General features: G+C 36.3%; 9 protein-coding genes across 15 annotated transcripts in view; 2 read left to right on the top strand and 7 right to left on the bottom strand.

The window, feature by feature from the left end:
- Window positions 1-24,316: 24,316 nt before the first annotated feature.
- On the bottom strand, window positions 24,317-25,862 carry LOC136271029 (tripartite motif-containing protein 3-like). Its single transcript, XM_066070098.1, has 2 exons — window positions 25,496-25,862; window positions 24,317-24,411 (listed from the first exon to the last, which is right to left on the bottom strand). Exons 1-2 carry the CDS (start codon window positions 25,860-25,862, stop codon window positions 24,317-24,319), a joined length of 462 nt encoding a protein of 153 aa, XP_065926170.1.
- Window positions 25,017-31,511, bottom strand: LOC136271079 (uncharacterized). The gene is made up of 2 exons (XM_066070305.1): window positions 31,450-31,511; window positions 25,017-28,379 (listed from the first exon to the last, which is right to left on the bottom strand). Exon 2 carries the CDS (start codon window positions 28,319-28,321, stop codon window positions 26,708-26,710), a length of 1,614 nt encoding a protein of 537 aa, XP_065926377.1. The 5' UTR covers window positions 28,322-28,379; window positions 31,450-31,511; the 3' UTR covers window positions 25,017-26,707.
- A 2,181-nt stretch (window positions 31,512-33,692) lies between these two features.
- Window positions 33,693-36,465, bottom strand: LOC136270523 (dynein axonemal heavy chain 2-like). Its single transcript, XM_066068194.1, has 7 exons — window positions 36,327-36,465; window positions 36,083-36,199; window positions 35,574-35,723; window positions 35,153-35,329; window positions 34,960-35,034; window positions 34,683-34,833; window positions 33,693-34,318 (listed from the first exon to the last, which is right to left on the bottom strand). The coding sequence occupies exons 1-7, from the start codon at window positions 36,399-36,401 to the stop codon at window positions 34,164-34,166; spliced, it is 900 nt and encodes a 299-aa protein (XP_065924266.1). The 5' UTR covers window positions 36,402-36,465; the 3' UTR covers window positions 33,693-34,163.
- Window positions 36,466-36,480: 15 nt separating this feature from the next.
- On the bottom strand, window positions 36,481-39,521 carry LOC136270522 (dynein axonemal heavy chain 2-like). Its single transcript, XM_066068193.1, has 8 exons — window positions 39,394-39,521; window positions 39,158-39,284; window positions 38,679-38,865; window positions 37,931-38,136; window positions 37,680-37,805; window positions 37,349-37,540; window positions 36,760-36,950; window positions 36,481-36,617 (listed from the first exon to the last, which is right to left on the bottom strand). Exons 2-7 carry the CDS (start codon window positions 39,230-39,232, stop codon window positions 36,807-36,809), a joined length of 930 nt encoding a protein of 309 aa, XP_065924265.1. The 5' UTR covers window positions 39,233-39,284; window positions 39,394-39,521; the 3' UTR covers window positions 36,481-36,617; window positions 36,760-36,806.
- Window positions 39,522-41,011: 1,490 nt separating this feature from the next.
- On the bottom strand, window positions 41,012-79,336 carry LOC136270521 (dynein axonemal heavy chain 2-like). 3 transcript variants are annotated; one of them, XM_066068191.1, is made up of 11 exons: window positions 46,072-46,171; window positions 45,716-45,861; window positions 45,227-45,437; window positions 44,798-44,914; window positions 44,314-44,455; window positions 43,558-43,844; window positions 43,214-43,378; window positions 42,369-42,494; window positions 41,893-42,108; window positions 41,379-41,575; window positions 41,012-41,149 (listed from the first exon to the last, which is right to left on the bottom strand). In XM_066068191.1, the coding sequence occupies exons 2-10, from the start codon at window positions 45,832-45,834 to the stop codon at window positions 41,453-41,455; spliced, it is 1,506 nt and encodes a 501-aa protein (XP_065924263.1). In that variant the 5' UTR covers window positions 45,835-45,861; window positions 46,072-46,171; the 3' UTR covers window positions 41,012-41,149; window positions 41,379-41,452. The 3 variants fall into 3 exon arrangements, with proteins under 3 accessions (XP_065924263.1, XP_065924264.1, XP_065924262.1); XM_066068192.1 differs by lacking the exons at window positions 45,716-45,861; window positions 46,072-46,171 and adding an exon at window positions 79,186-79,336; XM_066068190.1 differs by having other exon boundaries at window positions 45,716-46,170.
- Window positions 46,244-131,840, bottom strand: LOC136269577 (E3 ubiquitin-protein ligase TRIM71-like). Of its 2 annotated transcripts, none has more exons than XM_066068184.1 (4): window positions 131,776-131,840; window positions 46,901-49,706; window positions 46,434-46,655; window positions 46,244-46,287 (listed from the first exon to the last, which is right to left on the bottom strand). In XM_066068184.1, the coding sequence occupies exon 2, from the start codon at window positions 49,671-49,673 to the stop codon at window positions 48,021-48,023; it is 1,653 nt and encodes a 550-aa protein (XP_065924256.1). In that variant the 5' UTR covers window positions 49,674-49,706; window positions 131,776-131,840; the 3' UTR covers window positions 46,244-46,287; window positions 46,434-46,655; window positions 46,901-48,020. The 2 variants fall into 2 exon arrangements, with proteins under 2 accessions (XP_065924256.1, XP_065924255.1); XM_066068183.1 differs by lacking the exon at window positions 131,776-131,840 and adding an exon at window positions 55,697-55,755.
- Window positions 59,858-78,406, bottom strand: LOC136270519 (dynein axonemal heavy chain 2-like). The gene is made up of 26 exons (XM_066068180.1): window positions 78,201-78,406; window positions 77,766-77,882; window positions 77,402-77,543; window positions 75,547-75,833; window positions 75,203-75,367; window positions 72,988-73,113; window positions 72,517-72,732; window positions 72,046-72,196; window positions 70,243-70,392; window positions 70,002-70,134; window positions 69,369-69,513; window positions 68,516-68,715; window positions 67,957-68,083; window positions 67,606-67,792; window positions 67,045-67,250; window positions 64,130-64,255; window positions 63,810-64,001; window positions 63,050-63,241; window positions 62,723-62,907; window positions 62,188-62,413; window positions 61,944-62,060; window positions 61,394-61,543; window positions 60,914-61,090; window positions 60,727-60,801; window positions 60,448-60,598; window positions 59,858-60,082 (listed from the first exon to the last, which is right to left on the bottom strand). The coding sequence occupies exons 1-26, from the start codon at window positions 78,312-78,314 to the stop codon at window positions 59,928-59,930; spliced, it is 4,212 nt and encodes a 1,403-aa protein (XP_065924252.1). The 5' UTR covers window positions 78,315-78,406; the 3' UTR covers window positions 59,858-59,927.
- On the top strand, window positions 94,897-100,017 carry LOC136270520 (uncharacterized). Of its 4 annotated transcripts, none has more exons than XM_066068188.1 (4): window positions 94,897-95,444; window positions 96,482-96,547; window positions 97,306-97,498; window positions 99,077-100,017. In XM_066068188.1, exons 1-4 carry the CDS (start codon window positions 95,045-95,047, stop codon window positions 99,828-99,830), a joined length of 1,413 nt encoding a protein of 470 aa, XP_065924260.1. In that variant the 5' UTR covers window positions 94,897-95,044; the 3' UTR covers window positions 99,831-100,017. The 4 variants fall into 4 exon arrangements, with proteins under 4 accessions (XP_065924260.1, XP_065924261.1, XP_065924258.1 ...); XM_066068189.1 differs by having other exon boundaries at window positions 96,482-96,538; window positions 99,077-100,011; XM_066068186.1 differs by having other exon boundaries at window positions 96,368-96,547; window positions 99,077-100,011.
- A 10,844-nt stretch (window positions 131,841-142,684) lies between the features above and the next one.
- Window positions 142,685-144,179, top strand: part of LOC117690513 (E3 ubiquitin-protein ligase TRIM71-like) — a 5,588-nt gene continuing 4,093 nt past the window's right edge. The window contains exon 1 of the mRNA XM_066068182.1: window positions 142,685-142,736. The gene's annotated coding sequence lies outside the window, so the exon portion shown is untranslated. The remainder of the gene's footprint in view (window positions 142,737-144,179) is intronic.

Raw genomic sequence — 144,179 nt, 5'->3', positions numbered from 1 at the left:
AACAGATACTTCGGTAAATCAAACAGTTAACTGTTTACCTGCGCAAATTAAGCAAAATCTGATGTATCAAAAAAGTACTGAAATACAATTCATTCTATCGGTAATTCGGCATTATCTTTTGCGTAATGGTAGATTACAATGCAATAGGTTTTGTTGAGTCGCTCGGCATTTTCTCGAGTTTATTCAGTTTAAATAGAGTTTGATATCGCTGACGGAAATATGTAGGTATATACATGTATATATATGATTCATTTCGAAAAAATAAATTGTGTTCTTTATTTGTTATAGTGCATGTTTCTTGTGTTTAATTGTTTACAATTTCTATTTACTAACCATATTTGAGTGTTACGCTTCGATTTATAAGCAAGATACAGAGATTTGCTCACAATTCTATGTTTGTACACAGATCTTAAAAACTAAAGATTAAAAAAGTGAAAAAATTGTCAATATTTATTAAGAAAATTTTCAAAGTCTGTTCTTCCAGAAACCAACTTTAACAATTATTGTATTGTAAATTTAACCTTTTAAGCTCACCTGAGGGTGGGGCCACAATGGGGGGGGGGGGGTCGAAGTTTAACAAATAAATATATAGAGTAAATCTTTAAAAATCTTCTTCTCAGAAACTAATCAGCCAGGAAAGCTGAAACTTGTGTGAAAGCATCATCAGGTAATGTACATTCATAGTTGTGAAAATCATGACCCCCGGGGGTAGGGTGGGGCCACAATGGGAGATCGAAGTTTTACATAGGAATATATACAGTAAATCTTAACAAATCTTCTTCTCAAATACTAATCGGTCAGAAAAAGCTGACACTTGTGTGGAAGTATGCTCAGGTAGTGTAAATTCAAAGTTGAAAAAATCATGGCCCCCGGGGGTAGGGCCACAATGGGGGGTCGAAGTTTAACATATGAATATATAAAGTAAATCTTTAAAAATCTTCTTCTCAGAAACTAATCGGCCAGGAAAGCTGACACTTGTGGGGAAGCATCCTCAGGTAGTGTAGATTGAAAGTTGTGAGAATCATGACCCCTGGGGTAGAGTGGGACCACAATGGGGGGTCGGAAGTTTTACAAAAGAATATATAGAGTAAATCTTTAAAAATCTTCTTCTCAGAAACTAATCAGCCAGGAAAGCTGAAACTTGTGTGAAAGCATCCTCAGGTAGTGTAGATTCATAGTTGTGAAAGTCATGACCCCCGGGGGTAGGGTGGGGCCACAATGGGGGATCGAAGTTTTACATAGGAATATATACAGTAAATCTTTAAAAATCTTTTTCTCAGAAACTATTCAGCCAGGAAAGCTGACACTTGTGTGGATGCATCCTCAGGTAGTGTAAATTCAAGGTTGTGAAAATAATAACCCCTGGGGGTAGGTTGGGGCCACAATCGGGGGTCGAAGTTTAACATATGATTATATAAAGTAAATCTTTAAAAATCTTCTTCTCAGCCAGGAAAGCTGAAACTTGTGTGGAAGCATCCTCAGGTAGTGTAGATTCAAGGTTGTGAAAATCATGACCCCTGGGGGTAGGTTTGGGCCACAATGGGAGGTCGATGTTTTACATAGGAATAAAGATAGTAAATCATTAAAAATCTTCTTCTCAGAAACTAATCAACTAGGAAAGCTGAAACTTGTGTGAAAGCATCCTCAGGTAGTGTAGATTCAAGGTTGTGAAAATCATGATCCCCAGGGGTAGGGTGGGGCCACAATGGGGGGGGGGGTCAAAGTTTAACAAAGGAATATATAGGGTAGATCTTTAAAAATCTTCTCAGAAACTAATCAGCTAGATGATTCTTTACAATTGTTAAGACTTTGGCCCCAGGACAATTCTTAGGCCTCACGAGAAGGTTCAGAGTTTGATGTACGTTTATATCCCATATATAAACTATTGTTAAGGATCTTTTTGAGAACTGCAATACTCAACATATGATATGACTATAAAATCATCCTGTTAGAAAAGGGACTAATGATTATAAACATAAGAATGTCCAGGGGAAAATGGATTTTATTTATACAGGATCTACATGTATTATTGTACATTGTCCAGATAGTTTGTATTATGACTCCATTAAGCTGATTTTATCATACATATTGTTCCTCAGGTGAGCGATGTGGCCCATGGGCCTCTTGTAATAATTAATTTGTAAAAGTGTCATTGAAAATGGTGTTACTTTTGATCAGGCTAACAATACAGATAGGTATACACAAATATTAGAACCATTTTTGCTATCTTAAAATATTTATTGTTAATGTTGCCTTTTATAAAGATTTTTTGTTTGTGGACGGTAACAAAATCAAAGACGGTAACCCTTAGATAGGAAAGAACAGGTCAAGGTTCACATTAGCCTTTTGTATATATTGGTCTTATATTTCATTTTCAGGTGGACATCATTAAAAGAATCAATTTACAATAAAATGTATCATTTTATTCATAATTATATATCTAACTCAATAAACAAAATGTTTCTTTCAAATAAAAATTACTGCGATTTATACGTTGAATTATATTGAAATCAATGTTAAATGCAAAATTTATATTTTTGGAATCATTTTTAAATAGAATGGAAAGAGGGGTTTGTATTGTATGTTGCCTTGTCAAATTATAAGGATACTAAACATGACATCAAGTGACTACAGTGGGACTCGTATCATTGAATTTTGGGCTACTGGCCGAATACACTTGACCACTGAGCCATGTACTTTCCTTTTCTCATACAACACACCAGCTTGTATTCGTATGCGAGAAATTTTCGCAGCGTTCGCGAGAGCCTCATTGTCGCGAATATTTCTCGCTCCGGACCAATATTCACCACATGGTAGTAATAAAACATGTGCAAACCAGTTTATTGCAGGTTCATCAGGAAATAAAGTCGTCGCAAATAATAGTTGGTTCACAGGAATATTTGCATACATGAAAATCATTCTGAAAATAAAAAGCTACAAACTTTAAAAAGAAGTTGTCTGGTGTTCTGAATCCTGATAAAGTTAATACATTATTCTATGCGTTAGGTATTTTTATTGATTAAAATACTATACAATGAACAGTTTTAACATGTAGAAGATAATAACAATCAAAGAAGTACTATTAAACTCAAATTGTTTTCACTTATGTATCAAGACATCTTTTGTTTCGAAGTACTAAATCTTGAGTTAACAGATTTTCTCTTAATGAAAATTATGTTAATAGTAGAAAATTTTAATTACATAATTTAAGGAAACGACAAACAAATCCATTGTTTAGATACAAGCACACATAATTTTAAATCTATTACTAAAACTTTTATTTGATTGATACCTGAGAAAAGTCGAATAGATTACAGTTTTATTACGGAAAACTTCTTACTCTCTATCCACTCATCATTACTTAGAAATAGTACGCAAGTAACCAAAAAAGAATGAGCAATCATATGGCAATGGAAATATGTTTTATTCCTAAATAAAAATAAAAGAGGGCCAGGGTGCTAAAAAATAATTTACTATATAGAAAAGATAAAAACCGATTAAAGAATTATTAAAAGAAGTAATAAGTCTCAATAAGATAAAGTGCCCTTATGAATGATGGGAAATTGTGAAATATATCATTAAAAAGTTCTCAAATATTACCTCAATACAAAAAACAGCTACTTAAAAAAACAAATAAGGATAAAGAAAGAAAAATTACACACATTAAAGAGTGTCATTCTTATGAAATACATAACACATAAAAACAAAACTTGAAAAAGAACTTGATGAAATATATGATAAGTAATCAAAATAGGCTTATATTACATCTAGGGCTAATTTAATAAAACATGATGAAGAATTAACAAGTAAAATTAGAGCAACGTCGACGACAAAATAATGTTAAAGAAAACAATTGATGACGGAAACAAATTTGTTTATAGCAGTATTGAAATATTAGGAGCGCTGTGTAAATTTTATGAAAATCTTTATACATCCCAATTACCACTAAACGAAAAAATTTCAACATATACAAATGTAACTAAAATTAAATAAAAACTTAATGATGATGAAAAAACTACTAATATAATAAACGCCTTTTAAAAGAATGCGAAGAAGCAATTAAAATAAAAAAAATAATAAATCACCAGGATTAGATGGACATACATGTATCTATTTATCTCAGGACATAGTAAAATAGTAACAAATGACAATGCACCGTTTATAAATATAAAAAGCAAGTATGTTATTCTAAAAGGTGATACAATATTTTCTATGGGAACTTAAAATCCTCAGTTTTACATGTCTTTTGTCGAAAATTTTCCAGAACAATATTGAGGTAAAAGTGTTGATACTCCTACCGGTAAGCATTTTTTTGTCTTCATATATTACATAAGATAAGATCACAAAAAATGCATGATAAGCAAATTGATAAAATAAATCATAATATAAATTATTTCACAATATTTTGAATAATAATCTCTCTGTGAGTAAATTGAATCCAAATATAAAAATGCCACGTGAAAACAGTGGAGAGATTAAAAATGTTCAACACTTATCATACGATTGTAGTGACTCTTTATTCATATGGCAAAAATTTAGATCTGTTGTCGGTTATGTTGTTAGTTGGAAACACATTGGCATAGGCTTTTATGATAACTCAGATTTTGATAAGTGGATGAATGCACTTATTTCAAATACTGCAATGAAAATTTATAGATACAAAATGAAATATAGATTAAAAATTCAAAATCAGATAGAGAAACTTTATATAACTTTGTACAATAATCTTTGAAAACTTATGAACTTATTGCAGAGAAAACATATAAATATATTCAAATTAATTTTATTTATTGAAAATAAAACTAAATTACATTCCTATGTACAACACAATATTCTTTGAATGATGCACAAATTTGCAATATATAATGTATGCACAGTTTGTTTCTATTACAATGATTCAGTAGCTTTTTATCTGTAAACGTCATATTTACATAGAATCTATTTCAATGTATTATACACACTATTTATATGTTTGTGTATTATCGTTTATACTCATGTACAGTTTACTCACATATAATACTGGATTTTCTTCACTTTTCCTGTGTTCCACTCAGCCACAAAGAGGTTGTCTCTGGTGTCCACACATAAACAAAATGGAATCTTTAAATCACAGTTGTTAATGTAGCGGAGAAACTGTCCGTCCTGATCCAGGATGTGGATACGGTTGTTGTCATTGTCTGCTGTCAGGATCCGACCCTGGCTGTCTGTTGTGATGCCAGCTGGAGCAAATGATCCATTGGTAGTAGAGGGAGGACCAGTGTAGGTAAACCGGAGTTCCCCGGCCTGATTGACCACCACTACTGCTCCGGCTCCACGGTCTGACACACAGATATCTAGGTTTTTGTTTTCACATATGTAATTTGTTAGTAATCCATCCGATGAATAGAGAGGTTGACCATTGTCAGCGTACTGAATACTTTGTGTAACTGTGAACCCAGAGTAACGAACAACTTTTGTTTGTTTAGCAGCAGCATCATCATCAATGTCCATGACAACCAGGAGGTCATCAGAGGAGGTACTACAGACACCGCTAGGTCTCCACCCCTGTAGTCTGATTACTGTCTGTATCTGTGAATTATCCCCGATATTCACAGTTCTTTCATTGTAATCCGTATAAACTAGATTCCCACTCCTTGTCACTGTTATGTCCCGTGGGTGGTTCCCTGACTTGGTTTGAACTGACTCCACTAGGTCCCCCTGCAGATTGTAGAGTCTCACTATGTTGTCGGCACCACGTGTCCACAGTTTTTCATCACTCACACATGACATACTGCCTAATCCTCCAAACTTCGTGTTTATCTCTGAGATGATCCGTGGTACATCAATGAGTGGTCTGTCAGTTGGAGAATCCATTATGTAGCCACGTTCTTATCTTTTGATAGATGAGAATGAGAGAGAACCAATATGTAGATAAAGATGTTCTTTGTTTTTCTTCTGAGGAATAAAACTTAGTAAGTAAACTGTGAACTTAGGAGGCAATGTTTTGAATTCAGTATTCCTTGGAGTTCAGTAATTTCTTAAAATCAGCAATGCTTTGCTAAATGAAATATTTTTAAAAAACGCGTAACAATTAATGCACTGCTGGCAAAGCCACAGATGCTTGAGAACAGGGCCGAACACCACCCTCTCCAACCCCCCACCACAAGGACCTAGAAAATGTATGTACATTATTCCCAGGAAAGTTTATGAAAGAAATCAACGATCAGAGTGTGCTAAACATTTGTTCATGATATAATACTTCAAACTTTGGGCACAGGGACGGATTTACTCTATTTCAACACGAATATTGAAGCGAATAGAAATGCAAATAATTTTTTCACTGGTTCACACTCTGTTAACTAACCTTTAGTGGTTATAATTAAATTGAGCTAATATGAATCCCCTAAAGATATTTGTGCAGGTTAGATAATGTTGAAAAGCGTATTTTAGCATTCTGAATTATGCAGGGTCAGCCTTGCACTTCATAAAGTCTGTATTAATGACGTTAAACATCTTTATACTGCGTCATAAATGATATTTTATAGGGTTAGTAATTGTCACGTTTACAATTACTCCTTTCAGGTGTGCGAAATATCCACGCAAATGAAATAGTGTCCGCCATTCTTAATATTACCAAACAAAATTAAGGAGGTATGGGACACTTGTGAATATTAATGTGAATAAAATTCAGTATAATCAAAATACTCTAAAATGTGTTAAGGATTTCGTTTATAAAAAAAACACTAATAAGAACGAAAAACTTCTTATTGTACATTGTAGCCCTTCCATTATGTATGACCTACTTTTTATGCCAGTGACCCAAGAATGTTTTATTGAAAAAATTGTCAAAATTGTCCACCCATTCCAAAGTTTCCTTTATTTTGTAATTATTAGAAATAATAAAAAAGTTTTTGATAAAAAAATAATAAAATACGAATAGCTGCGCAAATTTTACAATTCATTAAATCGCTTTAATCTCATATTTTAAGTTTAGTTTAGACCTAATTTCCTTTATACACGAGATAATACAACCATAAAATATGAAAATTATATTATAAAATACATGAAAACTTTAATTTTGTAAATATATTGCTACAGAAAGTTATTAAGACAAATTAGGAAAATGAAAATTAGCTCCCTGTTTCAATTGTAATAGGACGGGTCAGGTCAGAACCACACTCTGTAATATGTAAACCGTTTCCTATGTTGTTATAATTTATTTTCCAGGTTCTCTCTGATTTGAGATTCTGCTTGTTCTTAATTTTAAGTTAAATAATATATATTTCATCTTTTGACACCGTTCAACACATTGATATGAAAAACACCAGCTTCAACAAACAACTATATTTATTTACGACTTTATAGAAAATAACAAAAACAAAATAATGATAACAATTTTAAAATTTCTGCCGAGTATAGACAAAACAATGTGTCACTATCAAAAAGTCCTATTAAACATCCTTATCAACACCACCATTAGAATCAACAACAACAAAATAACCCCCCTCCCCCCATCCTAGCGTATGGGAACTCTTGCCCACCTAACCGGGGGAAAGGCCTAGATTTAAAACAAAAATCCCTTTTCATAAGAAACTAACACCTAACTTTCAGTTTAAAGGTCGAAAATAATTCAACAGGAGCAAATGACGACGACAAAATCATCAAAATATTCTCCTAACGGGTGAAACCTGTTAAATATATAATAAACCATGTTAGAGAAGTGAGAAACTTATTGCTTAACAAGTCCCCAAGAAACTACAAATTTCAGTGCCTTATATAGCAAACCATGACAATAGAAAAATATAATGTTAAATCTGGTGAATAGACTATGCGGGTATGACCTTTGACTGTATTTAGCACCACCCGAAAAAGGTTACTTCCGCAATATTAACCAATAGAAAAGTATAAACAAAACTTGATATTTTCTGTGATGATCGAACACGTGTGAAAGATTATTATCGATCTATATGCTAAAACAAACCTATTTATAGTATCCACTGAAGTAAGTATAAAAACTAGAAATTTCCAAATATTATTTTCGACAAAAGTAGGGGCAAATAGGAAATATATAACATGAATTGAGGTCATTCCTGCTACACAATATTATTCTACCTTTGCCGTAGCATCTCTTCCTCAAATAAACAAAACATGGATATTAATATCGAAAATTGTTAATAACATTGTTTTTTTGTGTTTTCAAAACGACTTTTGACTTTAAGTATTGAACTTTGTAAAAATAATTTTTTTGGAAATCTCAAATCATGAGTAAACATAATCCTGAAGCCTAGATAATTACGCGAAGCACTTGATATGTTTATAATTAATTTATCATTCTAATATTCCATTTTTAAATTGACCAAGTAGTTCACAAATAATAGCTTCCAAAAAAGTAGAAAAAAAAATAAAAACTAGATGCGAGCAACGAGTGGTTCCTCCGTTCATTTCTCGTAAGATGCGATGAAATGAGATTTTGACTGATGAATTTTGACTCTGTTTGTTGTCATTTAAACTCAAGTTGAATGACTTTAAAAAAAATTGAAACATTTTATTACATATAATCAATTTGAGAAAGATGTCATCAGACGCAGAATTGCAAGCGCAACATGTTTAAAAATCAGTGTTTTATAATCAGATTATCACACGATTTAAATGACTTTTTTTTTTAAATTAAGTATCAGCCAATTAATTCTAATAAGATGTTATCCGAAGCAAAATTGCAAGTTAAAATTAGATCTTAGGTTTTAGAATTATTCTGAGGTCATTTTATCACAATGTAAATGAACTTAAATTTTCTTTAAAATTCCTATTTCATCCAGTTAAATCGAGCAAGTTATCATCAGACGCAGAATTGCAAGCAAAACTTGGATATCATATTTTACAATTAGTCTAAGGTCATTCAAACTCAATTTTTAAAAGTATAAAATCTTGATTGATTTTCATTTAATCAATTCAAATTGGATGTCATCAGACACAAACTTAAACGTGCAACTTAGATCTCAAGTTTTAAATCGAACATCATTCAAACGTGATTAAAATTAATTCAAAATTTTGAAGGAAAAAAAGTATCCAATCAATTCGGATAAGATGCTATTAGACGCAGAAATGCAAGCACAGCTTAGATATTATGTTTTGAAATCGATCTTAGATGATTTTAACACGATTTAAATGAGTTTAAACATATTGAAAATTTTAAATGATATATTCAATTCTCAATTCTTGAAAAATATCAGAAAACGCCAAATTGGTAGTGCAACTTAGATATAGAGTTTTGAAATTGGTCTTCAAAACGATTTAAATGAGTTTAATTTTTTTTTTTTAATTTCATCGAATCAATTTGAGTCTCATCAGAAGTAGAATTGCAAACACAACTTAGATGTCATGTTTTAAAATCGTTCTGAGTAATTTGATCACAGTTTTAATGAGTTTAAAAAATAAGTTTCCGTGCTCTAAATTTTTTTTTTTTTGAGAGGCTACACTTGCATGTCCTCTATAATTCCTGAAAAATTCAGTTGTCTATCTTTACTCGTTTTGAGGGGATGTGTTGACAAAAGGTCAAGAAAAACTGAAAAAAAGTCCGAACCGGTCATTTTTGAAAATTTAAAAAAAATGTATAAACGCCAAATGATGATAGATTGATGCTGAAAATTTGACAAAAATCGGACGACACATCTCCGAGAAATCCTCTGCACAAGAATTCTAAAAAAAAACAATAAAGGAAGAGCAAAGCTCGTTGCAACGCAACGAGTGGGTCTTCCTTTAATGTCAAAATTGGAAGTTCATGTCAGAAGCAGAATAAAAAAAACAAGTGTACTAGTAACTGAAACAAAAAGATTTTTTTTTTAAAGATCCAAAAAATTATAAGTACGAATAACACAAATATGAAGAGTTCAAGGAACTTATAAACAAACAAATCTAAATATGTTTAAGAACGACGGTACATTTATAGAACTTTTTTGGTACCAATTTATTTAACTTTGAACTATATAATATTTTCTATACCAAAATGGAGAATAAAAATTTCTTTAAAAATCAAGTTTTCAAACCCTATATCTCTATAATGTTTCACCCTTAGGCAAGAGTTTTTTAAAGACTATAGAGCCCTCATGCAACCTAATTTAAAGGATCAGTCCTTTTTAAATCAAATGAAAGATCTCGTGAACAAAAACATTCACGAGACCTTACATTTGATTTTGTTGGACAAGTGTTCAAGAATTATTGATAGTTTTAGTAATTTCTGAAAAATTGTGTTTTAGATGCCGACGCGTAAACTTCTTACCGAGGCCATGAACCAATTTGATTTTGGTAGCATATAGTTTAAAACGTTATTCTAAGCAACTTTTTTTCTTCTACACTGCATTTCAAAATATTTTTCTTTTTCCAGATATAAATGATGAAGGTTTCCGTCTCCCGGTCTCTTGAAACCTGTTTTTACGTAACATATGATTTTGCTATAAAAATAAATCGATAAACAGCTATACAATGAATATTTTGCAACAATAATAAATAACATATTTTTGCCAAGAAAGAATTATAGAGTAAAATGATTTTAGGGCTCTGTTGGCCCCTACTTTGAAGGGCCAGCCATTTTCTTGATATCAAATGAAAAGGCTGATAAATAAAAACAAAATCAATTCAACAAGTGTTATATTTTTTGTTGACCGTTTAAAAGATATCTGTATAACAGTGTTTTAGCGGCTGATCCTTTAACTCCTTACTGGGGCCATAGACCAATAGTTCTAACTTAAAGATGGAATATTGTTTAGAACATTATTCGAAGCAACTTTTGTTCTACGTTGCTTTTAAAAACTTTTCTACTGTTCCATATGATAGGGATCAAAGTTTTAGGCTTCTGACCCCCCCCCCCCCCCCCGTTAACCCTTAATTAAGTAAAATATGATATAAGTATGGATTGCATAGTTCAACAGGGTACAATGAACATTTTTGTTTCTATAACGAATAAAAAATTATTGCTCAGTAAAATAATAATAAAAATACTTCAGAGATCTCTAGACCTATTTTTTCATGTCATCATTACAAATTCATAAAGTACTGTAAATAATAAAATCAGAAAAATAGAATTGACCAACATCGTGTTCATGACCCAATAATTACCAATATCTTTCTTACCGTAAACTGTTCAACAAATCAGAAATAGTGCTTGACCAATTAATCTGCATTCGTTTGAGATAAATTCGATATTACTTAATGAATAAGATTTAAAGTTTAAATCATATGAGTATATGTTTATTCAATGGTTTTAATCAAATCTTAATTGTGAAGATAAATTTGCTCATCTATGTATGTATTCATTTCATATTCAAATCATACTACTTACAGTTTAAAAAACAGCTAGGCTTCCTCTTCACCACTGCAAACAAATTATTGAATAATAGAAATGCGGTTCCCGCATATGAACCTTGCAGTTTTATACATGCACATGGCATGTTTCATTCAATAAGGCAACATGTGTAAATACAGCATATCAAAAAGAATGATAAGAGGGTGTTCTATCAGTGGTGCAAAATTTCAGTAAAAATCAATTGTGTTTTTTAAAAGATCTCATGTATCAATGCGTGTACGCCGTCATCATTGAAACATATTGGATTTATTTTTATGTCTCCACAGACAAACAGCGCCGAAATATCAAGCTGAATCACTTTTGGTTTACATAACATTTTATTTTTAAGGATATGTTTACTAGTAAAAACACTTGAAAAATGCATGAAACGATAAACAAAGATACGATGCTTAGTGAAGGAAAGATAATGGATTCGACAGAATAGTATAGTTTTAGTTAAAACATGACAATTTCGATTCGTAGTAATCCGAAGACGTTGGATTCATAAAAAGATTGTTTCATGACAACGAACTAAAAAACAGCTTACAAAGTGTTTGCGAAATGCACAAAGAATGAATCCTCTAAACAAACGACACCTCCCCCCCCCCCCAACGTATTCAAATTAAAGATATTCTCTATAATATTAGCTTATTCTTTCCTTTCAACCTTGAGACTATTTTTTTTTCAATATCAATTTTTACTTTCTTACGAAGTAATTAGGCATTGCAATAATTAATATAGCAGGTATACGCTATTTACAATAACAAACCGTCAACCATCTCAAAAATCCATAAAACGAAATACAAATTCAAAGCAAAGCAACACGGACCTCTAAAAAAATAGAGATAGGATCAGGTGCCTAGGAGGAGTGAGCATCCTCTGCTGACCGGTGTCGTATAATTTAAGGTCCGCCCTGTAAAATGGTCCGGGGCGGACCATAAATGTTAACATTTAAGGTCCGCCTTTGCACTAAAAGGGCCTGGTGTCGTATAATTTAAGGACCGCCCCGTAAAATGGTCCAACCGAACCTTTAATGTTAACATTTAAGGTCCCGATTTCCCCTATAAGAAAAGGTCCTACCCGTAGTCATTTATCAAAGTTAAATAAATTAATTATTCTCTTTTGCTAATGTACTTGTATCTTAAAGATGTCTTTGTTTACATAATCCAGTCGGCCATTTGCGTATGGTTTATGTATGACCGTATTATTTTAATAAATTACTTTGTGGAATATCAAATATTGATAGCGGGTTAGATTTTGACCAATTGTTTAGGAATCTGAAAAAAGAAAACCAGGAGTATTTTGTCGATAATTTGCACACACCATGTAGTCCCTTTGTTTTTAAATCTCTTCCGGTGTGTATAATGTATGAGCAGAGGGTTTTACAAAAGGTGAACACGGGTAAAAGAAGCCCTGCAGGCATCCACACCTGTGCTAATCAGAATACACCTTTGAGCTGAGAAGGAAAAAAAAATGTCTCCGCTGCATTGTGTTCTTCGCAACTAAGATTGTCTTTTTAGCTTGTGCTTTGTTTAATTTTCAGTAGACCAGAAAGTTATCATAATATATTAATAATTTATAAGTATCTTGGTAAATTTATCACTAGTTTAAGATAAATAATAAAAGGTCGCATATGTGGATTACCGTAACAGAGGGTATACGTTGACAACATAGTGTACATAAGGACAAACTTCAATGATTTACCAAGATAATGTTTAATGCAATAGCATACATCTTCATTTATAAATAAGAAATGTTGTGGCTGGTTATACGATTGCAATATGTGTGTTTCAAAATTTAATTATCAAAACAAAAGTAATCCATTCAACGATTATCTATAAATAAATGTGATCACGGAAGGATTAGTCACTGGCAACACGTGTTCTGTGGTAGAAATTAAAGCAATATCTATAAAAGGCAGCAACACTTTTCATGCAATCATTGATATAATTGATTTAGTACAACCTGTCTCCACAGACTTGGTGTGGTGAATCATCAACAAAACAATAATATTTCATGTAACATGTGTTCTGTGCTACAATAAAGGGCAATAACATTTTCCAAAAAACATATCAAGTATCAAGATGCAATCGTTACTCAGTGTGGTGAATCATTAGCTTAACTAATGTTTTATGCAATAAACATTAATGTTAAATCGTCTAGACGTGAGGCATTGTAAAAAGGCTAGTTATAAAAGTAGAAGAATAAGGTCTGTGTTAATAAGTATGGTCTACAACACAAGTTTTCGTATGTCTATTTTAATTTGTAGGAAAGGCTTGTTAAAGTCAAAATGGTCACAAAAATAAGATCAGCATATTAAATTGTCAATTAGTCGCGCCCTAGCATGACATTACCAGATATAAGACGGTAAAAACACCAGAGAGTGAGACGGTATTTTTGACGTAAAGACTAATACCTAATGTACAATATCATATTTTTTCTTTATTTCTTATAATTATCAATAGAAAATTTCATAAGATTTCATTGGGAGATTAACAGGAAAATAAGCAACTTATTTGCAACAAATGAGCAACTTTTTTACTTCGTAAGTTCCATAGTTGATACAACGACCTTGTCAGTAAATACAATCTTCCACTGGCTCCCATGATGACTGATGTTTTTCATACTAATTGTTAAAAATTAAACACCTAATTGTCTACGGACTTTTCCGTTTTTTCACGATTACGACAAAGAGCACACAGCGGGTGTGACCGGTCAGCAGAGGATGCTCACTCCTCCTAGGCACCTGATCCTACCTCTATCTTTTTACAGGTCCGTACGCGTGTTGCTCCGCTTTGAATTTGTATTTCGTTTTATGGATTTTTGAGATGGCTGACGGTTTGTTATTGCCATTTTCATAGAATACAGATACTGGGTGATCATATTTATCGTACATGCATAAAGCATTGAACAATCACAGGATACATCCAGTGTTAGCTTTATAACTTTTCTTTGGAAAACTATTTATCCATTCAAAGTGGCTTGCTATGAAGGAGGAGTTTTGTTTAATGTGATACAAGTTTGTTACATAACATGTAAATTACTTCAATTTTTTGTTTTTATTTTTAAAAAAAACTAAAGCCTTAGCACACCTAATAAAAGGGGTATTGTTAATAAATACAGTTAATGTTAACAGCATTTTATTTTCTTTATACTTCTTACTTAAATGTCGTATCAACAGTTGTCTTGCGTGATTTTCTGAGTTATCACGTATTATTTTAGAATTGTGAGCATTATTTATTTTGCATACCAAAAGTGTGTCAATATCTTCGCTCCAATCATCATGATCAAGAACTGTGTTGTACCTGTACATATGCTGTATTATATTCTCGTTTCTCTTTTTGTCTAAAGAAAAAATTAGGAAACTGAATAATTAAAATGACGTCGCCAGATGTATGCACTATAAAATTTAGTAATTTGATAAGTTGTTTTCTTGCTCTCTCGCTGAGACTATCTTTCTTAAACTATACAATTATAAGAAAAGTTTATCAATACAACTGTAATGTATAAAAAAAAGTAATACCTTTATACCTTCAAAATTATATTAGATTATTCTATTTTTCCTTTTATTTCTCGTTAACTTGAGTCTGACTTTTTACTTGAGTCTGATTCCTCACTTGAGCCTGACTTATATATTACTTGAGTCAAACAAATTGCAAATATCCATCTCGACACGTACCCCGGTATCTTTGATTCATCTCTTATGTACATGTATGACCATTTATCTGTAAAAAATTTTAAAAAACGACTTAATAGCATATGCATTCTCCCAGCATTTTTGAAAACGTGTAACACTGTCGATTTTAAATGATGTCAGTTATTTGTAGCTATTTCATGCTTGTGTCAATACGTACATTTTATTTCTTCAAAATCAGTTTTAAGATACGTGATAAGTAATATTGATTTATCATACATAGAGCCAGATAGTACTCTACTTTCAGAGGCTGTGGTTATGTTAATCATCTTGTTTACGAGTTAATAGATAAAAATGAATATGCCGAAATGAAAACGGGGAGTGTACACTGATTAATAATTGCTATGTATGTGTTTTTGTGCTATAAAAAAGAGAGTTAGCTGTATGTTTTTTGGGATGTTATGCAATAGTCAGAAAACTACCTTAAAACCTCACTTAAAACAAAACATAATGAATAAATATATTGCATATACTCATTGTCAAAATAATAATTCTTTTGATTTGGTATATTGTTGATCAAATGAGCCTTACCAATAGCAAAAAGAGTTTATGCTCAAAAATACATCTCAGTTTATAGACGATGGTTGAAATTTGGTACTTTCTTCTCTACCATATTCAAAGAATGGTGACAAAATTTTAAAAAAAAAAAGGTTCCTTAAGTTTTAATAGAATATACAATTCTCGTTGATTCTAATTTACATTCATCGTCGGAACCCCCAATTTTCTCTGCGTTAATCTAAGAGATAGAACACCCGTGGGATTCGACAGTCACCAGGTTTGCTTTAAATAGTTTGCTTAACCGAAACATTACTTGGATTTTTTTTAAAGTTACCATGCATTAACAAGATATCATCTTACATAAAAATATTCGCTTTCCTTCCTAATTGTATTAAAAAGAACATACTTAAATCCCCCCACCCCAACAAAAAAAAACGAAAAAAAATACGTGTTCTCCAAAACGTCATTGTTTTATTCCCTGTGGAATCTGCATTATCAGACAGCTTAAACAGTTCTACAAATAAAATAATTCTAATTCACACCTGTTACGTTTATGCAATTCTTTCATTCTTCATCCAACCAGTTAAAATTGATGTGTCTCCTCGTGAACACATACATTTTCTTATTTGTGTAAAAAATGGTGTAGTATATCTTGGATATGACTGTCAACTAATCACAGAATGTGCGTCGTTGTACTTGTTTAACCACTGTGTAAAAACTAATTGTGATGTCTATACTCTGTACCTAGGTTTTGCTTCAACTACCTTTTGTTTGATATTTCGATAATCATAAATACCTTTGTGCGCAAACTACGTTCATCCACTGATATGAAAAATATCCAGATTATCTGTTTTGAAATGCCCCCTCTACCGCTTTAAGTTTTAAGAGATATCCAAAAATAAAAAGTCTACGGGGATTTCGCATTCCATCAGCCATTAATAAGCCCGGTGATAACGTTGAAAAATTGGGCGATATATCCCAAGTACTTCCGAATGGAGAAAAGATGTAAACATTTCCCATTATAAATCTCCGTAAGAAATCGCCGTGGATTTGAATTATGAAACACAGTTCAGCACATTTGTGACGAATTCTCGTGTAAAGGTGTTTTAGTACTCATTTTCATACATGCGTATTATATCAGAATCAATCCGTATTCTTAAATCATGCATATGCATAATTCACTTATCACGGAGATTTAAAAAGAACTTAATCCTGCTCTACATCAATGATATATATTCATAATTTTAAAACAATCAAACCTGTTTTATAAGGCCAGCTTAGGACAGGTGACCTTTAATTAAAATTTGCACACAAAATCACGTAAATCAATGCATAAACACAAATACGCAAAAAGGTCTGTTTTATCATAATTACAGGTTTATTTATGTATTTTTTCATATTAACATGTACTTTTTTTGTTCACCTTTGCATAAATGTCCATGACGGTGTTTTGCTTTTTTTATATTTACAGACATACATTATGTATCTGACAAACTGTCCTCTGCATTCATGACATTTTGAAGCAGTCTAGTGTTAACAATACATTTATTTAGCATCGCATCAGAAAAAAAACAAGAGTTTGTATCATTTACAACTTCTTGTTTGTTTACATTAGCTGCACTGTCACTCTCGTCCCTGCTAGAGTAACATGCGTCATTCTATTAAATTCTCAGTCTTTCACCAAATTGTAGCAAGTTGCCAATGGTTGGTGTATTTGCGAAAATGCAGTAAATTATACCCGAACTTACTATGTAAATACCCTCCGAGCATGCACTCAATGTTTTCTGAAATAAAAACTGTTTAGAAACAAGCCGTTTAAGGCTAAAAATGGGAAAATGGTGGGAAAAGGTTAATTTTGTGATGTCATATTTCTGAATTGTGGGCATTTGGAGCAAAAGGAAAATTACAAAATAACTTTACATGAATATTTGTACAAAGAAAACAGAGAATTACAGAAATAAGATGATATGATTTTAGGCCCATATTATATGTAGTCCTTTACTGCATCCCTTCTCTGACCCCTAAGAAAAACTTGTCTTTGACCAAAGAGTGACAGTATTCAATTGATGTGGGGGAAACATCACTTTACCTCCTCCTCTGATCCAAGAGGGACACTAGTCACTTATTGTGGGGAGACATCACTTTACCTCCTGCTCTGATCCCAGAGTGACACTAGTCACTTATTGTGGGGGAGACATATATAACTTTACCTCATCCTCTCATCCCAGAGTGACACTAGTCACTTATTTGTGGGAAGGGAAGGCAGAGACATAACTTTACCTCAACTCTATACTTTATATCAACTCAAAAGATATTTGGAAAGAGAAATATGCGAGGTTCTCAGCTCACCTTAAGGACTCTCCTACGGGACTCATACACAGTGTGTGGCTTGTACTCGCTCGATCAAGTATGCAACGATGCTCCTAGGGCTGTGGTCTACTCCTTCTTTCTTTGCGATGTCACTCAGTACCTTTCGCACCTGGGATTGTCAAACCCAAGATGCACAAGATAAAATGATTGATAAAAATTCCTTTAACTAGACCCGCCGGCTACTCACTGCTAAACATTGTATACATTGTACGCTGCTTACTTTCTCTTTGGTCTCAGTTTAATAAATTAGTGTACACTTATTATTAAAAAATATAACTTGACTAATAAAAGTATTTCAGAATAATGTGTCTTTCCTTAATTTAATTCAATTTAACATTTTTTTCCCTAATTTCTGAATAATAAAACTCAATTTGCTTTATACTTGATGAGAAAAATAATTACATCTTTACAATGCCACAACAACATTGTCACACAGATATACTGTAAATGAGGATATTTCCATCAGGTATGCAATAATTTACTGAAATTCACAGAAAAAAACATTTATTTAGCAAAAATATTCATTTGCTGTCAAAGCAGCTTGATATATTTTCGAAGAGAATTAACATTCACTTCTATACATAGCTATACATAGATTATGTACTATTGTTTTCACAACAGATCTGTGTAATATTGATCCATTTGTGGAAAGTTACTAGTTTACAGTATCCGTCGGTGATCAGACTTGTCCTCTGACACAAATCAAATCCGAGTAAAAGGATATACACGCTAGACTAGTGTGTCAATAGATTAATCTTTCTTCATCAATTAACAAAGATTAACAAACAGTTAAAAGGGCAATCTCTGCATTTCAAAACACAATTATTAAATGCTCCACAACTCATGTGCATTAAAACACAATAGATTAAACATTCTGCTGAGTGTTTAACCAGTGATTCCAAGTCTCTTTATATGTGTGTTCAATACAAGAAGACACTAAACCTACCATGTTTAACAATTTCTTTAAATTACCTTTTAATTCAATTGATTACCTAATTAATTAATATTCATTTAAACAATCAATAAAGAAACAATTTTCTAATAAAGAATGATTCCTTATCTCTTATGTTTATATAATTCTCAGCAATTCTACGATTAAATTTTTGAATATAAACAAGCATTCTGAGAGTATTGCATAAGCATTACACGTCCTCTACCGGTTTGTGGAAATTGTGAAAACAATGCACTGTTATGCAGAATTTCCCACTTCAGTTTTCCACACTTTTTTTTCTTTATGCGTTTGAGGAATAATATGAAATTTGCTGATCACCTTCAAAATATCAAACTACAGATCAAGTTTACACTTTTGTAGCGTCTGGTTGACATATTTTCGAAAAAAAAAATTTTTATATTCCAATTTTTTAATGTTCGGGTTCGTTATCGGGTTCGGTGTGTAACTGAATAAACGAGGTCAGCATGTAGTCAGTAATAATATCGTGCGTAACTTGTACCATTCCTTTCCCTGTACCATTCCTTTTATCATTTCTAACAAACAAATAAATTCTATAAAATAGTGTCAAGCATTGTGTTGTAAATTTAATCGGCAGTGTTTTTTTTTGTATTATTATTACAATCGGGTTCGTTGTCGGGTTGGGCTGTTTAACTGTTTGGTTTGATTCGGGGTACAGAAGACGGTAAGAAATGATAGTGTGCATAACAGTGCATTGTTTTCACAAATTTTTACCAGCGAATACAGAATAGACTTGGCGAAATTACAGGAGATGAAATAAGGAGTATTATTTTACCTATTTCCTATTTAATTTCTATATCAACTACATAGTTTTAATTTCCTCTGTTCTTTTATCTCTGATTAAAGCATGACATCTCGTTTACAATAGCTCTGAAATAGTTGTGTGCTTGGAAGCTTTCATAGAATAATACAAACCGGTAGGGGACGTGTATTGCTTATGTAATACTCTCAGAATGCTTGTTCAACAAGCATTCTGAGAGTATTGCATAAGCAATACACGTCCCCTACCGGTTTGTAGAAACTGTTATGCAGAATATCATTTCTTACCGTCTCAACAGACCAACCCGATAACGAACTCGATTGCAAAAAACCCTGTCGATTAAATTTACAACACAATGCTTGATACTATTTTACAGAACTTGTTTGTTTGTTACAATGAAGCGCATTGAAGAGGTAAAATTTGTCGTTCGAATGGAATGTTCTAAACTTTGTATCGAACGTCAATTCTAACATAAAACACGCCCATTTCTTTTGAAACGAGGAAAACAGTATTCGTCACAATGCTTTCGGAACCGCCACTCTTCTAAACAGCACAAGCAGGAATTTCACACACGTGCATTATACACAAAAACACACATAAGCACACTTTTTTTCTTTCCAAATATATGTTCAGAAACAGTGATATTGTTCAAAATAAAGAGCCAAGAATATTTTTAGTAACAAATTTATTTGTGTTTACATTGTGACGAAGTTTCAAAAGAAATGGGCGTGACTTATGTAGCAACTGACATTCGATACAAAGTTTAGAACATTTCATTCAAACGTAAAATTTTACCACTTCAATGCGCTTCATTGTAGAAACATTAAAAGGAATGGTCAAAGTAATGCACGATATTGTTACTGACAACATATTTTCCTCGTTTATTTGATACAAACCGAGCCCGATAACGAACCCGAACATTAAAAAATCGGAATATAAAAAATTTATTTTCTTGAAAATCTGTCAACCAGACGCTACAAAAGTATAAACTTGATCTGTAATTTGATATTTTGAAGCTGTTCAGCAAGTTTCATATCATTCGTCCAACGCATAAAGAAAAAAACAGTGGAAAACTGAAGTGGGACGGACAGACGGACGGACAGATGGACTGACGGACGCAGAGGAAAGCTATAGTCCCCTCCGGTGAAACCGGTAGGGGACTAATAACAGTGCTAACATGTAAACATATATTGAGTCTATTTAAATGTATAATTAAACATCACCTATGGTTTGTCACTGTGTAGTGTCACGTGTATTGTTTATCTACATATAATATTGAATTTTTTTCACTTTACCTGTGTTGAACTCAGCCACAAAGAGATTGTCTTTGTTGTCCACACTTTAACCCAATGGTTCCTGTAAACGACAGTTGTCAATGTAGCGGAGGAACTGTCCGTCCTGATCCAGGATGTGGATACTTTGGTTATTGAAGTCTGATGACAGGACCCTGTGTGATTTCAGATATGGTGTGTTTGATTTCATCTTCCTGTTTATTTAGGACAGCCAGGTGTTTGGTGTCCATTTCACCAAGATCTGATTTCAATTTCTGTATGAAGATGGAGAGTTTTCTCTCAGATCAGCCTTTAACTCTGAAATGCTAGATAAAATTTCTTGATATTTAGGATGAATTAATTTTTAAAAATCTTGTAAATCTTTCTGTAAGAATTGTGTTTTGTTTTTTAAACTTTCCAAAATATCCACTACATTATGAGTTTGGTGTTCCTCAGAGGAAACACAGAGTTCACAAATAGGAATGTTGCATTGTTCACAGTAATGGTCACATGTTTTTGTGGAATGTCTTTGACATTTAGGAAAAGATCCCCGATTTTTGAATAGCACCACTTTGTGTTGTTTGGATTTATCAGAGAGATGTTTTCCCTTACAGTCATCATACAGATGTATGTTACAAATGACACAGTGTAGAGGGGGGACCGGGGTCTCGTAGAGATGACACCGTACCACATCCTGGAGGCTGTACTCAGGGTCCATGGTCAAACGATTTCTTCACAACTGTGGACAATTCTGAAATAAAGAGAACAGCAATTTTTTGGCCAAAAAATTATACAACATTACTCAGCTTCATATCCTTACTATAATTTCAAGATGAGGTTAAAACATATAATTATGATATGAAAGTATCCAGTAATTAAAAATACTGGCAAAAATAAGATTGAAAATATGGGTTTGTTTTATCTTTTAAAACAATGATTCATCATGGTCATATATCGGTACCTAATATGTGCATTTTAAAAATATATAATAAACATTATACAGCCCAATGAACATTTTAATTATATTAGGCTCGCAAATCTCGATCACTATAGAAGGATTTTTAGCCATTCCCCGTTTATTTTTACTTCAAAAGGTTTACTATTACGTACAACTTCCGATTCTTGCTCTGATATGGCTAAATGATCTATTTACAACCTTTTCTGAAACCGTTTACTGGATGAAGTATGTATGTGTGGATCAAGGAGTATTTCCCGCAAGGGGTCGGGGATGATGGATAATTATATTTACTAAGGGAAGGGGGGGTCCAAGGTGTATTTTCATATGATAACTTTTATCCTCTGTGTGTAAATTTAAGAAGTTATGATTTTCAATAGGGGTCCAGGATTCCCCCTCTAGATCTGTGCATGAAGCCCACAGACACCTGTTTCTGCATCAAGAGGGATGATAGTGTACCATATTTGAGACAAAGCTACAACCTTAATTAAATGTGCAAGGTTCAACCTTTTTCTCAGCAAGTGTACATTGTACAGTGAGTGGACACCAATGACCTCCTTTCATATTACAAAATTTTAATCAAAGTCTGCAGTTGTGCAGTTTCGCGGGCCTCTGAATTTCTACCAATAAGCTGTTAAATGTATGGGAAGAGAGAGAGATATACCCTATCTATATAGAGAAAATCTTTAAAAAACTTAAAAACCTTAGGCAAAAAAAGCTCAATTTGTGTGGAATCATCCTCACTGACCCCAGGTAGTATACATTCAAGTGTATTCAAATCATGGTCATCGGGGGTAGGGTGGGATATAGATAAGGTATATACATGTATATATCTCTCTCTTTTCATACATTTAATGATCGACTTATTCAGAGGCCTATGGCAGTTCAAAATGATTAAATAAGGCATTGTTCGGCACTTACAAGCGTGTACAATTTGAACGCAAAACCCTTTTATCTGTTGGGTTTTTTAAATTTTCTAACAGGTTTAACAGTAGTTTTGGTCAATTTTAGGAATAATCAAGTCAGTTCAAGAAATAAAAGGTGATGAAATATAATCCAAAATTATCATATTCATTTCTTATTTACTTGTGCTTTGTAAATAAAATGTGCTATAACTACATACCCCACTAATATGGCAACCGCAGGTATGATATTACTTCTTTGTCTGCAGGTTACCGTCCATTGCTCATTCCCACCAGTGGTCGATTGATGCGGTAAACACGTGTAGGGGTAAATTTGTCACTTGGTTAATTAGGCACTAATTAACTCGTCAACAATACACAAATTGTAAGGAACCTACGGAATCGTATAAAGGCCGCAGCAGTATCTTTTATTACTTAGTTATAACAAATTATCATTTTGTTATTATAACAAATTATCATTTTGTTATTATGGCAGATTATCAATTTGTTATAACAAATTATTAATTTGTTATAACAAATTACCAATTTGTTATAACAAATTAGTAATATCATATATAATAAATTAATAATTTGTTTTAACAAATTCATAATTTGTTTTAACAAATTCATAATTTGTTTTAACAAATTCATAATTTGTTTTAACAAATTCATAACTTGTTTTAACAAATTCATAACTTGTTTTAATTAATAATAGCATAGAGAAATCATAGCACTGCATAGAAATCTCATAACATTGCATTTTTAAGCAATATCTTATACAATTGCATTGGAACCTCATATCATTACTTATGAATCTCAAATCATTAGTTGTGAGCTTATAGCACAGCAAAGCATTGTAATAGATATCATTATGATAATGCACAAAATAACGGTCAAATACTGTGGTTTCATCAACATTCGTTGAATACCAATTTTCGTGAATTTCGTTTTTAAGTTGATCCATGAAATTTAATGCTCATTGAAATGCAATTTCTATTAATATTTTGTATTGATTGGGTCATTGGCCATGAATTTACATATCCTTGAAACTGTGATATTCTCTTTATCCACAAAAATTGATACCCTTGAATATTAATGAATCCACAGTATCATAGCAATGGTATCTCATGACAAAACATCAAAATATTATAGCATTGCATAAAAATCTACTAGCATTGCATTTTTATGCTATTCTTTGATAAATTGAAATAAATGCTTTATGATGATATGATATGACGTTCTTTGTTATGCTATGATTAAAGAGAATCAAATGATATGCTATGAACCATGTATTTCGATGCTATGCAATGTTATTGGAGTGAATCGCTTAATGATGTGGTATGCTGCTACAAAGAATGAGAATCAAATGATATGCTATAAGATTCCAATGGTAGATAATGTAATTCAAATGCTATGCTATGAAATTCGAATAACATATATCACTGGAATCACATTGCATAGGATTGAAATCTTATACATCATTTGATTCTCATTCATCATAGCATTACAAAACCTAGCAAAGCATAGCATATCATGTAATATCATATCATATCATCATATCAAAGCATTTTATTTAAGTTTAATATGAGTGGGTCCTGGTTGTGGAGTCCTCCACCAGCTGTGGCATGTCAAGGACAGGTGGCTCCATGAACTTTGACCTCAGGTTCTCTAAATCTTAAGGTGCATAGGTTTGGTGCTAATATCACCGGTGTTTGCTAAGCAGATGAGAAACCTTGACACCCCCTGGATGGGACGTCAGTCCATTAGAGGTTAATCCCTTCCTTAATCCGGAAGCAATTACAGCTGAATGGGCGTTGACAATGAAGATAAAGTTCCTTGTCTATACAAGGACGCATGTCCACACTATATTAAGCGACCATCATAGAGATTAAACCAGTGACCTTTTGGTTACTGATTCAAAAGCAATGACCACATAGCATATGTTTTCTTTTCGCATTTTAAAAAAACTTAAGAATCAAGCACAGCACAGACTTAGGTGAGAAAAATATCACTGCCAAGCCAAGTGCTTCACCTTTCCCATCAAGATATGCATTATTCAAAATCAATTTGAAAATTAAAAAAATACAAAATTCAAAATGAAGTTGTCTGTGGTTCTGACATCAAATCTATAGACCGAAATTCTATAATCCAAATACCATAAATCCAAATAATTTAACAGAAAGGATAGATTGATTATCGAGATAAACAAATGTAATGTGGTTGTTTTATCAAACTTTAATTATATCTTATGAGCAATGCATCAACATAATTTCCAAGCAATATCTAAATAAACTTACAAAATCACAAAAGTATACATCCAATATATAGAACAATGGATGTCAATAAGTTTTATTCGTTGACTACTCAATACGAAGTCAATAAAAATGAAGCCATCATGCACATTATGCATCAATTTTTTTGATAGTTAAATTCATTTTGTGTAAAAACTGAACTTGTAGTATGTCATATTCCATGAACGCTACCCATAAAATGACTGAAGACCCTGTTGTATAAAACAGCCCCTCTGGACTTATTTCAACTAAAAGACATTTTTATGTAGAACAATTCCTAGCATGGATTCAATATACATTTTACTTAAAATGTCCACATACAATTTGTTTACATGACAAACAAACAGTCTTAATCAATAACAGTGCTAACATGTACATATAGAGTCTATCTAAATGTAATTACTGTACATATCATCTATGGTTTGTGTTGTTTATTTACATGTTATATTGTATTTTCTTCACTTTACCTCTCCACTCAGCCACAAAGAGGTTGTCTCTGGTGTTCACACATAAACCCCGTGGACACTGTAAATGACAGTTGTCAATGTAGCGGAGGAACTGTCCGTCCTGATCCAGGATGTGGATAAGGTGGTTGCTAAGGTCCGCTGTCAGGATCCGACCCTGGCTGTCTGTTGTGATGCCGACTGGATCAAATGATCCCCAGGTAGTAGAGGGACGACCAGTGTAGGTAAACCGGAGTTTCCCGGCCTGGTTGACCACCACTACTGCACTGGCTCTACGGTCTGACACACAGATATCTAGGTTCCTGTTCTCACTGATGTATTTAATGGTACCAGATGAATAGAGAGGTTGTCCTTTATCATCAATGTCCATGACAACCAGGAGGTCACCAGAGGAGGTACTACAGACACCGCTAGGTATCCACCCCTATAGTCTGATCAATGTCTGTATCTGTGTATTCTTCACTATGTTCACAGTTCTATCTCTGTAATCAGTATAAACTAGATCCCCACTCCTTGTCACTGTTATGTCACATGGACCGTTCCATGTATTGGTTTCGACTGATTTCACTAGTTCCCCCTGCTGGTTGTATAGTCTCATCAAGTTATCAAAACCACACGCCCAGATATCTTCATTACTCACACAAGACACACTGCGTAATTCTATATATGTGTTTATCTCTGTGATGATCCGTTAAAATTAAATCAAATAATTGAACATAAAGGACATAATTCAGATAAACAAATATACAGTGGTTGTTTTATTAAACTCAATATGTTATGAGTAGTGCATCAACATAATTTACCAGTAATATCTAAATACGGTAATCATGCAAAATCATAAAAGGATACATCAAATGTAGAACAATGGATGTCAACACGAGTTTTCTTTGTCGACAACTCAATATGAAGTCAATAACAAATAAAGCCATCATGCACATTATGCATCAATGTTTTGTTAGTAAAATTCATCTTATATAAAACTGAACTTTGTTGTATTAGAGCCCTCTGGACTTATTTAAACTAAAAAACATCCCTATGTAGAACAATTCTTTACGTGGAATCAATATACATGTACAGAAAATATCCATATGTAATTTGTTTACATGACAAACAAACAGTTTCATTCAATAACAGTGCTACATTAATACATATAGAGTCTATCTAAATGTAATTACACATTATCTTATGTTGTGTATTGTCACATGTATTGTTTATTTACATGTTATATTGTATTTTCATCACTTTACCTCTCCACTCAGCCACAAAGAGGTTGTCTCTGGTGTCCACACATATACCCCGTGGATTCTGTAAATGACAGTTGTCAATGTAGCGGAGGAACTGTCCGTCCTGATCCAGGATGTGGATACAGTAGTTGACCCAGTCTGCTGTCAGGATCCGACCCTGGCTGTCTGTTGTGATGCCGACTGGATCAAATGATCCCCAGGTAGTAGAGGGACGACCAGTGTAGGTAAACCGGAGTTTCCCGGCCTGATTGACCACCACTACTGCATGGGCGTCATTGTCTGACACACAGATATCTAGGTTCCTGTTCTCACTGATGTATTTAATGTAACCAGATGAATAGAGAGGTTGTCCATTGTCGTCGTACTGAATACTTTGTTTCTCTGTGGAGCCAGAGTAACGCACAACTTTTGATTGTCTTCTATCATCACTGACCATGACAACCAGGAGGTCACCAGAGGAGGTACTACAGACACTGCGAGGTCCCCACCCCTGTAGTCTGATCACTGTCTGTATCTGTGTATTCTTCACTATGTTCACAGTTCTATCATTGTAATCAGTATAAACTATATCCCCACTCCTTGTCACTGCTATGTCCCATGGAATCTTCCCTGACTTGGTTTGGACTGACTTCACCAGTTCTCCCCACAGGTTGTAGAGTCTCATCTTGTTATTTAAACTACACGTCCAGATATCTTCATCACTCACACAGGACACACTGTGTAATCCTAAAGGATACTCTGTGTTTATCTGTGAGATGATCTGTGGTACATCAATGAGTGGTCTGTCCAGGAGAGAATCCATGGTGTAGCCATGTTCTTCTGTTTTGATAGATGACGCTGACAGAGAACCAAACTGTTGATAAAGCTGTTCTTTGTTGATCTTCTGAGTAAAACTTGGTAAGGACATTGTGAGTTTAGGAGGCAATCTTCTGAATTCAGCATACCTGGATTTGTAGGCAGAGACACGGCTGACATCACTGGAGTCCAGTAACTTCTTCAGATCAGCAATGCTCTGTGTGATTTCAGATATGGTGTGTTTGATTTCATCTTCCTGTTTGTTTAAGACAGCCAGGTCTTTGGTGTCCATTTCATCAAGATCAGATTTCAGTTTCTGTATAAAGATGTCTATTTCTCTGTACAAGTCCTCTCCATGTCTGTTGATTGCTGTCGTCAATTTCTGGGAGTTTTCTTTCAGATCAGCCTTTTGCTCTGAAATGCTAGATAAAATCTCTTGATATTTAGGATAAATTAATTTTTCAAAATCTTGTAAATCTTTCTGTAAGAATTGTGTTCTGTTTCTTAAACTTTTCAAAATGTCCCCATACATCATGAGTTTGGTGTTCCTTAGAGGAAACACAGAGTTCACAAATAGGAATGTTGCATCGTTCACAGTATTGGTCACATATTTCTGTGGAATGTTTTTGACATTTAGGAAAAGCTCCCCGATATTTGAATGGCACCACTTTGTGTTGTTTGGATTTATCAGAGAGATGTTTCCCCTCACAGTCTTTACACAGATGTATGTTACATATGACACAGTGTAGAGGGGGGACCGGGGTCTCACAGAGATGACACCGTACCACATCCTGGAGGTTGTACTCAGGGTCCATGGTCAAACAACTTCTTCACAACTGTGGACAATTCTGAAATTAAGAGAAAAGCAATTCTTAGATCTTTTTTGCCAATAAATTATACAACATAACTTATCTTCATATCTTTACTAAAATTTGAAGATGATCAAGTTCAGAAATTTAATTATGAAAGTATCCATTGAATCAATAAAAATACTGGAAAAGATAAGATTGAAAATATGGGTTTGTTTTATTTTTAAAACAATGATTATCAAGGTCATATGTCGGTACTTAATAGCAAGCGCAGCGCCGGCGCGAAGTGAGCTCTACCGGCAAGGCGTGTGTGAATAGAAAATTCAGACTATTTGCACATTCATTCAACAGATTTTTTCGGCGTCAGTAAATCGAACCAGTAATGCCTTGTATGTGCATTATATATATAATAAACATTAGACAGCCTAATGAACATTTTGATGATATTAGGCTAACTAATAGGAGGATTTTTAGCCACTTCCTGTTTAATTTCACATCAAAAAGTTAACTGTTACGTACAACTTCTGATTCTTGCACTGATATATATGACTAAATTAGTGACCTATATTTCAACCTCTCCTAAAACCTTTTACTAGATGAAGTATGTATGTGTGGATCCAGGAATATTTTTTTCTGGGAGGGGGCGGGGATGACGGATAATTCTATTTACTAAGGGAAGGGGGAGGGGTCCAATGTCTATATTCATATGAAAACTTTTAACCTCTGTGTGTAAATTTAAGACGTTTTAATTTTCAAGAGTGGTCCAAGATTCCCCCCTCTAGATCCGTGCATGAAGCCCACAAGCACCTGTTTCTGCATCAAAAGGGATGTTAGTATACCCTATTTTGAGGCAAAGAAACAACCTAATTTAAATGTGCAAGGTTCAACCTTTTTTTCAGCAAATGTACATTGTACAGCGAGTAGACACCAATGACCTTCTTTCATATTACAAATTTTTAGTCAAAGTCTGCAGCTGTGCAGTTTCACAGGCCTCTGAATTTCTATCAATAAGCCGTTAAATGTATGTCATTGAGAAGAGAGAGATATATACCCTATCTATATTGAGAAAATCTTTAAAAAACTTCTTCCAAAAAACCTAATAGGCCAAAAAAGGTCAGTTTGTGTGGAGTCATCCTCACTGACCTCAGGTAGTGTACATTCAAGTTTATTCAAATCATGGTCATCGGTGGTTGAATATTGATAGGGTATACAAATACAAATACAAATATTTTATTGGCACAAACACAAGTACAATAATTGGCAAAGGCCCAATGGATATATAAGAACATCATTGTATGTTTACCATAATTGATAGGGTATACATGTAGCTCTCTCTCCCATACATTATTTACGACTTATTGAGGGAACTTCAGGGGCCTGTGGCAGTTCAAAGTGATTTTAAACAAGAGGCCCATGGGCCACATCGCTCACCTGAGGAACAATAGTTATGATAAAATCAGCTTAATGGAGTCATAATACGAACTATCTGGACAATGTACAATAATACATGTAGATCCTGTATAAATAAAATCCATTTTTCCCCTGGATATTCTTATGTTTATAATCAAACTCTGAACCTTCCCGTGAGGCCAAAGAATTGTCCTGGGGCCAAAGTCTGAACAATTATAAAGAATCATCTGGCTGATAAGTTTCTGAGAAGAAGATTTTTAAAGATTTACCCCATATATTCATTTGTTAAACTTTGACCCCCCCATTGTGGCCCCACCCTATCCCATGGGGTCATGATTTTCACAACTTTGAATCTACACTACCTGAGGATGCTTCCACACAAGATTCAGCTTTGCTGGCTGATTAGTTTCTGAGAAGAAGATTTTTAAAGATTAACTCTATATTTTCATATGTAAAACTTCGACCCCCCATTGTGGCCCCACCCTACCCCAGGGGGTCATGATTTTCACAAATTTGAATCTACACTACCTGAGAATGCTTCCACACAAGATTCAGCTTTGCTGGCTGATAAGTTTCTGAGAAGAAGATTTTTTTAGATTAACTCTATATTTTCATATGTAAAACTTCAACCCCCCCATTGTGGCCCCACCCTATCCCATGGGGTCATGATTTTCACAACTTTGAATCTACACTACCTGAGGATGCTTCCACACAAGATTCAGCTTTGCTGGCTGATTAGTTTCTGAGAAGAAGATTTTTAAAGATTTACTTTATATATTCCTATGTAAAACTTCGACCCCCCATTGTGGCCCCACCCTACCCCAGGGGGTCATGATTTTCACAAATTTGAATCTACACTACCTGAGGATGCTTCCACACAAGATTCAGCTTTGCTGGCTGATTAGTTTCTGAGAAGAAGATTTTTAAAGATTAACTCTATATATTCCTATGTAAAACTTCAACCCCCCCCATTGTGGCCCCACCCTACCCCAGGGGGTCATGATTTTCACAATTTTGTATCTACACTACCTGAGGATGCTTTCACACAAGTTTCAGCTTTCCTGGTATTATGGTTCATGAGAAGAAGATTTTTGAAAATTTCTCGAACATTTTCATAAATTCCTAATTATCTCCCTTTGCGAAAGGGCCTGATCCTTAATTTTCACAACTTTGAAGCCCCTTAGGATAGGGATGCTTTGTGCTAAGTTTGGTTGAAATTGGCCCAATGGTTCTTGAGAAGATGTTGAAAATGTTAAAAGTTTACAGACAGACAGACGGACACAGACAAGATGTGATCAGAATAGCTCACTTGAGCTTTTAGCTCACCTTAAAAGCAGTGTTTGGCACTTACAAGTGTGTACAATTTGAACACAAAACCCTTTATATCTATTGGTTGTTTTTTTTTTTTTATCTTTTAGCATGTTTAGCAGTTTTGGTCAGTTTTAAGAATAAACAAGTCGGTTCAAGAAATATGTACATTTTTGGTCCCCATATGTACAAGATCCCTCAAGTTTTCCCCAAACTATTATTATATGTGTGTGTACCGATATTATTGATGCCTTATGGCCTTATCGGCTTCTGTGACATAACTACGCCAAACTAAGGTGATGAAATGTATTCCGATATTCCGAATATTACCATATTCATTTCTTATAAATTTACTTGTGCTTTGTAAATAGAATGTGTTATAATTACAAACCCCTCTAACATGACACCCGCAGGTATGATATTACTTCCTGGTCTGAAGGTTACCGTCCATCATTCCCACCAATGGTCGTTTGCTGCGGTACAAACGTGTAGTGGGGTAAATTCGTCACTTGGTTAATTCGGCACCTAATAAACTCGTCAGTGATATATAAATGATAAGGAACCTACGGAAACGTATTAGGAACGCGGCAGTATTTTTAATTAATTTGTTATGACAGATTATCAATTTGTTATAACAAATAATTAGTAGCTTCATATAACAAAGTAATAATTAATTTGTTATAACAAGTTATCAATTTGTACTAATAAACTAATATTTTTTTTTTAACAAATCAATAATTCGTTTTAACAAATTAATAATAGCACAGGGATATCATGGTATTGCACAGAAATCTCATAGCATTGCATTTTTATACTATTTTTTGGTAAATTAAAATGAAATGCTTTATGATGATATATGATACTGTATTTATTACAGTAACTACATGATTTGGTATACTGCGCCAGGTTATGTTATGCTGTGATTATGATAATCAAGTGATATGCTGTAAGATTCCAATGTTATGTACGGTAATATAATTTTCTATGTTATTCAAATTTCATAGCGTAGCTTCGAATTACATTATAAAGCATTGGAATCCTATAGTAGCATGTCATTTGATTCTCATTCATTATATATAGCACAACAAATCCTAGCTTAGCATAGCATATCATGTAATATCATATCATCATATCAAAGCATTTTATTTAAGTTTATCAAAGAATAGCATAAAATGCAATGCTTAAAGATTTCTATGCAGTGCTATGATATTTTTAACTGTATTTAAAAATATATAGTACAGACATGCACCAGTGACCCATCCCAACAGTACGTTGTCCACCCTCACTGGAGCCCCAGTCCCGATTCTCTCAGTCTCTCATACCATACACCTGTGTCTGATGTACGTGGTAATGTATACAGATAAATTACAGAGCAAAAGATAATGATAATTTTTTTTATTATATTTGTATAATTTATTTTATTGCATTCCTGAATAGTTTTTAAACTCTTTCACATCTTATTTACCATTTCTCTACGGTACGTTTTCTCCAAGAGGAAATGTACCTGTACGTTTTTCTTGGAGACACGTTTTCTCCTGGATACGTTTCTCCGGCATTCTATAGTATGTTGTCTTCGGTATATGATATTTTTGTCCCCCGTCGCAAAGCGGAGCGGGGACATAGAAATGCCGGGCGTCCGTCCGTGTGTCTGTACGTCCGTGTTTCCGTCAGTCACACTTTTTTGTAAGCGCTCTCATGCCTACAAATTTTGTCGGATTTTCATTAAATTTATACCAAATGTTTATACCACTATTACCTTGGTCAAGTTCGAAAATCAGCATTGGTCGATACTTTTTGTTGGAGTTATGGGACTTTGACTATAATAATGACTCCGTTTTATCCAAAAATTGACCTTGTAAGCGCTCTCATGCCTACAAATTTTGACGGATTTTCATTTAATTTATACCAAATGTTTATACCACTAATACCTTGGTCCAGTTCCTAAATCAGCCTTGGTCGATACTAGTATACTGCTTGACCGGCGGGGGACCCAGGAATTCTCTTCTTAAAAATCTAAAAAATATGGGGTTTTTCTTTGGTGATGATGGATAGACATTGCAGAGAAAATATATTACTCGTCATATATTTACCCCCACCAAGTATGATTCCCTCTATTTCTTACAGAAATTGATTGTAGTTCATGGCTCTGGAAAAACTGACAGGACTGAAATCTACATACCCCGTTTATCAATTCGCCGAAACCTTCATCAACTAGCTATTTAGAAGAACCACCGATTGCACGAAATAATAATGAAGATATGTCAGACTTTTCCTGTGTCTTTTAACTAACGTACTAATGACATGTACATTAAAAATGATGTAGTTTATTTTTTATTTTTTTTTGGTCAATTTATAAATTTTTTTTTAAATGTCAATATATGGCTAGGTATGCCAGAGGCCCTGGGTTCGAGTCCTGGATGAGACTTGACTTTTCACAACCTGTTACTTATATACAACATTGGTTACTAGCTGTCACCAGATGTAGTCAGAAACGCTGTCACATAAACCATACGATTGGTCAGAATCGAGGTCATTACATGGTCACCTTTTACAGAAAAATGAAACAAAAGCATGATATTCTTTATAATTCAACAAGTTTTAATAGATTCAATAAATTAATGTTCAAAAATAAAACAATGGAATGTTAATACCATGATAAATGAAACAACACATAGAGATGAGTTTTATGCGCACAAAAAAAACTATAAATATTCATAGAACAAGTTGCACAATTATCAATGTAACTGATATCACAAAAATAAGAGCACTGCTTTGTCAGCTGAGTGTGTGTGGTGTACAAGTCAATTCACAGATCTATCAAAAGTCACACAAGATTCTTGTCTTGACAATATAGTATTATATTCGTATTTGGATTCTTCTAAACAATCTTTGACATCACAGAAATCTCATTACATGGGTTATACATGTATGTACACAGAATCATTTAGAGATGAATTTTTACACACAGATAGTTAGAGATCACAGAACTAGGTAGTCTTCAGGGATTCAATATTCACAGATTTTTTTCCCACACAAAAATAGAAGACAAATTTCACAGAAAGGAAGATCTCTCCATTTCATAACAAGGAGATGTTATTGTCAGAGTTAGTAGTCCAGACTCATCAGCAGGGCGGTTCCCCTCTTGACCCAGTGGTCCGGTGATTTCTCCCCCGCCTTAAGCTCCACGGCCACCACAAAGGAGGGTCTGCCCATGCCTCCCGCATGGTTGGGGTAGTAGTAGCAGGGGGCCATGTACATTCCTGTTGACACAAAAAAACATTGGTCATTACGACTCTATAGCATGATATAGTCTATTGGTATTTGCATTGATTTTTACAGATACATGTAATATCAATTTTGGCATACTGTAATTAAATTCTTTATTTAACGCAAGTACGCGTGTACTTAATTCCGTGATTCTGCTGTTTCGCATCAAATTGCCAGAATATTAAATTGCAAACACTTATTTGTTTAATTTCATATACACCTGTAGTTCAACACTGTCTGAAAAATAATAACATCGACTTTGTAATATTTGAGGGTTGTTTCCTGCAATTTTAGGCGAATAATAATTCCTTGTGTTTAATGAGGAATTTACAGTATTTAATCATTGGAGAGACAAACCTTTAGCGACTTTCTTCTTGTTTTCAACGGGCTTAAAGTGGATGGTGGGCATCAGACACACCAGCTGCATGGGGTTAGCCTCCACCAAGATAGAGTTCTTCTTCTCCCAACCCGCTCCCTGCAGGAACAGGCCTTTGATGTACACACCGTCCTGAAAATCAAACAAACCCTTTATTAATACTGTACAATTTCACTTCAATGATAACACGTTGTGAATACTGTAAACTGCATGAGGTAAAATCAATTTAATGTTGTATATATAAACACTGGGGGATACCTTCGGTGGTCCAGTAATGTTGGAATCATCCACCGTCATCACACTGAATTCCCACGACAACGAGTCCACGGATACCTATAAAACACACAATGACAAATGAATACCTGTAATCAGATAATGTTATTTATAAAAACTATTTAAAACTTAGCTTTCATTGATTCCTACAACAGTGACATAGAAATGTACAACTTACGCTGTTCATACGAGCAGAGGTCTGAAGGACGGCGGTCAGGAATCCCGTGGGGAATGTGAACCCAGACATCCAGAAGATGGTTGGAGGGTGGGCGGTCAGGGCCCACTTCTCAAACTGCTCCACTCTCTGTACCAGGTCTCTGGTCCAGGCCGCCAGGGGCTTCAGTGAGGGGTACGCCTACAAAACATGTGATAATGATAAAAAGGGACTCAATGCTGTTGATTGTGAGTGAGGCTAAAAACCTGACGAACAGAGTATTCTGTACAGGGTACAAGTAAGCCTACACACAATAACAGTAGGGGGGTATCAACTAACAAACCTGGGAATTATTTTATTCAACATCTAAGAAGTCTTTATTATTGACACACTTTGAACTACTTGACAGTGTAAATGTAACACTGAATGTTGTAGAGAGACGCACCCTTAACCAGGACGGGGGGACATTGCCATCAAAGATACACTGGAATATGTTCTCCAGTTCCACAGTCATCACCACCAGACCCTGGATACCTTTCTCCAGGTCGGTCAGCGAGCGACGAATCTCCTCCATCAGAGCATTGTAACGCTGAATCTGTATATTGAACAAAGTCACAGTCAGTTAACACTTAGAGATTGAAGGTGAGAGAGAGAGAGAATCTCCATCAGGGCATTGTATCACTATATTAGTATTCATGTATTAGTCAGTTACAGATTCAAGGAGAGAGAGAGAGAGAGAGAGAGAGAGGGGGTCCCCTTCATCAGGGCATTGTACTGTTAAATCTGCAGAGTGAATTAGTTTACTCAGCAATAAAGAGAGAGAGACATATAGAGAAAGTGAAAGAAAGAGAGAGAAATGGAGCTAGAGAGACAGTAAGATATCAAACAAAACACAAATAGATTGACAGATCGTCAGATGGACAGACAGACAGACATCACATGTGTAACACCCACCTCTTGAAGCAGCACCACATTCAATGGTGACGGATCGACAGACAGGATTTTAGCCGTGTTGTCGTAGTCAATGTTCTCTGGGATCTGTTTGAAGATGTTGGCTGCTAGATCTAGGACCTGTAGTAATACATAGGAAGCAATCAGAAATACATGTCAAACAGTGTCATTGATTTAACATATATAGTGTAGGTTAGAGTCTGACAATGCCCTTATCCTTGCAATTTTCCTCAAATCTAAAACTGACCTTGTCCTCGCGACTCTCGCCCCCGCTGGCTGCAGAGATCTGGGGCTGTAGGGACAGCAGCGTGTTGAACAACATCCTGGTCTCCTGGATCTGGGACTGGACTTACTTGTAGAAAGGCACACTGAGGACTTGGTCTTGGAACAAATCGGAGACATAAGTCATCAACAGTCGCCGATCCCAGTCATCCGTGACATGGCCGCCATAGCTGATTCCAGCGATCAGGTATTTCAGGGCCTCCCATGGGGTTTCCTCATACTCGTCTAGATAAATACTCAGAATGCTTTCTGATACCTGGGGAATATTGTTAACAATCAGTAGTTAGTATAGGACCTTCGTTAATTTTGTCAAATCCAACAAAAATGGCAACAAATACAGAGACGAGAAAATATTTGGAGTTATGAAACAACTCAGAAAGGTGGTCCTTTTTCTGTACCTCAAAGTCTGAATCGTTGAACTCGTAGGCAATGTTCCATCCAAGCATCAGGAACTTGCGTCGCTCGAGCAGCACAGAGTGGAAGAAGCAGAGCGAGAAGAGCAGCTTCCTGTACTTGTCCTGTTTGGTGCGCGCTGGAACTGAGGCTCCGTGATCAAGTTGTACAGACGCTTCATGTTGGCCTTCAGTCCCTGTAACAAATACATTTACTTGATTTTTTTAATAATTTTTGTACATAATAGTAATTATTGTATTTTTAAGCCAACATTCATTATTTGTCTTTCCAACTATGAAAATTTTTGTAAGACAGATAATTAGACTTAGATCAGCTAGCCGAAAAATAATCACACACCCACTAATCTTTCTTGCCTGATCAATTTTGATTTACAGTGTAAATTGCCCTTCGGGAATCCCCAACACTTTTCAGTGCCCTACCTTTGGTTAGTTGTTGTTTGCCCCTCCCTAGATTTCTGGTAACTTTACCTTTTTGCCCCTCCTGTCTCTACACTTTTCAGTGCTTTACATTTGGTGGTTCTGTAATCATCTCTATTTATTGCTACTCCCCTCCCCAGACTTTTGGTTGTTTTACCTTTGGTGGTTCTGTGGTCATCTTGATGCCGGTCTGTAGGATGGAGATGGGGAAGTCAGGGTGGGGGCTGCTACTGAGCCACTGGCGGAACTCTGGGTGGGGGTCCTCCACCTGTAGCTGCTCCACCAACTTGTCCAGCTGGGGCATCCAACTCAGCGACAAGTGACAGTTGGCCAGGAACACCCAGTTACCCTGAAACAATCAGACAAATGTCAGAGACCAAAAAACAGTAACCCTTATTGAACTAACAGTCATATGACAGACGGCCAAAATTATCCAGATGTTGCGACCCAAAAAGGTTTTGGAAAAATGACACACAAAATGGTCCTACCTCTCTCACGCCCTGTTTGATCAGCCTGGTTGCTATGGGAGCCTGTCCTTGCCCCAGGGAGAGGGAATAGAACCTCTGGGCCATCCCACTGGACTCAGACAGCTTGATCAGGGAACTTGTGGGGTCCTGTACAAACACAAAACCAGGTTATTGAGCATAAAATTTAATTTTGTAAAATCTCTAATACTTTCATTGTTACAGTAACACTTTGTTACAAGAATATCCTACAGCCTGGCAGGACAGATACTGACCACTCCTGGGGACAGGACAAATATGAGGGGGGTCCTGGTTGTGGAGTCCTCCACCACCTGCTGCATGTCAAGGACAGGTGGCTCCATGAACTTTGACCCCAGGTTGTTGATGATGAAGGAGGTGGCACAGAAGGAGACTCGGTCAGGACGCAGGGAACGGACCAGTAACATCCTCTGTAGCTCATTACACGCATTGTCCCATTCACCTGTGATTAAAGACAGAGGTTAATGGACTAATTGCATCACCTGTTACTTAATAAACAAACATTTATAGAGATGAGCCCTAATTCCTCTAACTTCAATATCTAGAAATTCATTCTGTGAGGATCACAGTGCAACTTGTACTATAAGACAGTAAAAAACGGTTATAGCGAACACGCTTATAATGAATTGTCGCTTACAGCGAAATGGTTTCCATTCTCCGTGACATTATTTCATGTTGTAAACTTGACAGATATAACAAATGACGCTTACCGGTATAACGAAACAAAATAGTCAGTCCCTAGCACTTCATTACAAGCATGTTTTACTGTAATATTCTTACTTCCAGGTGCAATGATTATTCAGGTCTCAGAATTATGTAAGATATATCATATACAACTTTCAGTTTCCTATATGCCTGTAAACTGCTTATGAAGAGAAAATAAATTGCTTTTCAAATGTCATCCCTGTATAAGGCTGTTACAGTAACTATTTTATATAGAACCAGTACCTACCAATTCTAACAGTGACTACAAACAGTACAGACCTGGTAGGGGGGCGGTCTCTGGCTGGGCCGCCGTGTACCAGATGTTCCAGTCACGGGGGTACTGCTCGAAGGAGGTGATGATGCCGTGGAAGTTGGTCAGCTTCTCCAGCTCTGTGATGTTGTCCATAGCCACGTCCCCCAGCCATCCCGAGCACGGGTTGTCCATCTGGTTCTCACGGTCCAGTACCTGGGGACAGAGTCAGAGGTCAGGGGTCAAACAGTGACCTTGAAACACCTTATGATCTTATGACCTTAACATCTTATGACCAAAATGCTAAACACTGAAATCATGAAAATTTCTCTTGAAGTTCCCAAAATTATTTTACAAAAAACACATATTTCAATGATACTCTTAAATATATATATATAGTTCTCTTTCAAGAATATGAATTGTGTGTCTCATTTCTGTAAACCGATTTGCATGAAAATCTTTATAAGATTAATCCTCTCCCTCAATGATTGATGCAGTAGATACTGACCACGCCTCCCCGCAGGAAGAAGTTGTACTCGTCCATGTTGATTTTGCTGGCTGCCTCCAGGATTTTGGCACACATTTGGAAGGAGAAGAGCAGCTTGTGTCGCTCAAACAGACCGCGACAGGTGTACCTACATCACACAATTATCACAAGTTAATGTCAAATGGGTTTTTTTTTAATTCTTGTCTAAGATGATGCAATAAAGAGAAAATATATCTTTGTTGTAACAATAAATGTACCATTAGATATTTGTCTCTTTTTAACAACCAAATTCAAAATATGGCACATGATGGGTAGAGAAACATGGCATGATGGGTAGAGACTTGTAGTGTTTCCTGTAAACAGCATACATGTAGGTGTGGTACTCATTCAGGTTCTGAATTCTCTCCTCCAGTTTAGAACTCCTCTGACTCTTCTCAATGGACATGATGAACAGTTCTATGTAGGCATCCAGAGAGAACTGGTACATGGGATCTATGCGGCCCATGTCATTCAGGACAAAGAACAAGATGGAGGCTCTCTGAGCAGACGGTCTGTAGCCCTGCAGGCAGAAAACAAAATCAACACTACAGAATCTCTATTAAATTAATTTGAAACCATGCACATATAAAGACAATTAGAAAAGTACAGATTTTTTTCATCATGCACCTTCTATAATCCAATTTTCAGTGCATTAAATCACTGTGTACACTTTATCTCATGGATAAATTACATGTATGTACGCATTATCTCGTGGATAAACTACATGTATGTACGCATTATCTCATGGATAAATTACATGTATGTACGCATTATCTCATGGATAATAATGTCCTTGTCACTCACCTCTCTGGCAGCGTCAATCTTGACCTCGGTCGTCTCGGAGATCTGTAGCTGCTCCGTCACTTCCTGTGAGGTGATCTTGGACGTCTGCAGTGTGTTGACCAGCTGTTCATCGTCCAGCAGTGAGCCCTTGGTCTCATTCAGCAGTCTACAGTCAGAATCAGTGGATGTCAATGATAATTATTTGAAGTTTGTCTTGTATTATTTTATAGTATCCCTATACAAATCATTACATGTACATTGATTTCCTTCTTAACTTGTGAAGCACCATTTCTCCAAAGAGAAATTAAATTTTTTTTCATTTGGGATGGGGGGGATAGTATAAAATGTAAATTTTTAAATCAGTTCCTAAAAATTATTTTGGTACCATAGCTATATATACTACATGTAGTTTTAATATATATTGTGCCTTTATAGCAGACACTACAAGATTAGAGTGGAGCCGATAATGACCAAAAAAATTGAAAAAAATGAGATCCCTTAGTGGTACAAGATTTTATTGAGAGATAACAGTTATGATTATGAGGGTGCTACCCCTTGGGACAGACCTGGGAATCTCATCCTCTAGCCTCATAAGTTGTTTTTTTTCATGTACGTTTAATAATACTAGATACTACATATCATATATAAAGATCTGTAGATATAGACAAAGACACAGACCTGAGAATCTCGTCCTCTAACTCGACAAGTTTCTTTTTCCCAGCCGCGATGCTCCGGACCAGGCTGTCCTTCTGTTCCTCCAGATCCGGACGTTCCTTCCTGACCACGATTCCCAACAGTTGGGCCTCCAGACCTACAAGGAGATGCAGTACTTTAAACCATCTATATTCCTTATTTGTTAATCAATCAAAACACAGACAATATTACACCATCTATATTCCTTATAAATCAATCAAACCACAGACAATATTACACCATCTATATTCCTTATCGTAAATCAATCAAAACACAGACAGTATTACAATACATCATCCATACTTACTCCTCACTGTACAATCAATCAAACACAGACAGAGACAGTACCTTGCTCTTTGACAGCAAAGTTGACAATGGTGGACTTGGTGGAGATCTCGGGCGTGTAGTGGGGGTTACTCAGCTTAGTGGTGATGTAGAATCGGAACTCTGGGTTGTACTCAATCTCTTTGTCTCCCAGCTTTATCATGTAAGCTCCACCTACAAACATACAAACAAACAAATTCTCAACTCAGAAAAAATTCAAATAGTATAGAAATATAGCTCCAATGTTAGGAAAATTCTCATCTTACCAGTTTATAGCTTCTTCAGTGCCTGAAGTACAGAATAACTATCTAAAACTATTGAAGTCTCAAATTATTTTGACCAGTGACTCCTATTAGGAGGTTCCTAATTATTTTATCAGTGACTCACACTGGGAGGTCCTTACCCATCTTCATCAATGACTTGAATAGGGAGGTCAACATATTTACTCATCAGTGACTTGTTCATGGAGGTTTCAACCTATTCTGACTTGTACAATGAGGTCCTGCAAGACGACTGCAAGACGACTGGCAGACCAAACTGGATGGCGGACTCCAGAGTCCTCATGTAATCCGACTGCTGCAAGTCTATCACTTTGAGGCCCTGGACAGACACAGAATAGCAAGTGATCAGCACAATGGATCAAACAAATTGGTTCTAGAGAGAAAAGTTGAATATTATGATCAGGTGAACAGACCAAAGACTAAAATCAGAATGTTTTAATAGATGATATGCAATTGTAAACATAGTTGTTTACACTAGTCATTTAATCATTGTGAAGAGTGTTAATAATCATATGAACAAGAAAACAAATTAAAAGTAAACACAGAAATGTCATGATACACAAAAGTATACCAGGAATGTTTCATACACTGATTAAATGTTGACAATACATGCTTACAGAGACAGAGCTGACTTACTCGTGAGGCCTCCATGTTCTCGATCCACTTGATGGCCTGACCTTGAGGGTCCACCATTAGGGGCCACCGATTGGATGAGGTCACGATGACTCCATTCTCCGTGGAGAAGGCATCGCTAGGCAACCCCTGGATGTTCCAGTCCCTGACCTGGGTCGGCTTGGCCATGAACTCACAGAAATTGAAGTTTGGTGCACAGGGAATTCCCAGCTTACGAACCTGTCAATCACAACAATTCTATCATATGATTGTAAAATGCAAAATATAGGACTAGCAGGTTCAAGTAAAACAAACAAAACCAGGTTAAACCTGCCACAAAGTTCAATGCATCGAATTGCAACCTTCATATGAAAACAATTATCATCAATAAACAATTAACACAAAATTTTAAGTCTAATTTCGATAACTGTCGACAAAAATGTCCTCCAATCAGCTTCATCTAGATCTTGAATTCACTGTTTACAATTTTCACACAGTACCTCCTCAATCCACTTCTTCTGGACCAGTTCGTCTCTGTAGTTGGACAAGAAGGGCCCCATGTAGGACATGAAGGCAGCGGCCATTAGGCAGTCTCCAGAGAGGTAGCCCATTCTCTCCTCCAGATCCTGAAGAGTTACACGAATTCCAGATTAGTTAAGGTACAAAATATATCAACATAACCTTCTATATATTAAACCTACAAATGACACAAGCTTAGAGAAGACAGTGGTATATAGTAAGGCAGAACAGTTGATACAATGGTAGATAGATAGACTGGTAGATTGACTGATAAACTGATACATATAGTTAGTCACAGACCAGTTGATACAATGGTAGATAGATAGACTGGTAGATTGATTGATAAGCTGATACATATAGTTAGTCACAGACCAGTTAATACAATGGTAGATAGATAGACTGGTAGATTGATTGATAAACTGATACATATAGTTAGTCACAGACCAGTTGATACAATGGTAGATAGATAGACTGGTAGATTGACTGATAAACTGATACATATAGTTAGTAACAGATCAGTCGTTACATTGGTGGAAACAGTGGTAAATAATGGTACTAGATCCAACCAGTAGATAGAGTGGTATACAGTGGTACACAGAATGGTAGACGGAGTAGGAGTAGTAGACAGAATGGAAGACCATTGTACACAAAATGGTAGATAGAGTATACAGTATGGTAGACAAAATGGTAGACGGTGGTTTACAGAATGGTAGACAATATGGTAGGCAGTGGTTGACAAAATGGTAGATAGAGTGGTATACAGAATGGTAGACAAAATGGTAGACAGTGGTTGACAGAATGGTATACAGACTACTATTGGCATTACCTTGACAGTCTCTTGCCAGCGCTCCTTCTCGCCGGCGAGTCCAGACATGAGTTTGGTGGCTCGTTCCAACATGAGCTCAGTGTACTCGGCTTTCCTCTTGAGCTCCTCCTTCTGAGCGAGCTTCTCGTCATACTGCTGCTTCAACTCAGCCATTTTGGCTTCAACCTGTTAATTATTCAAACTCCTTTAATATAAATTTGACATATGTAGTCGGTTCAGTCACATGCATGCCATGCAGTTTGTAATAGTATGCAATAATAGTCATTCTAAATCTCCAGCAATATACAGTCTTCCTGTTTCCACGACGACATACACCACACATCTGACACACACTTTCACTTTACCTCAGCAAGCTTGGCTTTAGCGTCAGCCAGTGCGTCCTGTTTCTCCTTAAGCTGTGACATGGCGGCGTTCAGTCTCTGTTTCTTGGGCTCCACTACTCTGTAAACGCGTCCATACACCTCCATGGCCCTGACCCACATACACAGTGACTTAGCCGCCCCAGACACGAGCCCAATGATATCCGGCTGGAAGTCTGACTGGGAGCAGTAACTCCCGATCTTCTTCAGCACACGGTCCGAAATGTTGTCCTTGTCAAAGTTCATCAACTGCTTGATGAAGGTAGACTGTCCTGTATAATTATAAAAAAGATATTCAATCATTGCAACTTTTTGAATAAACTAGATATTAAAATCTGTTTCATCAATCTCCGTATGGTACGAAGAATTCTATTGGCTGGAGATAGTTCACATGAGGGAAAGAAAATAGAGAAGGATAGGACAACATTTATTGAAATAACAACACCTCAAGTTGTTCATTAGGTTAAGAAAGACGTTATCTGAATAAAGTTCAATAACTGACAGAAAAAATCTATCTAAGGTAAACTGTTTAATCCGGCTTTGTAACGAAATTGTTTGAGCACTGACTAATTAAGCTGTCTCTTGGCCTTTCTATACATTACAATCATTGTATTACAAGCATTTTGGGGGCTGTGAGTTAATTCATTCACTGACCAAGCTCTCTTTTTGCTTCCCTATACATAAGAATATATTATATTTATTGTATAGAATTATTTGTGTATAGCTTTGTAGAGTACTGACCGAGCTGTCTCTTGGCCTCGGCCCAGGTTGGCTCGCTGCCCCTCAGAATCATCACGGCCTCCATCACCTTCTCTACCAGCAAGGGCAGAAGTCCGTACGACTTAATCTCTGTCATGTCCTTCTTGTTCAATGACTCAAGAGCCTGAAAACATTATTGATTCAGTTCTTTATTCACTAGAGTAAGTGATCTTAATACACTTCAGAGAAAGAGAAGTTAATGGGTGTATTTAACACAAAGACTGTTCCTTGCATGCTCTAGAGCCTGAAAACATTATTGATTCAGTTCTTTATTCACTAGAGTAAGTGATCTTAATACACTTCAGAGAAAGAGAAGTTAATCGGTGTATTTAACACAAAGACTGTTCCTTGAATGCTCTAGAGACTGGAAAATTGAACAACACATTGCTTATATAACCTCTTTGTTCACCTCAGAAAAGAGCTATTCACTTAAACTAAACAAGTCAAAGCAGAGACTGTTCCTTACAGCGATGGCTTCCTGTAGAGCGGGCAGGGCTTCATCCAGATCAAGCTGAGCCAGATCGGCCATGTGTTGACACTTGGTCTCTTCCTCTGCAATCCTTTCTCCCTTCTGAGCCACAGACTGAAAGACAAATTCAAAAGACTTGTTTATCAAGTTGTTGACAAAATCAAAGATTTGTTTATCAAGTTGTTGACATAATCTTTAAGAGGGACTTATTTATTCTTTTTGTATTTCCTACTTATAATCATACTGTTCACATATTAGTCATTTTTTGGTGGAGAGGTGCCTCCACAATAAATGCAGAGAGGAAATTACTGACGTGAATATTTATGAGTGTATTGATTTACTAGTTAAATTTCTTTCTTTGAATTTTAAAGCCTTTTTCTTCAAAATCTACACTATGACACCATACAGTTATTTAGCCCCCGTTACCTTCTGTTGTTCGTCGGCCTCTCGTTTCTGCTGTATGATGATCACCAGGTACTCGTCACACTGCTTTTGGAACTGGGCCACCTTCGTCTTCACGTCCTCCAGCTCGATCGACATCTTCTCCACTTTCTGTCTCGTGTCGTCTATCTTACTCAGACCGTTCCTCAGTTTGTCGGCTGCTCCTCCCAACTCGTTCTTCTTGTCAAACAGCAGTCTAAGAAATCACATCATAACAAAACATAAACCTTTTTGTAAAATGATTCTGTAATTTTTTTAGTTCCAAAAAGATTGGCGGGACTTTTATTTATTGTACAGGCAATACACGTATTTTACTGAACCAAATATAATTTCAGCATCAAAGAGAAAACTTCACGTCTACTGATCCCTGTCACTGGAAATTTACAGTTTCACTACATTTTGCCAATTACTTCACAACTGCACACATGTTTCCGAAAATCAATATGAGATTTATGACGAGAATAAATTGTATACTTCTTGTATCCAGACACCAGTTCCATATAGTTGGTCGGAGTGACGTAGTTATGTCTGCGGAGCTCCGCCAACATCCTCTTGGAGTACTCCGATACAGACTTGTGCATCACAGAGAACATCTTGGCTAACGATGGCTTCAGATTGTCCTAAAATTAAACGAAAAAACTATCAATTAGTCCAATTTTTTATTTTATATCTGAAACATTTTGTAGGATAAGACACATCATTAACTGAATAATTTTTGATATGCAAAATTTTGGTAAGGAAAAAAAGTTGTCATTATATAATATTAGTATGAAAGTTAAAAACTAGACTAAGTATCTTTTCTATGCGGTACTGATAAAAGGATAATATACTGATAGAATTTTGACATCTTGGCAGGATCTCGTTTTAGGGGACACATAACTTTACCCCATCCTCTGATCCCATAGGGACACCAGTCACTTATGGTGGGGGGATTTAACTTTACCTCCTCTGATCCCATAGAAACACTAGTCACTTATTGTGGGGGAGACATAACTTTACCTTTCCCAGAGACATACAGGTACATTTCCTCTTGGAGACAACGCACCCTAGAGAAATCGTAAATGAGATGTGAAAGAGTTTAAAATCTATTCAATAAAATAAATAAATAAAATAAATAACATAGTAAACATTTGTACCATTACACTGTTTCAAAATTTGGAAGAATACAATCAGAGAGTCCACAGATACTGACCACTCCTGGGGACAGGACAAATATGAGAGGTTCCTGGTTGTGGAGTCCTCCACCACCTGCTGCATGTCAAGGACAGGTGGCTTGGTGAACTTTGAACCCACTGATAGGTTCTTGGAATCTTAAGGTGTCTCATGTCCTGTTTAAACATCCTACTTGCTATGAGATCCTGTCTTTGCCCCAGGGAGTGGTAATAAAACTCTGGATTAGGGAACTTGAGGGGACCTGTACAAATACACATATAAACCACTCACTGGGCAGGTTAATGATCCATCACTCACTGAGAGGTACCTGTCATTACAATTGGAACTCATCGCATTAATGAACAATTAATAGATAAGTATGCTACAATATTTCATGTTGCAAATTTTTAAGCAATTGATAAAAATATCACAATGATTAAAAAACTATTATATCACTTCAAAGTAATGATATGCTTGTTAGAAGTCACAGAGTCTACAGATACTGACCACTCCTGGGGACAGGACAAATATGAGGGGGTCCTGGTTGTGGAGTCCTTCACCACCTGCTGCATGTCAAGGACAGGTGGCTTGGTGAACTTTGACCCCAGGTTCTCCAAATCTTAAGGTGTGTATGTTTGGTGCTAATTCCACAGGTGTTTACTAAGCCGATGAAAAACCTCGACTCCCCTTGGAAAGTACATCGGTCCAATTAGAGGTTATTCCCTGGCATATTTTTTAATCCGGAACCCATTACAGTTGTGTGGGTGTTGATAATAAAGATAAAGTTCATTGTCTATATAAGGACACATTGTCCCACTAAATCAAGTGACCACAGCAGGGCTTGAACCACTGACCTTTGGGTGACTGACCTAATACAATGTACTTATGACCACAGAGCATATATTTTCTTTTTTTGCATTAAAAACTAAGGAACCAAGCACAGTACAGAGTCAGGTGAGAAAAATATCACTGCCGAGCCAAGTGCTTCACCTTTCCCATCAAGATATGCATTAATCAAAACGAATTTGAAAATTAAATTTGTAAATTTGAAAAATGCAAAAATTCACAACTATTGATCCGACATTCTGTCATCCATAAAATCAAATAATTTAACATAAAGGACATAATTCAGATAAATAAATGAACAGTGGTTGTTTTATTAAACTCAATATGTTATGAGTAGTGCACCAACATAATTTACCAGTAATATCTAAATACGGTAATCATGCAAAATCATAAAAGGATACATCAAATGTAGAACAATGGATGTCAACACGAGTTTTCTTTGTCGACTACTCAATATGAAGTCAATAACAAATGAAGCCATCATGCACATTATGCATCAATGTTTTGTTAGTAAAATTCATCTTATATAAAACTGAACTGTGTTGTATAAAACATGTGAGCCCTCTGGACTTATTTAATAAAACTAAAAGACACCCCTATGTAGAACAATTCTTTACGTGGAATCAATAAACATGTACACAAAATGTCCACATATAATTTGTTTACATGACAAACAAACAGTTTCATTCAATAACAGTGCTACATGAATACATATACGGAGTCTATCTAAATGTAATTACACATCATCTTATGTTTGTGTAATGTCACATGTATTGTTTATTTACATGTAATATTGTATTTTCTTCACTTTTCCTGTGTGGTACTCAGCCACAAAGAGGTTGTCTCTGGTGTCCACACATAAACCCCGTGGATTCTGTAAATGACAGTTGTCAATGTAGCGGAGGAACTGTCCGTCCTGATCCAGGATGTGGATACAGAGGTTGTTAATGTCTGCTGTCAGGATCCGACCCTGGCTGTCTGTTGTGATGCCGTATGGATAGAATGATCCCTTGGTAGTAGAGGGAGGACCAGTGTAGGTAAACCGGAGTTTCCCGGCCTGATTGACCACCACTACTGCACGGGCTCTAGGGTCTGACACACAGATATCTAGGTTCCTGTTCTCACTGATGTATTTATATCCACCAGATGAATAGAGAGGTTGTCCTTTGTCATCGTACTGAATACTTTGTTTCTCTGTAGAGCCAGAGTAACACACAACTTTTGTTTGTTTATCATCACTGTCCATGACAACCAGGAGGTCACCAGAGGAGGTACTACAGACACCGCGAGGTTTCCACCCCTGTAGTCTGATCACTGTCTGTATCTGTGTATTCTTCACTATGTTCACAGTTCTATCACCGTAATCAGTATAAACTAAATCCCCACTCCTTGTCACTGCTATGTTCAAGGGACCGTTCCCTGACTTGGTTTGGACTGACTTCACTATTTCCCCTTGTACGTTGTAGAGTCTCATCTTGTTGTCAAACATACTACACGTCCACAGTTCTTCATCACCCACACAGGACACACTGTGTAATCCATGATAGAATCCATCATACTCAGTGTTTATCTGTTTCATGATCCGTGGTACATCAATGAGTGGTCTGTATGGGGGAGAATGTATTGTGTAGCCATAATCTTCTGTTTTGATAGATGACGCTGACAGAGAACCAAACTGTTGATAAAGCTGTTCTTTGTTGATTTTCTGAGGGGTAAAACTTGGTAAGGAAACTGTTAGTTTAGGAGGCAATCTTCTGAATTCATCTTTCCTGGATTTGTAGGCAGAGACACGGCTGACATCATTGGAGTCCAGTAACTTCTTCAGATCAGCAATGCTCTGTGTGATTTCAGAAATGGTGCGTGTTATTTCATCTTCCTGTTTGTTTAAGACAGCCAGGTGTTTGGAGTCCATTTCATCAAGATCAGATTTCAGTTTCTGTTTAATAGTGTCTATTTCTCTGTGCAAGTCTTCTCCATGTTTGTTGATTGCTGTTGTCAATTTCTGGGAGTTTTCTTTCAGATCAGCCTTTTGCTCTGAAATGCTAGATAAAATCTCTTGATATTTAGGATGAATTAATTTTTCAAAATCTTGTAAATCTTTCTGTAAGAATTGTGTTTTGTTTTTTAAACTCGCCAAAATGTCCCCTACATCATGAGTTTGGTGTTCCTTAGAGGAAACACAGAGTTCACAAATAGGAATGTTGCATTGTTCACAGTATTGGTCACATATTTTTGTAGAATGTTTTTGACATTTAGGAAAAGCTCCCCGATATTTGAATGGCACCAGTTTGTGTTGTTTGGATTTATCAGAGAGATGTTTCCCCTCACAGTCTTTACACAGATGTATGTTACAAATGACACAGTGTAAAGGGGGGACCGGGGTCTCACAGAGATGACACCGTACCACATCCTGGAGGCTGTACTCAGGGTCCATGGTCAAACGATTTCTTCACAACGGTGGACAATTCTGAAATTAAGAAAACAGCAATTCTTAGATCTTTATTTCCAATTTATTATACATCATAAAATTTAGCTTAATTCGTATCTTTACTATAATTTGAAGATGAGTTAAAAACATTTCATTATGTTATGAATGTATCCAGTAATTAAAAATACTGGAAAAATAAGATTGAAATTATGGTTTGTTTTATTTTTTAAAACAATGATTCAAAAGGTCATATATCGGTACCTAATATGTGCATCATAAATTTAAAATAAACATTAGACAGCCTAATTTTTAACATTTTGATGATATTAGGCTCAATTAACTCTCGATCGTTATATGAGGATATTTAGCCATTCCCTGTTTATTTTCACTTCAAAAAGTTAACTGCCAATTCTTGCTCTAATGTAGGAGTTACAGATTTATTGATTATGAAATTAATAAATCTGAAAAAATAAAAGTAATTAATTTATTGATAATTAAACTAGAAAACTGACCAGTCAGGAACGGCCCCGCTATGACAATTAATATAGAGAAGGGGAAAAAACTTTGAATTCCATCCTCTTTATATTAACAATGATGAAAAATAAATGCCCGGCAGAAGATGTAAAGAACTGGAATATATAGGATCTCGTGATTTGTAGTTGGATATGATTTTCATCCCACAATTAATTAAAGTGTTTTTTTCTTGAGCCTTAGTGAGGGGATAAAACACACAAGTTGGATAAAAATCATATTATACTACAAATCATATGAGATTCTATTTATCCCATGTTTTAAACACCACAATCAATGTTTACACTGTTTATAAATCTCCACATTATTTTACTTCATTATGCCTACGCAAATCCCATTGTAAAGTCACAACTGTGGGATATCAAAAAAATATCCAATGAGTCATATCCACGGGATAAAGTGGGTTAACATGGGATGAAATAAAATTTGATAAAAAAACAAAGAATTGATACCAATGCAATGATACCTAGGCTTTGCCTCAACTTCAAACAAACATCACTTGCAGACACATGTATACGGTAATACAAATATAACAGATAAAGACAGACCTTAGATTTTCTGAAACAGGCAAGATAATAAATCTCAGGGGATTAATTATCCTGCTCTCATCCATTTATAAAATTTAATCAGGGCTTACAGAAGGAACATTTTCAGGTACTATTCTTAAGTTTCCTTTAATATAAACATAGCAACCAAAAACAACAACAACACCAAAACATCCATTAAAAATGAAAAAAAAAAAGAATCAAAAAACTGATATCTAATAATTTTTTTTTTTTAATTTATTGTAATTCATATATTTTTTTTATTTTACAGAATATAAGTATTTGGACTAGAATGAAATATACTTTTTATCAAATACCATCCTTTAAACTGAGGGGTAAAAATATTAGGGTGCAGCTCATGGAATGAGAGTTTAATTTGCTTCAAAACAAACATCAGTGCAGACAAAGGCGTTCATTAATCTCGATTTGACAGATAGAGATAAGCCTCTAAATTTTCTGCAGCAGGCAAGATAATTAATCCCAGGGGATTAATTGTTCTGCTCTCTCATTCTTTTCTTCTAAATTTACAATAAGATTTTTTTTTTAGAAATGACAGAATGGGGTTATTATCTGATTACCTGTTAAAATTAACAGCATTAAGGCAGAAAAAAATAAAATAAATAATTAAAAAATAAAATAGTGAAAAAGGATGTCTTAATATATATCTTGATTTTAGAATTCAATAAAATTATTATAAATCATTGTGTACGGTATTTTAACCAAAATAAAATATGAATATTATATTTTAAATCCATATTTCAAAGAATGTACACAATACTACACATCATTCAAAATTTGCCTTAACTTCAAAACAAAGGTCCTTTGCAGACACAGGCAGTGCAGTAATTAATCTCAATGTGACAGATAAAGATAAAGCTTAGGATTTTCTTCCGGTGGAAGGTTAATTAATCTCAAAGGACAAATATTGCACAGCCTACCATGTATACAATTGTAATATTCTCAGCAGTTATCTCTCTTTGCCCATTCATTCTCAGCAGTTATCTCCCTTTGCCCATTCATTCTTACGCATAGTTAGGAATCTACCCCACCACCCCAGCTCCAAACCAGAAGACATAGAGAACCAAACTTAGCATCAAAATATGTATTTCTGCCTACTGAACTACCATACCAAATTTGAACTTGATTGGGCAACCATAAAAAAGGTTATTAGAAAAAAACAGGAAATTTGTTGACGGAAGAGTGACAGACGGACGGACAGAGTAATTACTATAGGGCACCCGCAAATCCTTGCGGGGGCCCTAATAATTAATATAATTATGTTAATTAAATTATTGTACAAATAAACTTAAAACTTAATACTAAAGTATATAATAAAATTTTTAATAAACTTAAAAATCTGGCCATGGTCAATTGAATAGAACAGGCATGCAGCTACCTTGTCCATGATATATATTGCCTTAGGGTTGTAATTAAGGTTCTGGCCAAATATATAATGTGTCTAGGTATTCAATTGGTTTTTAGTTAATTTGTCTTCTTTGATTTTATTGGTTGTTGATTTTTCCCTCCAAATTCTTGGAGCTGGTTTGTCATATTTTTTTGTCACATCAAAGAGAGTGGAGATGTGTTTTTTTGTAATATCTGAAAGCTGACTTTCGAAACGTAACAAACTCTACTTCTTGGTAAGTTAACATTACTAATTTTAATAATTTTGATTAATAGTTATACATTTCATTAATAGCGAATTCTATAATTTTTTCCAAATTAAAACTGTGGTAGATCGGGATTTCGTTTCTATTAATTATTATTAGTATTCCGATCACCATGTGATTTATTCTGTTACTTTGGTAACGCCCACTTTATACGATAGCCAATAACTTTAATGACAGTTGTCTTTGTTCTCTTTTCCGTATATAAACCCATGTAAGTCCTTATTTGACGAAGGAGACGGCTGGTTTCGCTAGCTACTTTTCTCCAAGCAGAGAGGGAGAGGGAGACAGCTGGTTTTGCTAGCTACTTTTCTCCTGAGTCCCGGCCCGTTTCGTCTGTCTATTTGAGGTCCCTGTCAAAGTTAGGCTTTAGGGTTGGGGGATTTTAAGTACTTGCTATTGACTTGTGTTCTTATTTTGTTATAATAAATTTATAAAGGGTTGTTAATCTTGGTTTTCATTTACTTTGAATTTTGGTTTATTATATCTGGTTTATCTATAGTGAGAGTAAAGTCGTTTTCATACCTTATTTATAATTTAGTAAAGTTTAATTCTTAATGTAGAGGTCAAATTCAGTCTCAAAACAAAAATAAACACAATGCGAAGTACTGATAAAAACCTATACGGCACTGACCTGCTACATTATTTGGTGCCGTGACCAGGATAGGGTTTGTACTACAATGGTCAGTGGCACGTGCTACTCACCTTGAGAACCCTATTCAGTGATTCGAGCTTGGCTGAATTCTTTTGTTGTCAGTTTCTATTGTATTGTGATTTTTTGGATTTCTTTAGCTGATGCTTTTCTTTATAATGAATTTGTGGGTTTGAGAATTCATGCTGTTCGTGAGTTGAAATATTTAGTAGATTATTTTTGTACTTGATTTTTACGCTGCATTTTTCATCATGCAGTTATGTTTAGAGATGATAGAGAATTTTTGCGTGAGAGAAATTATCACTCAACACATATTCAGACCGGGAATGGTGTCCCTTATGAAAGTTCAGATAAGTCCAACAAAGTTAAAGTAAACTAGACTTTGACCCGTGCGTGCACGGGTTGACATTGCATATCGGACATTTACGAAATAGGTAATCGACACACCTTATTATTGACATTTACATAACAAAGCTATAGGCCTACAATAATGCTATTAGTTTCACTACACTTTCCTTAATTTGAATAATCTAACTGTGTCTCGGGGAAAGGCCCTCACCACAGCTAGTTAGAATGCATCCCTTATACCCGTAATGTAGCAGAAAATTGCAGAATCGCTCCGGAACGATTTTGGAGAAAAATAATGAAGTTGCCTTGAAAATGATAGTCAAATTCATCACAACAAACCTTTTTGAGACTGTAAATACCTTTCAACTAAATATGTTAATCCACAGAATGGAAGAATTCAACACCTTTTGACCAACGTGCACGTATTTTCTTTGTAAAACTGGGTCCGTAGGACATTATTCATTTTTACGATAAAACATATTCTATCTTCACTCTCCTAACAAATATAATGTTACTTTTTTGCATGTATTCAACTATTTTTGTCATCACGAAGACAAAAGTAAGAACTTAGTTGAAATGTATATTTGTTATTTTATACTTTCTCTCATAAGAAATCATTAAAATAAATATATATGAACAGAATATATAGCAAAAGAAAATTTACCCGTATCTGTATTATCATTTCTGAGTTTATTCATGCAGATGTGATATTATGGAAACAAACTAAAGATCCCGTTAGCGTGAATGTATTGCACAAACGCAAAATTGTAAAATCCAAAAAATTCAGGTGATTTCCGGCATTTTTTTTAGGAATTTTCGCTGATTATTAATAAGCGAAGCTTAACTGAGAAAAAATAAAAACAAATTGGTAATCTTCAAGTACCAATGATGTTTCAAATATATAAAACAAAAGACAGTATTCTTCCGATTTCTCGGTATTAAAGACTAAAAATTTGAGTCTATTATTTTAATATAGTAGTATAGATACTATTGATAGACAGATAGAAGAGTTATCAGCAAAGTGTGATTTTTTAGAGAAAGAGCTAAAAACAAAGTATTTTAAAAATGGTTTTGCTTTTGAAAATGTTTATTGTTAGTCAGACGGCTAGAGAGAATCGAACGCACGTGCAATCTGACAATTATTTGGCACAGTCACGTCATTCAAAGTATAGAAAAGAAATTAAGTCGCCAACATTTGATGGTAGTTTTGATATTCATGAATTTTTCATTCAGTTTGAACAGGTTGCTAAGTGGAATGGGTGGAGTAAGAGAGTAGTCAGAGAATGTGCAAGTCAGCTTATTAGGAATTTACGGGGGTCTGCAAGACATGTGTTATCCGAAATTCCGTTGACAAAGTCTGACAATTATGATTTTTTAAACGATATTTGTAAAAAATATTTCAATCCCAGAGAAAACGTGAAAGCTTACCAAGTTGAGTTTAAAACAGCGCGTAGACAAAATGGGGAAACAGTCGAAGATTTTGGTTATGCTTTGAAAAGATTAGCCTTAAAATCATATCCACATATTCCCTATAAATACTTAGAACCTCATATTGTTTACCAGTTTATCTTTGGTTTAGGGGATATTGATTTGCAAAAGCATGTTCAGTTTAAACATCCCTCCACAAATGAGAAAGCAATGGTCTAGCAATAGAATATGAGAGTTACGTAAGTAATTTTGTCGCATACCAAATGCCTGTTTCAGTTCACACAAGTGACAGCGATTTTAAAGATTTAAATGCATTTATTAGGGAAGAAATTCAGAAAGCGTTTTGTGAACATTTTGTTGATGAAGTTGATTCTTTACCGAATTCAAACATGTCTAATTGCCAAATCTGTTCACATAATATTACCAGTAAATCGTGCCATCTGGTTGGTCATTGTTCTGAAAGTTCAAGCTCGTTAGAAACAACTCATACTCTCGAAAAACCTTCAGGGACTAATGCCATGGTCGGGTCATTAGTTTTGTTCGGCACTTACAAGTGTGTACAATTTAAACACAAAACCCTTAATTATATCTATTGGTTGTTTTTTTTAATATCTTTAAATATAATTACAGCAGTTTTGGTCAGTTTTAGGAATAAACAAGTCAGACTCAGTTCAAGAAATATGTACATTTTTGGTCCTCATATGTACACAAGATCCCTCAAGTTTCCCCCCAAACTATTAGGCCTATTATATTATGAGTGCATGTGTACCGAACTAAGGTGATGAAATAATCCAAAATTATCATATTCATTTCTTATTTACTTGTGCTTTGTAAATAGAATGTGTTATAACTACAAACCCCTCTAACATGGCGATCACAGGTATGATATTACTTCCTGGTCTGAAGGTTACCACTCGGAACTACTCGGATGTCTCGCGCACTCGACATTAACATATATGGAGCGTAGCGGAATCAGCCGAGGATTGCCGATTGGAAGGTTACCGTCCATCAATGGTTATTTGCTGCGGTACAAACGTGTAGGGGGTAAATTCGTCACTTGGTTAATTCGGCACCTAATAAAATCGTCAATGATTTTAAATAAGGAACCTACGGAATCGTATTAGGGCCACAGCAGTATTTTTTATTTTTATTAATTTGTTATAACAATATATTTATATAATTTATTTTATTGCATCCTTGAATAGTTTTTAAACTCATTCAGATCTTATTTACGATTTCTCCCTGAGGACGTTGTTGGTTCGGGCATGAAGGACGATGATGTCGTGGTCTTTGACAATTCCGGAGAAGAGGGCCCACATCTGTTCTACGCGAAATCCTGATGTACAACGGACGGCGGTGTTGTCCTCCAGCTGAACATGGTGAAGATACTTCAGATGCGAATCTCCCACGAATAAGACAGACTACACACTTGAACACACTTTTTCTCAATATATCACGCACTTTTTCACTTAAACACAAACTCACAATTTCACAATATATCACGCACTTTTTCACTTGAACGTAAACTCACAATTTCACAATATATCAATCACTTTTTCACTTTAACACAAACACAGAATTTCACAAGAGATCACGCACTTTTGAGAGCACTATTATAACTTGTAAGAGGCAGGTTGATATTAGCAGGTGAAGAGTTTTACTTTAACAGGGGTTTATATATGATTCTAAATTTCTTTTCAACCAATGAACATCGAGATATTTCATTATCAATGCTTATTTGTAGCAATTAATTATCCATAAATTTTACATATCACAGCTTCCATGGACAAGCAGCTTCAAACTATGTAGCTTTTGTATATTCTTATTCACTTTGATGTAAACAATTAAATCATCATTCGATCCTAATTATCACGGCTTACATGGGCAAACAGCTTCTATATATTTAATTTTGGTACATTCTTATTCACTTTGATATTTAAACAATTAAATCATCATCACGGCTTACATGGACAAACAGCTATTTTTTTTTTAGCTTGGTACTGTCCTACTAAATTCAGCAAAGCAATTATAGATAATTATTTATAATGAACGACATGATGACTTTATTAATTCTAATAACCACCATTTATATGGGTATGTTAAATTTGCATATTTATATATATTTTTATATTTAAGAAATATTGTATTTTAAGCACTTAATGCTATAGATGGTCTATGTTGAAGAGTTCATCTTGTACATGTGTTTTAATTACAGGCGTTGTTCACACCTCTTTGTATTATGGCCTCTTTACCTGAGCGATACCTGAGTGAATCGATTAAGATTTGTAAATTTTGTGTGAAAAATTCTCATTCCGGCAAAGGTTTTGAGCATTTAATATTACTTTATCATACAAAACTATATATTTTCTGAAAGGTATATATCTCAGGATGAAAAAAATCTTTATACCGAGTAAAAAAATATTCGAGGGTATTAACAATACAGGTGATTATGTTGGAATGACTGCACGATAACGGCATTCTTTTTCAACGAAAAAATTTCATTCCGGCAAAGGTTTTATATATCAAATCAAAACATATGGATTCAATTTTTACATGTTTCAAAGATATGGTCGTAATAATAAAAAAAATCGTGTCCGAATGAAAAAATGTTAAAAACTTTTTGAGATATTAACTATTTTATTAAGACGACTACCTCATTCCGGCGCCTATTTTTTTCGACCATAGCTCATTCCGGCAAAGGTTTTGCATATTAAACATTTAATTATCTAAAATAGTTTTATATATTTCGATAGCCCTATATCCATAGATGAAAAAACTGAAAACCGAATGACGATAGCTTATACACAACACAAGTTATCGACTTTTTTATACATGTCACTACGTATATTACATCGCCATTCCGGCGAATAGACCTGCCCTACGTTTTCTCGGTTCCGTTTTCTCCAAGAGGAAATGTACCTGTACGTTTTTCTTGGAGACACGTTTTCCCCTGGATGTGTTTCTCCGGCTTTCTATTTATTATAATAAAGTATGTTGTCTTCGGTATATTTTTAAAAATCTATAAAATGGGGGTTTTATTTTTTTTTTGGGGGGGGGGGGGGTGATGATGGATATGAAGGTAGCGACATTGCAGAGAAAATATGTAACTCGTCATATATTTACCACCACCAAGTATGATTCCCTCTATTTCTTACAGAAATTGATTGTAGTTCATAGCTCTGAAAAATCTGACAGGACTGAAATCTACACACCCCGTTTATCGATTTGTCAAAACCTTCATCAACTAACAATTTAGAAAAATCACGGACTGCACGAAATAATAATGACGATATGTCAGACTTTTTCTGTTTCTTTTATCTAACGTACTAATGACATGTTCATTTAAAATTATGTAGTTAATTTCATTTCTTTTAATGATCAATTTATATATTTGTTTAAAAAGATGTAAATATATGGCACGGTACGCCAGAGACCCTGAGTTCAAGTCACTGTTGAGACTTAATTGGCTTTCCGCAACCTGTTACATTTGGCGCCCAAGTTACAAATCCCACGGTCACTCCCTAGGAACATGTTTCACAACTTTTCCTTCACTCGTAGAATTCTACTAAACAAATTTCTACCACAGAGAATGTGACAGGGTCAACAGGTGTGTGACTTTTACAGCGAATTACAGAATACCGGTAGAGCTTTCAATAGCTTGTTGGATTGCTCAATAGGGTATTCAATTTGGTCAGCAAGGTATCACATTAGGTTTAAATCTAGGTCATGTGATTACTCAGGTATGACAGCGATAAAGTGAGTTAATCTAGTAAACATTTGCACATTTGGGCCTTTTTTGTTTCTCCCTGTTGTCCTACATTACTGCTATAAAAGTCTGAACTAATGAAGCAGTCACAGCACAAAAATACTCTTAGTGCTGTATGTTGCACCAGGAATTGGGGAACCAAAATGTCTAATGATTTTTTGCAGGAAAAAAATATCTCCGTAATTCTTAAAGTTATGCTTTTCTCTTTTGTTTGTTTCTTCAGAAATGTCTTTTGAATTACATTGTTTGAAAAACAAAATTCAAATTACTCCAAGCAGAATTGATGTTCTATAGAATCCAGTGCTGTCCAGGTGAACATTCTTTTTAAAGATCTATGAATAGAATAGCTAACAATAGGAGAGAGTGTTCTACAGGTTTTCTTTGTGCCAAATGAATTGGTTGAGTGCAAAATAACAATCTACACTTGGGTAACCACAGGACCTAGATTTAAACCTGACGTGATACCTTGCTGACCAAATTGAATACCCTATTGAGCAATCCAACAAGCTATTGAAAAATCTACCGGTATTCTGTAATTCGCTGTAATCAATAATCGGGTTTCAACAGCTCAGTGGTTAGAGTGCTGGCACGGTATGCCAGAGGCCCTGGGTTCGAATCCTGCTTGAAACTTGACTTTTCACAACCTGTTACATATATACAACATTGGTTACTATAGCTGTCACCAGATGTGGTCAGAAACGCTGTCACATAAATCATATGATTGGTCAGAAACCAGGTCATTACATTGTCACCTTCTACAGAAAAATGAAACAAAAACATGAGATTCTTTATAATTCAACAAGTTTAATAGATTCAATAAATTAATGTTCAAAAATAAAACAATGGAATGTTAATACCATGATATATGAAACAACATATAGCGAGATGAGTTTTATGCACACAAAAAAACCCCTATAAATATTCATAGAACAAGTTGCACAATTATCAATATAATTGATATCACAAAAATAAGAGCACTGCTTTGTCAGCTGTGTGTGTGGTGTACAAGTCAATTCACAGATCTATCAAATGTCACACAAGATTAAAGTCTTGCAGATCATCTACCAAGATATAGCATTATATTCTTTTTGGATTGTTCTAGTATCTGATATCACAGAAATCTCATTACATGGGTTACACATGTATGTACACAGAATCACTTACAGATGAATTTTTACACACAGATAGTTAAAGATCACAGAAGTTTGTAGTCTTCAGGGATTCAATGTTTTCAGATTTATTTTTTCCACACAAAAATAGAAGACATATTTCACAGAAAGGAAGATCTCTCCATTTTATAACAGGGAGATGTTATTGTCAGAGTTAGTAGTCCAGACTCATCAGCAGGGCGGTTCCCCTCTTGACCCAGTGGTCCGGTGATTTCTCTCCCGCCTTCAGCTCCACGGCCACCACAAAGGAGGGTCTGCCCATGCCTCCCGCACGGTTGGGGTAGTAGTAGCAGGGGGCCATGTACATTCCTGTTGACACAAAAAAACATTGGTCATTACGACTCTACAGCTTGATATAGTCAATCTGTATATGGATTGATTTTTACAGATACATGTATTATCAATTTTGGCATACTGTAAATTCTTTATTTCACACAAGTACGCATGTACTTAATTCCGTGATTCTGCTGTTTCGCATCAAATTGCGAGAATATTAAATTGCGAACACTTATTTTTTTGTTTTAATTTCATATACACCTGTAGTTCAACACTGTTTGAAAAATAATAACATCGACTTTGTAATATTTGAGGACTGTTTTCTGCAATTTTAGGCAAATATTAATTCCTCGCGTTTAATAAGGAATTTACAGTATTTAATTATTGGAGAGACGAACCTTTAGCAACTTTCTTCTTGTTTTCAACGGGCTTGAAGTGGATGGTGGGCATCAGACACACCAGCTGCATGGGGTTAGCCTCCACCAAGATAGAGTTCTTCTTCTCCCAACCCGCTCCCTGCAGGAACAGGCCTTTGATGTACACACCGTCCTGAAAGTCAAACAAGCCCTTTATGACGAATACTGTATAACTGTAGTGTAAGCACAGCATATAATGAATACTGTAAATGAACAAAATTAAATTAAATCAATGCTATATATATAAACATTGGGGGTTACCTTGGGTGGTCCGGTAATGTTGGAGTCATCCACCGTCATCACACTGAATTCCCACGACAACGAGTCCACGGATACCTATAAAACACACAATGACAAATGAATAATAAGATATTGTTATTTATAAAAATTATTTAAAACTTAGCTTTCATTGATTCCTACAACAGTGACATAGAAATGTACAACTTACGCTGTTCATACGAGCAGAGGTTTGAAAGACAGCGGTCAGGAATCCTGTGGGGAATGTGAACCCAGACATCCAGAAGATGGTTGGAGGGTGGGCGGTCAGGGCCCACTTCTCAAACTGCTCCACTCTCTGTACCAGGTCTCTGGTCCAGGCTGCCAGGGGCTTCAGTGAGGGGTACGCCTACAAAACATGTGATAATACATCAAATATGGGACAAATAGGGACTCAATGCTGTTGATTGTGAGGGCTGCGTCTACAAAAAATGAAATTATGGAAGTCTAAAAACCTAACAAACAGGGTCGTCTGTAAGGGGTACCGGTACATGTATGCCTACAAACAATAAAATGGGAAAGGGGGGAGGGGTATTAACTGACAAACCTGGGAATTATTCTATTCAACATAAAAGAATTCTTTATAATTGACACACTTTGAACTGTTTGACAGTGTAAATGTAACATTGAATGTTGTAAAGAGAGGACGTACCCTTAACCAGGACGGGGGGACATTGCCATCAAAGATACACTGGAATATGTTCTCCAGTTCCACAGTCATCACCACTAGACCCTGGATACCTTTCTCCAGGTCGGTCAGCGAGCGACGAATCTCCTCCATCAGGGCATTGTACCGCTGAATCTGTATATAAAACAAAGTCACAGTCAGTTAACTTACTGAGAGAGAGAGAGAGAGAGAGAGAGAGAGAGAGAGAGAATCTCCATCAGGGCATTTTATCGCTATATAAGTATATATGTATTAAACAGAGTCAGTTATAGATTTAAGGATTGAGAGAGAATCACCTCAATCAGGGCATTGTTCTATTAAATCTGAACAGTCAGTTAGTTTACTCACAGCAATAAGGAGAGAGAGAGCGAGAGCGAGAGAGAGAGAGAGAGAGAGAGATATATATAGAGAAAGTGAGAGAAACTTAAGAGAGAGTGATGGAGCTAGAGAGACAGTAAGATATCAAAAGAAACACAAATAGATTGACAGACAGACAGATTGACAGACAGACCGACGTCACATGTGTAACACCCACCTCTTGAAGCAGCACCACATTCAATGGTGACGGATCGACAGACAGGATTTTAGCGGTGTTGTCGTAGTCGATGTTCTCTGGGATCTGTTTGAAGATGTTGGCTGCTAGATCTAGGACCTGTAGTAATACATAGGAAGCAATCAGATATACATGTCAAACAGTGTCATTGATTTAACATATATAGTGTAGGTTAAAGTCTGACAATGGCCTTATCCTTGCATTTTTCCTCAAATCTAAAACTGACCTTGTCCTCGCGACTCTCGCCCCCGCTGGCAGCAGAGATCTGGGGCTGTAGGGACAGCAGTGTGTTGAACAACATCCTGGTCTCCTGGATCTGGGACTGGATGTCCGCATTGGGGTGCTGACCGAACGCCTCCGGGGGGTCCACATTAGGCAGCATGCTGACATACTCCTTGTAGGAGGACAGGGGACCGTCCTTGGGCACGTAGTACGTCGGCACAGAGGACACTCTGGATAAGAATAAATAAAACAAATAAATGACTTTTAACTAGTACTTTGGTTTAATTATATGTTACTTAAGAAATTCTTAAATTATTCAACAGTTTTACTTCTTTTTTTTAAGAAGTAACACTTGGAAAATTCTTTTAATTTTTAGTCCTGTTCCATCAAAAATCTTAATATTAACTAAATAAAATTGAAATCTATCTTCATCTTATTATTTCATACAAAAAGCGAAAATATTTATCCAGAATTAACAGACAGAGATAAAGATCCATTAATACTAGTATCAGAGCAGTCTTAAAGTAGATATAACCTACTTGTAGAAAGGCACACTGAGGACTTGGTCTTGGAACAAATCGGAGACGTAAGTCACCAACAGTCGCCGATCCCAGTCATCCGTGACGTGACCACCGTAGCTGATTCCAGCGATCAGGTATTTCAGGGCCTCCCATGAGGTTTCCTCATACTCGTCCAGGTAAATACTCAGAATGCTCTCCGATACCTGGGGAATATTGTCAACAATCAGTAGTTAGTATAGGACCTTTGTTAATTTTGTCAAATCCAACAAAAATGGCAACAAATACAGAGACAAGAAAATATTTGGAGTTAAAAAACAATTCAGAAAAGTGGTCCCTTTTCTATACCTCAAAGTCTGAATCGTTGAACTCGTAGGCGATGTTCCATCCAAGCATCAGGAACTTGCGTCGCTCGAGCAGCACAGAGTGGAAGAAGCAGAGCGAGAAGAGCAGCTTCCTGTACTTGTCCTGTTTGGTGCAGCGCTGGAACTGAGGCTCCGTGATCAGGTTGTACAGACGCTTCATGTTGGCCTTCGGTCCCTGTAACAAAAACACTTACTTGATTTTTTATAATTTTTGTACATGGCATACATTAAAATTGTATTTTTAAGCCAACATTCATTATTTGTCTATCCAACTATGAAAATTTTTGTAAGACAAATATTAAGACTTAGATCAGCTTGCCGAGAAATTATCACACACCCACTAATCTTTCTTGCCTGTTCAATTTTGATTTACAGTCTTCCCCAAGACTTTTCATTGCCCTACCTATGGTGAGTTGTTGTTTGCCCCTCCCTAGATTTCTGGTAACTTTTTTGCCCCTCCTGACTCTAATGTTTTGATTGCTTTACCTTTTGTGGCTCTGTAATCATCTTTATTTATTGCCCCTCCCCACCCAAGACTTTTCATTGCCCTACCATCAGTGGTTTTTGTTTGCCCCTCCCCTTCCTAAACTTTTGATTGCTTTACCTTTTGTGGTTTTGCAATCCTCTTTATTAAAATTGTATTGCCCCTCCCCTCTTTAGAGTTTTGATTGCTTTACATTTGGTGGTTCTGTAATCATCTCTATTTATTGCCCCTCCCCACCCAAGACTTTTGATTGTTTTACCTTTGGTGGTTCTGTGGTCATTTTGATGCCGGTCTGTAGGATGGAGATGGGGAAGTCAGGGTGGGGGCTGCTACTGAGCCACAGGCGGAACTCTGGGTGGGGGTCCTCCACCTGGAGCTGCTCCACCAACTTGTCCAGCTGGGGCATCCAACTCAGCGACAGATGACAGTTGGCCAGGAACACCCAGTTACCCTGAAACAATCAGACAAGTGAAACAGTAACCCATATTGAACTAACAGTCATATGACAGATGGCCAAAATTACCCAGATGTTGCGACCCAAAAAAGGTTTTGGAAAAATGACACACAAAATGGTCCTACCTCTCTCACGCCCTGTTTGATCATCCTGGTTGCTATGGGAGCCTGTCCTTGCCCCAGGGAGAGGGAATAGAACCTCTGGGCCATCCCACTGGACTCAGACAGCTGGATCAGGGAACTTGTAGGGTCCTGTACAAATACAAAGAAATAACCAGGTTATTGAGTATAGAATTGTTAATTTTGTAAAATCCCTTATACTTTCAATGTAACACTTTGTTACAAGAATAGCCCAGGACAAATCACTACTGGCTCTAAAAAATACTGAAAGTGCCATTTTTTACTGATAATTTCTGATATTTACTGATATTGTACTGTTAGTGCTGAGAATTGCTGATATTTACTGATAATTTTACTGCTGTTACTGATAATTGCTGTTGGTTCTGATATTTACTGATATTTACTGATGCTTTTGCTGTGAGCTCTGATAATTACTGATATTTACTGAGAGTTACTGTTGGTACTGAGAATTGCTAATAATTACTGAGAATATTTTAAGGCCTAAAACATTGTCTTTTAATTATTAAATATCACATATTTCAGATTTAACACAATTTATTAAATTATATATTCTTAAGTTTTATTTATTTGATATTTAGCTTCTTTTGAACTTCGGAAACTCACAGATCAGAAAGCCGGTCAAAAATTGGTACTTAAACTTAAGGCAGACTCCACAAAAATTTTAATTTCCAAATGCGGTGGACATTTTTTTTTCAACAATGAAAAACCCCATAATTCTTAACATGATTATTTTTCTTTTCAAAATAGAGAGATACCCGGTCAGGACTTTATAATGTCTTTGATGTTTTACTTCACAGAAAGATTAGCGAGGCAGTATCTGTGTATAGTATACATACTTTCAGCAGATCAAGAGGTTTGAATGTCGCAATTCAACCTTGTAAATTGTCAGTCTGGCACCTTGTGTATGACATTACGTAATATCCGTATACAGGAATCCATGATCTTGAGAATATTTATTCAAAGAGAAAAGTATTATTTTTATTGACAACAATATAAATAACGTATTAAAATGATTTTCATATTCATCATCTTATTTGTTCCGCATTCAATTGATTAAAAAAAGTTGGATAAATAATCTCTCTCTCTCTCTCTCTCTCTCTCTCTCTCCTACCATTTGCTGAAATCAACATAGGTAAGAATCTGCGAAGAATAATTTTTATTGTCTGACCTTTCACTCTTTCTCTTTTAATACATATATCTTCTGTTGCACGGCTAGTAATGTTGTCATGATCTAGTTCTATTATTGTAAATCTGCCCACCCTGCTCTCTCTCTCTCTCTCTCTCTTGCTCGCATATATTATCTAGTCCTAAAATTTGAGTTTCCGAGTCAAAATGGCATAACGGCATTAGCACGATAAAGTTCTATTTCAGCATCACAACCACCATTTCAAACACAGATTTCGAGTGTAAACTTTTCTAAGACTACAAAGAACACCAGCTTAATATAGTGAAAAAGTGTTACAGCTCATCATGCTTTAATTTTCTCTCTCTCTCTCTCTCTCAGATAATCTATTATAACGTATTTTGAGGTGTCAATGCAGAAAGGCATAAGCATGATTATGTCCCATTACAGTATCATAACCACCGATTGCAACAGCGATTTGATTGAAAAACTCTCTCTCTCTCTCTCTCATTAATACTTTATTCATGCACTTGTATGCGGTTATATGACCAGCGGCTATATAATTTTGAAAATAAGACACACAATTTAACTGATTTTCCGTAATCTATGAACGCTTAGATATTTAATTTCCACGCCTAAAAGCAAGCAGAAAAAAATATTTTGTATGTCTGGGATTAAGAAAAACCTCAGAACTAACAGAGAGCACTCAGACTATACACACGACAGGGTGACCACGTCAAGGTGTGAAAATTGACCACCTGTGTATATGTCTGGCAGTCGCTGAAAAGATTCTTTGGTATGTCTGGGATCAAGAAAACCCTCAGAACTAACAGACAGCGCTCAGAATATATACACGACAGAGTGACTGTGGCAAGGTGTGAAAATTGACCACCTGTGTATATGTCTTGCAGCCTCAGAATAAACAAATATAAATGGCCGGGAAATACAATGTGAAACAAAAGTGTTTGATTTTATTTTGAAAACAAAATTAGTGATTATGGCCGGGATAAAAACATCTTAAGTTTATAATTATAAATATTTAACACGGTTCAATTAAAGAGTTGATCGCTCAAAATTTAGAATCATTAAATAGATGTTTATCAATTACATAAAGTGGTTAAAATCTTTATATTTTTTTTGTTACTATGGATTCTTCTATATAAACAATGTAACACTGTAGTATCGAGTGGATTGGCGCACGGGGATGGGATATATAGCAATTCTGCAATTTCTACATTCATTTATTTATGTGCTGAATTGTGTTAATCAGCTGAAATAAAACTTAGAACAAGAACAAACAGAAAAAATATGCATTGAAATAAATAAGCAGATTATAAGAAGAATAATCAAATCTAATTTTTGTGGTTTTAAAAAAGAAGTTACTGTTGATAAAACTTTAGTTAGATCTTACATATTTCTTTTTAAAAAATGTCCGGTATTTGTTTACCGATAATTTTAAATAAATATAATTTGCATGTTACAGTAATTAAAATTAATCTCTTAAAAATCCCCTGCCTGTAATTCTCAGTAATTATCAGCAATTCTCAGTACCAACAGTAAATCTCAGTAAATATCAGTAATTATCAGAGCTCACAGCAAAAGCATCAGTAAATATCAGTAAATATCAGAACCAACAGCAATTATCAGTAACAGCAGTAAAATTATCAGTAAATATCAGCAATTCTCAGCACTAACAGTACAATATCAGTAAATATCAGAAACTATCAGTAAAAAAGGGCACTTTCAGTACTTTTTAGAGCCAGTAGTGAATACTGACCACTCCTGGGGACAGGACAAATATGAGGGGTGTCCTAGTTGTGGAGTCCTCCACCACCTGCTGCATGTCAAGGACAGGTGGCTCTGTGAACTTTGACCCCAGGTTGTTGATGATGAAGGAGGTGGCACAGAAGGAGACTCGGTCAGGACGCAGGGAACGGACCAGTAACATCCTCTGTAGCTCGTTACACGCATTGTCCCATTCACCTGTGATTAAAGACAGAGGTAAAGAGACTAATTACATCACCTGTTACTTAATAAACATTCATAGAGGAGAGCCTTAATTTCTCTAACTTCCATATCTAGAAATTGAATCTAGAGGATCACAGTGCCACTTGTACAATAATAATATTCTTACTTCCTGGCAAGGATTATTGAGATCTCACACTTATGCAAGATATATCATATACAACTTTAAGTTTTCGTATATGCCTTGTAAACTGCTTATGCAGAGAATATAAATTGCTTTTCAAATGTCATCCCTGTATAAGGCTGTTACAGTTAATTTATTATATAGAACCAGTACCTACCATTCCTAACAGTGACTACAAACAGTACAGACCTGGTAGGGGGGCGGTCTCTGGCTGGGCCGCAGTGTACCAGATGTTCCAGTCACGGGGGTACTGCTCGAAGGAGGTGATGATGCCGTGGAAGTTGGTCAGCTTCTCCAGCTCTGTGATGTTGTCCCAGGCCATGTCTCCCAGCCATCCCGAGCACGGGTTGTCCATCTGGTTCTCACGGTCCAGTACCTGGGGACAGAGTCAGAGGTCAGGGGTCAAACAGTGACCTAGAAACACTGCATTAACATCATATGACCAAAATGCTTAATACTGAACCCACGAAAATTTCTCTTGAAGTTCCCAAAATTATTTTACAACAAACACTTTTTTCAATAATACTCTTGGATACTGACCACTCCTCCACGCAGGAAGAAGTTGTACTCGTCCATGTTGATTTTGCTGGCTGCCTCCAGGATCTTGGCGCACATTTGGAAGGAGAAGAGCAGCTTGTGTCGCTCAAACAGACCGCGACAGGTGTACCTACATCACACAATTATCACAATTTATTGTCCAATGTTTTTTTTAAATTCTAATTCATTATGAAGCAATAAATAGGAAAATATATCTTAAATTTTGTTGTAACAATAAACGTACCAAAAAATATTTGTCACTTTTTAAGACTAATTCTAAAATTTGGCACCATCATTGACAGATAGCAAATCAAATAAGCTATTACCGGTATATAAAAAAAGCTTCCATGGGAAAAAAAACTTAAAGTAAAGCATTAGGCACGATGGGTAAAAGAAGTGTGACTTGATGTGTAGAGAAACATGGCATGATAGGTAATGAAACATTGCATGATGGGTAGAGAAACATGGCATGATGGGAAGAGAAACATGACATGATGGGTAGACAAACATGGCATCATGGGAAAAAAAACATGGCATCATGGGTAGAGACATGTAGCGTTACCTGTAAACAGCGTAGGTGTGGTACTCATTCAGGTTCTGAATTCTCTCCTCCAGTTTGGAACTCCTCTGACTCTTCTCAATGGACATGATGAACAGTTCTATGTAGGCATCAAGAGAGAACTGGTACATGGGATCTATGCGGCCCATGTCATTCAGGACAAAGAACAAGATGGAGGCTCTCTGAGCAGACGGTCTGTAGCCCTGCAGGCAGAAAACAAAATTAATGCTACAGAATCTCTATCAAATCAAATTGAAATCACATCTAAAGACAATTAGAAATGTACAGATTTCTTTTCATCATACATCTTATAAAATCCAATTTTCAGTGCATAAAATCACTACGTACACTTTATCTCATGGATAAATTACATGTATGTACGCATTATCTCATGGATAAATTACATGTACGTACGCATTATCTCGTGGATAAATTATGTACACTTTATCTCGTGGATAAATTACATGTATGTACACTTTATCTCATGGATAAATTACATGTATGTACGCATTATCTCATGGATAAATTACATGTATGTACGCATTATCTCATGGATAAATTATGTACACTTTATCTCGTGGATAAATTACATGTATGTACACTTTATCTCATGGATAAATTACATGTATGTATGCATTATCTCATGGATAAATTACATGTACGTACGCATTATCTCGTGGATAAATTATGTACACTTTATCTCGTGGATAAATTACATGTATGTACACTTTATCTCATGGATAAATTACATGTATGTATGCATTATCTCATGGATAAATTACATGTATGTACACTTTATCTCATGGATAAAGTATGTACACTTGATCTCATGGATAATAATGTCCTTGTCACTCACCTCTCTGGCAGCGTCAATCTTGACCTCGGTCGTCTCGGAGATCTGTAGCTGCTCCGTCACTTCCTGTGAGGTAATCTTGGACGTCTGCAGTGTGTTGACCAGCTGTTCATCGTCCAGCAGTGAGCCCTTGGTCTCATTCAGCAGCCTACAATCAGAATCAGTGGATGTCAAATACTGATAATTAGTTGAAGTTTGTCTTGTATTATTTATAGTATCCCTCTACAAATCATTACATGTACATTGAATTCCTCTTTAGCTTTTGAAGGATCATTTTCCCAAAGAGTATCTGATCAACTTTTTTTGCTTTGGGATGGGGGGGGGGGGATAGTAGAAAATGTCAATTTTTAAATCATTTCTTAAAAATTATTTTGGTACAATAGTTTGAATATATCTTGTGCCTTTATTGCAAACACTACAAGATAAGAGTGGAGCCGATCCTGACAAAAAAATTGTGATCCCTTAGTGGTACAAGATTTTATCCACAGATATCAGTTATGATTCTGACGGTGCTACCCCTTGGACTGACCTGAGAATCTCATCCTCTAGCTTCGTAAGTCATTTTTTCATGTACATTTAATACTAGATACTACATATCATATATAAAGATCTGTAGATATAGACAAAGACACAGACCTGAGAATCTCGTCCTCTAACTCGACAAGTTTCTTTTTCCCGGCCGCGATGCTCCGGACCAGGCTGTCCTTCTGTTCCTCCAGATCCGGACGTTCCTTCCTTACCACGATTCCCAACAGTTGGGCCTCCAGACCTACAAGGAGATGCAGTACATTACATCATCCACATTCCTTGTTGTACAATCAATCAAAACACAGACAATATTACACAATCTAGATAAATACACAGACAGAGACCGTACCTTGCTCTTTGACAGCAAAGTTGACAATGGTGGACTTGGTGGAGATCTCGGGCGTGTAGTGGGGGTTACTCAGCTTAGTGGTGATGTAGAATCGGAACTCTGGGTTGTACTCAATCTCTTTGTCTCCCAGCTTTATCATGTAAGCTCCACCTACAAACATACAAACAAACAAATTCTCAACTCAAAAAAAGTTCAAATAGAATAGAAATAGTTCCCATGGTAGGAAAATTCTCATCTTAACAGTTTAAATCTGCTTATTAATAAGTGCCGTAAGTACAGAATAACCTTCTAAAACTATTGAAGTCTCTAATTATTTTGACCAGTGACTCCTATAAGGAGGTTCCTAACTATTTTATCAGTGACTCATATCGGAAGGTCCTTACCCATCTTCATCAGTGACTTGAATAGGGAGGTCAATTTATTTACTCATTGGTGATTTGTGCATGGAGTTTTCAACCTATTCTGTGACTTGTACAATGAGGCCCCTACTTATTTTAATCTGTTCAGTAATTTGATTAATTTAAGTTCAAAATGTCCCTTCAAATATTCATCAGACACTTGTACAAGTTAAGGAGGTCCAAACCTTTTCTCATCACTGACTTGTATGATGTCCGTACCTATTCCTATGTGACTTGTATAGGAAGGTCCCAACCTTTTCTCACCACTGACTTGTATGATGTCCCTACCTATTCCTATGTGACTTGTATAGGAAGGTCCTAACCTTTATTCACCACTGAATGGTTTGAGGGGGTCCTTCTCTATTTCCATCACTGACTTGAGTAAGCTAAGGAGGTCCCTACTTATCAGAGACTTGTACAAGGAGGTTCGTATCTTTTCTATTCAGTGACTTGTATAAGGAGATCCCTACTTATTTTCATCAGACTTGTTTAACTAGTTATTGAGTTCCCTACCTATTCTCATCAGTAACTTGTTTGATAAGTTTTTGAAGTCCTTATCTCGTATCTGTTATACTCAGTAACTTGTATAAAGAGGTCCCTACCTATTTTCATCAGATTTGTTTGATAAGTTTCTGAGGCCCTACCTTGTATCTTTTCTATTCAGTGACTTGCATAAGGAGGTCCCACCCTATTTACATCAGTGAATTGTTTGATAAGTTTTGAGGTCCCTATCTAGTATCTTTTCTAAACAGTGACTTGTATAAGGAGGTCCCTACCTATTTTCATCAGAGACTTTTAAAACTAATTATTGAGGTCCCTACCTATTCTTAGCAGTGACTTGTTTGATATGTTTTTGAGGTCCCTACCTATTTTCATCACAGACTTGTTAAGCTAGTTATTGAGGTTCCTACCTGTTCTCATCAGTGACTTGTTCAATTACTTTTTAAAGGTCCTACTTTTTTTCATCAGAGACTTGTTTGATAAGTTTTTGAGTTCCCTATCTATTCTCATCAGTGACTTGTTTAACTAGTTCTTGAGGTCCCTCGCTATTCTCTTTAGTGACTTGTCTTATTACTTTTTAAGGTCCTTACCTATTCTAATTAGTGACTTGCTTAACAAGGTTTTGGGGCCCCTACCTATTTTCATCAGTGACTTGTTTAACTAGTTATTGAGGTCCCTACCTAATCTCATCAGAGACTCTTGTGATAAGTTATTGAGGTCACTACCTATTCTCATCAGAGACCTGTTTTATCAGTTATTGAGGTCCCAACTTATTTTCATCAGAGACCTGTTTTATCAGTTATTGAGGTTCTTACCTATTCTGATCAGTGACTTGTTTGATAAGTTATTGAGGTCCCTACCTATTCTTATCAGAGACCTGTTTGATAAGTTTTGAGTTCCCTACCTATTCTCATCAGTGACTTGTTCAGCACTGGATCCAGGGAAGGATCCAGCTTTTCTTGTACATTCTGCAAGACGACCGGCAGACCAAACTGGATGGCGGACTCCAGAGTCCTCATGTAATCCGACTGCTGCAAGTCTATCACTTTGAGGCCCTAGACAGACACAGAATAGCAAGTGATCAGCACAATGGATCAAACAAATTAGTTCTTGAAAGAAAAGTTAAATATTATGATCAGGTGAATAGACCAAAGACTAAAATCAGAATGTTTCAATAGATAATAAGCAATTGTAAACATAGTTGTTTACACTAGTCATTTAATCATTGTGAAGAGTGTTAATAATCATAATGAAAAAGAAAACAAATTGAAAGTAAACACAGAAATGTCATGATTTACAAAAGAATACCAGGACTATTTCATACACTGATGAAATGTTGACAATACATGCTTACAGAGAGAGAGAGTCAACTTACTCGTGAGGCCTCCATGTTCTTGATCCACTTGATGGCCTGACCTTGAGGGTCCACCATCAGGGGCCACCGATTCGATGAGGTCACGATGACTCCATTCTCCGTGGAGAAGGCATCGCTAGGCAACCCCTGGATGTTCCAGTCCCTGACCTGGGTCGGCTTGGCCATGAACTCACAGAAATTGAAGTTTGGTGCACAGGGAATTCCCAGCTTACGAACCTGTCAATTACAACAATTCTATCATTGTAAAATGCAAAATATAGGACTAGCAGGCTCAAGTAAAACAAACAAAACCAGGTTAAACCTGCCTCAAAGTTCAATGCATCGAATTGCAACTTTCATATGAAAACAATTATCATCAATAAACACTTAACACAAAATTTTTAATCAAATTTCGATAACTGTTTACAAAAATGTCCTCAAATCAGCTTTTTGTAGATCTTGAATTCACTGTTTACAATTTTCACACAGTACCTCCTCAATCCATTTCTTCTGGACCAGTTCGTCTCTGTAGTTGGACAAGAAGGGCCCCATGTAGGACATGAAGGCAGCGGCCATTAGGCAGTCTCCAGAGAGGTAGCCCATTCTCTCCTCCAGATCCTGAAGAGTTACACAAATTCCAGATTAGTTAAGGTACAAAATATATCAACATAACCCTCTATATATTAAACCTACAAATGACAAAAGCTTAGAGAAGGCAGTGGAACATAGTAAGGCAGACCGGTTAATTACAATGGTAGATAGATAGACTGGTAGATTGATTGATAAACTGATACATATAGTTAGTCACAGACCAGTTGATACAACGGTAGATAGATAGACTGGTAGATTGATTGATAAACTGATACATATAGTTAGTAACAGACCAGGTAATACAATGGTAGATAGATAGACTGGTAGATTGATTGATAAACTGATACATATAGTGAGTCACAGACCAGTTGATACAATGGTAGATAGATAGACTGGTAGATTGATTGATAAACTGATACATATAGTTAGTCACAGACCAGTTGATACAATGGTAGATAGATAGACTGGTAGATTGATTGATAAACTGATACATATAGTTAGTCACAGACCAGTGGATACAATGGTAGATAGATAGACTGGTAGATTGATTGATAAACTGATACATATAGTTAGTCACAGACCAGTTGATACAACGGTAGATAGATAGACTGGTAGATTGATTGATAAACTGATACATATAGTTAGTCACAGACCAGTGGATACAACGGTAGATAGATAGACTGGTAGATTGATTGATAAACTGATACATATAGTTAGTCACAGACCAGTTGATACAATGGTAGATAGATAGACTGGTAGATAGATTGATAAACTGATACATATAGTTAGTCACAGACCAGGTGATACAATGGTAGATAGATAGACTGGTAGATTGATTGATAAACTGATACATATAGTTAGTCACAGACCAGTGGATACAATGGTAGATAGATAGACTGGTAGATAGATTGATAAACTGATACATATAGTTAGTCACAGACCAGTGGATACAACGGTAGATAGATAGACTGGTAGATTGATTGATAAACTGATACATATAGTTAGTCACAGACCAGTTGATACAACGGTAGATAGATAGACTGGTAGATTGATTGATAAACTGATACATATAGTTAGTAACAGACCAGGTAATACAATGGTAGATGGATAGACTGGTAGATTGATTGATAAGCTGATACATATAGTTAGTAACAGACAGGTAATACAATGGTAGATAGATAGACTGGTAGATTGATTGATAAACTGATACATATAGTTAGTCACAGACCAGGTAATACAATGGTAGATAGATAGACTGGTAGATTGATTGATAAACTGATACATATAGTTAGTCACAGATCAGTTGATACAATGGTAGATAGATAGACTGGTAGATTGATTGATAAGCTGATACATATAGTTAGTCACAGACCAGGTAATACAATGGTAGATGGATAGACTGGTAGATTGATTGATAAGCTGATACATATAGTTAGTCACAGACCAGGTAATACAATGGTAGATAGATAGACTGGTAGATTGATTGATAAGCTGATACATATAGTTAGTAACAGACAGGTAATACAATGGTAGATAGATAGACTGGTAGATTGATTGATAAGCTGATACATATAGTTAGTAACAGACAGGTAATACAATGGTAGATAGATAGACTGGTAGATTGATTGATAAACTGATACATATAGTTAGTCACAGACCAGGTAATACAATGGTAGATAGATAGACTGGTAGATTGATTGATAAACTGATACATATAGTTAGTCACAGACCAGTGGATACAATGGTAGATAGATAGACTGGTAGACTATTTGATAAACTGATACATATAGTTAGTCACAGACCAGGTAATACAATGGTAGATAGATAGACTGGTAGATTGATTGATAAACTGATACATATAGTTAGTCACAGATCAGTCGTTACATTGGTGGAAACAGTGGTAAATAATGGTACTAGATCCACCAGTAGATAGAGTGGTATACAGTGGTACACAGAATGGTAGACGGAGTAGGAGTAGTAGACAGAATGGAAGACCATGGTACACAAAATGGTAGGCAGTGGTTGACAAAATGGTAGATACAGAGGTATACAGTATGGTAGACAAAATGGTAGGCAGTGGTTGACAGAATGGTAGACAGACTACTAGTGGCGTTACCTTGACAGTCTCTTGACAGCGCTCCTTCTCGCCGGCGAGTCCAGACATGAGTTTGGTGGCTCGCTCCAACATGAGCTCAGTGTACTCGGCCTTCCTCTTAAGCTCCTCCTTCTGAGCGAGCTTCTCGTCATACTGCTGCTTCAACTCAGCCATCTTGGCTTCAACCTGTTAATTATTCAAACTCCTTTAATATAAATTTGACATATGTAGTCAGTTCAGCCACATGCATGCCATGCAGTTTGTAATAGTATGCAATAATAGTAATTCTAAATCTCCAGCAATATACGGTCTTCCTGTTTCTACGACGACATACACCACACATCTGACACACACTTTCACTTTACCTCGGCGAGCTTGGCTTTAGCGTCAGCCAGTGCGTCCTGTTTCTCTTTAAGCTGTGACATGGCGGCGTTCAGTCTCTGTTTCTTGGGCTCCACTACTCTGTAAACGCGTCCATACACCTCCATGGCCCTGACCCACATACACAGTGACTTAGCCGCCCCAGACACACGCCCAATGATGTCCGGCTGGAAGTCTGACTGGGAGCAGTAACTCCCGATCTTCTTCAGCACACGGTCCGAAATGTTGTCCTTGTCAAAGTTCATCAACTGCTTGATGAAGGTAGACTCTCCTGTATAATTATAAAAAAGAAATTCAATCATTGCAACTTTTTGAATAAACTGGATATTAAACTATGTTTCATCAATCTCCGTATGGTACGAAGAATTCTTTTGGCTGAAGATAGGTCACATGAGGGAAAGAAAATAGAGAAGGATTGGACAACATTTATTGAATCTAGAAAACTGACCAGTCAGGAAGGGCCCCGCTATGACAATTAATATAGAGAAGTGAAAAAAACTTTGAATTCCATCCTCTTTATATTAACAATGATGAAAAATAAATGCACGGCAGAAGATGTAAAGAACTGGAATATATAGGATCTCGTGATTTGTAGTTGGATATGATTTTCATCCCACAATTAAAGTGTTTTTTTCTTGAGCCTTAGTGAGGGGATAAAACATACAAGTTGGATAAAAATCATATTATACTACAAATCATGAGATTCTATTTATCCCAAATTTTATACACCGCAATCAATGTTTACACTGTTTATAAAACTCTACATTATTTTACTTCATTATGCCTAGGCAAATCCCATTGTAATGTCACAACTGTGGGATATCAAAAGTCATATCCACGGGATAAAGTGGGTTAACATGGGATGAAATAAAATTTGTTAAAAAAACAAAGAATTGATACCAATGCAATGATACCTAGGCTTTGCCTCTATTCAATAAAATTATTATAAATCATTGTGTACGGTATTTTAACCAAAATAAAATATGAATATTTTATTTTAAATCCATATTTCAAAGAATGTACACAATACTACACATCATTCAAAATTGACCTTAACTTCAAAACAAAGTTCATTTGCAGACACAGGCAGTGCAGTAATTAATCTCAATGTGACAGATAAAGATAAAGCTTAGGATTTTCTTCCTGTGGAAGGTTAATTAATCCCAAAGGACAAATATTGCACAGCCTTCCATGTATACAATGGTAACATTCTCAGCAGTTATCTCTCTTTGCCCATTCATTCTCAGCAGTTATCTCTCTTTGCCCATTCTTCTTATTCATAGTTAGGAATCTACCCTACCACCCCAGCTCCAAACCAGAAGACATAGAGAACCAAACTTAGCATCAAAATATGTATTTCTGCCTACTGAACTACCATACCAAATTTGAACTTGATTGGGCAACCATAAAAAAAGTTATTAGAAAAAAACAGGAAATTTGTGGACGGAAGAGTGACAGACGGACGGACAGAAGGACGGACGGACAGAGTGATTACTATAGGGCACCCGCAAATCCTTGCGGGGCCCTAATAACAACACCTCAAGTTGTTCATTAGGTTAAGAAAGACGTTTTCTGAATAGAGTTCAATAACTGACAGAAAAAATCTATCTAAGGTAAACTGTTTAATCCGGCTTTGTAACAATATTGTTTGAGCACTGCCTAATTAAGCTGTCTCTTGACCTTTCTATACATTACAATCATTGTATTACAAGCATTTTGGGGGCTGTGGGTTAATTCATTCACTGACCAAGCTGTCTTGTTGCTTCCCTATACATAAGAATATATTATATTAGTTTTATTGTACAGAATTATTTGTGTATAGCTTTTCAGAGTACTGACCAAGCTGTCTCTTGGCCTCGGCCCAGGTCGGCTCGCTGCCCCTCAGAATCATCACGGCCTCCATCACCTTCTCTACCAGCAAGGGCGGACGTCCGTACGACTTAATCTTTGTCATGTCCTTCTTGTTCAATGACTCAAGAGCCTGAAAACATTATTGATTCAGTTCTTTATTCACTAGAGTAAGTGATCTTAATACACTTCAGAGAAAGAGAAGTTAACGGGTGTATTTAACACAAAGACTGTTCCTTGCATGCTCTAAAGCCTGGAAAATTGAACAACACATTGCTTATATAACCTCTCTGTTCACCTCAGAAAAGAGCGATTCACTTAAACTAAACAAGTCAAAGCAGAGACTGTTCCTTACAGCGATGGCTTCCTGTAGGGCGGGCAGGGCTTCATCCAGATCGTGCTGAGCCAGATCGGCCATGTGTTGACACTTGGTCTCTTCCTCTGCAATCCTTTCTCCCTTCTGAGCCACAGACTGAAAGACAAATTCAAAAGACTTGTTTATCAAGTTGTTGACAAAATCAAAAGATTTGTTAATCAAGTTGTTGACATAATCTTTAAGAGGGACTTATTTATTCTTTTTGTATTTCCTACTTATAATCATACTGTTCACATATTAGTCATTTTTTGGTGGAGAGGTGCCTCCACAATAAATGCAGAGAGGAAATTACTGACATGAATATTTATGAATGTATTGATTAACTACGTAAATTAAATTTCTTTCTTTGAATGTTAAAGCCTTTTCCTTCAAAATCTACACTATGACACCCGACAGTTATTTAGCCCCCATTACCTTCTGTTGTTCGCCGGCCTCTCGTTTCTGCTGTACAATGATCACCAGGTACTCGTCACACTGCTTCTGGAATTGGGCCACCTTCGTCTTCGCGTCCTCCAGCTCGATCGACATCTTCTCCACTTTCTGTCTCGTGTCGTCTATCTTACTCAGACCGTTCCTCAGTTTGTCAGCTGCTCCTCCCAACTCGTTCTTCTTGTTATAGTTTGTCCCAAGTTATTGCTTCCATCAATTTTTGATTATTTTTAATAAAAATACACATACCTGTGAAAGAAATACAATTGAAATAGATGAAAGGGAATATATCCAAGATATCTTCATTGAACAATTATCCCTTTTCACTCATAAAATTTCACAGGAACGAAAACAATTTTCTTACGGAGATTTGTAATGGGAAATGTTTACATCTTTTCTCCATTCGGAATACACTCGGAATACATCGCGCAATTTTTTAACATTATCATCCGGGCTTTTTAATGGCTGATCAAATGCAAAATCTCCGTAGACTTTCAATTTTTGGATGTGTATTGAAACCTGAAGCGGTAGAGGGGGCGTTTCAAAACAGATAATCTGGACATTTTTCATATTAGTGGATGAACGTAGTTTGAGCACAAAGGTATTTACTATTATTGAAATATCAAGCAAAAAGTGGTGGAAGCAAAAACTCGGGACAGAGTATAAACAGCAGTCTAGGAAATCACATCAAAACAAAACATAAACCTTTTTGTAAATTGATTCTGTAATTTTTTAGTTCCAAAAAGATTGGCGGGACTTAAATTCATTGTACAAAATACATGTATTTTAATGAACCAAATATAATTTCAGCATCAAAGAGAAACTTCATGTCTACTGATCCCTGTCACTGGAAATACTCTGACCACTGGAATTTACAGTTTCACTACATTTTGCCAGTTACTTCACAATTGCACACGTTTCACAAAATTAATTCAATATGAGATTTATGACAAGAGAATAAATTGTATACTTCTTGTATCCAGACACCAGTTCCAGATAGTTGGTTGGAGTGACGTAGTTATGTCTGCGGAGCTCCGCCAACATCTTCTTGGAGTACTCCGATACAGACTTGTGCATCACAGAGAACATCTTGGCTAACGATGGCTTCAGTTTGTCCTGAAATTGAAAAAACTCTTGATTAATCCAATTCTTTATTATATATCTGAAGTATTTTGTAGGACAAGACACATCATTAACTGAATAATTTTTGATATGCAAAATTTTGGTAAGGAAAAAAGTTGTCATTAAAATGTGGTAGATCGGGATTACGTTTCTATTTATTATTATCAGTATTCCGATCCCGATGTGATTTATTCTATTACTTTGTTAACGCCCACTTTATACGATAGCCAATAACTTTAATGATATTTGTCTATTGTTCTGTCCCATATATAAACCCATGTAAGTCATTATTTGACGAGGGAGACAGCTGGTTTCGCTAGCTACTTTTCTCCTGAGTCCCGACCCGTCTCGTTTGTCTACTTAAGGGTGCAAAACACAGTTTTATATGTAACGTTATAAGGGCGTTTTCAGATGAGGGGAAAGCAAAACTGACCCCTATAAAAATAAATTGTAAAAACATGTTACATATATATCTGTATATCAATAGAAAGATAAAATTGTGAATTTTTTAAATATTTAAGAATAAGGCACATGTTACTTAATGCTAGAATTTATTTGGCACTCAAAACATACGGAAAATAGACAAAAGGATGCCTCTAAATGCAGTACACCAAAGGCCATGCATTTTAGGCTCCCCCTAAAAGCAGAATGCAACCAAATCAGCAATTTTAATTTCTGTACATTTTCAAGAACAAGTCCTTAAGCATCGTTTGATAGTATTTTCAGGGTACATTCGCCAGCTTTTTAAAGAGCTATGTCACCCGCTAAAAAATTCATGAAATTCTGCATGTGTTAAATCCGGATATTTTTGGAGTTACCTCCCTTTATTTTAGAGTCTCACAAAATTAATTTTTAAATTTTTCTACGTACTTTTTTCATGTATTCGACAGATAATCCACTATATTATGCAACTGAGAATTTAAAAAATTAATTTTCATGTATACCGCATAAAAATAGCAGGAAAATCCCTACCCATCATGCTTTTCCCCAGAGAAAAACCTCCTGGATTTTATACGAAACTGTGTTTAGCTACCTAAGGTCCCTGTTAAAGTTAGGTTTTAGGGTTGGGGGATTTTAAGTACTTGCTATTGACTTGTGTTCTTATTTTGTTATAATAAATTTATAAAGGGTTGTTAATCTTGGTTTTCATTTACTTTGAGTTTGATTTATTATATCTGGTTTATCTATATTGAGAGTAAAGTCGTTTTCATACCTTATTTATAATTTAGTAAAGTTTAGTAATGTAGAGGTCCAATTCAGTCACAAAACAAAAATAAACACAACGCGAAGTACTGATAAAAACCTATACGGCACTGACCTGCTACATTATTTGGTGCCGTGACCAGGATAGGGTTTGTACTACAATGGTCAGTGGCACGTGCTACTCACTTTGAGAGCCCTATTCAGTGATTCGGACTTGGCTGAATTCTTTTGTTGTCAGTTTCTATTGTACTGTGTTTTGGGGTTTCTTTAGCTGTCGCTGTCTTTGTAATGGATTTGTGGGTTTGAGAATTCATTCATGTTGTTCGTGAGTTCAAATATTTATTAGACTATTTTTGTACTTGATTTTTACGCTGCATTTTTTCATCATGCAGTTATGTTTAGAAATGATAGAGAATTTTTGCGTGAGAGAAATTTTCCCCCAGCACATATTCAGACCGGGAATGGTGTCCCTTATGAAAGTTCAGATAGGTCCAACGAAGTTAGAGTAATTACTATTGATAGACAGATAGAAGAGTTATCAGCAAAGTGTGATTTTTTAGAGCTAGAGAGAGCTCAAAACAAAGTATTTTGAAAATGGTCTTGCTTTTGAAAATGTTAAACAAACGTCAAGCGAGAATCGAACGCACGTGCAATCTGACAATTATTTGGCACAGTTACGTCATTCAAAGTATAGAAAAGAAATTAAGTCCCCAACATTTGATGGTAGTTTTGACATTCATGAATTTTTCATTCAGTTTGAACAGGTTGCTAAGTGGAATGGGTGGAGTAAGATAGAATGTGCAAGTCAGCTTATTATGAGTTTACGGGGGTCTGAAAGACATGTGTTATCCGAAATTCCTGTGACAAAGTCTGACAATTATGATGTTTTAAAAGAAATTTGTAAAAACTATTTCAATCCCGGAGAAAACGTGAAAGTTTACCAAGTTGAGTTTAAAACAGCGCGTAGACAAAATGGGGAAACAGCCGAAGATTTTGGTTATGCTTTGAAAAGGTTAGCCTTAAAATCATATCCACATATTCCCTATAAATACTTAGAACCCCATATTGTTGACCAGTTTATCTTTGGTTTAGGGGATATTGATTTGCAAAATCATGTTCAGTTTAAACATCCCGCCACAATTGAGAAAGCGATAGGTTTAGCAATAGAATATGAGAGTGTCGTAAGTACTTTTGTTGCGAACCAAATGCCTGTTTCAGTTCACACAAGTGACAGCGATTTTAATAATTTAAAAGCATTTATTAAAGAAGAAATTCAGAGAGCGTTTTGTGAACATTTTGTTGATGAAGTTGAGTCTTTACAGAATTCAAACATGTCTGATTGCCAAAACTTTTCACATAATATTACCAGTAAATCGTGCCATCTGGCTGGTCATTGTTCTGAAAGTTCAAGCTCGTTAGAAACAACTCTTACTCTCGAAAAACCTTCAGGGACTAATGCCATGGTCGGGTCATTAGTTTCAGGCCGTTCAAACCTTACCGAACACAGTCGACCATTCGAGGGAGAGTCGCAGAACCACACAGAAACTGGTAAAACGCCGGATAAAGTTCAATGTTCCGAAGAAAATGCATGTTTTGGTGAAATTACTACAACACACGATGTGCCTGTTAACTTAACCAATTCTACATGTAGGCTAATTCTGTAACAGATGAATCCGAGTGTTCTAACACTGAGTTTCAGACCGATTTTGATACAGTTGCACCTTTGGTTAAAATTTATGAAAAGAAAGAGAACGAGCACATGGCGAATTCCATCATGGAATGGAAGCTCGATGGAAGAACTGTTCCCCCTGGTAAAGTTAATTCTTGTCTGAGCGGTGAAATCCCCTTACAGTTGTCGTTCGTGGGTACTACTTCTATGTACAAGCCCGTCGACCCAGTATTGGACCCTTACTGCCGACCTGAGCATCCGAAGGGAATTGGCTAAATGTGTTTTATATAACAATGTCAGTTGAAAGTTAGAGCGGTGTAGCATTTACGTGTTCGTTGATTTGTTTATTTTTGTGGCTTATAAACTAATTAGATTTTTTTGTAAAATTTGATAGGTTATTAAACACGCTTAAATCTAGTAGGTTAGTCTAACAGTAACTGTCCTCTGTCGATCTTGTTGACAAAACTGGGATAGTATGCCTGTTAATAACCCGTGTAAACATAATACTTTCATGTACTGTAAATTTCTGTGTTCTGTGTGATGATTTGATATATGGATTCAGTTAATGATATTTATGACATGATTATTAATAATTCTTTTGATTTTTCAGACCACGTATTAACCAGTTTTATTGCAGTTTATCCAGACACCAGGTTGACCAATGTGAGATTTGGAAATGGACTGGAACCTGATACATTCAACTCCATATATTTCAAGTGTCTGATCGTCTTCATAATATCTGATGTTATACCGGTATCCACTGTGTTCACCCTGGAATCAGCGATATCCGTAATTATTGTGTTAATCGTGTGTAAATGTTGTGTTGTATCCACTGTATTATATTATTCTGGAATGTGTTCCAATTCGTGATTGCTGAGAACCATGGAGACTGGTACTGTGAAGCCACGGTGAAGTTAGCAATGTGACATATTCACCTGATTATGTTTTGCTTATTTTGCATTATGTATGTTTTGAGGGAAATTTGGTTGCTTACTTTTATTATTTATCTATTACTTGATTTTAGTCAAATGCATAGCATTTGTCTTTAACGGGGGAGGAATGTGGTAGATCGGGATTTCGTTTCTATTTATTATTATCAGTATTCCGATCCCGATGTGATTTATTCTATTACTTTGGTAACGCCCACTTTATACGATAGCCAATAACTTTAATGACATTTGTCTATTGTTCTGTCCCATATATAAACCCATGTAAGTCCTTATTTGACGAGGGAGACAGCTGGTTTCGCTAGCTACTTTTTTCCTGAGTCCCGACCCGTCTCGTCTGTCTATTTAAGGTCCCTGTTAAAGTTAGGTTTTAGGGTTGGGGGATTTTAAGTACTTGCTATTGACTTGTGTTCTTATTTTGTTATAATAAATTTATAAAGGGTTGTTAATCTTGGTTTTCATTTACTTTGAGTTTGATTTATTATATCTGGTTTATCTATATTGAGAATAAAGTCTTTTTCATACCTTATTTATAATTTAGTAAAGTTTAGTAATGTAGAGGTCCAATTCAGTCACAAAACAAAAAAAAACACAACGCGAAGTACTGATAAAAACCTATACGGCACTGACCTGCTACAAATATTAGTATGAAAGTTAAAAACTAGTCTCTCTTCTATGTGTTAAAAGGATAATTTACTGATAGAATTTTGAAATCTTGGCAGGATCTCGTTTTGGGGGAGACTTAACTTTACCCCCTCCTCTGATCCCAGATAGACACTAGTCCCACTATTATGGGAGAGACCTAACTTAACTCCTCTGATGGAAGAAAGACACTAGTCACTTATCATGGGGGAGTCATATCATTACCGCCTCCTCCTGATCCCTAAGAGACACTGCACACATATTGTGGGGGAGACATAACTTTACCTCCTCCTTTGATCCCTAAGAGACACTGCACACTTATTGTGGGGGAGACATAACTTTACCCCCTCCTCTGATCCCTAAGAGACACTGCACACTTATTGTGGGGGAGACCTAACTTTACCCCCTCCCTGATCCCTAAGAGACACTGCACACTTATTGTTGGGGAGACATAACTTTACCTCTTCCTTTGATCCCTAAGAGACACTACACACTTATCGTGGGGGAGACATAACTTTACCCCCTCCTCTGATCCCTTAGAGACACTGCACACTTATTGTGGGGGAGACATAACTTTACCCCCTCCTCTGATCCCTAAGAGACACTGCACACTTATTGTGGGGGAGACATAACATTACCCCCTCCTCTGATCCCTAAGAGACACTGCACACTTATTGTGGGGGAGACCTAACTTTACCCCCTCCTCTGATCCCTAAGAGACACTTCACACATAATGTGGGGGAGACATAACTTTACCCCCTCCTTTAATCCCAGAGAGACACTATTTTTAAATAAATATATAAATTGATCATTAAAAAAAAATAACTACATCAGTTTTAATGTAGATGTCATTAGCACATTAGATAAAAGAAACAGGAAAGTATGATATATCGTCGTTATTTTTTTTGTGCTGTCCCTGATTTTTCTAAATAGCTAGTTGATGAAGGTTTCGACCAATCGATAAAGGGGGTGGGGTGTGTGTAAATTTCAGTCATGTCAGTTTTTCCAGAGCGATGAACTACATTCAATTTCTGTAAGAATTAGAAAGAATCATACTTGGTGGGGGTAAATATATGACGAGTTATATATTTTCTCTGCAATGGCAATGTCGCTATCCATCATCCCCAATAAAAGAAAAAGATTTTATAGATTTTTTAAAAATACATCGATGACAACATACTATAGAATGCCGGAGAAACATGTCTCCAAGAAAAACGTACAGGTACATTTCCTCTTGGAGACAACGTACCCTAGAGAAATCGTAAATAAGATCTGAAAGAGTTTAAAAACTATTCAAGGATGCAATAAAATAAATTTATAACATAGTAAACATTTGTATCATTTCTAATAAAAAAATTATTACACTTTTTTAAAACACTGTTTCAAAATTTGGAAGAAATCAATCAAAGAGTCCGCAGATACTAACCACTCCTGGGGACAGGACAAATATGAGAGGTTCCTGGTTGTGGAGTCCTTCACCACCTGCTGCACGTCAAGGACATGTGGCTTGGTGAACTTTGAACCCACTGATAGGTTCTTCGAATCTTAAGGTGTCTCATGTCCTGTTTGATCATCCTACTTGCTATGGGAGAGGGAATAAAACTCTGAATTAGGGAACTTGAGGGGACCTGTACAAACACACAGATAGACCAAACACTGGGGAGGTTAATGATCCATCACTCACTGAGAGGTACATGTCATTACAATTGGAACTCATCACAGTAATGAAAAATTAATAGATAAGTATGCTACAATATTTCATGTTGCAAATTTTTTAGCAATCGATAAAATATCACAATGATTAAAAAACTCTTATATCACCTCAAAGTAATTATATACTTGTTAGAAGTCACAGAGTCTATTAAAAGATACTGACCACTCCTGGGGACAGGACACATATTAGGGGGTTCTGGTTGAGGAGTCCTCCACCACCTGCTGGATGTCAAGAAGAGGTGGCTCCATGATCTTTGACCCCAGGTTCTCCAAATTTTAAGGTGTGTATGTTTGGTGCTAATTCCACAGGTGTTTGCTAAGCAGATGAAAAACCTCGACTCCCCTTGCAAAGTACATCGGTCCATTATAGGTTATTCCCTGGCATATTTTTTAATCCGGAACCCTTTACAGTTGTGTGGGTGTTGACAATAAAGATAAGTTCCTTGTCTATATAAGGACACATGGTCCCACTAAATTGAGTGACCACAGCAGGACTTGAACCAGTGACCTTTGAGTGACTGACCTAATACTATGACCACTTAGCATATTATATATATTTTCTTTTTTTGCATTAAAAACTAAGGAACCAAGCAAAGTACAGTCGCATACAGAGTTTGGTGAAAAAAATATTAATGCCGAGCCACCTTTCCCATCAAGATATGCAATAATCAAAACAAATTTCAAAATTAAATTTGAAAATTTGAAATTTTAAAATGCAAAAATTCACAACTATTGATCCGACATTCTGCCATCCATAAAATCAAATAATTGAACATAAAGGACATAATTCAGATAAACAAATGTACTGTGGTTGTTCTATTAAACTCAATATGTTATGAGTAGTGCATCAACATAATTTACCAGTAATATCTAAATACGGTAATCATGCAAAATCATAAAAGGATACATCAAATGTAGAACAAATGATGTCAACACAAGTTTATTTTGTCGACTACTTAAGACCAATTCTATGTAAGAATCAAAATTCGGTGGCCACGCATAGTCACGGATTTTCTTCATACTTGACAATTTGATAGACTTTAGTAAGTAAAAAAACCGAACACCATTTGTTTGTTGCTATGTGGTCCCATTGCCATGGTAACCAAGGGTAAAGATGTAAAAATGGCATTTTAATGCTTATTTGAGAACATATTTTGAGTAATGTGCAGAACTTGGGGTTTCCAGGGTAGAATATTTTATTAAGAATAGTTGTCATTTTAAAAAAAAAAAGAAAAAAATTCATGGAGAAACGCATATTTATAGAGCGTTTCCATGGTTACCAGAAATTTTAAAATCTGTTTTCTTCATTTAATTTGAATAAAAAGTGCAAATCTTGGATTTTTTGGTAAACACTATTATGATTGTGCAATTAAGAATTTAAATATGAAAATTGAGAACCGTTGCTATGGTAACAAGCTTAAAAAAAAGGAAAATTATAATATTTTTAGGCATCTTTGAATGGATATTATTCCCTTATAATGAATAAATATATAAAATCAAATGGTGAGAAAAAATGAAGTATGCCCTTAACTTTAATGACACTTAGAAAAAATCTGAAATTTTCTAAAAATAACTCCCGTTGCTATGGACTTTTCAAAAAGTAAGAATTTTTGTGTGATTTTTTACGCAACTTAATTTTCCATAGCAACAACACTTCTCTGTTGCATAACAAAGCTTTTTGTGGTATATAATAAAAATTTAGATACATTTTTACAAGTTCCAACTTAAACAATTGCAAAAAAAATCTAAAATTAGGAATTAAAGCATATCGAAATCATCTTCAATTTCTTAGTTTTTCCTATTTTTTGGCCTTGTTGCCATAGCAACGGATGTAAATTTTCATAATAAAATATATATAGCATGGACATTGATATGAATGTAAGAAATTAACAGTTTCTTATTTCGGCTTATTAAAAAACCGCAAAAAACTTATTTCAAAAATTTGTAACGGTTTCCATGGTAACATTTTAAAAGTATTGGTTTCTCCATTAATTTTCTGATATAATAAAATAATTGAAAATAGGACCAAGGCTGTTTTATGTGTTTGGTAGTTTACATTAGTGGGCAAAACCTTCTAATATGGCTTCAAAGTAGGTAAGTTTCGCTATTTTCCCATATTTAGCCTCGATTACCATGGCAACGGTTACCCCTAGCAACAAATTTTTATTGGTTTTTTGCGTTTTACACCTAAGTGTGTCAATGTATGAAATATAAGGAAAATTGGTGACTATGCGTGGCCAGACCCTTTTATAAATCTTAATTCTTACATAGAATTGGTCTTAATATGAAGTCAATAACAAATGAAGCCATCATGCACATAATGCATCAATGTTTTGTTAGTAAAATTCATCTTATATAAAACTGAACTGTGCTGTATAAAACATGTGAGCCCTCTGGACTTATTTAAACTAAAATACATCCCTATGTAGAACAATTCTTTACGTGGGATCAATAAACATGTACACAAAATGTCCATATATAATTTGTTTACATGACAAACAAACATTTTCATTCAATAACAGTGCTACATTAATACATATACGTAGTCTATCTAAATGTAGTTAAACATCATCTATTGTTTGTGTATTGTCACCTGTATTGTTTGTTTACATGGCATATTGTATTTTCTTCACTTTACCTGTGTGTTGTTCAGCCATAAAGAGGTTGTCTCTGGTGTCCACACATAAACCCCGTGGATTCTGTAAACGAAAGTTGTCAATGTAGCGAAGGAACTGTCCGTCCTGATTCAGGATGTGGATACAGCGGTTGTGAAGGTCTGCTGTCAGGATCCGACCCTGGCTGTCTGTTGTGATGCCCCATGGATAGAATGATCCCTTGGTAGTAGAGGGAGGACCAGTGTAGGTAAACCGGAGTTTCCCGGCCTGATTGACCACCACTACTGCACTGGCTCTACTGTCTGACACACAGATATCTAGGTTCCTGTTCTCACTGATGTATTTATTGTAACCAAATGCATAGAGAGGTTGTCCTTTGTCGTCGTACTGAATACTTTGTTTCTCTGTGGAGCCAGAGTAACGCACAACTTTTGTTTGTTTATCATCACTGTCCATGACAACCAGGAGGTCACCAGAGGAGGTACTACAGACACCAGGAGGTCTCCACCCCCGTAGTCTGATCACTGTCTGTATCTGTGTATTCTTCACTATGTTAACAGTTCTATCTAAGTAATCAGTATAAACTAGATCCCCAATCCTTGTCACTGCTATGTCCCATGGTTCGTTCCCTGACTTGGTTTGAACTGACTTCACTAGTTCCCCCTGCAAGTTGTAGAGTCTCATCTTGTTGTTATTTAAGCTACACGTCCACAGTTCTTAATTCATCACTCACACAGGACACACTGTGTAATCCTAAAGAATACTCTGTGTTTATCTGTGTGATGATCAGTGGTACATCAATGAGCGGTCTGTCCCAATAAGAATCTATTGTGTAGCCATGTTCTTCTGTTTTTATAGATGACGCTGACAGAGAACCAAACTGTTGATAAAGCTGTTCTTTGTTGATCTTCTGAGGGGTAAAACTTCGTAAGGACACGGTGAGTTTAGGAGGCAATCTTCTGAATTCATCATTCCTGGATTTGTAGGCAGAGACACGGCTGAGCTGATCACTGGAGTCCAGTAACTTCTTCAGATCAGCAATGCTCTGTGTGATATTTCCAGATATGGTGTGTTTGATTTCATTTTCCTGTTGATTTAGGACAACCGGGTGTTTGGTGTCCATTTCATCAAGATCCGATTTCAGTTTCTGTATAATGGTGTCTATTTCTCTGTGCAAGTCTTCTCCATGTTTGTTGATTGCTGTTGTCAATTTCTGGGAGTTTTCTCTCAGATCAGCCTTTTGCTCTGAAATGCTAGATAGAATCTCTTGATATTTAGGATGAATTAATTTTTCACAATCTTTTAAGTCTTTCTGTATCAAAATCTGTTTGCATTTTAAAATTTCCAATATATCTTCCACATCATGAGTTTGGTGTTCCTTAGAGGAAACACAGCGTTCACAAATGGGAATGTTGCATTGTTCACAGTATTGGTCACATATTTCTGTGGAATGTTTTTGACATTTAGGAAAAGATCCACGATATTTGAATGGCACCACTTTGTGTTGTTTGGATTTATCAGAAAGATGTTTCCCCTCACAGTCTTTACACAGATGTATGTTACAAATGACACAGTGTAGAGGGGGGGGGGGGGGCGGGGTCTCACAGAGATGACACCGTACCAAATCCTGGAGGTTGTACTCAGGGTTCATGGTCAAACGATTTCTTCACAACTGTGGACAATTCTGTAAATAAGAGAACAGCGATTCTTAGATCTTTATTCAACAGGTCGAGACCACTATATTTTGTGACGTCGGCATAAATTTGCATACTAAATTAGCCATCTGTTTACTTCTATCGACAAACCAATCAATTGAATGAGTTGCAAGGCATTGTGGGCTACTACAAGTTTCAGTGTATACAAAGCGTATTGAAAATATATACCATTTTGAATTGTCCTTTGGAAACTCATTTTGAATGATTTTTCAGAATTTATGAAATTAATATTGACAATTATGTCTGAACTTCAATTTCTATGCTCACATTTAAAAACTATTGCACACGAGGACTTATATCAACCTATTTAAATACCCCATTGTCAATGTTCAAAAGAGAGGTACGTCCTATAGAATTAGAAGCAGTGAGTACCGTTTTTTCACGTGATACCCCATATTTAAGACAACATTATTAGAATGCGCGTTGATATTTTCTTCAGGGACATTAATCAGACTGCTTAACGGACAAAATACTATATGCTGCACAGCTTGCGCTTCTGCGTTTGTATATTTGTGCATTTCAACTACCGTGGCTATTCACGTATGTTAAAAATGTGCAGTTACCTTTATTTATTTCTAGTGCACAATGATAAAGTCACCAATACACAACTGTGCAGTTTTTTCTTATCAAAACCTGTTTGTACTTGTATGCGTATGTTTGTCACACAGGCACTTGTTTCTGAGAAGAAAAAAAAATAAACATACTATATGGTAATTTTTTTTCTCAGAAACAAGTGCCTGTGGTTTGTCAGTCGTTTGATACTTATCGTTTTTGAAGCAACAATTGATTATGGGCAGCGGAAAGGGCAAAAAATACAATTTTACAAAATCAACGATAATCTGAATTCAGCAATCTAAAATAATATTATCAATGACCATAAGTGCAAAACAAACAGTCTTCTTTGCAAAATAAATGTACATAAAATCAACCAAAGATATATAAATACAAATCAAACTAAACAAGAGGCCCAGGGGCCACATCGCTCACCTGAGCAACAAATGCCTTAATTCTGATCAAATTAGCATTACAGTATCAAAATATCTTGACAACTAAGTACAGTAGATCTTGCTAAAAAAAATAGAAAATCTGTCAATTTTTATTCACCTCTTTTTTTGGGTAAATACCAAGCCCCTTTTGTTGTTGTACCTGTAAGAAGATTTTTCTCTATTCCAATTTACCCCCCCCCCCCTCCATTTCGTGGCCCCCCTTTTCTCTAGGGAATCATGGTTTCATCAAATTTAAATCTGCATAACCTGTGCTTTCACACTAAGTACTGAGTTTTGGACAGAAAACTTTCCCAGAATATTTTTAAAGATTTTCTCTATATATTCCTATGTAAAAATTCAAACTGCCGTCACGGCCCAGCCCTATCACTAGGGACTGTGATTTTGCAAACTTGAATTTACACTATCCGAGGATGCCTCTACACAAGTTTAGGCTTTTCTGGCCAAATAGTCTTTAAAAAGAAGATATTAAAGATTTTCTCTATATATTCCTATGTAAAAATTCATCCCCTATTGTGGCCTCACCATACCCCATGACTATTATTTAAACAAACTTGAATCTTTACGATCTTGGGATGCTTCCACTTAAATTTGGGCTTTCCTGGCCTTATAGTTTTGAGAAGAAGATTTTTAAAGATTTTATCTATATATAAAAATTTATCCCCCATTGTGGCCCCGCCCTACCCCCAGGGACCATGATTTGAACAAACTTGAATCTACATTATCTGAGGATGGTTACAATTTGAGCTTTCTTGGCCATAAAGTTTTGAAAAGAAATTTTTTTAAAGATTTTCTCTATATATTCCTATATAAAAATTTATCCCCTAATTGTGGCCCCACCCTACCCCTGGGGACCATGATTTGAACAAACTTGAATCTACACTATCTGAGGATGCTTCCACTCAAATTTAAGCTTTTCTGGCCTTATAGTTTTTGAGAAGAAGATTTTTAAAAAAAAATTCGATATATTCCTATGTAAAACATGACCCCCCTCTTGTGGCCCCACCCTACCCCCGGGGACCATAATTTGAACAAACTTGAATCTACACTACCTGAGGATGCTTCCATTTTAATTTGAGCTTTTCTGGCCTGATAGTTTTTTAGAAGAAGATTTTTAAAGATTTTGTCTATATATTTCTATGTAAAACTTGATCCCCTAATTGTGGCCCCACCCTACCCCTGGGGACCATGATTTGAACAAACTTGAATCTACACTATCTGAGGATGCTTCCACTCAAATTTAAGCTTTTCTGACCTTATAGTTTTTGAGAAGAAGATTTTTAAAAAAAAATTCTGTATATTCCTATGTAAAACATGACCCCCCTCTTGTGGCCCCACCCTACCCCCGGGGTCCATAATTTGAACAAACTTGAATCTACACTACCTGAGGATGCTTCCATTTTAATTTGAGCTTTTCTGGCCTGATAGTTTTTTAGAAGAAGATTTTTAAAGATCTTGTCTATATATTTCTATGTAAAACTTGATCCCCTAATTGTGGCCCCACCCTAGCCCCGGAGACCATGATTTGAACAAACTTGAATCTACACTACCTGAGGAAACTTCCACTTTTATTTGAGCTTTTCTGGCCTAATAATTTTTTAGAAGAAGATTTTTAAAGATTTTCTCTATATATTCCTATGTAAAACTTGATCCCCCCATTGTGGCCCCACCCTACCCCTGGGGACCATGATTTGAACAAACTTGAATCTACACTACCTGAGGAAGCTTCCACTTTGATTTGAGCTTCTCTGGCCTAATAATGTTTTAGAAGAAGATTTTTAAAGATTTTCTCTATATATTCCTATGTAAAACTTGATCCCCCCATTGAGGCCCCACCCTACCCCCGGGGACCATGATTTGAACAAACTTGAATCTACACTATCTGAGGAGGCTCCCATTTTAATTTGAGCTTTTCTGGCCTGATAGTTTTTTAGAAGAAGATTTTTAAGGATTTTGTCTATATATTTCTATGTAAAACTTGATCCCCCCATTGTGGCCCCTCCCTACCCCTGGGGACCATAATTTGAACAAACTTGAATCTACACTACCTGAGGATGCCGCCACTCAAATTTAAGCTTTTCTGACCTTATAGTTTTTGAGAAGAAGATTTTTAAAAAAAAATTCGATATATTCCTATGTAAAACATGACCCCCTCTTGTGGCCCCACCCTACCCCCGGGGACCATAATTTGAACAAACTTGAATCTACACTACCTTAGGATGCTTCCATTTTAATTTGAGCTTTTCTGGCCTGATAGTTTTTTAGAAGAAGATTTTTAAAGATTTTGTCTATATATTTCTATGTAAAACTTGATCCCCTAATTGTGGCCCCACCCTACCCCTGGGGACCATGATTTGAACAAACTTGAATCTACACTATCTGAGGATGCTTCCACTCAAATTTAAGCTTTTCTGACCTTATAGTTTTTGAGAAGAAGATTTTTAAAAAAAAATTCTGTATATTCCTATGTAAAACATGACCCCCCTCTTGTGGCCCCACCCTACCCCCGGGGTCCATAATTTGAACAAACTTGAATCTACACTACCTGAGGATGCTTCCATTTTAATTTGAGCTTTTCTGGCCTGATAGTTTTTTAGAAGAAGATTTTTAAAGATTTTGTCTATATATTTCTATGTAAAACTTGATCCCCTAATTGTGGCCCCACCCTAGCCCCGGAGACCATGATTTGAACAAACTTGAATCTACACTACCTGAGGAAGCTTCCACTTTTATTTGAGCTTTTCTGGCCTAATAATTTTTTAGAAGAAGATTTTTAAAGATTTTCTCTATATATTCCTATGTAAAACTTGATCCCCCCATTGTGGCTCACCCTACCCCTGGGGACCATGATTTGAACAAACTTGAATCTACACTCCTGAGGAAGCTTCCACTTTGATTTGAGCTTCTCTGGCCTAATAATGTTTTAGAAGAAGATTTTTAAAGATTTTCTCTATATATTCCTATGTAAAACTTGATCCCCCCATTGAGGCCCCACCCTACCCCCGGGGACCATGATTTGAACAAACTTGAATCTACACTATCTGAGGAGGCTCCCATTTTAATTTGAGCTTTTCTGGCCTGATAGTTTTTTAGAAGAAGATTTTTAAAGATTTTGTCTATATATTTCTATGTAAAACTTGATCCCCTAATTGTGGCCCCACCCTAGCCCCGGAGACCATGATTTGAACAAACTTGAATCTACACTACCTGAGGAAGCTTCCACTTTTATTTGAGCTTTTCTGGCCTAATAATTTTTTAGAAGAAGATTTTTAAAGATTTTCTCTATATATTCCTATGTAAAACTTGATCCCCCCATTGTGGCCCCACCCTACCCCTGGGGACCATGATTTGAACAAACTTGAATCTACACTACCTGAGGAAGCTCCCATTTTAATTTGAGCTTCTCTGGCCTAATAATGTTTTAGAAGAAGATTTTTAAAGATTTTCTCTATATATTCCTATGTAAAACTTGATCCCCCCATTGAGGCCCCACCCTACCCCCGGGGACCATGATTTGAACAAACTTGAATCTACACTATCTGAGGAGGCTCCCATTTTAATTTGAGCTTTTCTGGCCTGATAGTTTTTTAGAAAAATTTTTTTAGGATTTTGTCTATATATTTCTATGTAAAACTTGATCCCCCCATTGTGGCCCCTCCCTACCCCTGGGGACCATAATTTGAACAAACTTGAATCTACACTACCTGAGGATGCCGCCACACAAGTTTGAGCTTTTCAGGCCGAATAGTTTTTGAGAAGAAGATTTTTGAAAAATACCAACAAATTTTCAATAATTCTCAATTATCTCCCCTTTAAAGAGGGCGTGGCCCTTCATTTGAACAAACTTGATTCCCCTTCACCTAGTGGTGCTTTGTGCCAAATTTGGTTGAAATCTGCCCAGTGGTTCTTGAGAAGAAGATGAAAATGTGAAAAGTTTACAACGCCAACGCCAACGCCGACAACGACAACGACAACGACAACGACGACAGACAACGGACAAATTGTGATCAGAAAAGCTCACTTGAGCCTTTGGCTCAGGTGAGCTAAAAAGTAAAACCAACAGACATAAATGTAAAACGAACGTACATCAACTTGAAACAAGCGGACGCACAAATAAACGCCAGGTGGCGCTTTTTGGGAAGCAATGTGCGTCATCCATTATTGTGTTCTACATCATAAGCGCGAAAGCCTCAGTAAAGATGGCTGCAGAAAGAGCAGAGGAAAACACCGCGGAAGGGACTCGTCGATATGATGAGCATGTTAATCTAGTAATTTCAAATATTCAAGATCGCTTGAACAGAATTGAAGATGAATTACGCCAGCTTTTGAATATGGACGATCAACGGATAGATTTGACACACAGTCATATTTTATACAACATGGACAGTTTGTGTCGGGACGTATTATCAGTCCACGACTGGGTTCCTTTCCCCGATAATTTTGTAAAGTACATCACAGATGCATGCCAATTACTTAGATCACATGATGAAAATACTTTAGGCCCAGATAATGGCGAAAATAGGACTACTCTTATATACTCCGGTCTGACTGGACGTCCGAAACTGGCCATCTCGTACGACATGATTTTATCACTGTTAGGTATGTATTTCATTTCATATGTTCGATAATTGAAAGCAATGCTTAAATGTTTGATTAATTTGGTTATAGGAAAATTAAAAATGGCTATCAATGTAGCTCATTATACACCTAATAAACACTATTTAATACAGCTGAATATCGGAAGCTACCATTCAATTTGCAAAGACTCTAGAAGACCATATAAATTAAACATATTTGGCATTAGTAACATAACATTACCATGATCATAGTGGCTAATTAAGGTATTTTAAAATATGCATCGAAATTGCAAATTATCGATTTATAATATATACCACTATACAGTAAATTATTTTGCCCCCCTTCGAAGAAGGGAGGGCATATTGCTTTGCTGGTGTCTGTCGGTTGGTCCACCAACAGTTTCCATTCATTTACTTTGCAGAGGATGAACATTTTGAAATGAAATTTAGTATACATGTTTATCATGATAATATCTAGGTCGAGTTCGATATTGGGTACGATCAAGAAATTTTTGACAGAGTTATGGCTCTTGGATGTAGACTAATTCTAGTTATTTGCAGTTTCCGCTCATTTTCTTCACAGAGGATGAACATATTGAAATGAAATTTGGTACACAAGTTAATTTTATAATAATGATATCTAGGTCAAGTTCGATATTGGGTACGATTGAGCCAATTTCGACAGAGCTATTGCCCTTGGACGTAGAAAAATTCGTTATTTGCAGTTTCCGCTCATTTTCTTCGCAGAGGATGAACATATTAAAATGAAATTTGGTATACAGGTTTATCTAAATAAAATCTAGGTTAAGATTAATTTTGGGTATGTTAGAGCAATTTTCGACAGGGAAAAATTCCAAATATTTGCAGTTTACAATCATTTTCTTTGTGAATATTCCAAGAGAGGGGGCATAAGTGTTTCACAAACATCTCTTGTTTTTGATTCAGATTACAAATTTACAGTAAAGGACATCAGTGTAATGTTAGGTGTGAGTGAAAGAACTGTGAAATATAGGATGAAGGATTTTGGATTATCTGTGCACTCTTCCTACTCTAATATAGATGATGATATGTTAGACTCCTGGGTTAGCAGAGGGCTCAGTATATTTCCCAGAGCAGGTAAGAAAAGTAAGCTTAAATTCTCATTGAAAAATATTAACTTGTATGTTACCCCTTTCAGAAAAAATCATTATCATAGTACAATCATGTGTAATTGATTTCTAAGAGCTCTGCATGAAGATGAATCATTTTGTATTCTAGTATTCAACTTTTAAAGGGGCATGATCACAATTTTGGTCAAATTTTATTTTTCTATTTTCAATGTTTTAGTAATTTAATGCTTTTCTAATGATCGATCAACCAAAATTTGTGTCCCTCCAAGAGATATAAGCAAGACATAGAGCTCACAATTCTTTGCTATGTAAACAAGGCTCCTGCTTGTTTTTTGGTTAACATTTGTACAATTTATACCAGCAAGTAAAAGTTGTTTTTCAAGCTGATTTTTCTATCTGCTAGTTTGTTTTGAACATTGAAAAACATATTCTAGCATTTGTCACAATCATATCAACTATAAACGTGGAATTTTCTTTTCAACATTTAAATTAATATGTAAACAGATTAAACAAGACCAGGGCTTTCACGGTTTTGATATATAAAATCAATGAAATTGATGATTTACACTCAAATGTTAATTCAAGAAATGTTTTACCGCATTGTAAACATTTAATTGGAAAAATTAATTTCGACCAAAATTGTCTCCATGTTCAGTATCACCAATGGAATTATCACACCTTGTAAATAGTTATATGTATATTTAAGTTGCTGCACCAACCAAATATTTGGAAATTGAAAATACATACTAAATATGTATGCATTTATTTTGAAAGGATACAAAACAATTCAAGGGTTTTTGAGGTCTGAATCCATTTGTGTTCAAAGACAAAGAATTAGAGATTCTATGCATCGTCTTAACCCATCACGTCAAACTTTAAGGAGCATGACTGTGATAAGGAGGCGGACTTACCGAGTGCCCTCACCTCTTGCACTTTGGCATATAGATGGAAATCATAAACTAATAAGGTAACAGGAAATTAGACAGTTGCATTTTTTTATTTGGTCATTTGAGTCGCTATCAGTTTTCGTTGATTGGTGTGTATTATAAACATATGAACATTTTCAGCTTCCTCTCTGAATTAAACTACTAGATTTATCTTTATCAAATTAGGTATAATTAAAAGCATCTATGAGAGGACTGGGAACATAAATTGTGAAACGAAACTGACATGACCACCATCTCACATGGGCAATAACATTTGGGTCAAAACTGTAAAAATAACTGCAAATTTAAGAAGTCTTCTTCTCCTTACATCAAGCAAATTACTATGAAATTGCTAGTCGATGTGTATCAATATCTTTGAAAGGGGAGAATTATACTCTGGTGTCAGACTGTTATGGCATATTATATTTTTGGTCACAAATTAACATTAAGTAAAGAAAAAATCCAAATAGCTTAGCTCTGAAACTTTGGCATTTTACTATATTTTTATTTAGAGCTCTTCTTCATAAGGAGGTAAATATAGCCTAAAAATGGCTTTAACCATCCAGTCGTCTTAGTTTATATAAATCATTAGATGCTCCCATTTACAAGTGCAAAAACAATGCATTGCTTTACTTACTGTACAAACACAAAATTTGGAAAAGTCATCTTAGGCCATCCTTAAAAAATGTTTGTTTGGAATTGCCACCTGAAGGTTTCTATAGACCAAGGAGGGAGGGAGGGAGGGAGGGGATTTTTTTTTTTATCAAATCTTGAAGTTTAATTTGTTAAAAATAGGAAATAATAATAATTTCTGTAGAACAAAAAAGTTCTTTATTTTTTGCCAGTAACATTTTATCAGCAGGATTTCAAGGAGGTGGGAGGCAATTCCAAACAAACAATTATAATTTTATTTTGGCCTTATTCAGGGCAACTGAAAACTAAGATGAAATCATAGGTTTCGAACACTTCTTTATGAAAACCTTGATACTACCTCACTGAGGAATTAACATTTCCAATAAAATGTTTTCTTTGATGATTCATGCAAGTTATGAAGGTAGCGATCATTGCAGAAAAATTACATAACCCGCTAAATGAATGTGGGTTGTATTTTTTCTGCAATGTCGCCACATGAATCACAAACTAAAGAAAATATTTTAATGTTTAAATATAAAAATTAACATAGCTCGCGGGTTTGCTGACGTCACATTGAGATTCGATTATTTTGACGTAAATAATTAATTTTCTAATTAAGATATGCATTTTACTGTAAATTTCATTGAAATGGCGTCGCTTGATTTATCAGCCATGAGCGACACTGTGTTTGAAACATAACATTATTATCATGCAGACAAATCTCAAATAAATTTTAGAAATAAAAAACTCTGCAACCTATGGATCTAATGGGTAGGTTTTCTCACAAGCAGTAAACCCGCGAGCTTCCTTAAGGTGTCAATTGATTACGAGCAGTCCCTTTTTTCATGTTTTTGTTTTTAATTTTATTTTGTACGTGTACATGTATAACCATTTTTAATCTACTATTTGTTAACCATCAATCTTATCCCAATTATGTGTAATTATTACATGAGTAACAGTATGTTTAATGCATACATAATTTGTAGGTGGCGGTTTGTTGTTCATGGGGGAATAGATGGCTTTTCAAGAGCAATTGTATATTTGAAATGCAGTACCAATAACGAGTCAAGCACTGTATTTAATTTGTTCTTGGATGCTGTAAAGACCTGGGGCCTACCATCACGTGTTAGAGGTGACAAAGGAGTGGAAAATAGGGATGTGGCATCATACATGTTGGGCCATCCACAAAGGGGTATTAACAGGGGTAGTTTTATCACTGGGAGAAGCGTGCACAATACTAGAATAGAGCGACTTTGGAGAGATTTATTTGAAGGGGTGTTATGCATATTCTACAACCTGTTTCATAGTTTAGAAAATGAAGATCTCTTGGATCCTGCAGATGAGATTGATATTGGTTGTTTGCAACTTGTTTTTCTCCCGAAAATAAACAAAATGCTAGAATTATTTCAAAACATGTGGAACAATCACAAGTTACGAACGGAGAGAAACAGGTCACCTCTTCAGTTGTTCATGATGGGATTACAGACTGTTGGTACCACTACCACCATAGGAAAAGAATACTTTGAAGACTTTGATGAAATTACTGCTTTGTCTTATGGTATTGATGGAGAGGAAGAAAATGGCCAACTTGAAGATGAGAATATTGTTGTTCCTCCAACAATTAATGACCAGCATCAACTTCAAGAAATATTAAATAGTATAAATATTGAAGATGAAGGGATATGGAATGAGAATGTGTATATAACATTAAGAAACCATGCTAAAAGTACTTTGCCCTGAAAACAATATGCATGTACATATCTATTACAGAAATGGAACTTTTACCTCTTGTGATGCTTAAATTAGTTCCATATGCTGATGAACAAAAAAATCTATGTTAAACTGATGCAAGAATTAAAAATGTGTATAATATATGAATTGTTTTCTTCCGTGATCTTGAACTTACCTTAAGAAATTGAAATTATGGTTGCCAGTCATTTAACAGTATTGCCATTTTCTGTATACATTCTTGACAGATACAATTTAAGTTTCTTGCATATCTTGCACAGTGCATACCAGGAATAATAGAATTTTGTTAGTTGCTTCGTCTAAGCGAATGATATATTGTAGTCATAATGTTCGACATATTTTGTGCACCTTTAAACCTAAAACAAATGCCAAGGGAGAAGGGAAAGGAAAGTCTAATGGGCTTATTGATTTTCACTTTTATATGCTCAAACCAGTTGCCAATTTTTTACTTTTTTATGCTCAAACCAGTCGCCAATTTTTAAATTTTATATGCTCAAACCAGTCGCCAATTTTTTACTCAGTAAGTTCCAGTTGCAATATTGGATTTCCTAAATGACAGATGATGTAAAAGAAAAAAATGAATACCCAATTAGACTGAAGTTTTTAAAACTGTCTTTGTGATTTGATCAGGAACTTAATCGAATTGCTTAACGACTCTGGAACAAATTGCTGTTCCTTTATAGGAGTACTTGTATTTTGAGGACTTCCGAGATTACTCGGGGTATTTGCTGCCTCAGTAGATAGATCCAAACGTACGTTTGTCAACTTCCAATTCTTTAGACAGTCTTTGCAAAATGAATCAGTCATATTTCACAACTTAAAAATCCACGTAAAATAAATTTCATGATAACAATTATAACCAAAGCTCATGTGCTCGCACTGGGAATAGCATGAAAACTAATCTGGGAACTAGCAAGCATATCTTACATGACACCACGTGACTGGATGCCGAAGGAGAATACATCTTTTGACATATATTCATTTATAATGCAAGTATCAAAGTTCTAAAATGTGTTAAGAAATGGTACACCTTCTATGATGTTCCAAATTCCACATTTCTGCAATTATAAATCTAAACATTTTATCACTGTAATAAACTATCAATAAAATAGATTCTTCTTATGAGAAAAATATAACACGTCCGGTGCCCACGTGTATATATATACTGTGTAGAGGGAAATATCTCCCCCCCCCCCAATTTTATTTTCACCCTTGTTGCCAGCTGGCAAATTTAAGACTAGGTCCCATAGTATACAATTATTTAGTGCTTGATCAGTCGATAGACCCGAATATCTTTCCCGAGGTGCAGGGAACAGCTCAGTATGATCTATTGCCCGAGGCCAAGGGCAATAGATCATACCGAGCTGTTCTCTGCACCTCAGGAAAGATATTCGGGTCTATTGACTGTTCAGGCATTAAATAATTGTTTTATTACCAAATTCCGTGTTAAGGATTTTATGTTTACAACTATAAATTACAGAAGGTTCTCATACTATGAAAATAAATTTTAAGAACAATAGTAAAATAAACATAATAAAGTTATCTTTTAATCTTGTAGCAATTTCACTTTTTCTAAAATACGTTGCCGGTCCAATAGATCACAGTCTATTGACCGGCGGTCCAATAGATCACAGTCTATTGACCGGCGGTCTAATAGATCGCAGTCTATTGACCGGCAGTTCAATAGATCACTTTCAAATCTGAATACACATACAAAATGGACGAAAATATTTAATTGGTAATAAAACAAAAAAAATCCCTTTGATTAGGTAATAATCTCTTTCAACACAACTTTATCCAAGGGAATTCAAGAGGGGGCAAAATCCTTTGCAAGTGATAAAGGGCATAATTGACATGGGTGTAAATAACTCTGTATACAGTATACATGACTAGTTATTGATTTCATGATTTTTGAAAAGTTGTTTTTATCATCTGTCATTAAAAAAATAATTAGTTGGTATTGCTGCATTTAGAGAAAAAAGAAAACATAAGCAAATCATAAAACTTTAATAGAATTCAATTAAACAGAACAGTTTATTTAGACTTTACTACAAAAGAAAGTCTATGTTTCTCTCTCAATTTATCAAACAAAGAAAAACAAAAGAGCATATAGTACAACATATCACCCGTATATGTACTTGTATAAAAAAAAAATAACACTAAGTTACTTGCCAAGTCTCGGTATCTACCATACATGCATAAGGACAATGCAAATTAGCATGGCAAAACATTGCACCGTAAGTATTTCAATACAGAAAACATAAATTATCATACAGCAAAAACTAGATTAATCCAGAGGTATTTAATGACAGCGATGTAAACTAAATGAAGTACATTAACCTTAATGATAAAATTATATTATTTAACGACAAACACATCTATCTATCAAGCAGGTTTGAGTGATGTAGCATTCTTGATAATGAAGATCAGGCTCTGCATCTGAAGCTACCTCTGCATTTCATTTATAATATAGTTAAATCAACTATGCATGTTTAAAATAATACTATTATCTATTAAACATGTGACCTGTTCCAAAAAACTTAACCTTATCCAGCATCCGAAATCTATGGCTCAGATTCAGCATTCAAGCTGTCAGGTGCATCAGTATCATAAGACACAATATCCATGCAAGTTTGGTGAAGTTAGGACAAGTAATATCTAAGATATAATCATCAGAGGGCGCCTGCAACAAAAACTTTAACCAGCTCTAAAAACCTTAAACTCCTCCAGCATCTGAAACCTAAAGCTCAGATTCAGCATTTAAGCTGTCTGGTGCATTAGTATCATAAGACACACCATCCATGCAAGTTTGGTGAAGTTAGGACCAGCAGTTACTTAGATATTGCTATCAAAGGGCACCTGCAACAAAAACTTTAACCTGCTCCAAAAACCTTAACCTCTTCATTCAGCATCTGAAATATTAGGACCCAGATTAAGCATCCAAGTCTTTCAAGTCCATAAGAAGGTCCAGATGCATCATCCATGCAAGTTTGGTGAAGATAGGACAAGTAGTAACTTAGATACAGGACCTGCAACAAAATGCGTCTTCCATGCAAGTTTGGTGAAGATAGGACAAGTAATAACTTAGATGCAGGACCTGCAACAAAAACTTTAACCAGGTCGGACAACCACGCCGATTCCGGGGATATAGCATAAGCTCCCCTTGACTTCGTCTCAGTGAGCTAAATATGGCCGCTACCATCATGAAGAATTTTTAAACAGCTGTATAATAACTTTGAATACTGTTAGGCCTAAAAAAAAAAGTTGTGTGTTTAGGGTAACCCGACCTAGTTCTCTACAAAAATGCCCCGACCCTACCATTTTTAGATGTCTGTTTTTATCCAATTATGAATTCTATATTATTTCTATTAAAAAATCTGATTTAAAATATGACACAAACAAACATTCTTAGGATTCATGCAGAAAAAATATGATAAAACTAGAGCAGAGCTCGTGGCAAAGCCACGAGTAGGTCTTCCGTTGTTGCTGCGAGTTGGAAATATATGATATGGTGTCAAACGATTTTATTTATATTCAAAATATTTTTTGCTTGTAAAGTGTGCTGAAAGCTACGGCAGTTTTAACACTGTAATGCACACAGGGTACTCAAAGATTAAAATGACGAGTTTTATCGTGACGTCACAAACGTTGAACGCTGTTAACTGCAACGTCACAAGCGAAAATCAAAGTTCACACTTGCAGCTGTTACTGTGGCTCTTCAATTAATATGAACTAACCCTTAGAATAAGATAGGAATTTTAAGGTATAAATCACATTTGCAGACAAGGCATGAAGTTGAAATAATGTAAATATAAGCATTAAATCATGATTCTTTAAAGTATACAGTCTCATAACTGCAGCAATGTTTGCATACAAATTTTCATAATGCGCTAACGCGAGTTACTCAATTTGTATGCACACACCGCTGCAATTATAAGACTATATACTTCAAAAAATCATGGCTCAATGCTATAGTAATGACTAAACTTTCAGTTCTGCTTTTGTTTTAAAAACGTGTTTTATTTGAAAGCCTGTATATAAAACGTGTTTTGAAAAAGTAAGAAAGAAAATGTGTTAGGAAAACTATTTGTCGAAAACAGTTTATGTAATCGTTTCAAACATGTTTAAAAAATGAGATGTTTAATGGCGAGTTAAATTTTCAAAGGTTAGCAAGCATTGTTATAAACAGTATGTACTCATGATTCATGTCAGGAATTGTATTTTTTTTTTCGAACCCGCCTACTAAACACTCAACCTTTTCTCTAAGATAACTTCTATATTTGAATCTTTCAAATTTTTTTAAGACTGCATGTATGTGAAAGTTTAGAACTGTTGCGCGCTGACAAAATTTACAGACCCTGAAACATACGACTACACCAAAAAGCTGCAAATTACGTGCGAGAAACGTTTCGAGTAAACCGTTTAGCGTTTCGTGTGAATCGTGAAGCACTTCATGTAAACCGTTTAGCGTTTCGGGCAAAGCGTGCAGGGTTTCGGGCAAATCGTGAAAATTGTTTCGAGCAAAGCGTGCAAGAACCGTGTGAAACGTTCATCAGATTTCATTCGGAACTCTCTGACAATTTAATTGTTTCAAAATGGCGCCCGTGTTTTGCATTACTTTAAACTGTTTGTGATTGGCAAAACTCTTTTTTAGGTATTTTTATTAAAAAAATATATAAGAAATGATATACTTATCTTTTTACAAAATTGAATTAATTTTTAACAAACAAAAGAAATGTATATGTATTGAAATACGACTAGTTACAGACTATATGTATATATAACGTTTTTATACGATGTTTGTACTGGTACAATATTAAAATTCGCTATACATAAAAAATATTAAATACAGTAAGCAAAACATGATTTCTATTGGAACAAACGTAAATCAACTTTAACTTACACGATCGTTTTGATAAGCATGTATTTTTTAAAAATTAATTTACATCGATAACTCTTACTGAGATCATTCGGCTGTGTAAAAGCAGCACACATTACCTCTGACATCGGGTGAGACCTGCACCTGGCTGAACCTGTCAATCAAACTCTGTGTATTTGTTTTCATTGGATGGTCAAGCGTCTCTTTTTTTGTCAATAGCCAATGGAAAATTAAAGAGACAGTACGGCGCATCTTATCGAAAAACCGACTTGAGCAAATTTTCCGATCGGGTTCGGTATTTTTGTACTACTCATGAATGTATAAACTTTTAGAAAATTACAAAGTTCTCGGTGCAATAAATCTAATTATTTCATTAAAATTAATAATTATGTATAACCTATCACATAAATACATCGCAACGTGTTCGGGGTTCAGCCTTCTATACTATTACGCATGCGTATTTACTGTAAACAAAACACATGCAGGGCTCGCGAAGAATGTTCTGGACAGGTTTGTTGATAAAAATATGTTTTTTTTCTACTTCTCATAGGTAATAACTGTTCAAAGTTTTTTAAACAACCACATTTATTATCTTGTAAGCATGTACATGTATTTTTCGTGTTTACCATAGGAGTTGCTACAACCTAAATCTATTTTTATAAATGAGGTTAATTGACATATTTATGTCTATTCATTTTAAAATGAACCTCAATTGGTAAACCATTTATAAATTATCGAGTAAGTAAGGATGTGTTTCATTTAGAGAATCGCTTAAACCTCGTTTTCCATGATGACTGTAGTGGGACGAAGATCTTGTAGTTTTCAGCACGTGTCAATTACTGTCAATCAAATTTCACGTGGTACAAATAAATGATATAAGATTATTCCGGTTTGTACGGCCCTTGAATTTCCGGAAGCTCATAATTACGTTAATTAAATATGTGAAAGGGATTTTCATGTATTTCAACTATTATAATAAACGTTATTTCTTATTCCCTAACGATACAATAGGTAAATCTGAAGTTATTCACATATGTGTTTTCAGCTGTACTGTCTCTTTAATGACCTCAAGGTAATCGGAATCAGTATATGATGAAGCACACAAATTAAATGATAGAATATTTATTAATTATTTGAACGAAATTAAATGTAAACATAGAAAGAAAATATACTGTTCTTTGTAATCCAGTTTATAGCTATTTTTACAAGTAATTATTTTAATTATTTAAACCACTGTTAACAGAAAACAAGAAGTCTTGGAAGAAATTAACACACAGGGATTTTCCTACAATGTACACAGTCGTGCATTTACATGTCATTATCATTGGAATCTATACCCATGGTACTTAATTCAAATAGATTATGATAATCTATACACTACACGCCGTTATACGGAGCGCCGGTAATATATACGAATATTGAGTAAAAAAATTAAACCATTTTTACATCTTGTTCTTTTCAATACAAGGTTAAATAACTTGAAAAAAAAAATCCGAAATAGTAATTACAAATTTCTATTTTGTTTAATCATTTTAATTTTCTCTGAGGTACATGAATATGTACAGAACAAATTTATTTACGCGAATGATACGACATAGGAAAAAAATTATTTTTTTCTAACGATGGAGACTAATTTAATTTTAAATATTTTTCAACATTATCGATGTAAATAATATGAGGTTTATTTACTGTTTGTATTTTTACATCGTATTCTCTGAAACTAATAAAAGTACTTATGTTAGAAGAAAAATCAAATCCAGCCGAACGCTGAAAAACCGATTACAGTTTGTAATCATACGCATTTTATTTTAGGTATTGACTATTGAGTTCCGGTAACTTTTTTCTGGATGATTTTATTGTTTTATGTAGTAAAAGCACCCTTCCAACTGTTACTCAATTACATAACAATTGATGATCTTGGGCTATATATGTTCTGAGCTGAAGCGACACAAGATTCTCGGTCGCACGTGGCGATTGAATTGACAGAGACTGACCGAATAAACAAACAGGTGGGAAATTGAAACAAAATTTTACACATATATGTGTAAGAAGAAGTCACCAAAAATGATTTTCGACAGATCTGGATATCTTTTCACCAATTAAAAAAAAATCCAGTGCGAGCACCTGTCAGCGGGGCGGGAGGAGGGGGGGGGGGCGCAGCAATGAGTTCGCTTCCACAATGAAACGGACGACCATGTAGAAAAACTACAGAAGTGATCAATATGTGACCGATAGAATCTAATCTAAGGTTGTTTAAAACTCATGTGAATATTCTTTAAAATAATCATCGAATGCCTCAATTCAGGACATTCTTTTATCGTGCTAGCACCTACCGCAAACATGTAACATGGAACTTTGATTATAATTTGATTTGATTTTTAAACTACCTTGTACGCTATTGTATAAATCAATGCTTAATCAACTGTACAAGTAAAAAAAATTACCTTTTCATCTTAAACCAATATAATAGTTGAAAATATAATAAAATATAGTTGTGTCCGTGCAAAATATGAAACATGAACGCGTGATAAGGTACATGTAGATGAACACGAACCGACCGCGGATAACTTGTCCACTCGCGCCGGATCTCCTCAGCCATGTGCGAGAGATGGTTTAATTTTTTTTTGGGGGGGGGGGGGGGGGGTGTTGATTTTAAACAACAATTGTACAGTTTTTAAAATATTTTAGATAAACAAACCAACCATTAATTTATGTCTGACGATGTTTCCGATTTGGAGAAATATCGTTCGTAAATATTCATTTACACTCAAATGTTTAACTAAAAAAATACAAGATGGACAAACTTTTATAACATAAAATTAAAACAGTTCTTGTATTTACGGCTATATTACCTCAAATACGTTCATATGGATGCAAGTGAACGTCGCGGTGTGCAAATCTTGTGTATTAGATAACCGCTTACCGCTAGGTAGTGCAGCCGTGGCTGATCTCCTCGGCCGTGGGCGAAGGATAGATTACGTAAAGGTACAACGCACAGACACGCACAGCTCAGAACCCAGGAAGATTTGAAAAGTTTGCAGTATAATGACCTTACTCTATCAAATAGAAGTTCTTTATTTTAAACTAAAAACCCACAATTGATCGATGTTTATTATTGCTTTAGATTGAGATTGACATTGCTTTTATTACTTAACTGAACGATTTCTTAATTGACACCCAATCGTTTAATCCAAAAAAAATTATGTGTAATCAAAACTAAAACAATTTTTGAGTTCGCGGCAAAATAAACTCGTACATGAGAAACGCAACTCTCGTGTATTAGATAACCACTGACCGCTAGGTAGTCCAGCCGCGACCACGGTGACCGATTTTCTCGGCCGCGGGCGAGGGAGAGCTTACGTAATGATACACACACAGCTCTGACTCAAGGTAGATTTTGAATGCATGGTGTTTATAACAAAAAGGTAATGCATATATTTTTTCATTCCATATTTTGTGTTTACTAGAAAAGAAAAGAATGTTTTGTTTTCCAATTCGCGTTTTTAAGGATTGTGCACTATAACAACTTAACAACAATGACTTAAACTCCTAAAAAAAGAGCATGTATTCTAAAAAAAAAAATTCTTATGAATTAATGCCTCCTGTATAAACCAGCATACTTTCTGCGGTAACTTCATGCCAGTTATACGCACAAAGTCTTTCGTTAACTTGTCAAATAAAAACAGGTACATGCTAACATGTAAAGCTTTTTACACTCATACTACACAAATCACTTACAAAATAACATTGAAACGACCTTCATGAGATCCCAACAAACAACTTTTTCAGCGACATCCATATCAAAATCCTAACCGTTTTTGAGTTATTAAGCAAAATTTTTTAGGGGCCATTGGCCCTTAATTTAAGGGGCCAACCCCTTTTTATTGGTGTCAAATAAAAGCCCTTGATATTTTGCACAACTTTTATTCTACATGTCTTAACAAAATGTTTTTCGTTTAAAAGATATAAAGGAAAACATGTCTAAATTTTTGCACTTTTTTAAATCCTGTTTTTTGACCCCCTACCTTTTCCTAAATAAAAAACGTAATCTAAAAACAAAAACAGATGTGCACAACTACAATGTCTCTGTTATTCAAATTCGTTAGATTCCCATTCCCTGCTATCATAGTCTCGGAGCCTTTGTCTGGAAACAAAAGGCCCTAAAAAAATTTAAAAGGGGAATAACTCTTTAACGGAAAGGGAATTCTACATTTTATGAATTGCTTAAGATAGTGTTTCGTAAAGTACATTAGCCCTGAAAATTTGAGCAAAAACCGTTCAGAAATGAGCAAGATATGAAGCCTCAAAGTTCGCGTCTAGGAAACAAAAAAAAAAAAAGAAAAATAAGAATAATCTTAATTTTTTTCCCGCACAATAATAGAAAGGTCTTCCGTTGGAAACGGAAGACCTTAATAAAAAAAAATCCCTACCTACCTAACCTAATTTTTTCATCAGTGTTACCCTAAACACACAATTTTTTTTATAGGCCTTAGTTAAGTCCAAAATATGTGTTGCAAAATGCTAAATCATAGCATTCAAACAAATGAGATCTTTCTGGCCATGGGAGTAGAGTGCCTGGTACAGGCAGATAAAGACAATTGATGCATGTTGAGGATTTGGGGATTAAACTTCCATTTATCATTTCCTCGAATGAGATTCTGGGTGGTATGGTATAGCCTAACACAGGCTCCCATTCGCTTCCTGTGATAAATCTAAGAATATCTCCCAGGGTAATTTTCCCTTTTTCCACCTCTCTTCTTCCAGCTGTAAATTAAAAGAAAGATCTTTAACAATATTCACTTATTCTATACATATGTCTAACAGCCTAATTGTTGAAAGTAATGAATAATGAATGTGACTTTGACAACTATCAAACTAGTATTTAAAAATAGTCATCCCATCCAAATGACCAAATGAAGAACTTGTTCATGTAAAACAATTTAATAAACGCCAATTTTAAAGGGGGAAATAAACAAGTTTTCCAGCTAATAAAATATATCCCAATTTTATAAATAGAGCATAAACAAGATGTAATTATAATCAGGGCAATTATAAAGTCTTCAAAATGAAAAAGGCCATCATTGGGGGTACGGATGACCCACATGTGTCAATCTTTACAGACAGAAAGAATTTATACTTGATTACTTCGTTTGGAAGACTTAACTATAGTTTACCAGTTGAACATTGTATGTGTACCTGCAACTTCCTTTAAGTAAAGAAGAAAGAACTCGTACATCTTCTCCTGCTGTTTTCTTTTGTTAGACCCCGTTTCATTCATTTTTGGCTGCAGAAGGTGTTTAAGTTTTCGTAATGTGATGTCAGTTTTTGCAGATGGCTGGAATAAAAATCTAACACAAGGTTTTGCTTTGATGACCTAAGGAGCAAAAAAGTATGTATATAAACAAAAATCATGTCAATTAAATGTTTGGTCAGGATACTAAAAATTCCTTCTCAATAAAAACATGAAATGACATATCTGAAGATTTGATTTTTGCAACCAAATATGCAAGAGAAATTTTATAAGGTATTTACATTAATGCTGAGTTCTTATTGTACCATAATCAAACGTCCAGTTAGTACAATTAAAAAGAAATTGGCTATTAGTTGTTGTTCAATGGTTTATGCACGACTACTGACAGATACCATTTGAATTAGGTCACCCAAGTGTCTTGGGCACTTAAAAAAAGCAAATTCAAGATGCCTTACATCACACAATCCAACTTCATTTAATCCTTCCAAAAACTGCTTCTGGCTCTTTGTTGGATTTTCAATTACTGAATCGAAATTTTTTATAAATGTTGGCAAAGGTCCATTTTGTACAATGGATAAACCTGCAAACAAGAAAGTAAAAAGTTTATGATAATAGCAACATAAAATGGGAAATTTAATCAGAAAAGGTCATTATAAATTCAACATACATACCACAAACAAGACCTGCAGCGTAGAACCATTTTTTCCCAAAAATATGGTCATTGTTTGTAAACACAAACTGTCCTTCCTCCTCTTCTACAAACAGTTGGTTTTCTTCCTTTGCAAGTTCCTTTAGCAGCATATTGAAAAATTCTTTTCTTGGACCCCCTACATCCTGGGCTTCTTCCCCATAAAAAGTTACTTCCAGGGGTAACCTGAAGTTTAGATTTGGCTCCATTAATTCGGAAAATCCAGTTTCAAGTATTCTTTCTCTTGAGACAAAAATGTTCGTAGTTTCACCCTCTAACATCTCTGATTCATTGGTAATGTCTAGTTTTCTTCCCAACAAGAAATGCTTTTGATATTCCTTAAGTATCAAAACTGGATCATGAATGTCTTTCCTAAAAATCAAATGTAATGAAATTAGAAAAATATAGGAAAATGAATGGTAAATATTAGGAGTCACATAAATGCTCTTAAGGACTATGAATGGTATTATGCATTTTTCGCACCCTAAATTTAAGTTTTTTGAAAAGCTTTGAAAATAAGGTGGCAGATAGTTGAAATCATATTGAAAATAAGTGTGTAAAATGTTATTACCATAGTGACGTCATTATGTAGAAATGTTGTCATAAAAATTGTCTTATTTTGATAAAATCAAGTTTGTAGCAAAATATGGGTGTTTTCCGATGGTTTTTCAACTGGGTAACATCGAGCGCAGGCTTGCTCAAGTACAATGTACCATTGTTTAGTATGAGGTGTGTAATTATTGGAAGAAAAACATGTGTTAAAATCGTACTTGAGCAGACCTAGGCTCTATACTTCTGAATGCAAAATATAAAGAAAAAATGACAATATTTTCATGTTTTGCAAAATTGCGGGAATTGTGTCATTTAGGTGACATCATAGATTAACAACGAATGAGTAATGATGCCTAAAATCAAGATAAAAATGATAGGCATCATGCGCGGATCTAGAGGGGGGGGTCGGGGGGGTCCCAACCCCCCCTGGAAAATGAAAATTTATTAAATTTACATAGTAAAATTATCGCGAAAATATGCCTCGGACCCCCCCTGGCAAACACAATTATCCTTCGGACCCCCCCTGGAAAAATTTTCTGGATCCGCGCATGGGCATCCTCTGTACAGTGATTTTTGGAGATTTGATTTTTATACACAAACTATTTAAAAATTGGTTGAAATTGGGGGAGCTAGCTATTAAACCACACCAAACAGTCCTTTCCGTTAAGGTTAACATATGAGAGTATATGAGAGTCAAATGCTGTTTTTTTTTTTACCAGTAGTAATTAACGAAAAGGCTGTGAGAGGGGGGAGGTGGTAATACATTTGATAGACAGCTCCTTCAATTTTTTCTAATTTTATACTCATTTCTTTCATGAAAATTCAAAACCTGAAATTATTCAATTTTTCAACATAATATACAGCCCACCCACACACATTATATGGATTAATTTAACACTTATAATATGACTATTTTGGCCCCACCCTTGAGTCAAAATCCCTTACCAGAGGGACATGAAATTTACAATTTGGTTGCTTCTTGGTTTACATAATTATGAATTCAGATTTTCTTACAGATGTGTGGGAGTAGAGAAGATTTTTGAAAGTAAAGAAGATTTTCTATGATAGAACACATTTCAATTAAATATTGCCAAGTGACTATTTACCACGTAGTTTTCAAAATGAAGTTAAAAATTAAAAAGTTAATGGACGACAAACAGCAATTACCCTAAATAAAACTAGAGGAACTGTGAGCAAGCTCACAAATGATACTATCCGGTAAGAAAATGTAATAACTCAAGTACTGTTATTTCTCTATTGGAAAGTGAACGGATGCAGCATTTTGTTACAGTGACCTTGAACTTGCAAAAATGACCAATACTCGTGATCAGGACATATTTACAGGTCTCAAAGAATCCGTGCACTTCACTGGTACCTAGTGACAACTCATTGCAGTATATTGCAAATATTAAATACAAAAAATAACAGTGCACGAACTGTACTTACAATTTATCAACTATTTGTACCACAGTTTCTGGATTTTCTGCAACAGGAATCTGCTCAACAGGAATCTGCTCAACAGGAATCTGCTCATCAGTTACTGATGACAGGATTTCATCCGAGACTACTGTTGCAGTAGTATTCCTATTGTCAAAAAAGGAAATGAATGAACCTTTAGAAAACAAGAGGCCCATGGGTCACATCTCCCACATCAGCAGCAATAGCCATAAAATAATAATGAAAATTCACCCCCCCCCCCCCAATTGTGGCCACACCCTACCCCTCAGGAATCATGGTTTAAACAAACTAAAATCTTCCCTACCTGAGGATGCTTCCACACAAGTTACAGCTTTTCTACCTGATCGGTTTCAGTGAAGAAGATTTTTTTTTAGAGATTTTTCTCTATATATTCGTAGTATGTAAAAATTCAACCCAACCCCCCCCCCCCCTCCCCCAATTGTGGCCGCATCCTAAAACTAGGGAACATGGTTTGAACAAACTTGAATCTACCCGATCAGATGGTAATTCCACACAAGTAATAGCTTTTCTGGCTGATTGGTTTCTGAGAAAAAGATTTTTGAAGGTTTTTTCATATATATTCCTATGTCAAAACTTGACCCCCCCCCCCTCCCTATTGTGGCCCGACCCTACCCCTGGGTATCATGATTTGAACAAACTTGAATCTAAACTTCTTGAGGATGCTTCCACACAAGTTACAGCTTTTCTGACTGATTGGTATCCGAGAAGAAGATTTTAAAAAATTTACTCCCTATATTCGACCCCCCATTGTGGACCCATCCTGCCCCTGGGATCATGTTTTGAACAAACTTGAATCTACACTACCTGAGGATGCTTTCACACAAGTTTCAGCTTTTCAGATGGTTTTTGAGTTGAAGATTTTTGAAAATACCAACAAATTTTCAATGATTTTAATTATATCCCCTTGAAAGAGGGCATGGCCCTTCATTTTAATAAACCCTATACCTAAGGATGCTTTGTGCCAAATTTGGTTGAAATCGGTCCAGTCTTTCTGGAGAAGAAGTCGAAAATGTAAAAATTTTACGGACAGACAGACGAAAGCCGGACAAAAATTGATCAGTAAAGCTTACTTGAGAATATTTTCCCTAACATTACTTATGTCAGATTCATAAAGCTAGATTTCAAACAAGCATATTTGATTCTGCAAAGTACCTGCAACAGTTATTACACACCTTTCATTCTTCTCTGATTGTTGCTCAACTGGAGTGCTGCAAATGTATATATTTTGTATGAGATGTTTGTTAAACTTATAAGTTTAAAGCTTAAATTCTAATTTCATTAACACAAGTCTTTAACGAGGCAATGGCCATAATAATAATATTGTCTGGATTTAACCACTTGACATCCATATACAAGTCTGTAATTTATATTGTATGGTGTGACGTTGGGGCGAGCACTGCATATGATTCAATTCACCTATACATAAGTATCATTATGATAAATCAATTTAAAAATTAGCATGGTTTTACAAATGGATACAAAACACAAATAGATTAAATAAAATACAATTTACCTTATTTTTAAAAATCAATATTCATAATTTTTCAGTCAAAAATCCTTTTAAAAAAGTTTTGAGTTGGCGGTAAAGCTAGTGTCAGTCAGGAAAGCAGAAACAATACATTTTTTTCTTATGCCTCAATATAAGTAGTGAATTAAAGGTATAATTGCTTCATGGGAACTGAGGAAATTCTAGTTATAGAGTTCCAAAGACATGCATCCCCTGGCTACAGCTACAACCGTCCCGTATTATATAATATGTACCAAAGGTTAAGAAAAAGAAACTCTGAGTATTCTTCTATCATAGTCCATGGTAAAATAAATTTTGCTCCGTCACAAAAACTTATCAAAACTTGACAGACATATATGGTTTAGGTTCATGTTGTAATCATATCATCGGAAGACTTCCCTGTGCATGACGGGAATGCAGAAAGTGAAAACAAAACTGAAACTTATCAGTATTCTGAGACATTGCGATGGACAAGAGAAGGGCACAAGGAATTCCATTTATCAGAAATGTAATAAAATCTGCAATGTGGCTCCCTCAAAACCAATGCACCTGGGCCTGAGAAACATCTTTCAACTTTATGTGGTCTTGTTGCATTCCACTAGATAAATCTTTGACAGTTTACCATGTTGATTTCTTGATATTTACAACTGACTATAAATTTCAACTTAAAAGGTCACATGCCTTAATAAAAATACAATTATTGAACACGTCAATCTCTAGCATGTGTCTTAACGAGGCCGAGTACAGAACGAGTACGCACGCTTTCGCGAAGCGTTTCATTTGTATTGTGACGTCATCTTTTTGCTTGGTTGACGCCATGGCGTGATAGTTTCAACTGCAGACATTCAGCGAAATTTGTTGAAAATGGCTCGTTTAATGCGTAAAATTAATGTTATATTGTGGAATAAACATAACTGTCTCGAAGTATAAGCTATATTTGGGCTCGGGTCGAAAACGTGAAGAGGGTTCAGCAGGCCTAGCCCTTTGTCACGTTTTCTTAACCCGCCTAAATATAGCTTAATTCATATATTTCAAGACAGTAACCATGTATTTTATATTAATGACCCTTAATATGTGATGTTATATATTTTTTTATTACTTCAATATGTCTGAATGCTTTAATAATACTATAAAGATCACCTTTTCCGCCTTTGTCAAATAAAAAATAGCCATTATCTGACAAATCTGGGAAATTGGGCATACAAAAATCAACTTTGGTAAGACCCCTGGAACAAACCAGGAGGTAAAAGGTTTTTTTTATTTGACCATTTGATGCCTTTTAGCAATAACTTTAATATGTAGAACAGAAAAAGAAATCCCTAGGGCAGAAGTTTAAAAAATTTGCAAAATTGATACATTTCAAGCGAATTCCCATAGGGTCCTATGTTAAAAACTAACAAACTTTGAGATGACCCCCTAAACAAACGGTGTGGTAAATGTCTTGTTTTGTAATTAAGGTCTTCCGTTTCCAACGGAAGACCTTATAGTGATTGTAATGTTTCTTATTATTATTTTTTTTTGTCCGTTTTTTGTCCACAAGATTTCTCAGAGATGGCTGAATAGATTCTCTTGAAATTTTCAGGACTGATAGAAAATGATAATATCTCTAGGCGTTTTTTTCATTTTTTCAAAATTCACTTCCTGTCGTCCGTTTCCTGTCCCGCGACAAAAAGCTATGGACAATGAGATCTCAGAAACGATAAAGACTTGAACCTCCAAACTTTGAGGGATGATAGAACTATAGTTGTAGATGTGTTTAAACTATTTTGTTTTGTTCGTCGTAACTTCCGGTCGTCACCGGAAGCTCTTCAAAAATTATGCTTTTACGCATTCAATATATTTCTCGGAAACTTGAAGTATAAGTATACATGCTTACATATGTCATCTATCCGATGATTAATAAACATAAAAATTCTACTTCCGGTGAGATATCTCAAATATCTCATGAAGACTATTTTAAAATAAATGTTTGAACCCCGAGATCTCAAAAACTGTAAGTGATCAAGACACGAAACTTACAGGGATGATAGACATTTAATAGAAGATGTGTTTAATCGTTTTTATTTTATCGACCGTCACTTCCGGTCCACACAGGAAGAGTTCAAACAAATCAAGTTTTCTAAAATTTTAACCCGATTTCTCAGAGATGCATGGATGGATTTTCTTGAAATTTTTAGGACTGATAAAGAACGATAATATCTCCAGGCGTTTTTTTCATTTTTTCAAATATCATTTCCGGTCGTCCGTTTCCTGTCCCGCGTCAAAAAGCTATTGACAATGAGATCTCTGAAACGATAATGACTTGAACCTCCAAACTTTGAGGGATGATAGACCTATAGTTGTAGATGTGTTTAAACTATTTTGTTTTGTTCGTCGTACCTTCCGGTCGTCACCGGAAGCACTTTAAAAATAACTTCTATTTTGTTTCCTTTCCTTTTACACAAAAAAAATATATAAGTATAAATCTATGCATAGGTTATCTATGCGATGTTATATCAACAAAAAAATTCTACTTCCGGTGAGCTATCTCAAATATCTCAGATAGCTTTTTTCAAACACATTTTGTACAAACGAGATCTCAGAAACTATAAGTGATCAAAGCACAAAACTTTCATGAATGATAGACATTTGATTGAAGATGTGTTTAACGGGTTTCGTTTTGTCGTCCGTCACTTCCGGTCCACACAGGAAGAGTTCAAACAAATCGAGCTGTTCATCAGTTCAACTGTTTTCCTTTGATATTTGTAGTGAAGTCGATGAACAATTAAGTGGAAAGGGCAAATACAATAAAAAAAATTAATTTAATTTACATTGAGCACTTCCGTTTGTCCGTTTCCTGTCCCGAGACAACAAAATTTATACCGACGAAATCTCAAAAACGGTGACAACTTGAACTATCAAACTTTGTGGGATAATAGACCAATGAATGTTCATGTGTTTACACTATTTTGTTTTGTTCGGCGTAACTTCCGGTCGTCACCGGAAGCACTTCAAAAATTTGTTTTTTTTTTCATATATTATTCATTTTACATAAAATGAAAATATCAGTATACAATCTTACATATGTCATCTATATAATGTTAAATTAGCAAATAAATTTTACTTCCGGTGAGATATCTCAAATATCTCTATGCAGCTTTCCATTTTACAAATTTGATGTCCGCGATATTTTTTTCTCTGTAAGTGATTGAGACACAAAGCTTTCACGATTTATAGAAATTTGATTGGCAATGTGTTTAACGGGTTTTATTTTGTCAACTGTCACTTCCGGTTCTTACCGGAAGGGTTCAAACAAATCATGTTTTTAACAAGTTTAACTGACTTTCTTGGGTGTTCCATCTAGCCTGATAAACAGTGATGTACGTTAAGCAAATGTACGAGAAATACCAGCTTCTTTTATTTTATTACTTCCGTTTGTCTGTTTCCGGTCCCGAGACAAAAAATATTGTTTCAAAGAGATCTTAGATTTGGCAGAGACGTGAACAACCAAACTTTTAGGAAAGATTGACTTATGATTGTACAAATGGTTAACATTTTTGTTTAGTTCGGCGTTACTTCCGGTCGTCACAGATATACTTCAAAAATTGATTTCTTTTTCATTCTCGTTGTTTTACATGCAAGTAACGTCTGGATATATCATTCACAAAAATTATCATATCCAGTTTTTTTTCTATGTGAGAGAAGCAATGTCTTACAGTTAAATTGATACATGTATATCAAAACGGAAGACCTTTTTGTTGCTTTTGCAACAAGAGTCTAGTCTTAAAATTATAATTATATCAGTAGATATTCGGGTAAAAAATTTCATTAAAAAATCTAGGGCAGAACTAATTAGACCCGGCCTCGTTAAGTCTAATTGGGCAAGCACACACTTAACTTAACAACTTAGAAATCAGGCACACACTGAATAATATCAAGAGATTTGGGTCTAGCTGCTGAATTTTTAACTGATTCTTCTGCAAGTATAATATTTTAAACACAATACATAACAAGGGCACCGCTAAGCGGAGCATCCCCTCGCAACATGAGTTATTGTGTGTAGGGATGCATTATTTAGCAATATATAGTTAAGTTAATGAGAAGAACACATTCTACTAACCCTCAATTACTGCAAAAACTACATTTTCTTTACCTGTACTAGATCTAAATTTGAACTGCTTACTTTCACTTTGGTTTCAAAGAAGTGAAGCGGAAGATTGAAAACTGTTACTCAGAAATTTCGATTGATAACTCATATACAAAATTGATTATAATGACATTGATTTAATGATATAATAATTTGTAATAGTATCAATGGTTTGGAAAGGCACATGCATTGTTACTTGTTATTTTACAAAAGTGTGCCATCTATGATAAATATTTTTAGTTTTGAACGAATTTTGTCATAATGTATGCCCCCCCCCCTTACGATGGTGTAATTTTATCTAAGTTTTTGCATAAAAATTTGACCAATTAACATGATTAATATGACATTGCATTTGTTTTAATCTTTTACAATGAGGCATATTTGTGCAAAGGTTGAAGAAAATCTATTGTAAGGTTTTTATTAATTTACTAGAAAATTGAAATGGAGTGCACACATACATACATACATACATACACACATACGAACACACACACGCACGGTAGCGATGCTATATCCCCTTCGCAACAAGTTGCGCGAGGGGATAATAACACCACACGCAAAATATAACAAAATACACTTACAAGTCTGAATTGCCACTGTCGCTCTCAGCTCGGTTTGATAATTGAGGATAATCTACAAATTCTTCTAAAATATCTTCCTCGTCATTTGTACTCAAGGGATCTGGTAAGTCATCACTCATTTTCTAGAAAAAAAGGTTAACTTAAGGCATTTAATATAAATAATAAATATAAATTTTTGTAAATAAATTTTCATCAAATATTATTTCAAATTCGAATGTATGTACCGGTAGTATTATTTAGTGCACCTATTAAGTCTGTCCCAAGATATTTATGCCATACATTTGAATGATTTAAAAAAAATAAAAACATACCTGTAAAAGAATTGCAATTGAAATAGATAAAATAGAAAATATCCAAGATAACTAGTTATTCAAACATTATCATTTTTAACTCAAAAAAATTCACAAGAACGAAAACTAATTTCTAACTGATTTATAATATGGGAAATGTTGACATCTTTTCTCCATTCGGAACACACACGGAATACCTTGCACAATTTTTCAGCATTATCATCCAGGTTTGTTGCAATGCAAAATCCCCGTAGACATCATATTTTTTAGCGGTGTCTTGGAACCTGATAAGCTAGAGGGGGTTTCAAAGAGGAAATTTTTTTTTTAATTTTTTCGAATGAACATTTGAATCCCGAGGTACCGGGTATTTATAAATATCGAGTAAAGTGTGAATTAAGAATATCTTGGGACAGAATATAGAACCTTTTTTCATTTAGTACTCTTATTCTCTATAGTTTCATTGCTTCAGTTTTTTAATTACAAAACCATACCCGACATTCTTTGCTGTGGTCTCTCAGATCTGCTAGATTGATTAGAGAACCACAAATCTGACACTCCTCAAAATCAGAAGATACAAGGGTTCTCTTGGTTTCGTCTATGTGTAATGAACTCTGTATTGGCCTTACAAAAATACGACCAGATGACATTTGCATTAATTCATCCACTGTGCATGCCCCAACACAAGTAACCATCAGAAAAACCCTAGAGTTTTCCATGGTGCGTAATATTTCAAATCCGCCACCTTCTTCAAGCCTGGGAAATTCCCTAAAGCATATATAAAATCTGAGTAAAGACTATTTTACTATAATAATGTCATACATCTATGTTTATCACACAATTTCAGAAGCATTCAAAGCATTTTAAGACTGAGATTAAGATTGAGAAGGGGGTCAATTTTTTATCAAGAATTAATAAAAAGTGTAATGACTCATTTGTAAAGTATTTGACTTTTAATGGCCAGATTGATAAAGCATAGGCGTATTAGATAGTCAGTGCAGTTGTAACATTATTATTAAGTTGTCTTGTTAATATAAATAATTTTTCCTATGGTTATTTACATAATACACTCCCATTTACAGGTAAAATTAGCAGTAAACATTAGGCTAAATATTTTACAAAGATACCGTAACTAGGACTGTTGAAATAGATCTTTAAAATAAATTTATATCTATGAACTTGAATGAAGCTTAGTACCTTAACAAGACAGATTTGACATCTGCTGCACTCCCAAATGATGGAAAAAACAAAGTTTTTTCACCAAGACCATTTGCTTTCAGTGTAGTCTTTTCCCGGGGAGTTGGCACCTTAGAAGAATTTCTGCTTGCAAGAGCACATACAATTTTTTTAACTTTTCTGTTCATCTGTTCTGCAATATAAAATAGGACATAACATTATTTTCAATTCTGAACATCAATCCAATCTGCAATAATGTAGTCTTCTCCCTTTTTTTTTTTAGCTCACCTGAACAGAAGGTTCAAGTGAGCTTTTCTGATCACCTGTTGTCCGTTGTTTGTCCGTCTGTCTGTAAACTTTTCACATTTTTAACTTCTTCTCTAGAACCACTGGGCCAAATTTAACCAAACTTGGTACAAAGCATTCTTATAAAAAGGGGATGTTAAAATAATTGTTAATATAAAGGGACCACCCTTTTTAAAGGGGAGATAATTGTGAAACAGTGATTATAGGGTGCATGTCTTAAAAATCTTCTTCTCAGGAACCAATGCACCAGAAATGCCAATATTTACACAAGCTTGTATATATAGTGAAAATTCTAAATTGTAAAAATTGTGACCCCCTGGACCAAAACTAGGGTTTAAAGTTTTACATGGAAAAACATAAGAAAAAAGTTTTAAAATCTTCTTCTAAAGAAACACTGTCCCAGGAATGCCAATATTTAAAAAAAAAGCTTGTATATATAGTGAAGATTCTAAATTGTAAAAATCATCATTCCCAGACCAAGATTATGGCCCCAGGCGAGGTTCAAAGTTTAACCTAATTATATAGGCAACAAAAAATCTTAAAAAATCTTCTTCTCTCTAACAATGCAATAGTTTGGGATATTATTATGAATACATCTGTCATCGAGATGGATTAAGGGCACTATAGGAAAAGGGGGACTAACTCGTATAGGCCCAACCCAAGAAACAGGGGGTCAGCCTATAGTTATTAGGCGGAAGGAGTTCAAAGTTCAACATAGAAATATAGAAGGAAAATGTTATAAAATATTCTTCTGGAACACTACAATGCTTCAATTAGTGTAAATACTTTGCAAGCATCCTTAAATAATGTAGATTCTAAATCAATAAAGCTTTGGCACTTGACTAATACTGGGGCCCCAAGAGGTGTTCAAAGTTTAATATAGAAATATAGAGGGAAAATGTTTTAAAATCTTTTTCTAGGGAACTACAATGCTTCAAGTTGTGAGATTACTAAGCAAGCATCCTTAAATATTGTAGATTCCAAATTAATAAAGCTTTGACCACCAGACTAATACTGGGGCCCCATGAGGTGTTCAAAGTTTAACATTCATGCCTAATAAAAGGGAAAACAGTAGGCCCTATGGTCCTCAGATTTCCCCTAAAATTTGCGAAGAGAAATTCTCTGCTACTTTATTTAATAATCTGTTTAACACTTGTAGCATCAATCATGTTAATCAAGAGTTTTTTTAAAGTGTACATATATCCACTAAAGTTCTTGCCAGTTTTGTTGTTGTTGATTTTTTATAAATAAATATGAATTTGTTTCAGTCATTAATCAGTATTTCAGTTAATCAATTAAAATACTTACTTCTATTTACAACATCACTCCTCCTGTTGTTAAACTGAAATGATACAATATCATGTAAGGCTATTAACAAAATTAAATTTGAGGTTCTCATGCATATTCATGATATCTAAAAGCAAATGAGGTCGGGGCTTTTATCCCTCTTTTCTTTTCACCAATTTATTATTGATAAATTAGATGAGGATAGATTTTTTTAAATCTCAAAATCTTTTTTAATAATACGTCATTCATATTAAAAGTTTTGCCGCCATTTTTAGTTTCGGCTATCCAATAACATCGGATGCTGTCAATAACTTGGTTGCGTTCAAGATCGTAGCTGCTACATAGGGCTAGGTAAATATACGTACATGTAGCCTAAATATTTTATGCTAAGCGTCGAATTCATGATGGCCACCTTAGTTACCACTTTGTAACAAACATGAAATCTTTTTACCGTATATAGTGATATTTTATTCATCCTTTAAGTGAAAATGAATTTTACTATGTATATTTCCGTTTGAAATTAACAAATTATGTCCATGAAATTAGTCTTTAATTAAATATTACCAATTTCAAATCTGAGACTCAGCGGTCCGTTACATATACCTTGATGTCTCAATCTAGCGGCTAAGCTAGCGCTAGGCTGGCAGCTAAGATCTTGAACGCAGCCCTGATAATAAATATCCAATACACTGGCGTCGGAAGCAAATTGAAAGTGGGGGGGGGGGGGGGGGCTAGACTAATCCTCAGAAATAATGAGGAATTTTTTTTCCCAAAATCATGGAAATCCTAATCCGTGGGGGTGGGGGGGGGGGAAGATACCTATGCACCTATACTTCCAAAAAAAAAAATCTTACCTACCAAAATTGTTTTCCCCCAAATCAGGAATTCCTTATTCCGTGGGGGGTTGGGGGGGTTGGGGGGTTGGTTGGCTAGTATGCCTATGACTCCAACTTTTCAATCTTCCAATGTAAATTTAGGAACAATTATCTTTGCTGTGAGAAAAAGTGGGGGAGGGGGGGCTGAACCACCTATGGTTAGGTCTAACTTTGCAAAAAAAGTGTGGGGGGGGGGGTTCCGACGCCTACGCAATATACAGATATGCACATGTACACTGAGTGTATCGTTAGTACTAATAATATATAACGAAATATAGTATGATCTTATCATTTGGTAAAATAGATTGTCATATATATTCTTTCATATAATAAGTTAACAATATAGTTACTATCTCCAAAACCATGTTGCTTACATGCACGTGTCTTGCTGGAGCAAATAGCCGCCGATGTTCACTGACGGCGTCGGCACTTCTATTCAGCCGAGTTGTTGCTGCAGAGGCAGGATGTTCATTCGGGACAGAAGTCAACAACTCGGCCGCCTGACCAAGCAGCCTCGACGCTTGTCTAATCACATCCTCCGCTTTACCCGCGGCCATTTTTAGATGCTGAACCGATCGAGGCTTTCGCGCTTTCTTACGTAGAACACAATAATCGATGACGCATATTGCATCCCTAAAAGCGCCACCTGGCGTTTATTTGTGCGTCCGCTCGTTTCACGTTGATGTACGTTCGTTTTACATTTATGTCTGTTGGTTTTACTTTTTTAGTTTGATTTGTATTTAGATATCTTTGGTTGATTTTATGTACATTTATTTTGCAAAGAAGCCTGTTTGTTTTGCACTTATGGTCATTGATAATATTATTTTAGATTGTTGAATTCAGTTTATCGTTTTGTAAAATTGTATTTTTTGCCCTTTCCGCTGCCCATACATCTTTAAGTGTTTCATTTGAGTACTGCCAATCCATCAAATATTTTTTAGTCTGAGATTGTTTTAAAGAAGTAACACAGTCTTTTTTAGAATATGTCATAATGTTTTGAATATTAAGAATGTTTAGTAGCTTTTCAATAGAGGAATACCAAGTTGTATTTTGGGCGAAATGAAGTTCTTTACTACATAGAAATGCATCTTTTAATAGAGGAAACTCTGTTGTTAAATTTTCTAATCTGTAGCAATATCTTAGTAATCTATTGACAATATCATAATGTAGAGGATTAAATCTTCCTAGTTCAGAAAGTGAAGCATGGTTCATACTTTTCTTATTCAAGCCCAATATGGTTTTACAAAATTTGAGATGTAAAGTTTCAGCTATTAAGTTGTTATAACATTGTTGTATCAGTATATCATTAGACTGTTTTATTTTTGTGTTATTGACATTAAAGATTCCCCATATTTCAGAGCCATAAAGTAAAATTGGCTTTATAGTGTGGTCAAATATATTTAAGCTAGTTGATATCCCGGGGTTTAGACTCAGGAAGTCTTTTCGTAGTTTGAAATAAGCTTTCAGTCCCTTTTTGTGTAATTCCACCTTAGCCAGTGAGAAAGTCCCTGAAGCTGTGAAATGAATGCCTAAGTATTTGTAATTTGGTACACATTCAATATTGAAATTTTTGTAACTAAATTTATGTTTTATTGTTCTCCCAGCTTTGTTAAATATAATAATTTTTGTTTTATTGGAATTAACTTGCATACCCCAGTCATCACAATATTTCTCTAGAGCATTTAATTTTTGCTGAAGTCCTTCTGGTGATGATGAAAAGATTACTATGTCATCAGCATACATTAAACAGTCTATGTTTTTTGAGTATAATGATATAGAGTCAATACAGCCCTGTAAATATGATGGCAGGTCATTTATAAACATTTTAAATAATGTGGGGCTCAAATTGTCTCCTTGACGCACCCCTAATTTGATAGGAAATGAGGAGGTAAGAAAATTATCATATTTAACACATGCTTCACTTTTCATATACATATTATTAATGATACAATAAAATTTTGTTCCCACATTATGTTGTAGTAGTTTTAGTTTTAATCCATTGTGAACAACACTATCAAAAGCTTTATGAAAATCTATAAAGCAGGCATATAATCTACCTTCTTTTGTATTACAATATTTATCAATTAAACATTTAACAATAAAACAATGATCAGAGGTTCTGGCATGTTTTGTGAATCCAACCTGACAAGGGTGCATGTATTAGATTATTTTCACTTAAATTAGGAAGTTATCTAATCTGGTGTTCAAAATAGTATTGAAAAGTTTGCCCAGATTACTTGTTATAGTTATTCCACGGTAATTGTTTGGGTTACAGGGATCATTTGATTTGAATATAGGAGTGATATATCCCTTAGCCCATTGCTCTGGGTAATAACTAAAGGAAAAGCATAAACTAGAACTGTCCTAATGGGACTAATACCCCCGCAAGGCTAATTTCAAATAGGACAAATAATTAAATTGAATAATAAAGGTTTGGAACACATACAAAAAAAAAATTCTAGAACTGTAAAAAAAAAATTAGTTAACAAAGAAAAATTAAAATCAAAATTGTCAGAATTTCACGGTAAATACATATCTATAACAGTAATACATTTACAAATTTATGGTAATATCTGATGATATTTTTTTTTCAATTTAATTGATTTAAAGAAATACCAACAAAATGACAATAACCCCTCCCTTTGTAGTAAATGGAAATACCAGTAGCCAAGCAATGCTCTTCTGTTGATAAAACTTTCAATATCTTTCTAATAACAGTCTTGACAGATGCAATTAGTTGTTTCAAATTTTCCTCACTTTCTCTTATGGCACAATGGAACTCCATATCAGAAAATTGATCCTTAGGACTATGATTTTCTTTGATGAACTTGTTAAATTTAATAAACTCCCAAAACATTACCATAATTACCATACTATGTAAAAATATGTAAAAAAAGAAAATTAAATATTACAAACAATTTTAGAATTGCCAAAACACAACAATCATATCTGTAATTTTGAATTTCATTTAAATTAATGCTCACTAGGGTCACTTCATCAATTTACTTGACTAATAAATTTAAACAACTTCTTAAAATAGTTTAATTTCTTTATTAATAATGATATTATTTATTTCCTTATAATAATAGAAACTTTTGGTTTACATGAAACAGTTTTTAAAAAGTCCCAAAACCATCACCCATTTTACAGATTATCAATTTTCCCTAAACACATGCTCCATCTGAACCATGGCTCAGATAATGGCTCCCTTGGGACAAATGAATTCAGCCACACTTGTCTTTGATGTTCTCATTAGCTCCCAAGAATTTATCATTGACAAACAAAAACTTTGCAATGTCAGTTGATAGAATACTTATAAAAAATTTAAAAAATTATTAATTAAGACATAAAGACAAAGAAACCTCAATCTGGATGTTTTTATATCAATATATTTTAGAGTGTTTTAATACTATTAATTAATTAATAAAATCTGTAAGGATTACCTCCCTTACTTTTCAACATTAGTGTACAATATATAGAATAAGGAAAATGAAAATTGTCATAAAATCATTAAATCTTGTCTGATCTTTAAAAAAAATTGCAGGTGCACATCTTCAGATGGTGTTCAACATATGTACAAATTTTCAAACTGTTCCATGCAGTAATAAAAAATTCTATAGGGGGGACAAAGTTGCGTCTACAGACAGACGGACAGACGGACAAGGTGAAACCAATATACCCCCCTAAACTTCGTTTGCGGGGGTATAATTAAATAGTTTCAATAAACAAGGTATGAGAAATGTGTGTCCACTTTTCAACATTTCATTCGATATAAGATCTAACCCTTTTGCTTTTCCACGTTTTAAAGAAGAAATTGCAGCAGATATTTCTTTGTTTGTTATTATGTTGTCTAGTTTATTAAATATGTTATGTTTACGTTCTTTTTCTGCAAGTAGAAAATTTAATTCTTTAAATCTGTCTTCAAAGTTTTTGTCCACTGATGAATGTAAAGATTTAAAATGGTTTAACCATGCATTAGGTTCTACTGGATAATTAGTTGAATCAGCTTTTTCTGCCCTTAGATCATTTACAAGTTTCCAATACTGTTTTGGGTCATCTATCCGCAAAGAATCTAGCTTGTTAATAATGTCGCTTCTAAATTTTCTATATTTCATCTTCCTTATTTTGTTATATTCCCGGTATAATTTATAGTAGTGCCCTCTGATAATGGGGTCCTTAGGGGATTTGCAATATAGTTTACCTTGAGCAACAACTCTGGCTCGCATTTTACTCAAGTCTGCGTCAAACCATTTTTTGTTTTTAACTTTATTTTTATTCTTAAAGTTTGGTTTTTTGACCGACAGTTCAGCTGATGATAAAATAATATTTTCAAAGTCAGAAATTAATTCAGATATTTTCTCATGTGTACATTTATCTGCTCTGGACAGGAAATTATTGATTTTTGATTGAATATTTGGTGAATTAAGAGCGTCTTGAAATCTTATATCTGACCCTTCTGTCCAAGTGTAATTAATGGGGACTTTATGCAAACCTTCCTCTGATCTGGTGGGTAAAGAATGTTGAAATTTGGCTAAAATTTCCCATGATATTTTGCAGTGACAGTCAGATAGAGTAGGAATAAATTCAGAAACTTTAAAATATAGAAGCTGTTTTGTAATTTCTTCAGCTGCTAATAAATAATCAACTGTACTCTGACCTAAGGGATTGAAACAGGTATAATGCCCAAAAATGTCTCCTAAGCATCTTCCATTCATAATGCGTAATTGATTTTGTATACAAAATTCAAGCAACTCTTTCCCTCTTGTGTCTAATACAGTATCATGACTTCGTCTTACTCTGGTAGTGTTATCTACAGAATATGAATCAAACAAAGGAAGGTACTTTGGGGTATCATCCGTAATAAAATATTAAACATAAAGGACATAATTCAGATAAACAAATGTACTGTGGTTGTTTTATTAAACTCAATATGTTATGAGTAGTGCATCAACATAATTTACCAGTAATATCTAAATATGGTAATCATGCAAAAATCATAAAGGGATATATCAAATGTAGAACAAATGATGTCAACACGAGTTTTCTTTGTCGACTACTCAATATGAAGTCAATAACAAATGAAGCCATCATGCACATTATGCATCACTGTTTTGTTATAGTCTGTCCCAAGATATTTTTGCTGCATATTTGAACGATTTTTAATAAAAATACACATACCTGTGACTGAAGTGCAATTAAAATCGATGGAAGGGAAAATTCCCAAGATAACTTCATTCACACATTATCATTTTTCCCTCGTAAAAATTCACAGGAACGAAAACAGATTTCCTACGGAGATTTATAATGGGGAATGTTGACATCTTTTCTCCATTCGGAAATACTTGGGACCCCTCGCGCAATTTTTCAACGTTATCATCCGGGCGTCTTCATCTTCTTGGCAATGGAAAAACCTTGTAGACTTTTTATTTTTAGCCGTGTACTGATACCCGACAAGCTAGAGGGGGCGTTTCAAAGGGGAAATCTTGGGATTTTTTCATACTATTGAATGAACATCGTCTGAACCAAGAGGTATTTATAAATATTGAATAATTTAAGAAAATATGCGGCAAAAATATCTTGGGACAGACTATAGTAAAATTCATCTTATATAAAACTGAACTGTGTTGTATAAAACATGTGAGCCCTCTGAACTTATTTCAACTAAAAGACATTCTTATGTAGAACAATTCTTAGCATGGAATCAATAAACATTGTACTTAAAATGTCATCATATAATTTGTTTACATGACAAACAAACAGTTCTATTCAATAACAGTGCTTACATATACATATAGAGTCTATCTAAATGTAATTACACATCATCTTATGTTTGTGTATTGTCACATGTACTGTTTATTTACATGTAATACTGGATTTTGTTCACTGTACCTGTGCCCCACTCAGCCACAAAGAGGTTGTCTCTGGAGTCCACACATAAACCATATGGAATCTGTAAATTACAGTCAATGTAGCGGAGGAACTGTCCGTCCTGATCCAGGATGTGGATACGGTGGTTGTCAAGGTCTGCTGTCAGGATCCGACCCTGGCTGTCTGTTGTGATGCTGTATGGACTAAATGATCCCTTGGTAGTAGAGGAAGGACCAGTGTAGGTAAACCGGAGTTTCCCGGCCTGATTGACCACCACTACTGCATGGGCTACATAGTCTGACACACAGATATCTAGGTTTCTGTTTTCACTAATGTATTTAGTGCCACCAGATGAATAGAGAAGTTGTCCTTTGTCGTCGTACTGAATACTTTGTTTCTCTGTGGAGCCAGAGTAACACACAACTTTTGTTTGTATATAATTATCACTGTCCATGACAACCAGGAGGTCACCAGAGGAGGTACTACAGACACCGCGAGGTCTCCACCCCTGTAGTCTGATCACTGTCTGTATCTGTGTATTCTTCACTATGTTCACAGTTCTATCTCTGTAATCAGTATAAACTAGATCCCCACTCCTTGTCACTGCTATGTCCCATGGTTCGTTCCCTGACTTGGTTTGGACTGACTTCACTAGTTCCCCTTGCACGCTGTAGAGTCTCATTTTGTTGTCATTAGAACCACACATCCACAGTTCTTCATCACTCACACAGGACACACTGTGTAATGCATGTAAGAATCCTCTATACACAGTGTCTATCTGTGTGATGATCAGTGGTACATCAATGAGCCGTCTGTCCCAGTAAGATTCCATGGTGTAGCCATGTTCTTCTGTTTTGATAGATGACGCTGACAGAGAACCAAACTGTTGATAAAGCTGTTCTTTGTTGATCTTCTGAGGGGTAAAACTTGGTAAGGACACTGTGAGTTTAGGAGGCAATCTTCTGAATTCAACATTCCTGGATTTGTAGGCAGAGACACGGCTGACATCATTGGAGTGCAGTAACTTCTTCAGATCAGCAATGCTCTGTGTGATTTCAGGTATGGTGTGTGTGATTTCATCTTCCTGTTTGTTTAAGACAGCCAGGTGTTTGGTGTCCATTTCATCAAGATCAGATTTCAGTTTCTGTATAATGGTGTCTATTTCTCTGTGCAAATCTTCTCCATGTTTGTTGATTACTGTTGTTAATTTCTGGGAGTTTTCTTTCAGATCTGCCTTTTGCTCTGAAATGCTAGATAAAATCTCTTGATATTTAGGATGAATTAATTTTTCACAATCTTGTAAATCTTTCTGTATTAAAATTTTTTTGCATTTTAAAATTTCCAATATATCTTCCACATCATGAGTTTGGTGTTCCTTAGAGGAAACACAGAGTTCACAAATAGGAATGTTGCATTGTTCACAGTATTGGTCACAGATTTCTGTGGAATGTTTTTGACATTTAGGAAAAGATCCCCGATATTTGAATGGCACCACTTTGTGTTGTTTGGATTTATCAGAAAGATGTTTCCCCTCACAGTCTTTACACAGATATATGTTACAAATGACACAGTTTAGAGGGGGGACCGGGGTCTCACAGAGATGACACCGTACCACATCCTGGAGGTCGTACTCAGGATCCATGGTCAAACGACTTCTTCACAACGGTGGACAATTCTGAAATTAAGAGAACAGCAATTCTTAGATCTTTATTTCCAATACATTATACATCATAAAATTTAATTAGCTTAATTCATATCTTTACTATAATTTGAAGATGAGTTCAAAACATTTCATTATGTTATGAATGTATCCAGTAATTAAAAATACTGGAAAAATAAGATTAAAAATATGGTTTATTTTATTTTTTAAAACAATGATTCATCATGTTCATAAATATATCGGTCCCTATTATGTGCATAATAAATAAAGAATAAACGTTAGACAGCCTAAATTTTAACATTTCGCTGATATTAGGCTCAAATCTTAATCGTTATATGAGGTTTTTTAGCCATTCCCCGTTTATTTTCCCTTCCAAAAGTTAACTGTTAGGTACAACTGCCAATTCTTGCTCTGATATGACCAAATTAGTGACCTCTATTACAACCTTTTTCTGAAACCTTTAACTGGATGAAGTATGTATGTGTGGATCCAGGAATTTTTTCTGCGAGGGGGCGGAGATGATGGATAATTCTATTTACTAAGGGAAGGGGGGGGGGGGTCCAAGGTCTATTTTCATATGATAACTTTTAACCTCTGTGTGCAAATTTAAGAGGTTATAATTTTCAAGAGTGGTCCAGACCCGACCCTCCCAGAGTATCCCTCTAGATCCGTGCATGAAGCCCACAGGCACCTGTTTCTGCATCAAGACGGATGTTACTAATAATAGCTAGTGTACCTTATTTTGAGACAAAGCTACAAACTAATTTAAATGCATGTGAAAGGTTCAACCTTTTTCTCAGCAAATGTACATTGTACAGCGAACGACCTCCTTTCATATTACAAAATTTTCAAACAAAGTCTGCAGCTGTGCAGTTTGGCAGGCCTTTGAATTTCTATCAATAAGCCGTTTTAAAAATGTATGGGAAGAGAAGTCGAGATATATACCCTATTTACATGTATATCGAAAAAATTGAAAAAAAACTTTTCTCAAAAACCTTCGGCCAAAGAAGCTAATTTGTGTGTCATCGGGGTTTGGGTGGGATAAAGATAGGGTATATCGACTTACTGAGAGAGTGTACAATTTAAACGCAAGACCCTTGCTTATATATAGGCCTACTGGTTTTTTGTTTTTTTTTACATATATTTTAATATATTTAACAGCAGTTATGTTCAGTTTAATAAATATACAAGTCAGTTTAAGAAATACGTACTTTTTTTTCCTCATATGTACACAATGGGTTATGGGTACAAGATCCCACAAGTTTCCCCCCAAAACTAATATTATATTGTGTGTGTACCGATATATTTGATGCCTTATGTGACATAACTAAGGTGATTATATGTAATCCAATATTATCATATTCATTTCTTATTTACTTGTGCTTTGTAAATAGAATGTGCTATAATTACAAACCCCTCTAACATGGCAACCGCAGGTATGATATTACTTCCTGGTCTGAAGGTTACCGTCCATCAATGAATTGTCGTATAGAATAGGGTACTTTTTATATCCTATAACCAGGCACTATAACCAGGATGTGCGCATGCGTGAACCAACTTTCCATCGGGATCGGTAAACGATTGGGAGGAAATTCGAAAGCTATTTGGAGGAACTTCGAACTGATATATGTGCAATTTAAAAATGCGATTTTTATATGAAAAATATGATCAGAAGTGATAAAAATGTTATGTACATTAGATTTTACACCAAAAAATTAAATAAACAATTGAGAGAACAATCAAAATCAATGTTACAGGAAAACAACAGGCACTTAGCATCGGAGGGGGGTTGGGGGTTGGAATGGGGGCAGGGACAGGGTGACGGGACTGCCCCCCTCCAGCACACGTTTTCTCGCAGCAAATATTTTTTTTGAATTAACTTATAAAAAAGTAAATTAACATACAGTTGCACCCCCCCCCCCCCCCCAATATTTTTGGGACCATGTAAAATTTGAAATGAAAGAGAGGAAATAAACTGTGAAATTGAAGTTAAAGGTACACTTAGCCCCCTACCCCCACGGATTAGGATTTTCAATTATTTAAAAAGTATTTTTGAGTTGGGGTTTTTTTCAAGGCAAGATTGGATGAGTCTGCCCTCAACCCACTTTGCTACGATGCTAGGTGCCTGAACAAAATATCATGGTTTCATTACATACATGTATGCTAGTATAAAGACTTTATGTAAACCAATATTATCACGTGCATTGTTCCTTTCACCAGGTTCTACAAACACCTTAGTCCAAAATAAATAAAAAAATCCAAGACTAGGAGGGGAAAAAGGAGAAATCTATTTTCCTTTTTTTTTTTTACTCAGGACCTATTTTGTTGGGGGGGGGGGATTTGGGGTGAACAGGTCACTGACCCCTTGTAGATCTACCCATGACCTATCACCAGGGTCTGTATACACATAACCAGGGTCAGTATACCCATCACCATGGTCTCCAGGGTCAGAGTACGTATCACCAGAGTCTGTGTGCCCATCACCAGAGTCTGTACACCCATAACCAGGGTCAGTATACCCATCACCAAGGTCTTCATACCTATCACCAGGGTCAGAGTACGTATCACCAGAGTTTGTGTGCCTATCACCAGAGTCTGTACACCCATAACCAGGGCCAGTATACCCTTCACCACGGTCTCTATACCTATCACCAGGGTCAGAGTACGTATCACCAGAATCTGTGTACCCATCACCAGAGTCTGTACACCAATAACCAGGGTCAGTATACCCATCACCAGGGTTACCATACCTATCACCAGGGTCAGAGTACGTATCACCAGAGTTTGTGTGCCCATCACCAGGGTCTGTATACTCATCACCAGGGTCTCCATACCTATCACCAGGGTCAGAGTACGTCTCACCAGAATCTGTGTACCCATCAACAGAGTCTGTACACCAATAACCAGGGTCAGTATACCCATCACCAGGGTCTCCATACCTATCACCAGGGTCAGAGTACGTATCACAAGAGTCTGTGTGCCCATCACCAGAGTCTGTACACCCATAACCAGGGTCAGTATACCCATCACCAGGGTCTCCATACCTATCACCAGGGTCGGAGTACGTATCACCAGAGTTTGTGTGCCCATCACCAGGGTCTGTATACTCATAATCAGGGCCAGTACACTCATCACCAGGGTCTCCATACCTATCACCAGGGTCAGAGTACGTATCACCAGAGTCTGTGTGCGCATCACCAGAGTCTGTACACCCGTAATCAGGGCCAGTATACCCATCATCAGGGTCTCCATACCTATCACCAGGGTCAGAGTACGTATCACCAGAGTTTGTGAGCCCATAACCAGGGTCTGTATACTCATAATCAGGGCCAGTATGCCCATCACCAGGGTCTCCATACCTATCACCAGGGTCAGAGTACGTATCACCAGAATCAGCGTGCCCATCATCAGGGTCTGTACACCCATAACCAGGGCCAGTATACCCATCACCAGGGTCTTCATTGCTATCACCAGGGTCAGAGTACGTATCACCAGAGTCTGTGTGCCTATCACCAGAGTCTGTACACCCATAACCAGGGTCAGTATACCCATCACCAGGGTCTCCATACCTATCACCAGGGTCAGAGTACGTCTCACCAGAATCTGTGTGCCTATCACCAGGGTCTGTACACCCATGACCAGGGTCAGTATACCCATCACCAGGGTCTCGAGGGTCAATGTACGTATCACCAGAGTCCGTGTGTCAGTCACCAGAGTCTGTACACTCATGACCAGGGTTAGTATACCCATCATCAGGGTCTCCAGAGCTATCACCAGGGTCAGAGTGCGTATCACCAGAGTCTGTGTGCCCATCACCAGGGTCTGTACGCCCATGACCAGGGTCAGTATACCCATCACCAGGGTCTCGAGGGTCAATGTACGTATCACCAGAGTCCGTGTGTCAGTCACCAGAGTCTGTACACTCATGACCAGGGTTAGTATACCCATCATCAGGGTCTCCATAGCTATCACCAGGGTCAGAGTGCGTATCACCAGAGTCTGTGTGCCCATCACCAGGGTCTGTACTCCAATAAGCAGGGTCAGTATACCCATCACGAGGGTCTCCATACCTATCACCAGGGTCAGAGTACGTATCACCAGAGTCTGTGTGTGCCCATCACCAAGGTCTGTACTCCAATAACCAGGGTCAGTATACCTATCACCAGGGTCTCCATACCTATCACCAGGGTCAGAGTACGTATCACCAGAGTCTGTGTGCCTATCACCAGGGTCTGTACACCCACAACCAGGGTCAGTATACCCATCACCAGGGTCTCCATACCTATCACCAGGGTCATTATATCCATCACTAGAGTTTTTGTGCCCAACAACGGGGTCTGTACACCCATCACCAGGGTCAGTATACCAATCACTCGGGCCTGTACACCCATAACCAGGGTCAGTATACCCATCACCAAGGTCTTCATATCTATCACCAGGATCAGAGTGCGTATCACCAGAGTCTGTACACCCATAACCAGGGTCAGTATACCCATCACCAGGGTCTGTACGCCCATAACCAGGGTCAGTATACCCATCACCAGGGTCTCCATACCTATCGCCAGGGTCAGCGTGCGTATCACCAGAGTCTGTGTGCCCATCACCAGGGTCTGTACACCCATAACCAGGGTTAGTATACCCATCACGAGGGTCTCCATACCTATCACCAGGGTCAGAGTGCGTATCACCAGAGTCTGTGTGCCCATCACCAGGGTCTGTACGCCAATAACCAGGGTCGGTATACCCATCACCAGGGTCTCCATACCTATCACCAGGGTCAGAATACGTATCACCAGAGTCTGTGTGCCTATCACCAGGGTCTGTACACCCATAACCAGGGCCAGTATACCCATCACCAGGGTCTCCATACCTATCACCAGGGTCATTATATCCAGCACTAGAGTTTGTGTGCCCAACAATGGGGTCTGTACACCCATCACCAGGGTCAGTATACCAATCACCCGGGTCTTTACACCCATAACCAGGGTCAGTATACCAATCACCAGGGTCTTCATATCTATTACCAGGATCAGAGTGCGTATCACCAGAGTCTGTACACCCATAACCAGGGTCAGTATACCCATCACCAGGGTCTGTACGCCCATAACCAGGGTCAGTATACCCATCACCAGGGTCTCCATACCTATCACCAGGGTCAGCGTGCGTATCACCAGAGTCTGTGTGCCCATCACCAGGGTCTGTACACCCATAACCAGGGTCAGTATACCCATCATGAGGGTCTCGATACCTATCACCAGGGTCAGAGTGCGTATCACCAGAGTCTGTGTGCCCATCACCAGGGTCTGTACGCCAATAACCAGGGTCAGTATACCCATCACGAGGGTCTCCATACCTATCACCAGGGTCAGAGTGCGTATCACCAGAGTCTGTGTGCCCATCACCAGGGTCTGTACGCCAATAACCAGGGTCAGTATACCCATCACCAGGGTCTCCATACCTATCACCAGGGTCAGAGTACGTATCACCAGAGTCTGTGTGCCTATCACCAGGGTCTGTACACCCATAACCATGGCCAGTATACCCATCACCAGGGTCTCCATACCTATCACCAGGTTCATTATATCCATCACTAGAGTTTGTGTGCCCAACAACGGGGTCTGTACACTCATCACCAGGGTCAGTATACCAATCACCCGGGTCTGTACACCCACTACCAGGGTTAGTATACCCATCACCAGGGTCTTCATATCTATCACCAGGATCAGAGTGCGTATCACCAGAGTCTCTACACCCATAACCAGGGTCAGTATACCCATCACCAGGGTATGTACACCCATAACCAGGGTCAGTATACCCATCACCAGGGTATGTACACCCATAACCAAGGTCAGCATACCCATCACCAGGGTCTCAATACCTATCACCAGGGTCAGAGTACGAATCACCAGAGTCTGTGTGCTCATGACCAGGGTCTGTACATCCGTAGCCAAAGTCAGTATACCCATCACCAGGGTCTCAATACCTATCACCAGGGTCATAATGCCTATCACCAGAGTCAGAGTACGTATCACCAGAACTGTAAACATATCACCTGGGTCATTATTCCTTTTAGTAGGGTCAGTGTTCGTAGTACTAGGGTCTGTGTGCCCATCATCATGGTCTGTATATTCATAACAAAGGTCAGTTTACCCTTCACCAGGGTCTTAATACTTTTCACCAGGATAGTGTACGCATCAATAGGGTCTGTGTGCCCATCACCAGGGTCAGTATACCTAACACAACAGTCAGTGCACTTATCATTAGGGTTTGTATATCCATTACCTGAGTCAGGTAATACTGACCCTGTTGATAAGTAGAGTGACCCTGGTGATAGGTATACTGATCCTGGTGAAGATTACACATACCTTGGTGATACGGACACTCATGACCCTTGTGATAGGTATACTGTCTCAGGTGATGGTTATACTTACCCTGGTTATAGATTTTGAGATTCTGGTGTTACGTATGCTGACCCTTAGAATATCTACACGTTTTTGTATACCGACTCTGGTGATGGATACATACTGACCCCTGTGATTGGCTACAGACCCTTGTGATACGTACACTGACTCTGTCGATAGGTATACTGACCCTGGTGATAGAGAATGTGATAGATATACTGGTGATAAATGTACTGACTCTTGTGATAGGCATACTGACCTTGGAGATGGGCCCTCAGACCCACGGATGCGTACACTGACACGGCCGTTAGGTAAACTAACTCTGGTGATAGGTAATAGGTACAGTTATCCTGGTGAAAGTCTACTGATCAAAGTAATGGATGTACAAACCCTGATGATAAGTGCACTGACTGTTGTGATAGATATACTGACCCTAATGATGGGCACACAGACCCTATTGATTCGTAAACTATTCCTGGTGATAAGTATTTAGACCCTGGTGATGGGCATACTGGCCCTGGTTATGGGTGTACTGACTCTGGTGATGGGCACACAGACTCTGGTGATACGTACTCTGACCCTGGTGATTGGTATGATGACCCTGGTGATGGGTATACTGGCCCTGGTTATGGGTGTACAGACTCTGGTGAAGGGCACACAGACTCTGGTGATACGTACTCTGACCCTGGTGATAGGTATGGAGACCCTGGTGATGGGTATACTGACCCTGGTTATGGGTGTACAGACTCTGGTGACAGACACACAGACTCTGGTGATACGTACTCTGACCCTGGAGACCCTGGTGATGTGTAACTGACCCTGGTAATGTGTATACAGACCCTGGTGATAGGTCATGGATATATCTATTATGGGTCAGTAACATGTTCACCCATTAAACCCCCCCCCCCCCCAAAAAAATAGCTCCTGAGTAAAAGAAAAAAAATATAGATTTCACCCTCTCCCCCTCCTTGTCTTGGATTTTTTATTGTTGGTTATGTGTATACTGACACTTGTGATGGGCACACAGACTCTGGTGATACGTACACTGACCCTGGTGATAGCTATGGAGACCCTGATGATGGGTATTCTAACCCTGGTCATGAGTGTACAGACTCTGGTGACTGACACACACACTCTGGTGATACGTACTCTGACCCTGGAGACCCTGGTGATGGGTATACTGACCCTGGTCATGGGTGTACAGACCCTGGTGATAGGCACACAGACTCTGGTGATACGTACTCTGACCCTGGTGATAGGTATGGAGACCCTGGTGATGGGTATACTGGCCCTGGTTATGGGTATCCAGACCCTGGTGATGGGCACACAAACTCCGGTGACACGTACTCTGACCCTTGTGATAGGTATGAAGACCCTGGTGATGGGGATACTGGCCCTGGTTATGGGTGTACAGAATCTGGTGAAGGGCACACAATCTCTGGTGATACGTACTCTGACCCTGGTGATAGGTATGGAGACCCTGGTGATGGGTATACTGGCCCTGGTTATGGGTGTACAGACTATGGTGATTGGCACACAGACTCTGGTGATACGTACTCTGACCCTGGTGATAGGTATGGAGACCCTGGTGATGGGTATACTGGCCCTGTTATGGGTATACAGACCCTGGTGATGGGCACACAGACTCTGGTGATACGTACTCTGACCCTGGTGATAGGTATGAAGACCCTGGTGATGGGTATACTGGCCCTGGTTATGGGTGTACAGACTCTAGTGAAGGGCACACAGACTCTGGTGATACGTACTCTGACCCTGGTGATAGGTATGGAGACCCTGTGATGGGTATACTGACCCTGGTTACGGGTATCCAGACCCTGGTGATGGGCACACAAACTCTGGTGACACGTACTCTGACCCTGGTGATAGGTATGTAGACCCTGGTGATGGGTATACTGGCCCTGGTTATGGGTGTACAGACTCTGGTGAAGGGCACACAGACTCTGGTGATACGTACTCTGACCCTGGTGATAGGTATGGAGACCCTGGTGATGGGTATACTGACCCTGGTTATGGGTATCCAGACCCTGGTGATGGGCACACACACTCTGGTGACACGTACTCTGACCCTGGTGATAGGTATGGAGACCCTGGTGATGGGTATACTGGCCCTGGTTATGGGTGTACAGACTATGGTGATTGGCACACAGACTCTGGTGATACGTACTCTGACCCTGGTGATAGGTATGGAGACCCTGGTGATGGGTATACTGGCCCTGTTATGGGTATACAGACCCTGGTGATGGGCACACAGACTCTGGTGATACGTACTCTGACCCTGGTGATAGGTATGAAGACCCTGGTGATGGGTATACTGGCCCTGGTTATGGGTGTACAGACTCTAGTGAAGGGCACACAGACTCTGGTGATACGTACTCTGACCCTGGTGATAGGTATGGAGACCCTGTGATGGGTATACTGACCCTGGTTATGGGTATCCAGACCCTGGTGATGGGCACACAAACTCTGGTGACACGTACTCTGACCCTGGTGATAGGTATGGAGACCCTGGTGATGGGTATACTGGCCCTGGTTATGGGTGTACAGACTCTGGTGATGGGCACACAGACTCTGGTGATACGTACTCTGACCCTGGTGATAGGTATGAAGACCCTGGTGATGGGTATACTGGCCCTGATTATGGGTGTACAGACTCTAGTGAAGGGCACACAGACTCTGGTGATACGTACTCTGACCCTGGTGATAGGTATGGAGACCCTGTGATGGGTATACTGGCCCCGTTTATGGATGTACAGACCCTGGTGATTGGCACACAGACTCTGGTGATACGTTCTCTGACCCTGGTGATAGGTATGGAGACCCTGGTGATGGGTATACTGACCCTGGTCATGGGTGTACAGACTCTGGTGATGGGCACACAGACTCTGGTGACACGTACTCTGACCCTGGTGATAGGTATGGAGACCCTGGTGATGGGTATACTGACCCTGGTTATGGGTATCCGACCCTGGTGATGGGCACACAAACTCTGGTGATACGTACTCTGACCCTGGTGATAGGTATGAAGACCCTGGTGATGGGTATACTGACCCTGGTTATGGGTGTACAGACTCTGGTGAAGGGCACACAGACTCTGGTGATACGTACTCTGACCCTGGTGATAGGTATGGAGACCCTGGTGATGGGTATACTGACCCTGGTTATGGGTATCCAGACCCTGGTGATGGGCACACAAACTCTGGTGACACGTACTCTGACCCTGGTGATAGGTATGGAGACCCTGGTGATGGGTATACTGGCCCTGGTTATGGGTGTACAGACTATGGTGATGGGCACACAGACTCTGGTGATACGTACTCTGACCCTGGTGATAGGTATGGAGACCCTGGTGATGGGTATACTGGCCCTGGTTATGGGTATACAGACCCTGGTGATGGGCACACAGACTCTGGTGATACGTACTCTGACCCTGGTGATAGGTATGAAGACCCTGGTGATGGGTATACTGGCCCTGGTTATGGGTGTACATACTCTAGTGGAGGGCACACATACTCTGGTGATACGTACTCTGACCCTGGTGATAGGTATGGAGACCCTGGTGATGGGTATACTGACCCTGGTTATGGGTATCCAGACCCTGGTGATGGGCACACAGACTCTGGTGATACGTACTCTGACCCTGGTGATAGGTATGGAGACCCTGGTGATGGGTATACTGGCCCTGGTTATGGGTGTACAGACTCTGGTGATGGGCACACAGACTCTGGTGATACGTACTCTGACCCTGGTGATAGGTATGGAGACCCTGGTGATGGGTATACTGGCCCTGTTATGGGTATACAGACCCTGGTGATGGGCACACAGACTCTGGTGATACGTACTCTGACCCTGGTGATAGGTATGAAGACCCTGGTGATGGGTATACTGGCCCTGATTATGGGTGTACAGACTCTAGTGAAGGGCACACAGACTCTGGTGATACGTACTCTGACCCTGGTGATAGGTATGGAGACCCTGTGATGGGTATACTGGCCCCGTTTATGGATGTACAGACCCTGGTGATTGGCACACAGACTCTGGTGATACGTACTCTGACCCTGGTGATAGGTATGGAGACCCTGGTGATGGGTATACTGGCCCTGGTTATGGGTATACAGACCCTGGTGATGGGCACACAGACTCTGGTGATACGTACTCTGACCCTGGTGATAGGTATGGAGAACCTGGTGATGGGTATACTGGCCCTGGTTATGGGTATACAGACCCTGGTGATGGGCACACAGACTCTGGTGATACGTACTCTGACCCTGGTGATAGGTATGAAGACCCTGGTGATGGGTATACTGGCCCTGGTTATGGGTGTACAGACTCTGGTGAAGGGCACACAGACTCTGGTGATACGTACTCTGACCCTGGTGATAGGTATGGAGACCCTGTGATGGGTATACTGGCCCTGGTTATGGGTGTACAGACCCTGGTGATGGGCACACAGACTCTGGTGATACGTTCTCTGACCCTGGTGATAGGTATGGAGACCCTGGTGATGGGTATACTGGCCCTGGTTATGGGTGTACAGACTCTGGTGATGAGCACACAGACTCTGGTGATACGTACTCTGACCCTGGTGATAGGTATGGAGACCCTGGTGATGGGTATACTAGCCCTGGTTATGGGTGTACAGACTCTGGTGATGGGCACACAGACTCTGGTGATACGTACTCTGACCCTGGAGACCATGATGATGGGTATACTGACCCTGGTTATGTGTATACAGACCCTGGTGATAGGTCATGGGTAGATCTACAAGGGGTCAGTGACCTGTTCACCCCTAATACCCTCCCCCCCCCCCCAACAAAATAGCTCCTGAGTAAAAAAAAAAAAAAGGAAAATAGATTTCTTCTTTCTTCCCCTCCTAGTCTTGGATTTTTTATTTATTTTGGACTAATAAGGTGTTTGTAGAACCTGGTGAATGGAACAATGCACGAGATAATATTGGTTTACATAAAGTCTTTATACTAGCATACATGTATGTAATGAAACCATGATATTTTGTTCAGGCACCTAGCATCGTAGCAAAGTGGGTTGAGGGCAGACTCATCCAATCTTGCCTTGAAAAAAAACCCAACTCAATTTAAATACTTTTTAAATAATTGAAAATCCTAATCCGTGGGAGTAGGGGGCTAAGTGTACCTTTAACTTCAATTTCACAGTTTATTTCCTCTCTTTCATTTCAAATTTTACATGGTCCCAAAAACATTGGGGGGGGGGGGTGCAACTGTATGTTAATTTACTTTTTTTATAAGTTAATTCAAGAAAAATATTTGCTGCGAGAAAACGTGTGCTGGAGGGGGGCAGTCCCGTCCCCCTGTCCCTGCCCCCATTCCAACCCCCAACCCCCCTCCGATGCTAAGTGCCTGTTGTTTTCCTGTAACATTGATTTTGATTGTTCTCTCAATTGTTTATTTAATTTTTTGGTGTAAAATCTAATGTACATAACATTTTTATCACTTCTGATCATATTTTTCATATAAAAATCGCATTTTTAAATTGCACATATATCAGTTCGAAGTTCCTCCAAATAGCTTTCGAATTTCCTCCCAATCGTTTACCGATCCCGATGGAAAGTTGGTTCACGCATGCGCACATCCTGGTTATAGTGCCTGGTTATAGGATAAAAAAAGTACCCTATTCTATACCTCCAAAGGCACGAGAGTTTGTTTACCTCAAAGTTACACATGTGCTTAAAAATCATGTCCGAGCCCTTTCACACCCCTGCCTAAACAACTGGCATCAAAAATTCAAGTGACCTCGTATTTTTACAAAGGTGGGAAAATCAGGCATTTTACATGTTGTTTTTTATCTCATAAAAAAGTACAGTCCCTGTCGCTGGCGGAAAACTCCTAAAAACGAAGGGGAATTTGGGAATTATTTTCACTCAGCCATGTACCTGCAGACCAGGAAGTAATATCATACCTGCGGCTTCCATGTTAGAGGGGTTTGTAATTATAGCACATTCTATTTACAAAGCACAAGTAAATAAGAAATGAATATGATAATATTGGATTACATATAATCACCTTAGTTATGTCACATAAGGCATCAATAATATCGGTACACACACATAATATATAATATTAGTTTGGGGGGAAACTTGTGGGATCTTGTACATATGAGGAAAAAAAGTACGTATTTCTTGAACTGACTTGTTTATTTATTAAACTGAACATAACTGCTGTTAAATATATTAAAATATATATTAAAAAAAAAACAACCAGTAGGCCTAGATATAAGCAAGGGTCTTGCGTTTAAATTGTACACTCTCTCAGTAAGTCGATATACCCTATCTTTATCCCACCCTAACCCCGATGACACACAAATTAGCTTTTTTGGCCGAAGGTTTTTGAGAAAAGTTTTTTTTCGATATAAATAGGGTATATATGTCTCGATCTCTCTTCCCATACATTTAACGGCTTGTTGATAGAAATTCAGAGGCCTGCGAAACTGCACAGCTGCAGACTTTGATTGAAAATTTTGTAATATGAAAGGAGGTCTCTTGCTGTACAATGTACATTTGCTGAGAAAAAGGTTGAACCTTTCCCATTTAAATTAGTTTGTAGCTTTGTCTCAAAATAGGGTACACTAGCTAACATCCCTCTTGGTGCAGAAACAGGTGCTTGTGGGCTTCATGCACGGATCTAGAGGGGTACTCTGGGAGGGTGGGGTCTGGAGCCCTCTTGGAAATTATAACTTCTTAAATTTACACACAGAGGTTAAAAGTTATGAAAAATGACTTGTGTAGCGCCGCACCGAGCGGTCTTACAACACATTTCATGATTTCAGTTTCTATGATCTTAGTTCCTCACATTTTGAAAATAGACGTCAAATTTCTAGTCTACAGTTTATTACACATCACAAATATAAACATTCCGAACAAATAATCCACAATATAAAATCCAAGTAAACACAATGACATATACACGTAAATCCAAAACATCGACGGAATTAATGATCCAAGTGCTAAGTAAGTTCTGAGTCTAAGTACATGTAAGTTTTACTATCTTCTCAGTAAGTTCTGATACATCTATACTAGCTATTGTCACACTTTATATACCCAAGATCCGTTCCTGACGACCAGGAGCACATTTTAGGATCCTGACTATCAGGAGTCAATACACTGTATATTTATATAATTAATGGTCAGGGTGGAGTCAGCAGGGGGTGAGATTAAGATACTGATAACTTAAGATTTATAGCCTAAGTGTAGATAATGTGTGAACAATTAATCAAAGAAGAATTATATTAATGGAGATAACATATTAAACAGTTACACTTGGACCCCTCCCCCTTCCCTTAGTAAATAGAATTATCCATCATCCCCGCCCCTCACAGGAAATATTCTTGGATCCACACATACATACTTCATTCAGTAAAAGGTTCC

Source organism: Magallana gigas, chromosome 8, assembly GCF_963853765.1.
Source record: "Magallana gigas chromosome 8, xbMagGiga1.1, whole genome shotgun sequence".
Classification (NCBI taxonomy): domain Eukaryota; kingdom Metazoa; phylum Mollusca; class Bivalvia; order Ostreida; family Ostreidae; genus Magallana; species Magallana gigas.
Note: the sequence above shows the minus strand (reverse complement) of the source record. Positions and strands in the feature narration are given on the sequence as shown.

Coding starts and splice junctions, on each gene's coding strand:
- LOC136270523 (XM_066068194.1), bottom strand. CDS start 36,401: ATGTTGTTCAACACGCTGCTGTCCCTACAGCCCCAGATCTCTGCAGCC. Junction 36,200..36,326: donor GCGAGAGTCGCGAGGACAAG/GTCAGTTTTAGA, acceptor GTATTACTACAG/GTCCTAGATCTAGCAGCCAA. Junction 35,330..35,573: donor TCCCCCCGTCCTGGTTAAGG/GTGCGTCTCTCT, acceptor CATGTTTTGTAG/GCGTACCCCTCACTGAAGCC.
- LOC136270519 (XM_066068180.1), bottom strand. CDS start 78,314: ATGTCGATCGAGCTGGAGGACGCGAAGACGAAGGTGGCCCAATTCCAG. Junction 70,135..70,242: donor CTTTGCTGTCAAAGAGCAAG/GTACGGTCTCTG, acceptor ATCTCCTTGTAG/GTCTGGAGGCCCAACTGTTG. Junction 64,256..67,044: donor TTGTCCTGTCCCCAGGAGTG/GTCAGTATTCAC, acceptor GTATTTGTACAG/GACCCTACAAGTTCCCTGAT.
- LOC136270520 (XM_066068186.1), top strand. CDS start 95,045: ATGGCTGCAGAAAGAGCAGAGGAAAACACCGCGGAAGGGACTCGTCGA. Junction 96,548..97,305: donor TCCCAGAGCAGGTAAGAAAA/GTAAGCTTAAAT, acceptor TTATTTTGAAAG/GATACAAAACAATTCAAGGG. Junction 97,499..99,076: donor GGAAATCATAAACTAATAAG/GTAACAGGAAAT, acceptor CATAATTTGTAG/GTGGCGGTTTGTTGTTCATG.
- LOC136270522 (XM_066068193.1), bottom strand. CDS start 39,232: ATGTGTGCCAAAATCCTGGAGGCAGCCAGCAAAATCAACATGGACGAG. Junction 38,866..39,157: donor TCTTCCTGCGGGGAGGCGTG/GTCAGTATCTAC, acceptor CTCTGTCCCCAG/GTACTGGACCGTGAGAACCA. Junction 36,951..37,348: donor TGACCACAGAACCACCAAAG/GTAAAACAACCA, acceptor TATTTGTTACAG/GGACTGAAGGCCAACATGAA.
- LOC136269577 (XM_066068184.1), bottom strand. CDS start 49,673: ATGGACCCTGAGTACAGCCTCCAGGATGTGGTACGGTGTCATCTCTGT.
- LOC136270521 (XM_066068192.1), bottom strand. CDS start 79,304: ATGTTCTCTGTGATGCACAAGTCTGTATCGGAGTACTCCAAGAAGATG. Junction 44,915..45,226: donor AGGCCGACGAACAACAGAAG/GTAACGGGGGCT, acceptor TTTGTCTTTCAG/TCTGTGGCTCAGAAGGGAGA. Junction 42,495..43,213: donor GCTGGCAAGAGACTGTCAAG/GTAATGCCAATA, acceptor GTAACTCTTCAG/GATCTGGAGGAGAGAATGGG.
- LOC136271029 (XM_066070098.1), bottom strand. CDS start 25,862: ATGGACATTGATGATAAAGGACAACCTCTCTATTCATCTGGTACCATT. Junction 24,412..25,495: donor CTTTGTGGCTGAGTGGAGAG/GTAAAGTGAAGA, acceptor ATGCACCTTAAG/ATTTAGAGAACCTGAGGTCA.
- LOC136271079 (XM_066070305.1), bottom strand. CDS start 28,321: ATGTGGTACGGTGTCATCTCTGTGAGACCCCGGTCCCCCCTCTACACT.